The following is a 144179-nucleotide window of genomic DNA, read 5'->3' as shown; positions in this document are numbered from 1 at the left end:
CAAGGTTCACCATCACTGATCTAGACCAAAACCCTGAGCATGCCACCTGGGCTAAGATTTGGCTTGCCTCCTCCAAATGCTTCCAGAATATCTTCGCCCAAGAAAGCGCTTACAAAATTACTTTCTCTGTGGTATATGACCCCGGATTGCATGCCCAAGTTTTCCCATTGGTATCCCCCATGTGCTTTCGTGGCTGTAGTGATGCACTCTATTCCATGTATGGTGGTCCTTCCCCAAGGCAACTCAGTTTTGGACACAGGTCTACACCATGATCAGATCAGTCCTTATTATCTCTTTAACCTGCAACGCCTGGGAGGCCCTATTGCCAATCCCATCATTGACTAGGAATCAGAGAAAGTTTGTGTTCCTGGCCGCCCAGCAAACTTTGGCTAAAGCTTGGAAACAAACATTTCTCAATTTTAATGAAGTATGATATAGGCTTATGGGCACAACGGTACTTGAGAAGTTCACCTCCATTGTAGATGACACCTATGCCAAATTCCTTAAAGGGTTACTAAACCCAGGACCCTGCAATCACTATATCTGCTCTCCCACAGTACACAGAACATGGAAATGCAATTATTTCAGTAAATCTAAACCGCTAAATACCTTTTCTCATCAACAGTATATAGCAGTCTTTTGACTTCTATCAGTGTCTGGCCGAGCACTGGTTAAAGCTTTTAGGTGGAGTTTTTATTCTTCTGACTGTCCTATGAGGCTGCATGACCCCTGACTTTGTTTGGACAGTGCCAATTGGCCCTGCGCTGATCACACCCTCCAAAAATAAAAATTAAAAAAAATAAATAAATAAATGCTCTAGCACTATACACCAAACTGAGCATGTGCAGAGTGCCTCCCAGGGCTCTGTTCTATCAGTAGATGGATTGGAGACAGTAAAAGGAGAGGACCAGAAAAGACAGGATCAAACAGACATTTTACATAATGCTGAGGATTAACACCTTAGATTCCACAGTGAGTGTAACAAGCATGCTGTAGTGCATATACAGACTGATTTTACTGTTGTGGGTTAGTAACACTTCAGAGTATGGGATCCTTGGATCACTTATAAAATTCAGGTGAACATATACAGAACCTTGCATTCAGTGTTACCGAGTTCAGCATTTCACCGGCAATGTAACCTGGCTGGACCATGTGAAAGACTTCCCTCCCTCCTCTCCCCACGTTCTCTCTTGCTCCCAGGCAAGCTCCCCTTGCAGTTCTTCATACTCTTTATATCTTGTTCATCTAATGTATCCCACTTTTCTTTTCCACTTCTTTTTCCCTATTTTGAGGTATTCGCAAACGTTCATGGATCCCCCCCCCCCCCTTTTTATTTCTTTGCATATTAAGCCGATGGTTATCAATGACAAAGCGCAACCTTCATTGACTGGTGCACCACACTGTTCTTTTCAGCCATGATCTCCATGTGTGTTTGGTAGTAATTTAGAACAATCTTCGCTGGTATATACTACTGTAAAGTCTCTTATGAAGTGCGCCTTTCCTTGCTGTACTATTTGGGCTATTTCACTGTGCCTTTGCCCGCTGTTCACTCCTTTTTTATTGTTAAACTTGTAAAGCCAATAAAATTCTTTGTAAAAACAAAATAACAAATGCAAAACATTTAAAGGCTGGATGAAAGGGTCAGTGTACCAAGACACTTTTTTACTAGTTATTTTAATAGTGGTCTCTTCATCTCATGAAGTGAACTGAGCTGCATGACCCTCTCTGAGCTTTTCTTGGAGGTGCACATAATCTAATAACAGCCATTTTCACCTCATTTCCCAACATAAAAGAGCATTTCTCTGCCCAATCTCACCAGGATGAGGGAGTCAGCAGACCGGGAAAGGGCGATGGTCCTAAGCTGGCAGAACAATAATGGAAACATCCTAGAGCTATGATGGGTGGGACAAGCATTCCTGACTCATATACTTCAAGGATTAACCCCTGCATTGCTCAAGGACTGTTGGTGGGATGGAGGTCTGGGTTAAAAATACATGGCAACTCCAAAAATCCTTTTGGAATTACAAAAGGGCTCCAGAATGTTTCGTTTGGAATACCTCTTTACTTCAATTGGTGGGATTCTGATCATAGAACTCCTGCCCATCAGCAGGAGGTTGGGACTGAACAGTACCACAAGTATTGTGGAAGATCGGCGCTCTGCAGAATAATACGAGAACGGTCACATAATAATTCTAAGATCATACAAGTGTGCTTTCTGAAGGTAGTGAAGGCAATAGCTACTGTTTTAAGGGACCCTGTCATCTCATAAACCTTCTGTGCGATTTGGCTCTGTTGGAAGCAGCTATACCCCCTTATCTTACACATAATACCTTATCCTGGTCCCCGAGCTTCTGACACAGAACCTTGATTATTAAAGTTAAAGTTGAAGATTAATATGCATATATTTTGTGTTCCCCTTTTCATCCTTCATCAACATGTTAATGATATTTTTAAATAAAACGTTTATTATATATTCTTATTTCAGATGCAGCAACGTCATCAGTTGGTTTCTACGCTTTTCTATGCAATGCAGGCAGATCATGGTCGGTAGCAGGGGCCAGGAAGGAGCTGTACACAAGCAATGGGAGGAATTTATTTTAGGCAAATATAAAAATGCTTTGATGGGTGGAAATCAGCTTGAAGGAGTGGGCATTCCTAGGTAACGCTCACATGTGATACTGAACCTCAATAATTGAATGAGCTGAAATCCAACGAATGAAAGGGGCGGACCAGGGACAGCCAGGCTGGGGAAAATTAGCTAGATGATGCTGGATGTCCTCCAGCCAGGAAATCATGCAGGCTCTACTGCCTTGCTGCTGCTTCCAATGCAAATTGTGAGAAGTGTACAGTGTGTAGTGAAATCAGAGTAGGAAGTAGGGACAGGAAAGGTGTTATATCAGTCTGTTTTTTCTTGTGCTGGCCATGTCCCACAGGGGAGATTTTCATGACCACCTTGTCCTGGTAAAGCCAGAGGAAATTAGGGTACATCTCCACAAAGTGAGGGGGATTCCCATGTTGCACAGCGGTCATTGGATTGGGTGTTCCCATGGGACGATTATCACTTATCTCTTACATTTTGGATTTCCCATCACTTTTTATTTTGGTGAAAATATTTATTAGAACAAATAGAGAGTGAATCACCCCAGCAGAGACACAACAATTATAATTTAACTGAGGGTCTAAGGCCGGCCATACATGGAGAGAATTTCTTTCCTGCAACCACAGAAAAAAAAAAAAAAAAAAAAAAAACAAACACTCGATTCCCCCATCAACATAGACATTGTTGATGCGGGAATCCCTCCTGGCGGGCCACTGCCTTCTCCTTCTCCCAGTGGGAACCGCAGAGGAAGCGGTTCCCACTGGGAGAAGACCGTGATTATTGCTAGAGGCTATAGCAGCCGCTAGCAACAATCGCAGGTAAAACTCGGCATGCTGGTTGTACCCAAGTTGATTGGTTAATCAGCTTGGTACATTCAGCCTGCCCATACACTGTTCGAATGTCTGAGATTGGAGCAGTGTATGGCCTGCCTTATTCTTCCATAAGCTATAATAAAATAAATAAAACATAGCTTTTACATTCACTTTTAGCAATACAAACAAGGCAATAAAGATAATACAAATATATTTACTGAATGTTCTATATCCTCACATCTCAACTTCTTGAGTTTGTATTCTGCATTATATTACATAATGTACAAACGACATAACACACTGGCACTTTACAATTTACATAACAGCTGCTTCCACCAAGCGTCTAATCGCAGTATGACAACGTTCTAATAAATATGTCAGAGTTTAAACTCATCATCAGCAGAATATATAGGTTACTGTTGGTGACATTCCTCTCTCACCTGCTTTCCCATCCTGCAAGGCTTCCTCTGACCTTGGAGGGAGTCCTCTGTTCCCTCAAGGAAGAGGATTACATCACATAGGAGGGAGACAGGAACAGGGACAGGGGTCTGGGTTCACTTCCCCTAGGGCTCCCATTACAGGGCATTAAATAAAACAAATACCTGGGTTTCTTGGCTGGGGGGATTCCGTCCTCTAGCAGCGACAATCTCTCAGATTTCAAACCTGGCGCAGAAGCCATCTAATTGCGGGGCCTACAAAATAAAAAAATAAATAAATAGATTTAAAAAAAAAAAAAAAACACAGGAAACAACGTAAATAAAACTGAAAACTCGCAATCAACTCTGTCCAACATATTAAGCCTCTACAAAGGGGGTGGGAAAACTGTTTTACAGATGCTGAGGAACTAAAAGTGCCAGCAAGCCTTGTCAGCTGTAACAGTTAGACAGTCGCACAGTACCTGGGCTCTCATCCAATTTGCCCCATGGTGCCTTTGCCTGCTGGTGGGTCTTCCAGTATCTGTGCCCTTTCTTATGTGTCCCATAGTGCCTGCGCCCGCTCTGTTGGTTCTCCCAGTATCTATGCCCTTTCTAATGTATCACATAGTGCCTGTGCCTTCTTCTAAGTGTCCCACAGTGCCTGTGCCCCGTCTGCTGTGTCCCAGTGCTTGTGCCCTTCTCCATGATGTCCCAAAGAGCCTGTGGCTCCCTCGATGTGCCCTCTCTGAAAGGTCCCATGGGACCTGCGCCCTCTGGAGATCTCATAGTTCCTGCACCCTCTCTGAGGGATCTTATAGTGCCTGTGCCCTCTCTGATGTGCCAGTCACTCTACAGACCTCCTGCCAAACTGTAAGTCTGTCTGGTTCCCTCTAGTATCCAGGAGGGAAGATCTGATGCCGCTTGATAAGAACAGAACGGATGTCAGGAATCGCCGCTATCTTATTGCGTCAAATCCCAGCTCTCCGCAGAGTAATAAATCCCAAACAACCAAAAACCTCTCTCTGGGATTAAACCTGAACATTAATGAATCTGGGCTGGACGAGACTGCAATTTCAAGAGAGAGCGCAGGGAGACTGACCAGAATGGGCCAGACGTCGCCATGGCAGCACAGACGGGAGTCGGGGAGGCGACAACTCTGAGCTAGGAGGAAAAAGTGCACATAAGTGGCATTCTTGTGTCAGCAAGACAGCCAGTCGCTGCCAGTGTTTACCTTGCTGTGACCGGTGGCTTCCTCTTCCTCGCTGAGCGTCCTCACTGCATGTGGTCTCTGCTGGAATACAAAGCTGCACGATAAACTCTGCTTTATCTCCAGACTGCATATTTCTAGATTATGCTTTTACAGAGCGCTGCTAAAAAGGTCACAAAGTACAGACTCTATTTATTCAACCTAATTAACTAGCTGGCTAAGGTAGAGCCCTTCTCACTCGTCCCTGTCCCCATCACCATCTAAAGCTGGCCACAAACATTACAACCCAATTGTACAATCTCTATACAATCTTTTAGTTCCACCAGAAACAATGCATTGCAAAGACTTTCGATTCATGTCTAATCAAGCAGGCCCATGTAGCCATCAGCAGATTTAGGGCTTGTTTACACTAGTGTTATCTCTCTGAAGAGTGATATGTGGTCACTCTGAAGAGCGATCTGTAACAGCCGGCAAGAAGCAGTTATTCCACCTATTTACCTTCAAAAAGTCCACACCATCGTGCCACAACCACGTTGCACATGGCCGTGTCCCCATTAACTTCAATGGGTCATGTTCAGCGGGTGATACCAGGGACATGCGACGAGATCAGTGGCTGGTGAGGCATTGGCTAGTATCAGAGCCAAATACACACAAGTTACATACACTGTGATCCTTAGAGCGAGAGCAATAATTCTAGCACTAGACCTCCTCTAACTCTAAACATGTAACCTGTAAAGAATCTTAAAGCGTCGCCTATGGACATTTTTAAGTATCGAAGTTTGGTGCCATTCCACGAGTGTGCTCAATTTTAAAGCGTGACATGTTAGGTATCTATTTATTCGGTGCAACATCATCTTTCACATCATACCATACCTTCGCCGAGCTACGACCCTCGATTTCCAGTTAGGCATGGCCTTGCACTCCATAGTTGATGGCATTACTAAAGGAGATTTGTACAATCAGAACGTATAGTGCAGTGTTTCTCAACTCCAGTCCTCAAGGCGCCCCAACAGGTCATATTTTCAGGATTTCCCTCAGATGAAGTGGCTGTGGTAATTACAAAGGCAGTGAAACTGATCAAATCACCTGTGCAAAATAATGGTAAGCCTGAAAACATGACCTGTTGGGGCGCCCTTAGGACTGGAGATGAGAAAACACTGGTATAGTGTATGGTGAGCTCTACAGACTTTTCCAGTTTTCAATACTTCAACCTACATGTGAGTACAGGGGTTGGTGGGATCAATTTCATGGAGGAGGAGAACGGGTGCAGGGTGTGCGCGAATGAGGTGAGCTGGTGAGTTACTTCGTGCCGTTTCTAATAGGGGTCATGCCGTGACTGGCAGCTCCCACCAGCATGCGCAGGAGTGACGTCACGCGACTCCGGCCAGTCACAGAGCTGGAGTTCATGGCCCATGGAAGAGGGGTGAAGATGGACGCTCGCTACTAGTGGGAACAACGGAGACATTGCAGGCTTCAGTTTCAGGTAAGTGAGGCATAATGGGCTACTATGTGATGCATAGTAGCCCATTATGCTTTACCTTTGCATGGAAATAAAGAGGAAGTAAAACCCACCAGGAATAACTGGGCAAGTGATCTAATTTCATAGTAAACCAGAGCGTGCATCCGGTTTCATTCTGTAGCGTGGGTGTGCACTGGGCTTGTGGTGGCAGATAAGACTAAACTGTATTTAATACTGTAATTATGATTGCACTTCAAGCACCCTCTGTCACCGGCACACAGCAGGAGCTGGATTCTGAATAAACCTAACTAGCTACAAAACTGACATTCCATGTAAACCTGAATTGGATAACATTTAGTTTGCTCAGTGTAACCTAAACCATTGCTATTTTTTTTAATGAAATTATTTGGTCCTGCATCGCATCTCAGTTCTGCTGACCTCCTGTAGTCTCTTTGCAGCCACTTCCTGTCTACATGTACTCCAGCGATGGGCTCAGGGCAGATTTTCTGGGCCGTTCTTGTGCATTGAGATAGTCACTTGTCTCCATCAGAAGCCCATGTGACAATGCAGATGTGTAATTGGGAGACAGGGACAAAATGTTGTCACCCTATAACAGTAGGTGCCTGAAAAAGGAACGTCAAGCAGGATCACCAGGAGCTATTCTAATAAAGGACACAGATCCAAGATGATTGAAAATTATATTTGAACAAAAAAGGGAATAGGCTAAAGGAGAGGTACCTCATCCATTTAATACTACTAAAAAATAAATAAATAAAAAAAAGGAAATGCAGGTTTAGAACTTTATTGGCCCTTGGCCATTCCTTCTCTTGGTACCAGTAAAGTCCTAAACATGTAGTTCTTTTCTTTAGAAAATTATGTTTGACATGTTAACTCCTTCCTGCCCACCTCAGCATCCCTTTAAAATGTTTGGAACACCGGGGGAGAGGGATTGCAGAGCGGACACAGACCACAGAACTGACATCCGCTCGCTCAATGGGGATCAGTGGAGAGATCCCCTGCTGAGCAGGTGGATGTGCATTACAGAGTCTGTCCTGTGTGAAAGGGGCCTTAAAAAGGTAAGTAAACCCTGTGTGTTTGTCTGTGTCCTCAATCAGCTACTGCACCTGCAGTAATGAGGAAAATTGCATCCCTTTAGATGTTATTTCCTATTGGGAGTATCTCACCAAAATGATATTTTTGTTGCAGGGGATGCCTGAAATCTGACTTCTATCCAAGACAGCTTTCACACTGGGGCGGGGGGGGGCGTTAGTGGTAAAGTGCCGCTAACGCGCCCCTGGTAAATCTGTGCTTTTCGGGCGATAGCAGGGCGCTTTTAACCCCCGCTAGCAGCCGAATAAAGGGTTAAAAGCGCGTGCAAAGCGCCTCTGCCGAAGCGCTTTGGCAGCGGTGACCATTGATTTCATTATTGTATACACTGCCCCAAAGATGCTGCATGCAGGACTTTTTCCAACGTCTTGCAAGCACAGCACTCCAGTGTGAAAGGACTCGGACTCTCACACTGGGGATGCAGGGGAGGCGTTTTCAGGAGCTTTACAGGCGCCATTTTTAGCTCAAAAGCGCCTGAAAAACGCCCCAGTGTGAAAGGGGTCTTAGTGAAGACTTCTGGAGAAAATCTGTGAGCCAATCACACAAGCAGGAAATTATGTCTCTGGGGGGCATTCTGTGTATAGAACACCTCCAGGTAGTCATATTGCATTATACAGAAAATGACAGCACTGCAGATTGAAAAGGAAAGATAACCTTTTAACCTTTAGTTAAATAACATTCAATTACAATAGGACTTGTGCCGCAATTGTATACGCTTTATTATTATTTTTTTTATTTGCCTTTTTTTGACCCCCACGAAAGCGGAGTAACCCGTTAAGTTCACCTTAAAAGAAAAATAAATAAATAAAATTTCACATATATTTGCAGGTTAAAAAAAAAAAAAAAAGGGAAGCACGTTCAATTTATTTATTTATTACAAATCAGCAGATCGTGGGTGCAATGTCAGGCTCCTGCAGTGTCTTCCTCTAGCTTTTTGCCCATATCCCTGTACAGGCTTACTGTTACAAAGCTAGAGGAAGAATGAAGGACTATAAGCATGCTGGGCAGCGCGCTCGCAGGCCATTCAAAATATAAGTACGTCTGCCGAGGTGGAAGACGGTACTACTATTCGTTTTTCCATTCACAGGTCTCCATGACCGAGTAACGTGGCTGTGTGGGCGGAGCCCTACAAAGCTGCACTGCTTTCAAAAAGTGACAGTGAGGATGCCCACCTGCTGTCACAGAGAGGGGAGCTCTGGTGCATAGGAGCATGTTACACTCTAAATATGGGTGTAACATATGGCATGCTCTTAATCCCTCATTCACACCGAACATGCCTTTGAAATCATGCAAGTTCATCTGAACTCGCGCGATTTCAAAGCCGCATTTCAGTCAGACTTCAGGGGCGACTTGAATTACATCTGTGCGGGTTCATGCACAAATGTCTACCGAAAATCACCCTCGAAGTCCCCAAAAGTAGTGCAGGAACTACTTTTTGAAAATCAGCGCAGCACCGATTGGGAAGCTCCTATTGCTGACAATAAGCTCAGATCTGACCTGTCAAAGCACGCCAATGTGAATGGGGGCTAAAGGTGAACATATCCTTTAAGCAGCAGCTGTCACTTATCTAGCATAAACTATAGGAAAAAAGAAATCGGATTGGCTCTGAAGGCCAAAAAGACATTTTCTTACCACCAATTTGGCAAACAATGGATTGAAGTGTAAGTCCACTTAAAAGTGATATTTCAGCTACAGGTGGAATGTGATGGGCTCAGACAACAGATGGCCATTTAAATATTTTAGAGAAGCCAGATGAGGAGCTCCTGCCATTGTTCCACAAGAACTTGCAGGGTTTGTGGGGTTCCAATTTGATTCTCCACAATATAAAACACAATTTCCAAAGGGAGAGTGGGATGCCCCTCCTAATGGCAGACCCCCCTTTCCCTGTATGATCTCTGCTGTCTTTCTGATTACACTCACCCGATGTGTATAAACCCTTCCTAAGACATCAATGGATGTGCTGGGCTAGGAGTGACCCAGGTCAAGGATGGAGGGTCTTGTACCTGCTGGAGTGGTCATACTGGATACTGGCTGCAGCAGTTGGCAGGTCCAAGATCTCTATCCACAAATCAATAGTTGAGGGATAAAAGAAGATGTTAGGGGGCTTTAACCAAGGAAGGGCCAAAAAGAGTAGGCATATGAGGAGACCACCTTGGGTGCTTCAACAGGAATGGGGTGCAACCTTTGCTGTTAAAGTAGTTCATGTAAGGCTGGGGGTGATAACTTTGGTCTTTTCTCCTTGGACGCAAAAAGGTCCTTGCCCTGCCACGAAGTTTAATGCCCTGTACACACGGTCGGATTTTCCGACGGAAAAAGTGCGATCGGATTGTGTTGTCGGAAATTCCGATCGTGTGTGGGCTCCATCTGACTTTTTCCATCAGAATTTCCGACACACAAAGTTTGAGAGCAGGCTATAAAATTTTCCGACAACAAAATCCGTTTGCGTAAATTCCGACCGTGTGTGGCCAATTCCGACGCACAAAGTGCCACGCATGCTCAGAATAAATTAAGAGACGAAGGCTATTGGCTACTGCCCCGTTTATAGTCCTGACGTACGTATTTTACTCCACCGCGTTCAGAACGATCAGATTTTCTGACAAGTTTGAGCCAACAACCGTCGGAAAATAAATCCATGGATTTTGTTGTCGGAATGGCCGATCAATGTCCGATCGTGTGTACAGGGCATAACTCTCCATTATCAACCAAACACTGACATAATAGTTTTGGAATGACCCTTTAAAACCATAAAATGAAAATAAAAATGCAGCCAGAGGCTGTTCTTACCTGCAGTCCTCAAGTAGCCTAGCAGGTCAGGTTTTCTGCACAGGTAGTTTAATCAGCAACCTCACATCAGTAATTACCATGGCTGGGGGGAGGGGGAGAGCTCTCCAAAACAAACTGCCGATACTTGGATAAGGCCTCGTGCACACGGAGTGGTGAGCCCCTGTGCATGAGATTCCAATGTTTTTGTGCAAGCAAAAGGGACCGGACGCACCATCCAGCCCACCTGCCAACAGCGTGTAAGACTTCATGGGCTCATTTACACTTGTGTTGTTCTCTAAATCAGTGGTCATCAACTCCTGTCCTCAGGGCCCACTAACAGGCCAGGTTTTATGTATTACCTTGGGGAGATACAGACTAGAATACTGCAATCACTGAGCAGCAAATGATATCACCTGTGATGCATTTCAGTTATCTTGCAAACCTGGCCTGTTAGTGGGTCCTGAGGACAGAGTTGATGACCACTGCTCTAAATAGTAAACAATTTTTAGATTGTAAGCTCTAACGAGCAGGGCCCTCTGATTCCTCTTGTATCAAATTGTAATGTAACTGTAATGTCTGCCCTCATGTTGTAAAGCGCTGCGCAAACTGTTGGCACTATATAAAACCTGTATAATAATAATAATGGTCCATGTTGGATCACTCTTTAGAAGGCATTCAACAGGCGGTGAGGAGGAGTTATGTTGCCTCCACACCTCTTATTTAACCCTTAAAAAAACCCACACCACCACCATGACTTGTATTGAGGAACACTGTCTGACCTAGTGACTAACACATGAGATTTCTTGCTCCTTTGTACTACACTTATCTATACAAAGATCCCTGAGAAAACTAAAACCTGTCACAATAATGCATACCAAGGAGTAGTCTCAGACCAGCATACTGATAGTGATTGCAATGCCCGAGCAGTATAGGCTGCCAAGACATATGCCAGGTGACAGGGCACAATAGTGAGAAGATCTGCAATACATGCAGTATAATAAAGAAATTTGGGTTGATTTACTAAAAACGGGAGAGTGCAATATCTGGTGCAGCTCTGCACGGAAACCAATCAGCTTCCGCTAACACATTGAAGTTAGAAGCCAATTGGCTATCATGCACAGCTGCACCAGATTTTGCACTCTCCAGCTTTAGTAAATCAACCCCATTGTATGAGCGGAGGTAAAAGTTTAATAGCTAGGAGGATGCAAAGGTAGAATAAATAGGAGGGATTTAATTTAAAAAGTATAGGAGGGGGTAGAATACATAAAAGGTGGGTAAATGTGTTATGTATGTAGGAAAATAAAGGCATAACTCTGAAAAGCCCTCACACAACCAGTAGCCATGGCCCTTCTCACTTGTATGGGTCGCATTGAGCAGCAGTAATGCACACTGAACATGAGAGGGAAGATAGTTCTTGCCATGGCTGTAATGCAAAGCATACACTGCAACGTGTAGAGCCACATCAATCTGCTTTGTAACATTAATTGGGGGGGGGGCAGCAAAACTGAAGCTCAATTGCCTATTTTAACTGCCCCGACTGCAGGTGTAAACTAGGCCTAAAGGTAGAACATATAGGAGGAGGTACAGGTAAAACAACATATAAATGAGAGGGGTAAAAGTGCAATGTAGAAGTGGAAGTAAAGACGTGACACATACAAGGAGGTAAAGTTATTCTAACATAATAGTGAGTGAAGGAATAATACATAAGAGAAAGTAAAAAGCATTGTACATACAGAAGCAGAGAGAATGCTCAAGTAGCCGGTCTGGGTGTCTCGTGGTCTGTGTTCGCTCGGGTTATATGTACAGGGAGAAGGGCCGCCCCCTCCTGCTCAGGTCCATCCAGGAAAAGTGATGTCACTGCTGACTGTAGAATTCAGCTCCACGTGTTGTAGCAGCTGTGAGGAGTTCGGATAGGAATGCATTGTACAGCTCCAGGCAGAGTTGTCACTTGTGAGCCATCGACTAATGAAGAATTATTTTTTATGTCACAATAGGAGAAGCAGCCAAAGCATCTTCAATAGCGAACAATATGATGATCACAGTAATTACCACTTGACCTCCAGGAGGTTTTGCCCCATTTATGACCAGACCATTTTTTGCTATTCAGCACTGCGCTATTTTAACGGGTAATTACCCGGTCGTGCAACATGTGCGCACCCCGAACCCGGAAGACAGGCGACGACGTTTAGGTATGCTGTCTGTGGCCTGCAGTAAATCTACTGTGGGTGTCAAGTAGTAAAAATAAAAACATAATCATTAAAATTTCATATAACCAAATATTCAATAATTTTAAATCTGCAAATACCTGGTTGTTCCTGCCATGGAGGTCCGTATTTGGGATCCTCCCGCTATGTAGTTTCGCTCCTGTGCAGACTACAAATAGCAGTTTCAACACACATTGTGAAGATATGGTCTATTGTAGTCACCACCAGGAAACCCACCCTGAGAAATGCCAGATAGGAACTGTGGGATTACCTAAGTGGCTGCAAAGAGTCTGCAGGAGATCGACAGCACCGAGATACAAAACAAAGAAACAACAAAAAAAAAGTGATTTTAGAAATGTAAAAAGGTCATAAAGCCCAATTTCAGCCAAGAACTTTTTTGGGGTTTTTTAAAGCTTAGCCCACCTTTGTGACCACGTTTCATGTAAGACTTATATTTATCAACAATAACCACCAAACTCAACCTGTTTGTGTAAGTGAAAGGTTTTACTTGCACATTTCCCACTGACAGGTCTGACACCTTCACCATTTCTACAGTGACAGGCCCTGCCCCCATTTCCAATAATGATGGGCCCCGCCCCATTTCTGGAGTGACAGGCCCTGCCCCCATTTCCAATAGTGATGGGCCCCGCCCCATTTCTGGAGTGACAGGCTCCACCCCCATTTCCACACAGAGAGAGGGAGAGCAAGAGCACGTGCAATGACATTGCAAATAGTAAAATGCCCCGCCCACCCACATTTCCAATAGTGACAGGGCCCCAATACCAGTGACAATGGAAATGGGCCACGCCCACTCATAGTGACAGGCCTTGCCAACATTACCAATAGTGACAGGCCCCGCCCCATTTCCACAGTGACAGTTTTGGTTTTGCCCCCATTCCCAATAGTGGCAGGCCCCGCTCCCATCTCCAGTGTAAGGTTTGGTCCTGCCTCCATTTGCAGTGTGAGAGGCCCGCCCCCACACCCACATTTCCACTTTTTCATGTTCCTTGTGTGTAGTCAGCAATCAAACCTTGAAAATATGTAATGCATGGTAATAAGTATACATAATTAACCACTTGGCATCCGGGAGGTTTTACCCCCTTCATGACCAGGGAATTTCTTGCTATTCAGCACGGCAATACTTTAACTGGTAATTGCTCAGTCATGCAACTCTGCACCCAAAATTAAACGATCATTTTTTTCACACAAAGAGACTCTTTTGTGGTATTTGATCACCACTACATTTTTTAAAATTATATAAACTGATAAAAAAACATTTTGAAAAAACAAAAAAAAAACAAAAAAAATTCTACTTTGTTATAAAATATATCCAATAAAACAATCAAAAAAAAAAAAATCTAAATTTCTTCATAAATTTAGGCCAAAATGTATTCTGCTACATGACTTTGGGTGAAAAAAAAAAAATCCCAATAAGTGTATATTGATTGGCTTGTGCAAAAGTTATAGCTTCTACAAACTATGATATACAGTATATCATAAAAGGGAGTACACCCCTAATTTTTGTAAATATTTATCTTTTCATGTAACACCAAAGAAATTACACTTTGCTGCAATGTAAAGTAGTGAGTGTACAGCTTGTATAACAGTGTAAATTTGCTGTCCCCTCAATATAACTCAACACACAGCCAATAATCTCTAAACCGATAACAAAAGTGAGTGCACCCCCAAGTGAAAATATCCAAACTGGGCCCAAAGTGTCAATATTTTGTGTGGCCACCATTATTTTCCAGCACTGCCTTAACCCTCTTGAGCATGGAGTTCACCAGAGCATCACAGGTTGCCACTGGAGTCCTCTTCTACTCCTCCATGATGACATCACCGAGCTGGTGGATGTTAGAGACCTTGCACTTCTCCACATTCCGTTTGAGGATGCCTCACAGATGCTCAATAGGGTTTAGGTCTGGAGTCATGCTTGGCCAGTCCATCACCTTTACCCTCAGCTTCTTTAGCAAGGCAGTGGTCGACTTGGAGGTATGTTTGGGGTCATTATGTTGGAATACTGCCCTGTGGCCCAGTCTCTGAAGGGAGGGGATCATGCTCTGCTTTAGTATGTCACAGTACATGTTGGCATTCATGGTTCCCTCAATGAACTGTAGCTCCCCAGTGCCGCAGCACTCATGCAGCCCCAGACCATGACACTCCCACCACCATGCTTGACCGTAGGCAAGACACACTTGTCTTTGTACTCCTCACCTGGTTGCCGTCACACACGTTTGACACCATCTGAACCAAATACGTTTTTGTTGGTCTCATCAGATCACAGGGCATGGTTCCAGTAATCCATGTCCTTAGTCTGCTTGTCTTCAGCAAACTATTTACGGGCTTTCTTGTGCATCAGCTTTAGAAAAAGCTTCCTTCTGGGTCGCCAGCCATACAGACCAATTTGGTGCAGTGTACGGTTTGAGCACTGACAGCCTGACCACCCCACCCCCCCACCCCTTCAACCTCTGCAGAAATGCTGGCAGCACTCATACATCTATTTCCCAAAGACAACCTCTGTATATGACGCTGAGCACATGCACTCAACGACTTTGGTCAACCATGGCGAGGCCTGTTCTGAGTGGAACCTGTCCCATTTACATTTTTCTTTAACAAAAGCTTTAAAAATCTAGGGGAGAGAAAAAAAAAAAAAAAAAAAGGGGGGGGGGGGGGTTTACACCGTATGGTCTTGGCCACCATGCTGCAGCTCAGTTTCAGGGTCTTGGCAATCTTCCTACAGCCTAGGCCATCTTTATGTAGAGCAACAATTCTTTTTTTCAGATCCTCAGAGAGTTCTTTGCCATGAGGTGCCATGTTGAACTTCCAGTAACCAGTAAGAGAGTGAGAGCGATAACACCAAATTTAACACACCTGCTCCCCATTCACACCGGAGACCTTGTAACACTAACAAGTCACATGATACAGGGGAGAGAAAATGGCTAATTGGGCCCAATTTGGACATTTTCACTTTAGGGGTGTATTCACTTTTTTTTGCCAGCGGTTTAGACATTAATGGCTATATGTTGGGTTATTTTGAGGGGACAACAAATTTACAATGTTATACAAGTTGTACACTCGCTACATTACATTGTAGCAAAGTGTCATTTCTTCAGTGTTGTCACATGAAAAGATATAATAAAATATTTACAAAAATGTCAGCATCTATTGTGAGATACTGCCTATACTGGAATTCACGCAGCTAGACTCTATACTGTAATAGTGGTGATCCGCAACTTATAGTGACACTACTACATGCTGACACTGTACTAATGACACTGGCTGGGAAGAGGCAATAAAAGGGGTTAACTGTGTACAGGTGTAATGTGTGCCACTTTTACATTCTGATCTGGCTGTTTTTAACCATGCTTTTCAGGGAAAAGAAACAACCAGATCGCTGTTCCTATGTGCATAAAGTTCTGTCAGTTTTTAAACACAGCCGATTTCAGCCAAAATTATTGGGTGAAATCTGCTGCCAAACTTGTGCCATGTGCAATCACAGCCCGGGAGGCGAGCGGTGACGTAAAGGTACATTGTCTGGCCCTCCTGTGCCTCCTGTCCACAGTAAATCTACTGTGGGCAGGCAGCAAGTAGTGTCACTTTGCGAGTCCTTCCACAGTGCAGACAGGAGAATCGTTGGGCTGCACAAAGGGTGCAATAGGCATTTAAAAAGGAGTGTTTGGCTACAATCTATATTAATGACTCAGCTTGTACAAGCCCTGCATCTACTGACTTTGCTCTCCAACTACTCCTGTGCTTTATAGCCATGAATTTCTATCCTCCAGCAGAGGGGTTTTGCTGCCCCTGGGATATGACAAGACATGCAGAATCCTATGCACGGAGCGTGCTAGTCATGTCCCAGCACGGTGCTCCTTGGGAAATATTTTCAGTCAGTGAGGGTGGATAAAAGGTGCTAATAGACAGTGTATAACTATAGCAACTAGCCGCCACCATAGTCCACATCAACATCACCCCAGGGAATTAAATGGATAGATCGAGCAACAAAAACAACTTTTAATATAGGAGGCTCAGCAACATGAGGCAGAAGAAGCAGGGCCATCAGGGGCACGGTCCAGTGAGAATTTATATAGCGGCTTGTTATATCTTTATGAAGGAAATTTCCTTTAAAAAGGGTTAGTTCAGCTTTACAGAAAAAACTGAACTAAACACCATACAACACCCCCCCATCCCCAACACTTTAATTGCCTCCACGGAGGATGAGCGGTCAGTGCTGATGCTGCCACGATTGAGCACTTGTTTGCATCTAGATCCAACTGCAAGCAAGCTGTTGCTATGCATGCTCTGCCATCATCCATTTAATTAATGCCAGCAGTACCTGTTAAAACTCCAGAAAATGCACCCAGCCTCTACCATATTTCTCAGGAAATTAGATTAAGTAAGCCCTGCAGTTTATGTATTTTGATAGACCTTTTTAATATGATTTAATATGTTTGCAGAGTCTACAAATAATTCTATTATCTATTTGATATGCAGTGGTGTGACCTTGAGCCTATGGTTTGCAGCCTTTGGTAGACCCAGTGGCCTGTTGGTCTGGTCGGTTTGGTCCTGCCCACTCTGTTTTCTAGGTGATTTGTTTTTATACATGGGTATACAGTATATGAGACTTATTGTATTTTTTTATATCATAGAATACGTTTGTACCTGTACATGAGCATCCCTGAGGAACAACAAAAATCCCTAATCTTCTGTAGCGTGTTTGTTATGATGAAGGTTTCACTCTACCATCATCACTGTGTTGTTTACTTACAAATTCTACTAGCCGCATTCATTTTATATGTAGATCTAGTTTATTATTGCTTTATAATAAAGATATATTTTTTAAATAATCATGCCTTGCCTTCTGTACCAATAACGTAATATATATATAAATAAATAAAGGCACTCCCACTATATTCTACCATGGTTTTTAGATTGTGTGTTATATCATCCCAACCACGACACTACCTGCCTGGAGTTTGCATGCTCTCCCTGTGCCTGCGTGGGTTTCCTCCGGGTACTCCAGTTTCCTCCCACACTCCAAAGACATGCTGGTAGGTTACTTGGATCCTGTCCAAATTGTCCCTAGTATGTATGAATGTGAGTTAGGGACCTTAGATTGTAAGCTCCTTGAAGGTAGGGACCGATGTAATGTACAATGTATATGTAAAGCGCTGCGTAAATTGACAATTGACGGCACTATATAAGTACCTGAAATAAATAAATAAAATATCATCTTTTCTTGGTCTGATGACATTGTTCAATGGGAAGGGATATATGAAGATATACATAAACAATTTGTAGATGGGAGGACAAGCTTTTTGTGACCTTACTATTTATAAAGGTCATGATTTCTGGTGAATTATGCCCCATTCACACAGGGCGGATTCCACTGCGATCAGCAAGAGATCATCCCCTGCTGATCAGAGCAGAGCAGGCTCAGTATCTGCTCTGCTCAATGGGCAGCCAAGAACAAACTGCGCTGTCCACTTACACCCAGCTACCGCCACTCTTCGATTGTAAGCTCTTATGAACAGGGCCCTCCGATTCCTCCTGTATTGAATTGTATTGTAACTGTACTGTCTGCCCTCATGTTGTAAAGCTCAAACTGTTGGCGCTACAGTGGGGAAAATTATTATTTTATTCCCTGAAGATTTTGTAAGTTTGCCCACTTACAAAGAAATTAAGGGTCTATAATTTTTATCATAGGTGTAGTTTAAATGATAGACACAGAATATCAGCCAAAAATCAAGAAAACAAACAAAAAAAAAAAACACAATACAAATGCTATAAATTAAGTTGCAGTTCAGTGAGTAAAATAAGTATTTGATCCCCAAACGAAACATGACTTAGTACTTGGTGGAGAAATCCTTGTTGGCAAGCACAGGGGTAAGACGTTTCTTGTAGTTGGTGACCAGGTTTGCACACAACTTAGGAGGGATTTTGGTCCACTCTTCTTTACAGATCTTCTCTAAATTCTTAAGGTTTCTTGGTTGTCGCTTGGCAACTTGAAGTTTTAGCTTCCTCCATAAACGTTCTATAAGATTAAGGTCTGGAGACTGGCTAGGCCACTCCATGACCTTAATGTGCTTTTCTTGAGCCACTCCTTTGTTGCCTTGGCGGTATGTTTTGGGCAGGGCTGTCTTTAACACAGGGCAAAAGGGGCAGCTGCCCCGGGCCGTGTCATTGTTGTGGGGCTCAAAGCAGCTGCCCCTTGAGCCTGCAAATTGGGGTCCCATGAGAACACTACAGAGTGCACTGGGTACAATGGTGTATTCCCCAGCCAGCAGGGCAGGGGCAGGGCCACGAGCGCCACTGCCACTCTGACCCCACCCCATGTAGCCTGTATGCTCGGAGCAGAGATTGGAGTGGGTGCGCAGAGAGTCCTGCCCCCAGACGTTTGAGAGCCCCGCCTCTGGACCTCCAAGGGCAGGGGGAGAGTCTGGCTGGCTAGGTCCTTCTCCCCATGGACTGCTTGTGGACTGTTATCCTAACCCTGACTTGTTTACCAACAGTATTGCTGTACATTGCTGATAGGTAAAATTTTGAAATGGTTAATTCGTTGATTACCTCCTGCGCAAGAAACGCAGTCTCTGGTCATCTCCTGCACTAGAACCACAGTCTCAGGTCATCTCATTTAGCAAGTCTGCAGTCTCTGGCCATCTCCTGTAGTACGTCTATATCAGTGAGCAGTAATAATGTGCAATAACCTCTAGCAATAAATCAGCAAGCAAAAATGATGTGCTGTAACCTTTAGCAACCAGTCAGTGAGTGGTAATAATATGCTGTATCAAATATATGTCAAAGAAAAATTTCTAAAACATTAGCAGCGCTAGTGCAAAAATAGAAAATATTTAAAAATATCAATGCTATTGCTTAAGAGTCCACTTAAACAAAGTATCAAATGGTGATCCACTCAGTGAAAGTCCATTAAGAAAAGGCAGGTGAGTATAAACTAGACAATCGTGGAAGAAAATAGATAGATAAAATAGATTTAAAAAATTCCACATAGCGTAATCCAGTACAATAATTATTAATTTAAAATTATCCCACAAAAAAAATTCACGTTTGCATAATATAAGGGCATGTAACATCAATACTATGTCAGTCGTGCATTCCCCTCTAACCTCTCACCGCTCCCGCAATGTTCACGGGAAGGACAGACGAGGATAAGCCGACTCTGTGGATAGCTGCGTAGCAATTTTTTTATCTATTGCTTGCAATGAGCAAAATACAGATGAAGTGTCCAGGGAACAGCGATTATCCCTTTGATTGATCAGCGTGTTAACCAGCAGGATTTGGTAAGTGGATTACCTACAGGGCTGTGGCACAAGTGGTGTGGTGATGGAGACTTGGGATCGCTGCTAATATTTTCTTCCACGATCGTCTAGTTTATACTCACTTGCCTTTTCTTAATGGACTTTCACTGAGTGGATCACCATTTGATACTTTGGTTAAATTTCACTGATATTTTTAAATATTTGCTATTTTTGCACTAGCGCTGCTAATGTTTTAGAAATTTTTCTTTGACATATATTTGATGCATCTCATTTTAGTATAGCAGCTGCCGACTACTGTTTTATCAATATTTTCTCTGTGTGCGCTGAGGGAGGGATACTGAACATAGTTTTTTATCTCTCATTCTTTGATAATAATATGCTGTAACTGTAATTGCTGCAGTAAACGGATTTTGAGTCTTCCTGCTATTTGTTATAAGTCAAAGAGTCAAAGAGCGGTTGCCCCACCCCCCCCCCGAAAATAATTTGCCCAGGGTCCAATCAATATTAAAGACGGCCCTGGTTTTGGGTCATTGTCATGCTGGAGGACCCATCCACGACCCATCTTCAATGTTCTGGCTGAGGGAAAAAGGTTCACATCCAAGATTTTACAATACATGGCCCCATCCATTGGCCCCTCAATGTGGCAAAGCCGGCCTGTACTTTTAGCAGAGAAACAGCCCCAAAGCGTAATGTTTCCACCTCCGTGCTTGACTGTAGAGATGGTGTTCTTAGGGTCATAGTCAGCATTTTTCTTCCTCCAAAACACAGCGAGTCGAGTTAATGCCAAAGAGCTCAAATTTGGTCTCATCTGACCTCAGCACTTTCTCCAGATCCTTCTCGGAATCATGCAGATGTTCATTGGCAAACTTCAAAGGGGCCTGTACATGTAGGAGGGGAACTTGCCATGTTTGGAGGAAGAAAAATGCTGACTATGACCCTAAGAACACCATCCCTACAGTCAAGCACGGAGGTGGAAACATTATGCTTTGGGGCAGTTTCTTTGCTAAAGGTACAGGCCGACTTTGCCGCAATGAGGGACCAATAAACAAATCCCTCCTGATTTGTGTGCAAACCTGGTCACCAACTACAGGAAACATCTTACCTCTGTGCTTGCCAACAAGGGTTTATCCACCAAGTACTAAGTCATGTTTTGCTTGTGGATCAAATACTTATTTTACTCACTGAACTGCAACTCAATTCATAACATTTGTATCATGTGTTTTTTTCTGGATTTTTGGTGGATATGCTGTCTCCATCATTTAAAAATACACCTATGATAAAAGTTATAGCCCCTTTATTTCTTTGTAAGTGGGCAAATCTACAAAATCTGCAGAGGGTCAAATACATTTTCCCCACTGTATATAAATCCTGTATTATAATAACAAAATTAATAATAATAATAATAATAATTATCTGCTCTGCCTAAAAAGAGGTAGGCAGGTGTATATGGACAGGTCTGTCCAAAGGGATGAATGGACCTTCTGACGAGGTCTGTCTGAAATACCGACTGAAAGGGGCCTTATTCGGGCCTACACCTGGTGGAAGGTAAACATATCATGGTGGTGTTCTATTTATTTTTGGAAAATGAAGGATACATTGTATTTAACAAGTGGGGTATTCACAGTGGTGGATTGGAAAGAGGAAGAAAAGTTGCAACTGGATTTCCCTTTTTTTTGTACCCCCCTTTTTACAGGGGACTTTTTCTCTTAATTGTGAGACTTGTTTGTGGTTGGACTTTATTCACAGGAATTTTTGTTGTATTAATTGTATAGCACTATTTGCGTGTTATAGATCATCCTTAATACATAGGATTTACATGTACTTTAAACTAAAAGGCAATTTTTTTTTTTTTTTTTTTTTTTACAGAACCAGCACACTGAGCCTAGGTTCACACTGCAGCGATGCTGGAACCAGAGCGATTCCAGCACCGGTTCCCGCATCGCATCTCTCCCGCAGGCAGTTCATACTACCCTCTGAACCGCTGTGGGTGTAAGTACAATGTTAATGACACCCCCAGACCGGTTCACAGATCGCAGTGCGAACTGTGGATTCGGATTGCATGGGTGAAAATGCACCTTTTTTTGTGCGAATCCAATGCGAGTTTAGCCATACAACTGTACAGGCTGAACTTGCATTGCACAGACATTGCATGCAATCGGTACCGCAGTGCAGGTGCGAGTCACATGCGATGTCTGTGTTCGCTATAGTATAAACCCCCGGCCAAATCATTTACTCAGCGCTACACTTGTTGCCAGTAAACGGCAATAGAAATTGAACTCTGACAGTTCTGTGCAACTGCGGCTACCTGGCATCTTCCTGGCTCCCTGCATCTCCTCCCGAAGTGGATCCAGCTTCACAGAAGCCACCACTCGGACCAGAACCCCTCCAGTGGACTTATCTGAGAGATCACTTGCCTGTCATTTCAGAAGTCTTGCGAGTGCAATACTGATGTTTTTATGTTTATCACCTAATAAATTGTAGTTTTGGATAGAGTGGCGAGGGATTAGAACACTTTTCAGTTTTTACTGCTCTCTGTGCCCGTTAGGGAGATTTTCCCTCTCTATTTGTCCTGTTTACCGTTATCATTGAAAGTAAAAAGAAAATCCCAAATTTTGGGTTGTTCCCAGAAAAGTAAGAGGGAAAATCCTCCAATAGGGACACTAGTTCTGGTAACCTGGTGGTCCCCAAAATTTGCAGGGATTTCCTATCACTTGCATAGCCAAAGGGCTAAGGGACAGGAAGTGAAGGGAAATCTTATAACCTTCCCTTACACTATCAAAAAAAAAAAAAAAAAGTTTTGCCTATGGTTCTACTTTAAAGCAGAACCAAAAGCTTAGCTCCAGGTTCCAGCGGGGGGGTGACAGCACTCCCGCTCATGTGCAGAAATGCAGTCACCCTGGCACACAAGCAGTGTGCCAGAATGGAAACTGAGCTGCACATGCGCAGCTCAGTGTACATTCTTCAGGGCATTACGATCAGGCAGGTAAGCATTTTATTGCAGAAGGTGGTGATGGGGTGCAGTGAACCAAGACAATTAGTAGAATAGACAAAATACCAAAAGCCATCAACTGCTACATTTCAAATTGAAGAACGCTGTCAGCAGGCAACAAGCATGAAACTACCTGATGGTACAAGACCATATTAGAAGCTCAGGAGGAAGGTACAAAATAAAAAGTCAGTGTATATGGTAAACTTTGCAGGAGTTCCAAACCATTAAAAATCATCAATAAAAATATAACAAACTGGACGCAGGTAAAGACCAGTTGAGTCAAGTTGGTAAATTAACCCAGTCACCTCAAAGACTTGTTTACATATTGTTAATAAGCAGCAAATGAGCTTAAAAACAAGCCCTTGTGCTCTGTAGCTGCAGGCACATTGGAGCAATTCATGCTCACAGATCAAAGCAGAAGCACTGAAGTTATACAAGTCTCAGCTCTCCCTACTACACCCCTCTCGACAGTGAGAAGAGCTCAGCTTTGACTGCTACCTCCTCCCAGCAGTGTCTCAGTAGCTCAGTTCACCCTGGTCCCCCCTTCCAGTTGTGACTGCGCAGCTCGGCTCTGCCTCCTCCCCCTCCAAGCAGTGGCTCAGCAGCTCAACACCCCTCCCCTCCCAGAAGCTCAGCTGCCCTCCCAGAAGTGATTTTTTTTTTTAAATATTCTTTATTTTATTACATTATATGAATTACACAAAAATACAATAATATCCAATAAAAAAAATTTTAAAAAAAATTCTCTCCCCCACCACCACCTTTCCCCCCCTCTATACCTCCAGTAATACCATATACTTCTCCGTATTCATAAATTCAAGCCAGTTTCGCCATATCTTTTGATATTTCACCCATGTATCTTTTGTCAGATGTATTGTGATTATAGAAATAATTCCAAAAAGCAATTCTTCAGAGAGGAACAGGCAATTGCCAAAAAATAGAAAATTTTATTATGCAAAGTTCACTTAAACACTAATCAAAAAATGAATATATTTAGAAAATACCAACAATTCATTAAAATTAGACAACGTTGTCTGCATACTCAGATGGCCACCGCACACATCCATACACCTGCCCGTGAATGACTAATACGGTAATGGTCACTAATAATCCTGGGAAAAAGAAGGGGGAGCAATTTTCCTCCAGGGGACACAAACGTAGTAAAAAGTCAAATGGGATCAAAAGCAATCAGACTGGTATATATATCTCCACAGTGTTAGGTACCGACAGATGTTGAGGTATGTGGTAAGCAGATCAAGATTGCATGGACAGTTCGTAACATGACATTTAACTTAGAGCCGGGACAACTCACTGTAGATGACAGTGCAGCAGGAAGATGTGTAAGTGGAAAGTTCCTATATCTGCGCTGGAATTTGCACAGCAATCAGTACAAGCTCAAGAACACCAGTGCTGGCAGGTACGTGTGTCTGGGGTGCAGGCGGGTATGTGATATGTACAGACCCCCCCGGTTGGGAGGTATAAAACATAAGATCTCACCCCTTTCCGAGCACCGGTCACAACCTCTGCACAGGTGGACGAGCAGCTTCTGCGTTTTCTGTTTCCCTTCAGCTTCCGTCACTGCCCAGAGTTTCACTGATTCGTTCCGTGTAGTGCGGGATGGAACTATGAAGTCCGTCAGACTATAGCAAGACGAACTCGGCCATAATGGAGTTCCACGGTTTCCGTTAGCACTCGCACGTAACTATCTGAGGTGAATTTCCTTGGCGTGTGGGTGGAGCTGAGTATACGCTACTATGAGCGTGATGGCGTCATGCTGACGCGTTTCACCCGTCACTGGGATTTCTTCAGAGCATGCGCAGAGACCGATCTGAGATCTTTAAATAGCAAAGGCACCGTGCTACGTGATGGCGTTGGCGCCTGGCTACCCATTTATCAGCGCAACAAATAGACAGCTATACAACAGAATAATAACAACACTGGATCAGCAGGCCAGGCTGGGAGTGCAGGGGTCCCAGTCAACCCACAAAGACGAAAAAAGGAGGGGGGGGGGGGGGACAGGAAAATTAAATGTGAGAAATTAAGAAATTGGCCACTCATCCAAGGAATACCCGTTGGCCAATTTCTCAGAATAAAAAGGAACTGTTCTCAAGAACAAGACTTTGGGGTTGAGGCAAGGGATCTCTACGGCAGATTCAGGGAGAGGGGATACTCCCACCCCTGCATCAGGAAGGCCAAAAAGAGGGCCATGCAGATTGATAGAGGGGCCCTCCCTTCTAAGGATAAAGGTCCCCAACACCGAAATAAGCTGAAGGATCATTACCAAATTTGGTGCCCAGTGGGACCAAGTTAGGGACATTTTGAGCCGACACTGGCATATTCTTGCCGACTCACCCACTCTCGGTGAGATTGTGGGCGATCGTCCTTTACTCACAGCCTGTCGCTTACGGAATCTCAGGGAAAGTTTGATCCACTCTGAATATCAAATCTGCTACCCCCAATTAGCTGACCCAGCTACCACCCCTGAGGGGGATGTACAGATGTAGATATTCGGTCTGCAAATATGTGGATAGGACTGACGTGTTTGCCGACTCTGATGGGAAGAAAAAGTTTAAAATCAATAATTTTATTAATTGCAATACCACCAGGGTGGTCTATATGCTGACTTGCCCCTGTGACAAGAATTATGTCGGCAAGACCAAAAGACAACTTAAAATCAGAGTCGGTGAACACGTCCAAAGTAGCTTAAGTAGGGATGATGAACGTCCACTGACGTTGTACTTCATCAAATTCCATGATGGTGACTCCACTGGACTCCCTTTCAAGGGGATTTATAGGTTGAATTTACCACTGAGAAGGGGATACTGACAGGATCCTTTGGATATACAATCTCAACAGTATGCAACCCAGAGGGTTAAACAATGAATGTAACCTCTCTGCATTCCTCACACCATAGGCTATAGCTGCTAATTGACCTTTGACCCCTTCTGGTTCCCTAGCTTTATGTTTGATGTTCATTTTTCCTTTTTGGTTAATTTTCATTTTTTGGTTCTTTTTCTTATTTAATATTTTACCCCTCCTTTTTTTCCCCTTTTCTTTTTCTTTATCTTATTTTCATTTATTCTTTCATTCCTCATCATCCTCATTTAAGCATTTAAATTTTCCTGTCCCCCCCCCCCCTCCTTTTTTAGTCTTTGTGGGTTGACTGGGACCCCCGCACTCCCAGCCTGGCCCGCTGATCCAATGTTGTTATTATTCTGTTGTATGGCTGTCTATTTGTTGCGCTGATACCTGGGTAGCCAGGCGCCAATGCCATCACATAGCACGGCGCCTTTGCTATTTAAAGATCTCGGATCTGTCTCTGCGCATGCTCTGAAGAAACCCCAATGACGGGTGAAACGTGTCAGCATGACGCCATCACGCTCCTAGTAGCGTATACTTAGCTCCACTCACACGCCAAGGAAATTCACCTTGGATATTTTCGTGACTCCCGCGAGTGCTAACAGGAACCCTGGAACTCCATTATGGCCAAGTTCATCTTGCTATAGTCTGACGGACTTCATTGTTCCATGCCGCATTACACGGAACGAATCGGTGAAACTCTGGACAGTGACGGAAGCCATCTTTTTGAGCTGAAAAGAAACAGAAAAACGCAGAAGCTGCACATCCACCTGTGCAGAGGTTGTGACCGGTGCTCGGAAAGCGGTGAGATCTTATGTTTTGTACCTCCCGACCGGGAGGTCTGTACATATCACATACCCGCCTGCACCCCAGACACACGTACCTGCCAGCACGGGTGTTCTTGAGCTTGTACTGACTGTGCAAATTCCAGCTCAGATATAGGAACTTCCCACTTACACATCTTCCTGCTGCACTGTCATCTACAGTGAGTTGTTCCAGCTCCAAGTTAAATGTCATGTTACGAACTGTCTATGCAATCTTGATCTGCTTACTACATACCTCGACATCTGTCGATACCGAACACTGTGGAGATATATATATATATATATATATATATATATATACATACATACATACATACATACACACACCAGTCTGATTGCTTTTGATCCCATTTGACTTTTTATTACGTTTGTGTCCCCTGGAGGAAAATTGCTCCCCCTTCTTTTTCCCAGGATTATTAGTGACCATTACCTTATTAGTCATTCACGGGCGGGTGTATGGATGTGTGTGGTGGCAATCTGAGTATGCAGACAACGTTGTCTAATTTTAATGAATTGTTGGTGGTATTTTCTAAATATATTCATTTTTTGATTAGTGTTTAAGTGAACTTTGCATAATAAAATTTTCAATTTTTTGGCAATTGCCTGTTCCTCTCTGAAGAATTGCTTTTTGGAATTATTTCTATAATCACAATTTTGTTCTCATATGCTAACCAATTCAGAGGAACTCACCACAGTACCATATTTAAACTCATTTTCTGGGGTGTGAGCATTTAGCAGCTGCTGATGCATCCAGTTTTGAATTTAATTTGCTTTGGTAGAGTTTTTTAAGTTCATTTTATTTCTCAGTTTTCTATAGATGTATTGACTCTTCAATAGATTTCACCCATTCCACCCTTACTACCCACTCCTTAATCCTTGGGGCCTCCTGAGTTTTCCACAGGCATGAAATCAGGGCTTTAGCTGCATTCAAAAGATATGGAACGAAGGTATTTCTATACTGGGACACCGCCTTCCCCGTATCATTAAACAAACATACTCAAGGGTTTTTTTTAATTCGTTCACCTGTTATATAGAGGATTGCTCCTATAATTCCATCCCAATAGGATTGTATTTTAGTGCACTCCCACCAGAGATGAGCAAGTGTCCCCAGAGCGTCACAACCCCTCCAACAAGTTGGAGGGTTCTCTCCCCCATACCCATGCGCCCTCTGGGGGGGGGGGGGCACGTACCACCTTGCCAGCAATTTATAACACATTTCAAATGTCTGCATATCTCTTGACGAAAGGCAAGCTAATCTAAGTATCTTATTCCTATGTTCCTCTTCTCTAAGGGGGCCCTATTTCTCCTTCCCATTTTTCCAAATAGGATGGATATTCATGTTCTGCTTTCCTAATCAATATTTTAGATATTCTTCTAGTTAATACGCTAATATTAACATCCTAATATAACACTGTTATCTCCTAATGGTTAATCAGTGTATCATGTGCAAAATAACCAAATGGAGCCTATTATAAAACATAACATCCTTCACCATAACAAAATCCTATAACTAAATATCAATGTGATAATAAATTATTGAACACAATAAAAAAAAAAAAAAAAAAAAAAAAAAAAAAAAAGAGAGAAAGAAAGATGAGATATATTAATGTGATGAACCACAGTGCACAGATATCTGAAAAGGACAGCATATCGCTGTGAAGAAATATAACGTCTTTGGTGACTGATGAATATAGACAGGTTTCAATGAGTAATCCCTAGTGATAGATGGCTTGCTCATATATTCAGCTGCTCAATAGCATGGGCTGGCTTCTGGCTTTCAAAAGAACTTCCGCAGTATGAAACAAAAAAAAGAGAGACCATTGCGCAGGTAATGTGTATTCCCTATTCCCTATGTATCCCCCATGTATTCCCTATAAACTGAGGGTAAAACTTCACTCACACTTTTCAGCAGAATAAATCGCATATGGCAAGGTCAGTTGCATACAGCTAACAGCTGCGATTTTCTCACACGCCAACAGTGTACACACAGCTTTGCTGTTTCCCAGAGAGTTGCCTTAGATATTTCTGCCGTGTCATTAATCTCAAAAAAGACCTCCAGTTCCTGCTCTATCCTTTAATTGATTCCGGATCCTGGATAAGTGAGTCATTCAATTTCCAATTTTTCCCCGTCAAAGCATCCCCTAGTATTTCCAGTTGGATTTTCACTGGGGCATGGTCGGATAAAGTAATTGCTTTAATTTCTGCTTCCTTGAGGGATGGTGCGAATTGATGTTCTATTAAAACAATCAATCCTTGAGAAGGTCCGATGGACGGGAGAGTAAAAGGTATAATCTCATTTCCTTGGGTGGCTAATCCTCCATGCATCCAACAACTGAAAATCCAACAATACTTTTTTTAATGCCTTCTGCCTTTGAGCTGTGGATCTAAGAACACCACCTGAAGTATCTACTCTTGGGTCGATACTCCAGTTTAAGTCACCTGCAATAATTACTTTACCTTCCTTAAAAACTTCAATTTTTTTCAGTATTCTCTTTAAAAATTTATCAGGATCCTTATTCGGAGAGTAGATGTTCGCCATTGTACAAATCATATTGAACAGTTTCCCTTTTATAAAGAGGTACCTTCCCTCCAGACGCTCCTTATCCACAAACATCATCGTCCTATCAAATCTAATGGCAAAGCCCCTTGAGTGCGGTGATGTTGTGTCTCTATAGAACCACTTAGGGAACTGGTGTGACGACAATGCACCCCCCGAAGCATGCGTAATATATGTCTCCTGGAGACACACCACATTTGCACCCAGGAAATGCAGCTCATGGTTTACTTTATACCTTTTTTTGCAGTATTTAGTCTCCTTACATTATACGTGACCCAATTTACCACTAACATAGTTCACCACGTAAGGAGCGTCTGGTTGGGCGGAGGGGACACCTGAGGAGATAGGAGATGATAGGAGATGATAGGAGATGATAGGAGATGATAGGAGATGATAGGAGATGATAGGAGATGATAGGAGATGATAGGAGATGATAGGAGATGATGAAAATAATTTTGGATTTTTCTTCCACATAGTGAAACCTCACTATCATATCTCTCGGCCCTCTGTCCTTTGGGTGGAGTATCAAGTAATCCTATGGACTCTGTCTACTTTCAGGGCCTCTGTCACTTCTCTCTCTCCAATAGAGGGTAAATAACTGCTGCATTACTTTTATCAGTTCCTCGTTACTATATTTCTCTGGGAGACCTTTAATTCGCAGATTTTTGCGTTGGCTCAGATTCTCTTGGTCCTCCAATTTATAGGGGAGACTTCTATTTGCTCTTTGGAGGGAATTAATTTGTTTTGTTATGTCCTCAAGTCTTTTGTCGTGGTCATCCAATCTGCCCTCTATCTCTTCCACCCTTCCTAGGACTTGCCCGATATCTGCCCTTACTGCGGCGATGTCCAGTTTCAGTGACACTTCCATTTTTGTCAGCATCTCTGCTAACATCTCTTTAATTTGCGGGACTCCCTTCTGAGCTGGTGATTGCATGCATCCTTCCCTAGATGGTTCTTCCTCCCCCCCTCTTTTCCTCTGTGCCCCATCTTGAGCCTTAAAGCTTCCCTGGGGGTTGTTCCCATAGCTTCTCGGCCGCATAGTCTTTGCGTCGTTTACTTTCCCCGCTTTATTCTCCTCTTCCACCACCTTCTGTCTGTTTGACCCTGAGCGCATGGGACCCCCAAGCTGGGACTGCCATGCCCTTCTTCTGCTATGCTGGTGTCCGCAGACATACAACACTGAATACCTCCAGGGCTTGGAGCAGGTGGGGCACTTTTACGTGTTTTATTTGTTTTCCCCCTCATTTCCGTTAATTTATTCACTTGCTGAAAGTATTGTTTTTACACAACCCTAAATTAACATCCGGAATGCTCAGGTACTGGGGGTAAAGACATTCATAGATAAATCACAGTTCATATAATATAAAGTAAAACTCCCACTGAGTCACCGCACACCGTTCCGTATCTGTCCCCAAACCTCTGAGTCCCTTTGTTATACCACAGAGATGGAAAAGGCAGTTTCCTCTCCCATAGAATCAATTACTCTCACCTCCTCCACGGTTAGCAGCGAGATCCTGCAGCGGACTCCCCCTTTCAGCCACGATATCCACACCTCAAACCAGCCAGGTAAGGGAGCTCCACGAAGCATCTCCTCTGCTGCCTGAGTTGCCAGGCTTCACCCTCTAGGGCAGGGATCTGCAATTAGCGGACCTCCAGCTGTTGCAAAACTACAAGTCCCATCATGCTTCTGCCTCTGGGTGTCATGCTTGTGGCTGTCAGAGTCTTGCTATGCCTCATGGGATTTGTAGTTCTGCAACAGCTGGAGGTCCACTAATTGCATATCCCTGCTCTAGGGGGTCGGAGGGCATCCAGGGTCACAGAGCAGGGGAGGAGGCTCAAACAAGTCCCCCACATTCATCCAGTGCTGAGGTCTGTAGTCCACCAAGCGGAGCGGGTGCCATCATTTAGCGCCAGCAGCTTGGTGTCTCATCATGTCGGCCTCGGGCAGAGCGGGGCCAAGGCATCTGCAGCGTGCCGGCGCTCCACCCCCTACATGTCAGCCTCCCTGTTGCTTCCAGTTTTTCCACTCCCAGAAGTGATAAAGAAGCTCAGCTGCCCCTGCTCCTCCCTCCCAGCAGTGAATCAGCAGATCAGCTCTTTACCCACAGTAAATAAAAAGCTCAGCTCCCCCTCTCAGCAGTGGCTCAGCAGTTTGGCCTTTCCTGCTCCCCTCCCCAGCAGAGACCCAACAGCTAGGTTTATTCTTCTACCCCTTCCCAGCAGTGACTCCGTAGCTCAGCTCACCCCTCTCGGCACTGATTTTGTAGCTCAGCTTCTGCCCCTCTCTCCCAGCAGTGACTCAGCACTTTTTCTTTAGTAAAGCTTTGTTTTTGTTTTTTTTTTTATTCAGATATAAAACAGGTTATAGTTACCTGCTCTGCGCAATGGTTTTGCACAAAGCAACCCCGATCCTCTGCTTTTGGGGTCCCCCACCAGCGCTCCTGGCTCCACCCCCCACCAAATCACTTGTTATGGAGTCACTCGTGCATATGCGCTCCATTTCCAATTTGCCCTCAACCTGCATCCACACAGTAAACTATGCAGAACACATACATCAAAACGTGTGAATTGTATTGCAGTGTGTTGAGGGAGAAAATGGTTAAGGCAATTTACAGACCCACAAACAAATGGACACACGTACCATACTGCATGTGGGTGTATCAAGCAACGTGTGTCAGTAGGTGTTAATGGGCCTTTAGGGAGACGATAAAGGTTAACAATAGGTGATACGTAGAGGTGTGGAGGCACTGAAGGTCCACTTTTATCTTATGTTGCTTGTCAATTTAAAGTGATTGTAAAGATTTACTTTATTTATTAAAAAAAAATGGTCATACTTACCTGCTGTGTGCAATGGTTTTGTGAGGTTCCCTCACTGGCGGGCCTGGCTCCTCCTCCCAGCTGAGTGCACCCATAGGAAGCCGCTTCCCATGAGGGCACTCGTGGGCTTGATCCCGAGCTCAGCTGTTTGCGTCTATGCAGGCACACAGCCCGGCCTAGCTCCGCCCCCTGCTCAGGTTTGGACTAACAACAGAAGCCAATGGCTGCCGCTGCTCTCAGCCAAAACCACACTGCCCAACAAGGGGTCATAACAAATCAGGAATGTAGGGAATTTTACAGTTCTTAAAATGTTTTAGTTCACTTGCATTCTTTCAGATTTCTCATTGTTGGTAGTGACCTGTGACCGATTGGGTATGGCACTTTCTATTGGCAATGACAGAGCCTGCTGGAATGACAGAGAGAAAGCCAATATCTGGTGCACAGGTTGTATCACAGCACTGCTAGTTTTATATTACCTTCTCAGATTTATGATTGCCAATATTACTTCCGTGTTTTGCTCTCCTGGAATGTGATCATAAATCTATTGTGTACAGTTATGATTAGGATTGGAGTTGGTAGTTGAAGAAAGCATCGAATTGTGATTTTCGGTGTCGACTATAAATGATAAAAGAAAAAAAACAAACACAGAGGTTTATTAAAGCCTACCTCCACTCAAATGCAGCTTTTATATGATCTGGAGAGTGACAAATAGTTAGAACCTCCATCAGGTTCTTATTGCTGTGTTCCTATTGCATGGTAGCCAGCTTCTAACTTCAGCTTGTTCAATTAACTACTTAATGACCAGCTGCTGAAGTTGTACTGCGGCAGGTTGGCTCGCCTGCGCGAATTACCGTCATTGTACGTCGGGCACATACATGGTGATCTGTGGGTAACAGCGCATGCCCATTTGCTAGCGGGGAGCCAATCAGCCGATTGCTCCACATAGGCAGAACGGGGATCTTCCAGTGTAAACAAACAGATCCTCTTTCTGTCAGAGTAGAGTGAGATTGTCGGTTCCTAGTGATTAGGAAGAGCGATCTCTCTGTACTCCCAGTCAGTCCACTCCCCCACAGTTCGAAAGCACCTCCCAGGGAACATTTAACACTTTGATTGCCCCTGGTGTTAACTTCCCTGCCAGTGACATTTATACAGTAAATCAGTGCATTTTTATCAACAACAAGTGCACTTCCCAAGTGGCCAAAAGTATCAGCAAAGATGAATCTGACAAACACAAGTGGACAAAGGTGTCATATACCAAGAACTGTAAAATAATCTAAATGGGTTATGGTAATCACTTTACTCTGTTTAAATTTTTTTTTTAAGTCAGCCGGTGACATAATTCTCACCTAGGCAGGTATTTCCGAAGTGGTAGCAGGTACCGTTCACAATAAAAAGGTATCCACTCCCCCCAGAAAAAAAATTAATTGTTAGGAGGAGTGGTACTGTCATTTTTAGGTGAAGTTCTGCTTAAACGTGGTCACTTCCTACAAATGGGCAGTCTTTGGTCAGCCATGTTTATGCTGCAGAATTTGAACCTCTAAAATTACCGATGAAGTCCTTTAAAAATAAAATTCGGATGTATATTTTTGTACCCAGGATTTTGGTTTTTCCATTTTCTGCATACTGGCACGGTGCACCACATATTAAAACTGGGCTCACAACTGGGCGCAGTGCACGTTATTTTTTATTTTTTTAATAGGCTGCCTAATGCACCAAAATAGTTTAAAGCCTGAGGTTTTTAGGCTGGGCTTCTCCTCTGGGTCACAATTTGTTTTGCACTCCTGTGATCCGTTTTCAGCGGAGATCGGTCTGAAGTCTGCTTTCCGCTGACGTCACTGCCATCAGTCAAGGCATCGCGTCATCCCGACTTCCCAAGTCTAGATCCGCCAGCTGCCTTGATTGATGGCAGTCTCAGTGAACTGCTGAGACGGCCGCTCCCCACCCCATCGCTCCAATGAGCTTGGAGGATCAGAGCAGAAGCGATGCTGACTAATAGTCAGCATCGCTCTGCTCAGGGCAGAGGGAAAACAGAGCCATCGGCGGTGTTCCCGTGGCTCGGTTCTCAGTGCAGAGATGCCGGGGGACAGCTGCAGCATCGGTCTGATGTTCCATCCACCTAGGCAAGTATGATTAGCCAAAAAAAAAAACCAAAAAAAAAAAAAAAAAAAAACCTCCCTTATGGGGTCACAGACAGAAGTTTTTCACCTTTTGCCTCCTCTTTGCTAGAAAACGTGTTCTTGTTGCTGCTTTTTGTCTAAGTTGGCGAGATCCCCCCCCCCCCCCCACTTCCTGTTCTATTGCACGCACATCAAAAAGACAGGAAGTGAGTAGAGTGCTTCCAAATGGTACACACGCATCAAGGCAGACAGTTTTGGCTTTAGATATACCAGCATTAGATGCAGACAAAAGAGAGCTGCGGATGACAGAGGCACGTAAACTGACCAAGGTGTCAGGGCTCAGCAGCCGTGATAAATCGTGGTCAGTTTACATGGGGAGGGCAGAACCAGGCAGGATCAGCCAGGTATTTCATTTGAAACAGGGGGATAAATGACACAGCACAAGAACTGTACTGTTCATGCTTTAAAAGGAACAGGATATTTTTTTTATTTTTTTTTAGGGTTACAAACACTTTAAATATGTCAAGGAAAAAAGTCAATGCATTTGGGGGGTTGTGGGAGTCCCTCTTATTTGGGGCTGAAGAGGATCAGTTTGACTGCCAAACTGAAGCAGGACACAAAGCCAAAACACATTTGCATTTCCTTTCAAATTTAATATTACTCTGGACCCTTATACACGGAGTTCCATTTCTATTCTTATACTATAGCCCAGGGATATGCAATTAGCGGACCTCCAGCCGTTGCAAAACTACAAGTCCCATCATGTCTGTCTCTGGGTGTCATGCTTGTGGCTGTCAGAGTCTTGCTATGCCTCATGGGACTTGTAGTCCTGCAACAACTAGAGGTCTGCAAAATTGCACATCCCTGCTATATAGTCCCTTTTCTCTAAGAAACGCTCATTGAAGTCCTAGGACAAATAGGAGGAGTCAGCCGACTCCAATACACCTTTAAAAAACACACTGAAGCCCTTTTCACACTTATCTGAAACAGGAAGGTGTGCAATATATCATGTGTTTCTGCAGCCCATGACAACATGCCATGTTCTGGCAGGTGTGCTGAGGCACCATTCATTTTTAATGCACCCTAAACAAACCAGACAACGCATGTGCGTAAAAATCACACAACACGCCTTAACTGCCAGGCACTTAGCAGACTAAAAAAGAAGGTTCCTGCACATGCATTAGTAAGCCAATTGAAATGAATGGGATGCTTCAAATGCACCTAAATGCGCAAAAAACGTGTCGCACTTGCATATTTGTCATATTTGTTAACGGACACGGAGGAATCCAGCTAAAGAAATACATTTTTTTAACTACAGTCATTACAGCCTGGTGACGGCATTACTAGACTGTGTTAGAACACAGGTAACCTTCATATACAGGTGCGGCTTTCTGACCAAATTCCAGCATGGAATATATATTAGTTGTGTAAAAGGCACTCAGGCAGATAGTTACCTTTCCTTAAGCAGATTTCCACTTCTAGAGAGTCCGCTCCACTCCCTCGTCACACGATAGCCACAGAATTTAATTCTGTTTGAGCTGAGGATAATGAAGAGACCAGCGCTGAGGACAGAGGGGTTCTAGACCCCTGACTCTGAAATAAAATAAATAACTACATTAATCACTTTTTTTTTTATTCAAGCTGAACTCCAGGCAGGTAAAAAGACACAAAATTATTGCAGCTCTGTATTTGTTAAAAATAAATAAATAAATAAAATCATTAAAAGCCCATTCACACTAAGTTTTTTTTTTTTTTTAACAACAAACATCTCTATATGTTCCTGCTCTGTGCAATAGAACTGCACAGAGCGGCCCCGAACCTCCACTTCTGGGGTCACCCGCCAGTGCTGCTGGCTCCTCTTCTCTGTCCAGTGCCCCCACAGAAAACCACATCCCATCGGGGCACCTGGGCATGCTCAGTCCAGAGCCCTGCTACTGCGTGCACTGACACAGACAACGTGCCTTGGCCTTGCTCCCTCGACACTGGATTTGACAAACAGCACTGGCACATAGCCAGTGATACCCGTAAATGAGGGGAGAGAACAGCTGCAAATGTCAAAATGAATGCCTAAACATTTTTTTACCCTAATGGAAGGAATGTATTAAGGTAAAAAACGTTTAGGATTTAGAACCACTTTAAGTTATGTCACATGTTAAAGTGTGTTGTGTTAGTGCAGCCCATTCATTATGAAGGGGCTGGCAATGTGCCACATCTGATATACAGTATATTACAAAAAAAAGAGTACACCCCTCACATTTTTGTAAATATTTTATTATATCTTTTCATGTGACAACACTGAAGAAATGACACTTTGCTACAATGTAAAGTAGTGAGTGTACATCTTGTATAGCAGTGTATATTTGCTATCCCCTCAAAATAACTCACCACATTAATGTCTAAACCGCTGGCAACAAAAGTGAGTACACCCCTAAGTGAAAATGTCCAAACTGGGCCCAATTTTACATTCTCCCTCCCCGGTGTCATGTGACTCGTTAGTGTTACAAGATCCCAGGTGTGAATGGGGAGCTGGAATGTTAAAATTTGGTGTCATCACTCTCATATACTGGTCACTGGAACTCTACATAAAGATGGCCTAGGCTATAAAGAAGATCACAAAGACCCTGAAACTGAGCCGCAGCACGCTGGCCAAGACAGTGGTTTAACAGGACAGGTTCCACTCGGAACAGGCCTCACCATGGTCAACGAAAGAAGTTGAGTGCACATGCTCAGCATCATATCCAGAGGTTGTCTTTGGGAAATAGACGTCTGAGTGCTGCCAGCATTGCTGCAGAGGTTGAAGGGTGGGGGGTCAGCCTGTCAGTGCTCAGACCATACGCGGCGGCACAGTGCATCAAATTGGTCTGCATGGCTGTCGTCCCAGAAGGAAGACTCTTCTAAAGATGATGCACAAGAAAGCCCGCAAATGGTTTGCTGAAGACAAGCAGACTAAGGACATTGATTACTGGAACCATTTCCTGTGGTCTGACGAGACCAAGATAAACTTATTCGGTTCAGATGGTGTCAAGTGTGTGTGGAGGCAACCAGGTGAGGAGTACAAAGACAAGTGTGTCTTGCCTACAGTCAAGCATGGTGGTGGGATTGTCATGGTCTGGGGCTGCATGAGTGCTGCCGGCACTGGGGAGCTACAGTTGATTGAGGGAACCATGAATGCCAACATGTATTGTGACATACTGAAGCAGAGCATGAGCCCCTCCCTTCAGAGACTGGGTTGCAGGGCAGTATTCCAACATGATAACAACCCCAAACACACCTCCAAGACGACCACTGCCTTGCTAAAGAAGTAAAGGTGATGGACTGGCCAAGCATGTCTCCAGACCTAAACCCTATTGAGCATCTGGGGGGCATCCTCAAGCGGAAGGTGGAGGAGTGCAAGGTCTCTAACATCCACCAGCTTCCTGATTTTTTTTATTTTATTTTTTTTGCATATATTTCTCACACTTACATGATTCAGATCAAACAAATTTGAATATTACACAAAGATAACCCGAGTAAATCCAAGATGCAGTTTTTTAAATTATTATTTAATTTATTAAGGGAAAAAAAAAGCTATTCAAACCTGCCTGGCCCTATGTGAAAAAGTAATTGCCCCCTCCCATGCTGAATCATGAATGAACTGTGTTTAACCACAATTTTTTGGAAAGCCGAGTTAAATTTCACTTGCCACACCCAGGTCTGATTACTGCCAGACCTGTTGAATCAAGAAATCACATAAATAGAAGCTGTCTGACAAGTGAAGCACGCTAACAGATCCCAAAAAGCCACACATGTCACAATCTAAAAAAAATTCAAGAACAGATTAGAAACAAACATGTACCAGTCTAGGAAGGGTTTCAAAGCCATTTCTAAGGCATTGGAAGTCCAGTGAACCACTGGGAGAGCCAATATCCACAAATGGAGACAAACTTGGAACAGTGGTGAACCTTCCCAGGAGTGGCCGGCCTACTAAAATTACTCCAGGTGAATTGCCATGCACTGTGGTAATACGTGCTTTAGTGTATGTTGACACAAAAGTGACTGGGTCCCTAATGTATTTAATTAAATGCAAGCAATGCAAGTACCTGAATCTGGACATGGGATCAGCCTCTTGTAATCTCGGAACAGCAGAGCTCAGACTGGAGAGACTTCTTATCTTCACACTTAAGCTCTACCCCAGAGATGGGCTTTAAAACCTCTTCTGCTTTCTTGTACCATAAACCAGCCCATATGGTGCCCGCCAGCACCAAGCAGGGTTTTCAGACCATAAAATCTGGCAAAACATAGCAGGGAACCTGTACGCTAATTCCCCTCCTGCACACTCCTTGCAGATGGTAACCTCCTGCACACTTGTTTTTTTCTTTAAGATCAGTCACAATCAATGGATTCAAAATCATTAATTTGGGATATATAGCACTGTTTAATAACAGCACTCAAGATTATCCCCCCAGGGCAAGTAGTCTGAATTAAAAATTAGAATTAAAAGAAACCCCCTGCAAAAAATGTCAATTATCTGGCCGTTTCTGGTGTCAATGCTTTCACACACTGACCTGGAACAAGCAGGCATATTAGGAATGAGGTCAGAACTCAATCTGCATGTATGTTAAGGGTCAAACACTGAAGCCATGGGATTAGTATGACAGCCAGGAAACTAGAAGAGGTCAGCCAGAGAAATCAGTGAGAGTTGTGGGGGACCCAGGAGCTCTACATTCCCAGGTGCCTCTTTCCCAGTGTGTTTCGGGAGACCATTACTTTAGAAAGGAGCAGCATTCTTGAGCGCAGACAGCAGGAAAGGTAAAGGTTTACATGATCTTGCAGGGTTTTGTTTTGGGACTGTAAAAGGTTAGTTTACCTATTCAAAAATTGACAAAAAGGTGATCTACACACCCTGCCCGGCATAAGTCAATGCCTCCTCTGTAGTTCTGGCTCCTGTAACCCATAGTTAAGGCGTGTTTTTACTACCCCCACCCCAACTGCACCCCCTTTAGCTGCAGTGGCCAGGGGTGTACACATGTTGCAGACGCAGCAGGAGTTATATGCCCTGTCATGGTAGGTGGGTGTAGCACCTGCCAAGCATGACCCATTCATGCTTGGCAGGTGCTACACCCACTCTGCAAGTGCCCTGCAACCTTGTGCAGTACAGCAAACAAGGGGTTAAAGCAGGTGGCATTGTGTTGCTTTCTTACCACCTTCTTTAACCCCTTGGACCCTGCAGAAGCATGCAGTTGCAGAGTGGCTACATTTACTTGAATAGGTCGCGATTGGCAAGCGATAGCACCCAACCAAAAGCAATAGGGGGTTTAAATCATGCTGCAGCATGTGTACACCGTTGGCTGCTGCCTCAACAGCTAAAGGGGGTAGGGATTGGGGGGCGGTAAAACTGCAACTCAACTTCAGGTTTTTACCACCTCCCAACTTTATAGGTGAACGAGCCCTAAGGGTGCCCGATGCCGAATGCAACTAAGGGCTCATTCACAAGTGTAGCAGGCACTGCTGCTCCTCTGAAAAGCGATCTGAGTTTGACAGGTGGCGAGGAGGCGATATGTTGCTTCCTCACCATCTGATTTAAACCCATAATTGCTGTGCAATGCACGCGATTGAGAAACGGTAGTACAGCAATTCTACATTTAAAGATTGCCTACCCCTGGTCTAGACGGTTTAAAATCCAGTAATAATACACTGTCTCACCCTGCTCTGCACATGCTCAGATGCTCTTTATTTTTAGGCACTGTGACGAATTTGTAGAGGCCAATCTGCTGACAGCCTAAAGATTTACTGCTGTTCAGGGGCTCTGGTCTTCTATTTTAAGCAGTTTTATGATTTGATTTTAACTGTGCATCAATAAAGTTAGAATTTGTTATAAAAAATAAAAATTAAAAATAAAAAGATGTTGTTGTGGTGCCCATAAAATCCATGGTTAGCGGTCCAAGAAACTTTATACATTTCTGTAAAGGAGAACTAACACCTTAACATTCATGGCAGGGTTGCTTTAAAGGCGTTCCTGAATGTACAGGGACCTAAAACACAGATACCACTTAGCACAGAGTGCAGACCTGTGCAGCGGCAGCCTGCCATTGATGTTAACAGGCTGCAGGCAGCGAGGCCGGATGCTGCACCTGTCCCTCTGGGGCACACTGCACCAACCCAGCTCAGTGTACAAGGGGCCGAGCTGATCATGCTAATGTCACATGAGCTATAGATATAATTATTGAGACAGGGAAGTTATTTCAAGGGTTCATCCATGCTAAATACAGTGCTGTGAAAAAGTATTTGCCCCCTTTCTGATTTTGTTTATTTTTTGCATATTTGTCACACTTAGGCTTAATGTACACGGGACGTTTTTACAACCTCTCCTGAACGATTTAACTTGACAGATAAAAACCCACGTTTAAAACGTTTGTTTTTCCGCGTTTACATGCCACGGTTTGCGCTTAGAAGCGTTTGAAAAAAATTTTTTTCTCGAAATAGCCAAAAATGAAAAATGCCTGTAAAACGAAACACAGCTAAACGCCGGTAACGCGTTTAGCGGCTGAACTCATTTTTTTGCCTTCAAAGAAAAGCCTCTAAACGCAACTGCCTAAAAACGACAAAAAACTAACCTGTGTACATGTACACATAAGATAACATTGGATGAGTTCAGGGGCAGCTGAAAAAAGCAGCCAACTGCCTCTGAACGTCCGTTTACCAGCAGCAGTGTACATGAGGCCTTAAATGACTCAGATCATGAAACAAATATTATTACACAAAGATAACCCGAGTAAATACAAAATGCAGTTTTTAAATGATGGTTTCATTTAAGGCAAAAAAAGCTATCCAAACCTGCCTGGCCTTATGTGAAAAAGTAATTGCCCCCTAAACCTAATAACTGGTTGTGCCAACCTTGGCAGCAACAACTGCAATCAAGCGTTTGCAATAACTGGCAATGAGTATTGTTGTGGAGCAATTTTGGCCCACTGCAGAATTGTTTTCATTCAGCCACATTCGAGGGTTTTCCAGCATGAATGGCCTGTGTAAGGTCATGATACAGCATCTCAATTGGATTTAAGTCAGGGCTTTGACAAGGCCACTCTAAAACCTACATTTTGCTTTGTTTGAACCATTTGGAGGTGGACTTGCTGTTGTGTTTTGGATCATTGTCCTGCTGCATAACCCAAGTGCACTTGAGCTTGAGGTCACAAACTGATGGCCGGAAATTCTCCTTTAGAATTTTCTGGTAGAGCTCAGAATTCATTGTTCTATCAATTATGGTAAGTCGTCCAGGTCCTGAAGCTGCAAAGCAGCCCCAGACCATCACGCTACCACCACCATGTCTGACTGTTGGTATGATGTTCTTGGTTTGAAATGCTGTATTAGTTTTATGCCAGATGTAACGGGACGCACACCTTCCAAAAAGTAAAACTTTTGTCTCATCAGTCCACAGAATATTTGCCCAAGTCTTGGGGATAATCAAGATGTTTTTTGGTTAATGTGAGATGAGCCTTTGTGTTCTTTTTGGTCAGCAGTGACTTTGGCCTTAGAACTCTCCAATGGATGCCATTTTTGCCCAGTCTATTTCTTATTGTTGAATCATGAACACTGATCTTACCTGAGGCAAGTGAGGCCTGCAGTTCTTTAGATGTTGTTCTTGGTTCTTTTATGACCTCCTGGATGAGTCGTCCTCATGCTCTTGGAGTAATTTTTGTAGGCCGGCCACTCCTGGGAAGGTTTACCACTGTTCCAAGTTATCTCCATTTGTGGATAATGGCTCTCCTGTGGTTCACTGGAGTTCCAAAACCTTGGAAATGGCTTTGAAACCCATCCTAGACTGATACATGTTTGTTTCTAATCTGTTCTTGAATTTTTCTAGATTGTGGCATGATGTGTGGCTTTTTGGGATCTGTTAGCGTGCTTCACTTTGTCGGACAGCTTCTATTTATGTGATTTCTTGATTCAACAGGTCTGGCAGTAATCAGGCCTGGGTGTGGCAAGTGAAATTTAACTCAGCTTTCCAAAAATTTGTGGTTAATCAGTTTCATTCATGATTCAGCATGGGAAGGGGGCAATTACTTTTTCACATAGGGCCAGGCAGGTTTGAACAGATTTTTTCTCTTAATAAATTAAATAATTTAAAAACTGCATCTTGGATTTACTCGGGTTATCTTTGTGTAATATTCAAATTTGTTTGATGATCTGAATCATTTAAGTGTGAGAAATATACAAAAAAAAAAAAAATCAGGAAGGGGGCAAATACTTTTTCACAGGTTGAGAAAGACTTTAAGTGCTAGGGAAAAAAATAAAATATATAACAGTAGCCTCAGTGATAACCCCCCCCCCCCTATAAAAGAAACAATTTCCCATCTTTACAGCTCGCCGTTTTCCCAGCTGCTGTTTGGAAGACAAAGTGAATATTTGCATTGGAGTGTACAGCCCGATTCACATGAACAGATTAGACAATATGGTCTAGAATTAGAAGAATTCCTAGGTGGTGGAGGCCCACTAGAGACATGTTTGGTCCACGGATCGAGACGGATAAACATATGAAGGTCACAGTTAAGACACACAAAGAACACTCATCAGCCGGGGTCACGGGGCGGCCAACCTTATCTACATTGTGCAGAGACAACAACTGAGCAGGAGCCCATAAAATCTGAGATTTCCTTATTAGGAAACCATTGTGTGCTTCCAGCCAGTGCCAACTTCATCCCATGGGCGGAGGTCAGCTGACATCTGGCTAAATTACAAAGGTGACTCACAGACTAGGGTTAGACTACCCACAAATGACTTGTTAAATGCCTTCCAACAGTGAGATCTCTCTGCCATTAGCCCCGCTTCACACCGGTGCGACTTGTTATGTGATTTTACAGGTCCAAATCACATGACAAGTCACACCCTATTGTCGGCAATGGAACTGTTCAAATCGAAGCGTTCCCAACTTTGCAGTGCCACATCGATTTGAAAAAGTAATTCCTGCACTACTTTTGATGATTTTAGGTGTGGCTTGCATAGACATCTGTGCATGAAGTCACACAGATGTAAGCCAAGTCGCACTGACATGCGTCTTTGAAATCATGTGATTTTAAGTGAAGTCGCATAATGTCAAAGCTGTATTCAGCGTGAACAAGGGCTAATTCTCAACTCTCTTCCTCCACACACCTGGGAGTGTTCAGTGTTCCAGAACTTGTTACCTTTTCTATAATCTAAAATAATCATCCAGCAGGGATGATGGGAACCTCTCATGAGCACGGCAGGTGTACAGAGCTGGAGAACGCAGCAAAGGGATGGTGGTGACCCTTCAGAATGGTCAAAGCAGGTGTACAGACCAGGGAACCCCTAATAATGGGCACGGCACAGCAGGTGTACAGACCAGGGAACCCCTAATAATGGGCACGGCACAGCAGGTGTACAGACCAGGGAACCCCTTATAATGGGCACGGCACAGCAGGTGTACAGACCAGGGAACCCCTTATAATGGGCACGGCACAGCAGGTGTACAGACCAGGGAACCCCTTATAATGGGCACAGCACAGCAGGTGTACAGACCAGGGAACCCCTAATATGGGGCACAGCACAGCAGGTGTACAGACCAGGGAACCCCTAATAATGGGCACAGCACAGAAGGTGTACAGAAGAGGGAACCCCTTATAATGGGCACAGCAGGTGTACAGACCAGGGAACCCCTTATATGGGGCACAACACATAAGGTGTACAGACCAGGGAACCCCTAATAATGGGCACAGCACAGTAGGTGTGCAAGTCTTGGATGGTTGGAACTCCTCATAATAGGCACAGCATGGGTATAGACCCAGGAACTCAATGCAGGAATGGTTGAAACCCGACATAATGGGCACAGCAGGCAGGGATGGTGGGAGTCCTTCAAAGGGCCGCGGCAGGTGTGCAAAAATGGGAACACAACACAGGGATAGTAGGAACCTTTTGTAATGGGAACAGCAGGGGTATAGACATGAGAACTCAGTAGAGGGATGGTGGGGACTCTTCACAATGGGCAGGTGTGCATACCCGGGATCCAATCAACAGAATTGCCTAGAGATAAAAGAAACTGTCCGATGGGTTTACTTCCTCTTTATTTCCCTGCAAAAGGTAAAGCATAATGAGCTACTATGCATCGCATAGTAGCCCATTATGTGTCACTTACCTGAAACCGAAGCCCGCAATGTCACCGTTGTCCCCACTAGCGGGGAGCGTCCATCTTCTCCCCTCTTCCTTCCGGGGCCGCGAACTCTGGCTCGGTGACTGGCCGGAGTCGTGTGACGTCACTCCCTTGCATGCGCGCTGGAGCTGCCAGTCACAGCATGACCCCTATTAGAAACGGCACAATGTGCTCTTTCTAAAGTGATAGTCATCGGCGCTCGGGTCTTTCGTAAATATCTCCTAAACCCCTGCAGCTATCACATCGGGAGACGAGACCAGCGGGCAGTCAGCTGAGCACTGAACGGCGCTCTGAAGTAAGCTATTATACCGCATATTTTTAAAAATGACATCCACTGGGAAGCTTTGTGTTATATATAAGAGGGAAGTATAGAAGAACATTTTTTACCTTAAAGCGGAGTTCCACCCTAAAGTGGAACTTCCGCTCATCGCATTCCTCCCCCCCTCCGGTGCTTCAATTGGCACCTTTCAGGGGGGGAGGGGGTGCAGATACCTGTATAACACAAATGCCCCCCCCCCCCAGTGTGTTTTGGGAAACACACAGTTCTCACAACACAACTGGGACCAGTGTAGACGTGCAGCGCGACTCGCGCATGCGCAGTAGGGAACCGAGAAGTGAAGCCGCAACGCTTCACTTCCTGATTCCCTGACCAAGGATGGCGGTGGGGGCAGCCGAATGACGAGCGATCGATCGGCTTCCGACATCGCTGGACCCTGGGACAGGTAAGTGTCCATTTATTAAAAGACAGCAGCTGCATTATTTGTAGCTGCTGGCTTTTAATGTTTTTGTTTAAGGTGGAGCTCCGCTTTAATAAGCACTTTAAGATATTGTTCTGCAGGGGGGGCTGACTGTATGCATATCTTCTGGGATTGTCTTGGTATACAGGAGGTGACAATTATCTCCCAAGTCCTTCTATAAGGCACTGCCTGCTCAGACTGGTGGATGATTTGGCTCCCACCATAGCAACACAGGCCTTACTTACAAGGAAACGCATAGTATTGTCTTGGAAGAGTACTACTCCCCCCACCAGTAGAGTCCTGGAAGGCTTCAGTAAATAGGGCCCTACCCTTCTATAAAGCCACATATTTGAAAGGGGGGGGGGGCACTTCTCAAATTTGATAAGGTCTGGGCTGGTTGGATGGCCTCACCCCTCACTGTAACAGACTAGTTTTAACCTTTTATTAATGGTATCCTTTCTGGTCTATTAATAGAAAAGAGACACAATTCCAATAATGTATGGCTATTAGCCACAATAACAGTAAAACCTTCACCAATATTAAAAAATCATGACAACGTTGTCACAATAATGTGAAAAACATAGCAGCCCGGGCTCACTTGTGCACATACACATACACACACACACACACACACACACACACACAGCACACTTGCGGGGGAGGGGTGGGTATTAGACTCAGTGTTGAAAGTCTAAAATCAGCCTCCAGTGACAACAGGTATGGATATACCACAAAAGCAGGAATCTCCTGAGTAGAGGGGAAGTAGTGGTGTCACAGTAGGAAAAACGGAAATGTCAATCCTGAAAATCAGTGAGATAATAGTCAGCTGTGAAGAGGATAATCCAGCATATAGTTCAAAGTTACTGACATATGTATGAATGAGCTTCAAAATATGATAGGCATCTAGACTTGGCTAGAATGGAGCATATAATATAGATCTGTGGTCCCTGGTGCAGGAAGCCGCCACAGCCAGATGGCATGGGATTTAGCATATACAATGCATGGAGAAAAGTTTAAATGACGGGACTGCAGCTTCCCTGACACAATCTCACCCGCCGTGCTGTTTGCTTCTTTAGTCCGCTACCGATTGACTCCTTAGATGTCCAAAAAAAAGTCAGTCCCTGGGACGGTTCAGGTAGTGGAAGCAGTCATCCTTTGCCTGGCTGTAGATGTACACTGATTCTCAGTAGTGGCCCCCTTCTGAGGAAGCTCACACAGCTGAGCGAAATGCGGTGTTCAGCAGCCCGGTCTTGGAGCCAAACACATGTAGAGTATATTCGCTCCACTCATCACCGCACAAAGCGGGGCCACTACTGAAAATCATTGTACAGCTACAGCAAAGCAAAGGATGACCGCTTCCACTACCTGAACCGTATATAGCTGCTGTGACTTGAGGGCCAAGGAGTGTAAAGTCACATTAGTGTGAACAGAGCCTCAAGGATACTACAGCAGCTAGGAGTGTGGGTGTAAACCTGACAAGCAAACTCTACAGCCACCCAATGGTTTCTGCACACCTCCAGTACAATTCCTAAGCCCCCCGCATTGTTTCCCAGACTCCACCTGCAGATCCGGGATTGGCATGGCGAGGGTTGTTGGGTAGAGGGGAGGGAGACCAGGGAAAATCCACTTGCTGATCTCCCCAGTCTAGCACTAACCCTGAAGTGGTATGTATTACATCACTTCTGGGTATGGCTGGCACTTTCCTCTGGCAAGTGGCCAGGGAAGAAGCTAATGGAGCATTCATTTCAATGGAGAGCAAGTGAGATATCTGACCCCTGAGGTCTCATTAAAGCCATCACAACAAAATAGTATCATATAGAGGAACTTTTGGTCTAATACGTGATAAATAGAGTTGCACCGATACTAGTATCGGTGCCAATACTGAGCATTTGCACGAGTACCTGTGCTCATGCAAATGCTCCGATGCTTAATCAGATACCTCCCAGAAGTCAGTGTGAGAAGAGGAGACAGAGGGAGTCAGTGCGCCATCAACATTCAACAACATGCTGGCAGGTAAGCTGGCCGGGGCAGGGGCACAGCCGCTATGTTTTTCCAAGACAAATAGTTCCGTCAGAATCGGCGACCCATCAGATTCAGTAAAGGATGTGACATTCTGTCGGAACATCGCAACGCCCATCTCGGTACGCCCTGCATTCGGCAGCAGTAAGCCTGCAGTAAGAAGGCGGCAGTGGACATCTTGTTACACCCAGCCCATATAGTGAAATTATTTCACTATATGGGCTGGGTGTAACAAGATGTCCAGAACGATTTGTCTTGGGAAAAACATCATAAAAAAATATATTTATTATTATTTATTTTATAAGTTCCAGTGAGGCCAATCCAAGCCCATTAGTTCTGCCAATCAGTGCTGCCTTTCAGTGCCGCTCATCAGTGCCACTGCCACCTATCAGTGCCTAGCAGTCAGTGCCACCTATCAATGCCACCCCATCAGGGCTGCATATTAGTGCCTCCTCATCAGTGCCACCCCATCAGTGCCGCCTCATCAGTGCCGCATAAGAAGAGATCATTAGTCTGTATTGTGCTTTGAAAACTGTCACATGACATGAAAATAAAGTATTGATAATCGGTATCGGCAAGCACTTGCAAAAAAAGTCTCTGTACTTGTACTTGATCCTAAAAAAGTGGTATCGGGGCAACCCTAGTAATAAAAGATAAAGTTGTGAGAAAAAAAAAAAAAAAAAAAAAAAATTGTAAAAAAAATAAAATAAATAAACTTACACTCAAGCACTTAACCAACCCCCCCCCCCCCCCCCAGTTCATTCTGCCCTTCTATGACCGGTTTTCAGCTGACAGTGGGCTAAAGCCTGCTGTTGGCTGACGACACAGAGCCAGTCCAGGCTGGGTAAAGATCGTGACCATATGGTCCAGATCCTCCCAGGAGCCTGGACTGGCACCTGGCTCAGCCTCTCAGCGAGTCGCTGAGAGCCTGAGCGAGCCGCTCCCACCCCCTCCACAACTGGGGGCTGAGCAGAGAGCAGTGACCGACAGTCACCAGGTGCTCTGCTCACGGAGCCCTGGAACTGAGCGATCAGCGGGGTTTGATCGCTGAGTTCTCAGTCTTAGAGCATCGGTCTGATGCTGCATCCACCTAAGCAAGTATGATTTCTAGAACAAAAAAAAAAACAACAACAAACACTTCGATACTTATGTAAAATGTAGGGTACCAAAGTTTGTTGCCATTTTACAGGTGCACACAATTTTAAGATTTAACATGTTTGGTATCTATTTATTCAGCATAGCCTCATTTTTAGTTTTTTTTATTAGCAATAATTGGATAATATATTGCGTTTGTGTGCCCTAAATTGAACTTCAGTGTATTTTTTTACTGAAATTTTGCACTTGATAAACTGTTGTGCCAATATCTCGTGACATTAAAAAAAAAAAAAAATGGAACTACCACCACTTTATATTCACAACAGCATATATGGTTTTGCTCTACATTGGATGCACCCTGTAGCGATCCTGGCCATTGTGTAACACCCTGTGTAGTATTGTGGTGTTTGTACCATGTACGGCATTGTTTGGCATCCTAGAGGAGGACCCTAGCCAAGTGACAGGGTGAGCTTTTACCTGGTGGGTGTCACTGTCATTTTATAGACAGGATTGTGTCACTGACACTTCTTCCCGATTCCTGTCCACTGCCAGCACTTAAAAGGACTTATGTACAGCAAGACACAGCACTCCTGTCCTGATGTGTACACTGCCGTATCCTACAGCAAACTCACTTCTGTTAACTATAAAAGGTGAAGTCAGTACAATGAAAGGTGACTGCCAAATGTTTGGCGGGAGTCACCACTGACTCACCTACTAAAATTAATGAAAGACACAGCAGGGAATTATCACATCCTAATGGAAGTCACTTCTAGACGCCTGACTTAGTACTAAGGAGACAGCGGAGTCCCAGATCAGGGAAGTACCAGTGACTAGGGGAAAGGGGGGGGGGTCATGAGAACAGGGAGGCACCAATTAATGGGGAAAGAGGGCCCAGGAACTCTGTGGCACCAACCACTGGGGAGAGGAGGGGTTGGAATGGTTGGGAGTAGAAGGTCCCAGAACAATGGAACTGGTGAGAATCCAAACAAAGGTACTCCCAAAGCACAGCAGTGCTGACATTTGGGGTCCCAGAATACAAGGGCACCAACATCTGAGGCCCCAGAACACTGTGGCACTGACAGTAGTGGGTTCCAGAACACTGCAAAACTAACATTTGGGGTCACAGAGCACAGTGGTGTTAAAATTTGGGGTCTGAGAACACTGCAAAGCCAATGTTTGGGGTCCTAGAACACACTGGCATTGACATTTGAGATCCAATATCATTGCAGTGCAACATTTGGGTTCCCAGAACGGCGGCATCAACATTCCAGGTCCTAGTCCAGGAACATCAAACACCTGGGGGAGTCCCATAACAATACAAGTCTTATCTATGGCCCCTTTCACACTGGGGCAGTGGGTGCGTCGGCAGTTAAACGCCGCTATTTACCGCCAATTTCGCGGCACTATTCGGCCAGTAGTGGGGAGCTTTAACACCCCCGCTAGCAGCCGAGAAAGGGTTAAAACCACAGCAAAGCATAGCTGCAGCAGCGCTATGCCGGCAGTATAGCCGCACTGCCCCATTGATTTCAATGGGCAGGAGCGGTGTATACACCGCTCCAAAGATGCTGCTAGCAGGACTTTTTTTTAGCGTCCTGCCAGCTCACCGCTCCAGTGTGAAAGCCCTTGAGGCTTTCACATTGGAGTGTGAGGAGCGGCTCTTTCAGGGCGCTTTGCAGCCTCTATTATTAGCGCTGTAGCGCCTCAGTGTGAAAGGGGTCTTACTATTATGCTTTCTGCCCACAGATCTGATATCTCCAATAGAAGCTCTAGAATACAAGAATAGAAATGGCAGCAGTGTGTCAATGTATATAGTGCTGCAGCGTTTTACTGTGCAGCCTCCTCTCTGGTGTGCCAGTATATACAGTGCTGCAGATCATTGTGTAGTCTCCTCTCTGGTGTCACAATGATTGCACATTAGGATGTCAGCTGCGGGGTTGATTTATTAAAACTGGAGAGTGCAAATCTGGTGCAGCTCTGCATAGAAACCAATCAGCTTCCAGGTTTCATTGTCAAAGGCTAATTGAATAAGCTGAAGTTAGAAGCTGATTGGTTTCTATGCACAGCTGCACCAGATTTTGCACTCTAGCTTTAGTAAATCAACCCCATTGCCCTCTCTGGTGTCACACTTGCTGCACCATATGATTGTCTTTCAGTTCAATGGGAATTTCTATGACACAGTTTGCCTTTTCCCTGTGAGGCTGGCATGCATGTTACATTATGTTTTTTTAAACACAATCCCCACACCAATACAGAGACATGCTATGACTGCAGTTGGAAAACAACTGTACTGGAGATCTACTGGACTGAGAATGATGCCCATCAGTGAGAGTTCCACCCACCGCCACCAGCGATCACAGTGTGCTGTGAATAGGGCAGAATGATGGTGGCTGGCAGAACCCTCTCCTAACAGTCAGCGTGTGCTACATTGGCAGTGTTCTATGCACTGTGCGGGTGGGTGAGAAGTTACATAGTTACAAAGTAGGTGAGGTTGAAAAAAAAGACACAAGTCCATCAAGTCCAACCTATGTGTGTGATTATATGTCAGTATTACATTGTATATCCCTGTATGTTGCGGTTGTTCAGGTGCTTATCTAAGTTTTTTAAATTATCGAAGCTCCCCACTGAGACCACCGCCTGTGGAAGAGAATTCCACATCCTTGCCGCTCTTACAGTAAATAACCCTCTACATAGTTTAAGGTTAAACCTCTTTTCTTCTAATTTTAGTGAATGGCCACGTGTATTATTAAATTCCCTTACACATAAAAGATTTATCCCTATTGTGGGGTCACCAGTACGGCATTTGTACACTGAAATCATATCCCCTCTCAAGCGTCTCTTCTCCAGAGAGAATAAGTTCAGTGCTCGCAACCTTTCCTCATAACTAAGATCCTCCAGACCCTTTATTAGCTTTGTTGCCCTTCTTTGTACTCGCTCCATTTCCAGTACGTTCCTCCTGAGGACTGGTGCCCAGCACTGGACAGCATACTCCAGGTGCGGCCGGACCAGAGTCTTGTAGAGTGGGAGAATTATCGTTTTATCTCTGGAGTTGATCCCCTTTTTAATGCATGCCAATATTCTGTTTGCTTTGTTAGCAGCAGCTTGGCATTGCTGAGCCTATCATCTACTAGGACCCCCAGGTCCTTTTCCATCCTAGATTCCCCCAGAGGTTCTCCCCCCCAGTGTATAGATTGCATTCATATTTTTGCCACCCAAATGTATTATTTTACATTTTTCTACATTAAACCTCATTTGCCATGTAGTCGCCCACCCCATTAATTTGTTCAGGTCTTCTTGCAAGGTTTCCACATCCTGCGGAGAAGTTATTGCCCTGCTTAGCTTAGTATCATCCGCAAATACAGAGATTGAACTGTTTATCCCATCCTCCAGGTCGTTTATGAACAAATTAAATAGGATTGGTCCCAGCACAGAACCCTGGGGGACCCCACTACCCACCCCTGACCATTCTGAGTACTCCTCATTTATCACCACCCTCTGAACTCGCCCTTGTAACCAGTTTTCAATCCATGTACTCACCCTATGGTCTATGCCAACGGACCTTATCTTGTACAGTAAACGTTTATGGGGAACTGTGTCAAATGCTTTTGCAAAATCCAGATACACCACGTCTACGGGCCTTCCTTTATCTAGATGGCAACTCACCTCCTCATAGAAGGTTAATAGATTGGTTTGACAAGAACGATTCTTCATGAAACCATGCTGTATACTGCTAATGATACCGTTCTCATTACTAAAATCTTGTATATAGTCCCTCATCATCCCCTCCAAGAGCTTGCACTTAGAGCTGTGTTAGCATGTGTTATGCCCTGTACACACGGTCGGACATTCAGACGGATGTTGGCTCAAACTTGTCTTCCATACACACGGTCACACAAAGTTGTTGGAAAATCCGATCATTCTGAACGCGGTGACGTAAAACACGTACGTCAGCACTATAAACGGGGCAGTGGCCAATAGCTTTCATCTCTTAATTTATTCTGAGCATGCGTGGCACTTTGTCCGTCGGATTTGTGTACACACGATCAGAAATTCCGACAACGGATTTTGTTGTCGGAAAATTTTATATCCTGCTCTCAAACTTTGTGTGTCGGAAAATCCGATGGAAAATGTGTGATGGAGCCCACACACGGTCGGAATTTCCGACAACAAGGTCCTATCACATATTTTTCGTCGGAAAATACGACCGTGTGTACGGGGCATTACACTGTGCAGTGATGTGTGCTGTATAGCATTGTGTATATCATGTCTCAGTGTGTATTATGGTGGTTTCTGAGTATGACAGAAACTGGCAGGTCATCCAGTGATAACAGTCCAGCTGTGCGCAGAGTTGTGTTAGTAAACAAAGACATGTACAGAGTAGTGTACCATGCAGAATACAACATACATAGTGTATACAGTGTGCAGTATAGTGTATGTGGGGTGTATACAGATTACAGTGCACAGTGTGTATATTGAGGACTGCAGTGTGTCAGTGAGTGGTGATATATGACATGTAGTGTACAATACAATGTATAATGAATGACGTGTAGTGTAGTGTTGCTGCATATAGACAGTATATGGACTGCAAAGTGATGTACAGAATATATACTGTGTATAGGGTGGTGTGAGAGTCTGTGCAGTGCACAGCACAGTGTATATATTATTATACAGGATATAGCATATTATATGGTGTATACTGAGTGCCGTGTACAGCACAGGGGAGATAGATAGATATATATATAGATATATATATATATATATATATATATATCTATATATATATATATATATATATATATATATATGTATGATGTACAGCACAGGGTATATGTGATATACAGCACAGGAGATTATATATTGTACAGCACAAGGTATATATATGATGTACAGTGTATATGGAGAGGTCTGGCAGTGTGTATGTTGTGATGTATAGTACAGGATATATACAGTACACAATTATATATATATATATATGTATATGTATGATGTACAGTATACATTGTGTATGGAAGTTGTGCGGTATATATGATGTACACTATACTGTGTCTTATGGAGAATATTTCATGTGCAGTGTATATTGTGTGCTGTATAGGATGCTCAGTGCAGAGTGTATGTGGAGGGGGCACTGTGTGGTGTATACTCAGTAGTGGGTGTAGTGTCTGGAGGGTGCACTGTGTGGTGTATACTCAGTAGTGGGGACACCGGACACAATTACCTGCAGGGTGTCACACCGGCTCTCTCACTCTCCTCCGTACAGCCGCATCCTCTACGGAGAGCTGTACGGCTCACACTTCTTATACTGCGCAATCGCCGGCTGTGGAGCTCTACTGCCATCTAGTGTCACCTTACTGGTAATGCGGCGTGCCTATCCTACCCTGGAGGGGTCTCATGCACATAGACTTCTCTATGAAGGTCTGAGAATATACACTTCTCCCCACCCTACCAGGAAGGTAATGCTGGCTCAGATCGTTTATTCCACGCTGTCCTGGTCTTTCTTTGTATGTTTTTTTTTAACAAATCTGTCTCTTTATAAAAAAATGTTTTTAATATCAGTGCTTTATAGGGCCGGGTGTAATATTTTCTGGAATTTTCAAGCATGTCCTTTGACTACTAAAACTGCTGAGATCTGTTAAACTACACGTGTCAAACACTGGCTGTATCCGGACCTCCAGGCCATTTTATGTGGCCCTAGCACCTCTCCTGCAGCAGCGCCACCCCCCTCATGTCTGTACCCACCTTCTCTCAGCATTCGGCAGCAGAGAGGAGGACAGAACTCCTCCACCAGATCCTGTGCTTCTCCATGCAGCCGCATAGAGGCTAGTCTCTGACACCGCCCCCCATATTTTAGGAGTTGGAAGCTGAGAGGAGGACAGAACTCCTCCACCAGATCATGTGCTTCTCCATGCAGAAGCTAGTCTCTTTCATAGAGGCTAGTCTCTGATGCCCCACCCCACCCCCCCATCTCAGGAGTTGGCAGCAGAGAGGAGGATACAACTTCTCCACCAGATCCTGTCAGGGATGTGCGGTGAGGTCAGTGGCTGGTGAGGCACTGTTGTAAATGGCGTTCAAACCACACATGTGAGGTATTGCCGTGAACGTTAGACCGAGAGCAATAATTCTAGCACTAGACCTCCTCTGTAACTCTAAACATGTAACCTGTAAAAGAAATGAATTAATCGCCTATGGAGATTTTTAAGTACTGAAGTTTGGCACCATTCCACAAGTGTGCGCAATTTTAAAGTGTGACATGTTAGGTATCTATTTACTCGGCGTAACATCATCTTTCACATTGCACAAAAAAATCGGGCTAACTTTAGTGTTTGTTTTTTTTTTTCTTATTCATGAAGATTTTTTTTCCCAAAAAATTGCATTAGAAAAAATTGCTGCGCAAATACAGTGTGACATAAAAAGTTGCAACAACCACCATTTTATTCCCTAGGGTGCCTGCTAATATATATATATATATATATATATATATAAATATATATATATATATATATATATATATATATATATATATATATATATATATATATATATATATATATATAATGTTTGGGGGTTCTGAGTAATTTTCTAGCAAAAAGATGATGGTTTTTACATGTAGGAGAGAAGTGTCAGAATTGGCCTGGGTGGCAAGGGGTTAATTGCCATAAGTAATATACAAATAATTATTATATATTGTTTTTAAGGCAATTTACTATATTTTCAAAAAACTGTACTCAAGCAGGTGGCTTTACAGACAAATTACTGAAGTTTCAACTTCCAACCAGTAATTTCACAGTAAATAGATAAATAATAAATTATTATGTTATAACATACAGTATAGCATATAAATATATCATTTACAGTAGCTTGATTTAAAAAAGTACCCTTTCAGCAGCAGGGATTCTCCCTCTTAACTGTATGAGAAAAACATGGAATTATAGGTAAATCTTATACCCATAAACCCATTTTTTTTCCTTGTAGTTAAGAGGGCTGGGCTGGAAGGGATCATGTGACACATGCCCCCTTCTATGACACTGCAGTGAGAGGAGAGCCTCCACTGCAGCATTTTTATTGGACAGCTTGCTGAGCTTGGACCAATAGTGTTTTACCATTGGCCCAAGGCTCCAAGCTGTCCATTGAGCTCAGTGCCTCTGACAAGTCATCCTCTCAGTCTGTTGCAAACAGAGTGTGCCGGCTTGTATTTAAACTGGCCATGCTGTATGTAGCCTTTGACAGGCTGCGCAAGGAGCCCCTTATCTCCAGAACCATAGGTGCCAGGAGCCCCAAATTTTGACCAGTGGTAGGGTAGGACTTTGGCTACCTACCCCCTGTGACCCCAGGTCACCAAGCTACGACCCTTGAAGCTCAATCATTCATTTATTTTTTTTAAATGTCCATGCCTCCCCTGACTGCATGTCCCTGGAACCTGTGCTTCTCCACGATCCCGCATAGAGGCCAGTCTCTGATCCCTCCCTGTCTCAGGAATTGGCAGCAGAGAGGAGGACAGAACTCCTCCTACAGATCCTGAGCCTCTCTGTGCAGCTGCAACACCCCCTCATCTCTGCTTCCCCATGTCTCAGCAGACTCCGGCAGCTGATTCCAGCCCTCCTCGGGTCCTCCTCTAGACCCTGCATTTTCAACCCAGCTTCTTCCCAGCAGCAGCACAAGGTAAGGGGGGGAGGGATGCACAGTGTGTAGGGGAGGGTGGGGGACTCTTGACTTCCTATGGTGGGGGGGCTCTTGACATCTGATGGTGGGGGGGCTTGCTCTGGACATCTAGTGAGGGAAACCATAATGCTAATGTGGCCCACAATGAAATTTAGTGTGTCACCCCTGTGTTAAATGCTTTTTTATGAACAGGAAGATAAATAGCTCACTAGAGAGACACTCTGGACCTAAAATAACAAGAAAAGGTAGGAGGGGGAATAAGTTTGGGGAAGGGGGGATATGGGGGGGACCCTAACTTCAAACAATATTTAAATGGAACAAAGATATATAAATCTTTGAGTGTCCCCTGAAAATAAACAAGAGGGTAAACAAAAATAGTGATAGTAACAGTAGATAGAATATATTCAGAGAGAGTAAAAAAAATGTTTTTCTATTTTTGTTAATTTTGGGAGGACACCTGAAGCATCATTTTCAAAGAGAGAGTTGTTACCCAAGCCACGATTCATAGCCAATCAGCCAATCGGTGGAGGTTTATTGTGCACCATGGTACACCAGTTGTCGCCCATTCATGTTCCTTCCGGAGCACCAGCATTTAACCAATCCTTGCTGACTGCCAGTCAGAGAGTGAGAAAACCAGGAGGTAATGTTATGTATTATATGGATGATGCTGTGCGCATCATAAATTACATGTGGACTTTCCTACATTATTACGAGGGAAACGTTCTACATTTTTTCTTTTTAAAAAGGTGCCTTTTATCAAATCACCTCTAGTTGGAAATCTACAACAAATAATCCCCCCGAGAAAATTATTTTAAAAAATGGCTGGAGTGTCAGGCTAGTGTAGTCTGTCTCTAGCCTTAGGACAGTAGTATGGGGTATTCTGAGTTCCCTGTGTAATACAATCTTCTCATCTGTTGATCCTGCCAGTAGATCCATTAGCTTTCCACTTCCGGGAATAGGCAGGGTTTTCTTAATGCATGGGCACCCCTGGGCAATCAGATAGTGCCCATCTAATTTCTTGGCTGGAGGACATCCAGCATCATCTAGGCTAGGGCTTCCCTTCTCAGCCTGACTGTCCCTGGCCCACCCCTTTCATTCCCTGGATTTCAGTTCTTCCAATCATTGCGATTCAGCATAACATGTAGGCAATATCTAGAATGGTCTGCCTAGGAACTCACACCCCTCCAGACCAACATCCACTCATCAATGCATTTTGGTATTTGCATAATTTTTTAGAGCCAGCCTACTAATTTTATCAGAACTGAGGCTGGGTTCACACAGGGACGACTTGTCAGGCGACCTAGTCGCCTGACAAGTCGCATCCCGTTCTGTGCTATGGAACCGTTCTAAGGGGAGCGACGCAAGTCGCTCCGACTTCGAAAAAGGTTCCTGTACGACTTTGGGGGCGACTTGGGGCGACTTGCATAGACTTCTATACAGAAGTTGTTTTGCAAGTCGCCCGGGCAGTCGTGTGCAGGTCGCCTCGGTGAGACGACCTGCAAGTCATGCCGCCTCTGGTGTGAACCGAGGCTGAGGGCTCTTGAGAGGAGTACTGAAGCAGGGAGCTGTGATGTTTTTAGGAAGTTTATTAGGTAATTGCTACCCAATTAGGAAGTTATGTACAGCACCCTGCCAGCTGCTCCCACCAGCCATGATCTGCCTGCATTGCATAAAGAAGTACAGAGACCAATTGATGACATTAAAGGGTCTCAAATAAGATATACACTATATTGTCAAAAGTATTGGGACACCGGCCTTTACATACACGTGAACTTTAATGGCATCCCAGTCTTTGTCCGTAGGGTTTTTAAATTGAGTTGGCCCACCCTTTGCAGCTATAACAGCTTCAACTCTTCTGGGGAGGCTGTCCACAAGGTTTAGGAGTCTGTCTATGGGAATGTTTGACCATTCTTCCAGAAGCGCATTTGTGAGGTCAGGCGCTGATGGTGGACGAGAAGGCCTGGCTCTCAGTCTCTGCTCTAATTTATCCCAAAGGTGTCCTATCGGGTTGAGGTCAGGAATCTGTGCAGGTCAGTCAAGTTCCTCCACCCCTCTCTATGGACCTTGCTTTCTGCACTGGTCCAAATCATTTGGTGGATTGGGGATTATGTTGTGGGGTTGTTTTTCAAGGGTTGGGTTTGGCTTCTTAGTTCCAGTGAAGGGAACTCTTAAGGCATCATCATACCAAGACATTTTGGACAGTTTCATGCTCCCAACTTTGTGGGAACAGTCTGGGGATGGCCCCTTCCTGTTCCAACATGACTGCACACCAGTGCACAAAACAAGGTCCATAAAGACATGGATGAGCTTGGGGTGGAGGATCTTGACTGGCCTGCACAGAGTCCTGACCTCAACCCAAAAGAACACCTTTGGGATGAATTAGAGCGGACACCGCGAGCCAGGCCTTCTTGTCCAACATCAGTGTCTGACCTTACAAATTCGCTTCTGAGAAGAATGGTCAAACATTCCCACTCCTAAAACCCTGTGGATGGCCTTCCCAGATGAGTTCAAGCTCCTGGGGGATTCCTTCTTGAAACCTCGGTTTTGCCGCTTTGTAAGTATGGGGCTCCACCTGGGCCTCTATTTGCAAAAAGATGTTTTATGTGGTATGTACTTTCAATGCATATTTTGTTTTTCTAGAGATACTGCACCTAATGATCTACTCCTGAGGAAGCAAGCAGTGGCTTGCAAAACACATCGAGTTATAGATGCCAGTACAACTCATTGTATACAATTACATGTTTATATTTTTAAGCAATTTGTCATCATGCTAACAGCTTGGCTTTTATGTTTGTGCATATACTCAGGTTTTAATAAACCATGTTACTATGTTTTACTCTACCTTGTGGCCCCCATGCTTTCCTCATCTAAAGTTCCATGGGCTATTTTTCTTTTGTAGCTGCAAAGGGTGGGCCAACTCAATATTGAATTCTGTGGACTAAGACTGGGATGCCACTAAAGTTCATGTGCGTGTAAAGGCAGGTGTCCCAATACTTTTGACAATATATTGTATAATAAAAACAGAATGGGTTAGCATGTTGATGAGAGGGGTGTAGCACCTTCCTAGATAGGTGCTAGGTTAGGTAAATTTAGTTAATGGCTGTAATCAGTTGAGTTGCATGCGAATGTTGGACTGTTTTGTGTTTCACGCGCTGTAGGGTTGACTGCTTCCCATCTTTCTGTCAGGGTTCTGGAAGATAGTGGGCTGGGAGATTTAAATCATGTAGCTGAATATTCATGAAGCCCTGGCCAAGCCTTAGGAAGATGTGCCCAGATGGTGGCTGGGAAGGAGCATAAATATTCTGGGACCTGGAGCAGAGGGGTTCTTTTCCCAAAGGAGGGGATCCTGGCCTGGAGGGCTGCTGCCCTCCTGGGCAGGTATGCAACGTGTCTGCGTTTTATCCGGGGCCCACCTAGGCTAGCTGTAGCGATATTCTGCTGAAAGTTGCCGGAACTGACTGAGGGACTTTCGTCTGGGGATCTGGTCTGGTATCACTGGAAAAGGTGTCTGGAAGATATTGGAAGGAGGCATCCAACTATCCAAGGACATTAGTGAGTACAGACCGGAGAGAGATACTTGAGACTGTGTGCTGCTGCTATCCCTCGTAGTGCTAAAGTCAGCTTTGGTCAACAGGGGTCATTGTGCCTGGTGTCCTGGTATAGCTCAGTCTGCAAACTCCTTGTGCAAGGACTATGCTCAAAACAATAAAAAGAGCAAAATGAGTGTCCTCAAGTAGCTACTAGAGTTACTGGAGTATCCTACAGTTACCCTATTCCTATCCAAGTTCAAGCATGCATTAAAGCCTCAGAAAAGCATACCCCTAGACTGTTTATTGAGCCAAAGGAGTGACCGTATGCCTAGCTGCAGGTGCAACTACAGGAAAAGACCCTAGGGCAGTGGTTCTCAACTCTTGTCCTCAGGACCCACTAACAAGCCAGGTTTGCAAGATAACTGAAATACATCACAGGTGATATAATTTGCTGCTCAGTGAATGCAGTATTCTAGGCTACATCTCCCCAAGGTAATCCTTAAAATATGGCATGTTAGTGGGTCCTGAGGACAGGAGTTGAGAACCACTGCCCTAGGGACCTTAAACTGCGGGCTTCTATAGAAATTAGCACTACAAGGGGAAAGGAGGAATCAGGAAAGGCAGAATTTAGGTAGATTAAACGCCAGATTTAAGGGTTTATTTTTTATATATTTACATATGTAAACACATCACTTGCTGTTTGTAAAGTGCCTTCTGTCTTCTACTAGTTGACAAGTGAATGTAGTTCTGTCCTACTGACCAAAATTATCATACAAGTAAAAAAAAACACAAGACTCCTTTGTTATCGGGACTGAATGCCTTTTAATCAACAAATTTTTGCGTGAATTTCTGTATTTTATGAGCTGCTCAAAGGCAACACTGTAAAAATAATTTAGGATTCTGAAAGACGCTTTCAGGCCCTTTAATTTTTCCAGTTCAAAGAATCTTCCTCTGACATGGCTTTGTAGGAGATGACACAACACTTAAGCTATGACACATTGGCCAGGCGTCCTGTTTCCAGTAAGGAACTACTTATCTAATTCCAGCTAAGATGTGTTTGGGCCAGTATTTCCACCAAAGATAGTGAACCAAAGTTTGGCTGAGTTTGGTGAGACTTGTCAACACAACAACACAGGAATCTTTCCTGGAACTTGTAGTTCTTGAATGGATGGAATTACAGTTTTGCTTCCCCAAACTAAATGAACTGAGGTTTAAAATGTCACCCAAGCTGTGCTAGAAGCAGCATCTACTGGCTTCTGAAATGACCATTCCAAATCAGCCATTCTTACCTAGGGTTCTGTGGATCCCTAGTGTTCTTGCTGAGTCAACGGGTTGCTAGGAGTTCCTAGAGTTGTGACTTATTGACCTCCCATTTGATGGTGCCTGCATAGTTCTGGGCCTAATGCCCCTTGGATGAGCCAACACCATGACTTCAATGATCTTTTTAGCTGTCTGTACAGTAGGTAGGGGTGCCAATCTGACTACCATTGTACCAGCGGCATTCTTCACATTGGCCACCAATGTTAGGCGCATTGCTTCCACTGATCCCTAATGCATTTTTTTTTTTTTTTTTAAGTCTTTTTATTGATTTTCAAAGAGAAAAAACAAAGAGAGAACAAACACTCAAACATACATTGGTCTTATATGTAGGAGTCACGCTATCACCGCATCATACGTAAATATCTGGCATGCAATACATTAGCATGATAATGGTTATACCGGCACAGTTCACTGGATGATGCTATGCATATTTGTACATGATATGGTATCATATTATAGATTCATTGTGTACACCTGGCACCCGCTTGCGGGTTATTTCGTGATTGGGATCTACTGAGAGGTCTCCGAAGCAGTGGAGGGGATCTGCCAGCCATTTAGACCAGACTTTGCTGTATTTGTTGGGACAGCCTCTGTTGTCATATGTGTCTTTATACAGAGGTAAGCTATTGTTAATTAATTGTTTCCACAGAGAAAGAGGAGGGCGGGTTGATTTACGCCAACTAAGGGCGATGGCTTTACGGGCATAGAACAGGAGCAATCCCACCAGTGTGCATCCTGCCACCGTAGGAATTAGTTGTTCAGTCAGGCCTAGTATGCAGATTGACATTGATGGTTGTAGTGGCACAGAGGTGATTTGTGTGATAAAGTCTAATATCTCCCGCCAGTAGCTGACAATTGCCGGACAGGTCCAGAAGATGTGGGTGAAGTCCCCAGGAGTCCCACCACATCTCCAACATTCGAGAGGGGAGTCAGGGTTCATTTTGTGTAGTCTATGAGGAGTGAAATATGCCCGATGGACTATTTTGAATTGGATCAGGCGATCTCTCAGAGAGACCAGGGAGCTAAATGGGAAATCCCATACATCATCCCAGTCATCACTGTCAAAATCGGGGATGTCACGGGACCATTTAGATCTTAGCTTTTCCAGTGTCGGGAGGGAGGTGATAGTCAGGTGTGAATATAATTGAGAAGTGGGTTTTTTTGTACAATCCGACCTAAGAAGGTCTTCCAGTGAAGATTGGTTTAGTTGAGGAGGGGAGCTGGAGAATTGGCAGCCAAAGGCATGGGAGAGTTGAAGGAATCTGAAAAAATAGGACTGCGGTATATTACAATCGGAGTTCAGTTTGGAGAGCGGTACTAGGGATTGATTGGAAACAATCTGTGTCACCGTTTTTATGTTAAATTTGGTCCAGGCATGGTGCTCGGGCAGTTTAAAGATGTGCTTCAGGGTTGAATTTAGCCAAAGGGGAGCATTGGGCGAGATTGCCCCCCATGCACGCAGCGTGGTGCGCATGGAGGGTGTCAGTGGATAGGGGGCTCGAGGGCCTCGAAAGAGCAAAAATTTGAGCGCCTCTAGGGATCCCAACACTGCCGCCTCGATCTGGGTAGCTGGGTTGGAGATGTCCGGATTGAACCACCAAGCAGCTGTTACTAGCTGGGCGGCTAGATAGTACTTGTGTAGATCCGGACATGCCAAGCCACCCTGAGAGGTCGGGCGTATCAGTGTGGTCCAGCTGTATCTGGGGGATTGGGATCCCCATATGAAAGAGGCGAGGAGGCGATGTAGATGTATGAAAAAAGATTTAGGGATCCACTGTGGAGAGTGGCGAAATAAGTACGTGAATTTGGGGAGTATTTTCATTTTAAACAAATTTATGCGTCCCATTATTGAAAGAGGCAACGATTCCCATGACTTCAGCCGTTTCTGAGTCTCCTGAACTACTGGGGACAAATTTAGGGGTAAGTAGTCAGAAGCCCGCCTGGAGACCACCACCCCTAGATATTTAAAATTCTCGACCCATTGAAGAGGGATGTCAGTGGGAGCTGTGTCACGGGCCGCAGGGTCGATGGGGAACAGGAGAGATTTTGTCCAGTTGACTCTGAGGCCCGTGACAGAGGAAAAGGAGTTGAGGACCTGCAAGGCTCCCTCGAGTGATGAACCCGCGTCATTAAGGAAGAGTAGGAGGTCGTCTGCTTACAGGGCGACCCTCTCCTCCAGCCAGCCAACCCGCAGCCCCTTAACGTGAGGAGAGGTGCGAAGGGCCTCTGCAAGTGGCTCCATCACGATAGCAAATAAGGCTGGAGAGAGAGGGCAGCCCTGCCGTGTGCCCCTGGACAGATGGAAGGACCATGACAGGCCCCCTCCCAGCTTAATGGCCGAGGTGGGGTTACGGTAAAGGACCTTCATCCATTTAATGAAGAGCAGGGGGAACCCCATCCTGCGGAGGACCTCCCAGAGAAAAGGCCACTCGACCGTGTCGAAGGCCTTTTCAATGTCTAGGGAGGCCACCACCCTAGATCCCTCATTGAGATGTTGCGTGTGTATGTTGGTGAACAGGCGCCTCAAGTTTACGTCTGTCGCTCTATTGGCCATGAAACCAGTCTGGTCAGTCTCAATGATAGATGGTAGTAAGGGCTGTAGTCTTGTGGTTAGTAATTTGGTGAGGATCTTAAAGTCTGTGTTAAGTAGGGCGATTGGCCTGTAGGAGGCGCAGGACGTGGGGTCTTTAGACGCTTTATGGATAAGAATGACATGGGCATGACCCATGGAAGCCGGGAGGGCACCATCAGCCAAACATTGGGAATAAAGCTGTGCCAATTTGGGGGCCAGTAGGTCCCCATGAGTCTTGTAGAACTCGATGGGTAGTCCATCTGGGCCCAGAGACTTTCCCACAGGGAAGGACCTAATCGCCTTCAGTACCTCCTCTGGGGTAATTGGCCCCACCAGGGACTCTCTCTCCCCGTCAGACAGCCAGCCAAGAGCCAACGGGTCCAACCAGGGTGCAAGGTCCTGTGGCCGGAAGTCCGAGTGTAGCACTGAGGTATAGAGAGAACTGTAGTACTGGCGGAAGGCCTCTAGTAAGTCCGGCAGGGAGGAGGCCGATTCTCCCGAAGGGGACACCACACTAGGGATCACCGTCAGGGGTTTGTCATGTTGTGCCAGCATCGCTAGGAGGCGACCGTTGCGGTCTCCTTGTTCAAAGAACCGTTGTTTGTTTCGGTAAAGGTCAAGTCTAGTAACCTCGGTGAGGTGGAGGTGTAAGTCACGTTTCGCCGCATTGAGGGAGTCAAAGTGTGTGTCAGTAGGGTCAGCTCCATAGACGTCTGATTGAAGTTGTGCAGCTGTCTGTAGGGCAATAGTGATAGCTGCCTGCTCCCTCTGAATCCCAGCAATAGAAGAGATATATTGCCCTCTGGTAAAGGCCTTAAAGGCATCCCAGGTCACCGCTGTGGAGGAGGACCCCGTATTAAGATCCCAGTATTCCGCTAGGAGTGGTGGAATAGTATCTGCCAGGTCGACATGGGAGATCCAATGGGTTCCTAGGCGCCAAAGGGGCGAGGAACGGGAGGACGGGCGGCTAATGCATTTTTTTAACAGGGGTTCTCTTGACTACTAGAGATGTGGCAAAAAGATATATTTGAGAGGACTTAAAATGTCCAGGAGACCAGCTCCTGAGCTCAGGCTCTGGAATTACAGCCAATTTTAGCTGTATGTATGAGTGCCATTCTGACCACCATTGTGAGGGGGCATTTTTCTCTGTGACCACTAAAATAAGGTGTATTTTTCTTGTTGACCCCTAATGAATTTTTTAGCAGAGGTTCCTGTAGACCCGGAAATCATTTCAAGGGTTCGAGGGTGTAAAACATTTGAGAAAGGCTGATCTAAATCATATAATATTTTAATTTATTTTTTTTTCGTTCTGACACAGGTTGCTTGTTGCATACTGGAGATCTGTCACAGTGGTGCCATCACTCTTGTCTGTCTTGCCTGATTATTTACAATTTTGTAATTCAGTCCTGTAGGTTTTTATATAATCTTGAAGGCTGAGGCAGATATACTATCAGTTCAATTCTAGTGGGCCCTAAAGACGACAAAGGGAATATTTGGAAGGGCTTGGTAAACCCAGGAGACCAGCTCTTGAGCTCAGGCTCTGGAAATACAGCGAACGTCCAACGATATAATCCAGAAATGAGAGTGGAATGATCAAGACTCAAATGTAAAGGTCACATCAATGCCAAAGATGTTGAACTTGAGTGAGAACTTCCAGCGCAGGTGTGGGTTGTCATTCTAGAGATAAAAATATACAAATAAAATTCAAATAAAAAGCTCACGGGCAGAAGACAACACATCCAAAAAAAACATCCCACCCACAAGGATAATCATGTTGACACAACAGTAGACACTACGACTTCTGGGAAACTACACGTCTGGTCATGTTTGATGATTTATCAACCTCACATGGATTCAGGTGTGAGGAACACGTTTCATGAAAAGCAACAACAAATGACTCAATAATTTATAACTAAAAAAATACCTCTGCGTGCCTATTGAAAACCTAGGGGTGTGAGCACATGTAATCAGCTCGCATAGGGCCCCGAAGTCTGCAGCACACCATTACCCAGATAGCAATTTGTATCCTGAAGCTTCACATACAGACTGGAGCGGACATATTATTGACCTGCAGAATAACTCACCAGTGTGGCCCAGGAGATGGGGACGTCACTACACAGAATGTTGATGGGGACACCCAGCTTTGTCCTATCAGCCTCCTCACCTGGCACGAGGTCATATGATATATCACTGCTGCTTGTTGTGTTCTATTTGAGGAAGCAAGACCAAAGAAGGCTTGTGTTATAAAACTATGTTCTGGAAATGATTGCTTAGCAGATTAAAGGGTCACATTTCATAGGTGGTGCCACCTGCTGGCTACTTTTTTTATTTTTTAACAGGACCTGCTAGATACCTTTTCAGTCCAGAAGTTCTCTTAGGCTGGATTCACACCAATGCATTTTTAGTGGTTTTTGCATTTTGCAGATTTGCACTACAATCCATTTAACATGGTTTCCTATGGAACACATTCTGTAGTGCAAATCTGCAAAATGCAAAAAGCACTAAAAATGCATAGGTGTGAATCCAGCCTTTGGCTTCATGTACATGGGACATTTTTTTAACCTCTCCTGAACGATTTAACTTCCGTTGTGCTGCGTGTACATGATGCGTTTGCGTATAGAAGCGTTTTTTTACATTGAAAATAGTCAAAAATTGTTTTCCATTAAAAACCCTTATGCGAAACGTGACTAAACGCGAGTTAGCGCGTTTACACGCATTTACAAGCATTTGGCGTTTCAAATGCCTCTGAACATACGTCCTGAACGCATTTTTTTTTTTGCTTTCGAAAAAATGCTTTTAAACTCAACTGCCTAGAAACGACTATAAACGACCCTGTGTACATGTATTGATAAGATAACATTAATGAGAGGCCAGGGGCAGCAGAAAAAAACGCCCAACTGCTCCTAAACATCCATTTACCAGCAGGATTGTACATGAGGCCTTAGAGAGCTCTTACTACGAGAGTTCCTGGCTCTGTATCTTAGGGTGTTCCCCCTAACACATGAAGAACATTGTCAACAACTCCACTACCCTAACCTGGTGCATGAAGCATGAGACTATCACAGCTGCTGCACATAGTTACATAGTAAGTTACATAGTTAGTAAGGTTGAATAAAGACACCAGTCCATCCAGTTCAACCTGAGTGAGTGTGGGTGCGTGTCTACAATTATCCCTATTTATTTAAGGTACCCATATAGCGCTGTCAATTTTACGTAGCCCTCCACACATACATCGCACACTCACATCGGTCCCGACCCTTAAGGAGCACACAATTCAAGTTTCTCAACTCACATTCATATACTAGGGCCAATTTTGGACAGAAGCCAATTAACCTACCATGAAACATTCTGGTAAAATGCAGATTTATAATTGTGTCAGATCTGCTCAGTGGTGTCTATTCTCAGCAGGCAGCACCGGCACTCACACTGACTGTCTAATAAGAAACCTCAGCTTATGTGTACTTGCATAGATAATGGTCCCTACCGCATTCTGGAATTGTCTGATACTCTTCAGAATATCTGGCATTGTTGGCACATTGAGGTTTCCCATCTTTACAATGTAACAGCTCTTTCCACTGCTGCGCCTGAAGCCGATGAAACCCTGGGATGAGACAGAGGATCTTATTGGAAAATGTTGCAGATAAGTTAGAAAAAAGTTCTTCCATTCCTTCTATAATCTAGTAACGTTTTTGCTATTGTTGCATCTTGCATAGCCCTGATCTCAGTTGGTATTATCGGGGTGCTTCTAGGGAGGGGCATAAGCAGGATTAAGGCTGGACATAAAAGGATGATCCCCTACCTGATCTGTTAACAAAGTATGATTGGGGATGGTTGAAAGATTTTGCCAAATTTAAAGCGGTTGTAACCCTAAAAAAAGCTCCTCTTAAAGCATGAATAACAGCATAGTGCTGTTGCAGTGTAATTTGTCCCTCTCTATGCTGTAAAATACCCAGTTGATCCTACCTGTTCCTGTGTCCCCCCCAGTGGCCCATACACACGATCCAAAAATCAGACGAAAAATACTGCTTTTGACGCGATCATACCATAATCGGATCGTTAGTACAGAGCTTTCTGGAGCCGATCACGACAGTTCATCCGATATTAAAATTTTTAACAGATTGTACGATTTTCTTTTAATCAGTACAGTTGTCGTCTGAAAATACAATTCAAATACACTACAACACATGACATCACTTCCGATTTTTTATTCTGTCATACGAGAATTTTCGTAACTTTAGTAAACTCTTCAGGTTCGATATATGGCTAGCATGCAAAAAAAAAAAAAAACGGACGCTCTGTCTTCTGCTTTTCAGATCGTGTGTATGGGGCATAAGGCCCCATTCACACTAGCGCGTTTTTTGATGCATTTTGCATTTTGCAGAAATGCACGGGAATTTTTTAACATGGGTTCCTATGGAACATGTTCACATCAATGCTTTTTTGTATCTCTGCGTTTTTGGAAAGGGTCGGGGACTTTTTTTCATGCAAAAAGCAGCGTTTTGCATGTAATGGTTTTCAATGGACAAGCATCAAAAACGCAAGTGCACCGTTTTTGCAGCGTTTTTGATGCGTTTTTGGTGCGTTTTTGGTGCGTTTTTGCCGTTTTTTTTTTTTTTTTTGTAATTTTTTTTAAGACTGTAAAAAAAAATGAAAAAAAAAAAAAAAAACGCAAAACGCAAATCGCGGCAAAAACGCGGCAAAAACGCGGCAAAAACGCGGCTCAAAAACGTGGCAAGCATGAAAAAAAACCCTCCAAAAACGCTCAAAAGCAACATGCATAGGTGTGAATCGAGCCTTAAGGCGCGTACACATTATAAGAAAATCGGGCGAACATTTTCGTCCAAAGAATTTTCGTATAGTGTGTACACAACTTTCGACAGCCGTTTCCGAGGGTTCGTACAAAAATTCTCAAAGGGAACAACTCCAAAATTTTTCTCGTACAAGAAGAGAACAAACAATTTTCATTTAATGTGTACTGTTTTCGGACAATTTTTGTACAAGAAAAATCAGAAAAGAAAGACTGCGCATGAACAGAAACAATAAACAACAAAAGAAGTCTTCGTCGTACAAGAATTTTCCTACGAAATTTCTTTCTTCGGTTCCGATTTGCGGGAAACGTTGTTGATGTCCAATTGGATGGCCAATCGTAGACAGCGGGATTGTACTAATAAACATATTAGTCATATTGTATCATCAACATAAAATATAAGTTCTAAATGAAATTGTTTTAAAATAACATTTAATAAAATAATAAAAATAATTTGTATTGGATAATAATACTACCGAGGGGACCTCTAGTGGTCAAAAACTAAAAATTCACATAAATATTTTTATTATAATTTTATTAAATGTTGATTTAATACAATTTCATTTAGAACTTATACTTTATGTTGATGATACAATATGACTAATATGTTTATTAGTACAATCCCGCTGTGTACGATTGGCCATCCAATTGGACATCAACAACGTTTCCCGCAAATCGGAACCGATGACAGAAATTTCGTAGGAAAATTCTTGTAAGACAAAGGCTTTTTTTGTTGTTTATTGTTTCTGTTCATGCGCAGTCTTTCTTTTCTGATTTTTCAATTGGACATTGTTATCTCCAATTACATGTATGTAGTTGTTGACCATATGAATTGGAAGGAGACTTGTATCCATCATGGCCGCTGTGTCAAAACGAGGCTTGGTTACGATATTTAATGTGATGGCTCAGTGTGTCGCCCGTGCCCCAGGAAGACGTCACGTGTGACAAAACATGTCGGGCGGAGCTATGCGCTGACGCCATCGCGATCCATGTGACCCAAAAGTGCAGGTGTTCAGATCTAAAAATTTGAAGGCAAATCTGTTTTTTATATGTGAGATTGACGTTTTTAACCTTGTAAGTAGCTCTTTGACTTTGCAATTTTTCAATAAATTGTCTGAATGGTATCACACTATTGGACTTCCCTTCTCTCCTTATGATCTTTATTTGGCTGCATTGTTCCTGCATGGTCTGTGTGAGTTTGTTCACGGAGAGGGTCTAGTTCCATACCAGGGGTATCTCAGAGAAGTTCCCGTTCTCCCCCCTGCAGAGGGATATTCTGCCTGCCTGTTTGACCATCCTAGCAATAGGTGGTCCACTCCATCTGGTAAGCATCCCTGCTCACTGGGTGTGAAGCACAGTTTTGTTTGAAGTTCTGCACGATTACTTGGTGGTGGATTCTTTTAATGGAATTTTCTTATTCACATGGACTTAATATATGAATTTATCCATCATAAGGACTTTTTTGCACATGAATTGTTTTTAGTTTTTAATGTTATTTATTTATGCACTGCACTTTATTGTGTATTTTTAGCAGAATTATTTTTTTGTATACACTGTTTTCCTTGAATATGTCACTGGGAAATAATTGCTGCTGTTATATAGTTAAAAAAAATGTTTTCTTACTTTAAGCGCGGTATAACGCTACACTTTGGAACATATATGTTCCCCCTAAAAAATAGTAGTGTGGTCCCCATTCCTCATTACTCTGTGGCAAGGAATAAGTAGAACCATCCATTTGCCAAAAATTGGGAGACTTCAAATTTTGCCATTTTGGAGATAAGCATGGGTTATTGGGGAAGGCAAAATGAGGGTGCTTCTTCTTTTTTTTTTAATACCCTTTTCACTTTTTTGTATTATACTATTCTGTACGTTAGAAGATAGAAATCAATTCTCTGAGCTGTGGGAGGGAAAATGTATGAGTCAAACACGGAAACCTACAGTAGTTTTAAAATTTCTAGAAGTCAGGGTGGATTTTTGTTAAATATCATTGAGTTTATCCATTACCATTAATTTACATGTAGGGTTTGTCCTAGTTCTGTTACAGTCACTGATTGAGGCTGTATCTAGTGAGTCATCAACATTTTCACAGCTATTTTGGTGGTTGGTAAAGGGTTACAAAAGCTTCTTTCATCTATCCTGGACCTCCAAATAAGAAAAGCCCTCATTATTTATTAAAAGAAAATTTAAAAATTTAAAAGGCAGCAAATAAAAGTAAAATAAAAATAAAGTCGTAGTACATTAATAAAGATCAAATACACAAGAAAGGGAATAAAACCCACAGATATACTTTAAAAAAATAAATTAAAGAACCCAACCCCCCCTCCCAAAAAAAAATAAACATTCTGTAAATAAAAAAAGGAGATCAGTTTTTTTTTTTTTTTTTTATTGTTTCTTTTTTTTTTTGTTTAATAAAATGACTCATAGGTAGTTTCAGTGAGAAAAAAATATTTTATAAATAATTTTGAAAACAGTAATTTTTTCTGTCCCTGCAACACCTATACAAGAAATAGCATGCAGTAATCTGCACCAGAAGGCACAGAGAAAAATTAAATCATTGTCAGAAGTTCACGCTTCCGCACTTTACTAAACCTGTCTGGAAATAAAATAAGTGGAAATCTCTCTAATGGGGATCGTAAACAGAAATAAAAACCTGGCAGTAATTCTAACTCATCCCCACTTTAAAAATCCCCAAAACTAAAACAAAATGTTGGCTACAGATGGACATTAAGCCACTATCTAAGTGTAGAATTGCGAGTTCCATGCAGTCATAGACATGTATTACTCACACGATTGTAGTCATACAGGACGGTGGATGACACATTGTTGGTGCTCACATAAAACGCCGCCACCTTCTCTTTATTATTCAACATGACCGTCTGCTGGACATTCTCACCGGTCTTGTCCTTGAATGCCATTTCTACAACCTGCAAAACCACCACCAACATTGTGAGTGCTTCCATGATTTTGTCAGTCTGCTTCATTTACTTAGTGACAAATGCATTAAAGAACTGAGTTGCCATTCAGTGAAATGCATTGGATTTAATAGGGAAGGTGAATTTGAAATAGTTTTTTGTGGTTTTTTTATTGGTACAGTGGACTTTAAATGGCTCCTGAGGGTTTGTGTCGAAAGGCGCCTTATGACCTAAGAATATGATTTTAGATATTGAGAAACCCAACCGCTATCTCTAATGTTATCACTAATCCTAACTTACTCCTTAGGACTAACCATAACCCTAATGCTAACACTATTCCTAATGCTTACACTAACCCGAACTCTAATCCTAACACTAATGCCGCGTACACACGGTCGGACTTTTCGGCTACAAAAGTCCGACAGCCTGTCCGACAGACTTTCAACGGACTTTTGGCGGACTTTTGGCGGACTTGCGGCAGACTTTCTAACGAACGGACTTGCCTACATACGATCACACAAAAGTCCGACGGATTTGTACGTGATGACGTACACCGGACTAGAATAAGGAAGTTGATAGCCAGTAGCCAATAGCTGCCCTAGCGTGGGTTTTTGTCTGTCGGACTAGCACACAGACGAGCGGATTTCTGGGTCCGGCGTAGTTACGACGTAAAGACTTGAAGCATGTTTCAAATCTAAAGTCCGTCAGATTTGCGGCTGGAAAAGTCCGCTGAAAGTCCGGGGAAGCCCACACACTATCGGATTGTCAGCCGTATTTTGTCCGTCGGCATCCGTCGGACTTTTGTAGACGAAAAGTCCGACCGTGTGTACGCGGCATAACTCACTCTAATCCCAACACTTATGCCCTGCACACACAATAGTATTTTCCGACAACAAAACCGTGGATTTTTTTTCAACGGATGTTGGCTCAAACTTGTCTTGCATACACACGGCCACACAAATGTTGTCGGAAATTCTGAACGTCAAGAACATGGTGATGTACAACACCTACAACGAGCCAAGAAAAATGAAGTTCAATAGCCAGTGCAGCTCTTCTGCTTGATTCCGAGCATACATGGACTTTTGTGCGTCGGACTTATGTACACATGATCGGAATTTCAGACAACAAGTTTTGTTATTGGAAAATTTGAGAACCTGCTCTCAAATATTTGTTGGGGGAAATTCCAACAACAAATGTTCTATGAAGCATACACACGGTCGGACTTTCCGACAAAAAGCTCACATCCAACATTTGTTGTCGGAAAATCCTATTCTGTGTACAGGGCATTACACTAACCCTAACTATCCCTATTGCTAACACTAACCCTAACTCTAATCCCAATACTAACCCTAACTCTGATACCAACACTAACCCTAACTCTATCCCTAATGCTAACACTAACTCCAATACCAACACTAACACTAACCTTAACTATCCCTAATGCCAACACTAACCCTAACTCTAATCCGAACACTAACCCTAACTCCAATACCAACACTAACACTAACCCTAACTCTAATCCGAACACTAACCCTAACTCCAATACCAACACTAACACTAACCCTAACTCTATCCCTAATGCTAACACTAACCCTAACTCTAATCCGAACACTAACCCTAACTCTAATACCGACACTAACACTAACACTAACTCTATCCCTAATGCTAACACTAACTCTAACTTGAATGCTAACACTAAATGCTAACACTACTCCTTCCCTCTAACTTCCTAATGCTAAACTTTATCCCCAATACTGTTGCTAACCCTAACTCTATATCTGACTCTAACCCCAGCACTAACCCTACCACAACCCTAACAGAGGTGAGGGAGCGATACAGCCAATGGGACATAAATACAGGGAATATATTAAGGTAAAAAACATCCTACATTTAAACCCATTTTAGCTATAACTATAACCTTATCACTAACCCTAACTCCAACTCTAAGCCTCTTACTTTATCCCTAACACTGCCATTAACTCACCAAGGCATCACAAAATGGAATTGGTAATAAACGTTAAACAAAATAGGTTTTCGTGAGCTTTTCAGGCACTTTTTTTAAGCGTGAAAGAGCCTGAAAAGCGCCTCAGTGTGAAAGGGGTCTAATGAAGAAAAGCAGTGTGGCTTGGTCAATGATCCACACCCCTAGTGTGCTTTTTGGACAAGATGGACCCAGCAAGCCACTGATAAGATCATTTTGTCTTCTCCTCTCTTGTAAGTGTGTTCACAGAACTGTGCAAAAACAGAGCACTGATTGGTTCCTAGTGCTGCCCTCCCTCCTCCAGCCCGAGCACTGAGGTTTAGAGGATTATAGGTGTCTAATATAAAGCCAGTATTCAGGCATCTATAATACAATCTGTAATACATATTTTATAATGAGTACTTTTGTTTTTTAAATATCAGCTTTCAAGTTGAACTCCAGGTAGATATTTAAGACACAAATTATTGCAGCTCTGTAAACATTAATACATCTTTAAGGCTCGGTTACACCTAAACCGGCTGTGGTTTGCACAGGAACGCTGTCCGTCCCTGTTCTCCGTTTCAGGGATGAATCTTTGCCTGAATTCGGCCCTGAAACTGAGCCAAGACGCACAGCATTTCTGTGCAGAGCACTCCACAGCCGCCCCTGAGATATGTGAACTGGCTCCATAGAGAGCCAGTCACATTCTCCTGCTATGCAAATTGGATGCGGGGAAACCCACATCCAATTTCACATAGGTGTGAACCCAGCCTAAATGTATTTGTAAAAAATACAAGCCATGTAAGTAGCTGAATTTGACCTGGTATTAGCTGCTTTGTCTATTGTACAGCAAAATTCCAACTGGGATAAGGAAAGGCAGCAAAAGGAGCTTGCTGATAGGAGAGGAGATCAGAGTGACAAAGAGATGAGCTAAACACTGCTCTTCTTCTCCTTTCATTGTCCAATCACAGACTGGGGGGCAGGTCCATGACATCAAGCACTAAGAGAAAGAAGTGGGTTGGATGATGCTGATAAAATGTACATATAAGGGCACTCTGAGTGTCAAGTCCAGGCAGATAGTGTCTGTATTTGGACAAGGGGGTCCGATGATAAAATCTTCCACATTTAGGGCTGCACTCACAGAGAGGAGCAATCTGTAATAAAAAGACAAAATAAATGAAAAAAAGGCACTTCGAAGTGCAGAATTAAAAACATTTTAATATCCCCAAAAGGGTTAAAAACTGTGTTTTTGACCCTTTTGGGGATATTAAAAAGCTTTTAATTCTGCACTTAGAGGCGCCTTTTTTCTTTTATTTAGGTTGGATAATGCTGTCCGTCATTCAACAAGGAAGGATGAGGACATCTAGTGGCAGAAAAGAACTGCTGCATGAGACAGCTCCAGACTGAAGGTGAGTTATTAGCTAAAGCTGCATCATTATTATACCTAGTAAAGGGTTAATCATGTCTTTTTTTCTATTTATTTAGTTCTACTTTATTCCTGATATGGACACAATGAGACTGACGATAAATTTGTCAGCCGTTTGAATTCTTCGGTTCACTTCCAGGAAAGTCATTGGATCAACTTACTGCCTCTGTGTGCTTCTGCGTCATGTACACCCCGACTAATGTGGCTCCTACTACGATAATGGCCAGGAGGAAAAGCACAAGGATTCCCCACGCCCAGGGCTTCCGCTTCTCATTCATGGCGGTGGAAATGGCGGGCGACTGGAATAAGAAGGATAACAATGAATATCAGTGTGTGCCAAAGCCACTTCATTTCATTTCCATAAGTAACATTTTAATCATTATATATTTTACTCCGCTACACCTTTAACAATCGCCACATAACAGCATGCATGTAGACAAAACAATGTTATTTATTCACCAAGTTACAATGTATAGCTAACAGTTTATATGCTTCCTATTGACTTGTAGTGAATCTGTCGCTGGAGAGGAAATGGCGAGCTGACTACAGAACAATGCGGAAGAAAAGTAAAAATCAGTTTTACTTTTAATATTCAGGCTGCCATCGTGAGCAGTTAGCAGTGGAAAATCTTCAGTTTTTATATATTCTATATAAAAATTGCACTTCATAGCAATGAGCATTTTAGAGTCAGGAATCCCTGACGTAGCTTGAACACTGCAGATAATTATTCAGAATGGCATTTCGTTTTAAATGATAAAATTCATTTGTACAATCATAAGAAACTTTTTTTTTTAATTTGAAAAAGTTCCCAGTTGTTATGAGCAGGGAACTTGATGTTAAGATTAATGAACCCTCAAGCCTCATACACACAATCGGACTTTCCGACAACAAAACCGTGGAATTTTGTTCGAAGGGTGTTGGCTCAAACTTGTCTTGCCTACACACGGTCACACAAATGTTGGCCAACAATTACGAACGTAGTGACGTACTAGACGCACTATATGGTTTTTCAGCTCTTTAGCGCCACCCTTTGGGCTCCTTCTGCTAATTTTCGTGTTTCGTGTTCGCGCTTTTCTTTTCGCATTTTTCATTTCGTGCTTTTCATTTTGTTTTTGAACAGCCGTTCGTCAACCAGACATGTTGCGGAATCGGAGGAGATAACGTGTTATTTATTATTGGCCTTGGAGTTATTGCTTTGACATTATTTTTTTGGTTGAATAATGATTTGACGTGGTATATTTTCTATATTTTTGGATGCATAGAATGCACTTTTTGGTTAAGTTCTATTGGCAGATAGCATGTCTAATTTTTTTTTTTTTTTTAATGCACAAATAAAAAATAAAAAAAAACATAATAATATTATTCTTGATATCACTAGAAAAAAAAGCCTTTGAAAATTTGTTTGCAATAACTCCATCAGTATCACCAGCAAAACAGCTTCATTATTATCCCATTAAAGAAGAGGAGAATTGTGCGCTGTATTTGGATATTTCATAATTTGCCACGTCACGAATGTTAATTCTCCATTACAAACACTAGTTTACAAGACTGACCGCTTCTGCTTCCGAGCATGCGTGTTTGTACTTTGGACTTTTGTGCGACGGACTTGTGTACACACGTTCAGAAAGTCCGACAACACACATTTGTTGGCGGAAAATTTGAGAACATGCTAGCCAACATTTGTTGGCGGAAAGTCTGACAGCAAATGTTTGATGGAGCGTACACACAGTCGGACTTTCCGCCAACAAGCTCACATCCAAAATTTCCCCTCGGAAAACCCGATCATGTGTACGGGGCATAACACTTTCACTCTAAAGCGGTAACACACTGGATACACACTGGGGGTTATTTACTAAAGGCAACTCCACTTTGCTCTACAAGTGCAAACTACAAGTGCAAAGTGCACTTGAAATTGCACTGAAAGTGCATTTCTAAGTGCAGTCGCTTTAGATCCGATTCGGACAGTGCTATTGCCTGCAATAGCCGCCGATTTGGCATCAATGTGAACCTATGTCATCAATGTGAACCTAGGCTCAATTACATTTAAAATATAAAGTACTCGGTTGTTTTACTAAAACTGGAGAGTATAAAATCTGGTGCAGCTGTGTCTGGCAGCTTCTAACTTCAGCTTGTTCAGTTAAACTTTGACAAAAAAAAAAAAAAACTGGAAGCTGATTGGTTTCTATGCAGAGTGCACCAGGTTTTGCACTCTCCAGTTTTAGTAAATCAACTCCAAATTATATCTCTCTATACAGTATACATTCCTTAGTTCTGAATAGAGTGAGGATCAGAAACCATGTCAGTGTTTTTTTATGATCTGTGTGATTTTCCTTTATTTCACATCCCAATTTAATTTAATGATCCCATGTGACTTATCATTGGAGGTGTCAGCCACCCGCATGTGTTTCTGGGTGCGCCCGCCTAACACCCTTTTACCATCAATATCGTTTTTGCAATTTTTGTTGCTTAATAAACTGTTACAAATCAGGTGTTGTAATACAGTTTGTGTTATACAGGAATCATTTTAGGACCTTTATTATCTCCTAATGTTGTGTACAGGGACTTTTCTATGAAACAAATCCAGTTCCTTTTACGTGGGAGGTTGGGGCGAGGTGCTGTACAGATTATGATAATAACAGAGATTATGTAAATGAGAATAAACTTTGTAGAGCTGCCAATCCAATTATCTCACCCTCGTTGTCCTCTGTTGTCCCCGTGCTCATTTGCTTCTTAGATTTCTTTGAAAGGAAGCTCCACTGGTAGCATAGATTTCAGTTCTGAGTGGTCATTGGTAAATTGTGTGATGTCCTTTATTATTATGAAATCCCCCACTGCAATTTCCAGAATGCTTACTTTTGCTTACAGTAAGTGCCGGTTCACACTAGACGCGGCACGACTTGCAGGTTGCCTCACCGAGGCGACCTGCACGCGACTGCCGGGGCGACTTGCAAGACGACTTCTGTATAGAAGTCTATGCAAGTCGCCCCCAAAGTAGTACAGGAACCTTTCTTCTAAGTCGGAGCGACGCAAGTTAGAACTTAGAAATTAGAACGGTTCCATTGTACAGAACGGGAGGCGACTTGTCAGGCGGCTAGGTCGCCTGACAAGTCGCCCCGGTGTGAACCGGCCCTTAGTGATAGCATGAAAAGTTGCATTCTGCATCACTTAATTTTCAGAGATTTAGGAAAAGATTAAAGGAAACCGGCACTAATGGATGTAGACTGCTTTTGATGATCTCTTCTTCTGACTAAACTAGGCGCCTGCCGGTCATGCTGATCCAAGGACTTAAAGGGGTTGTAAACCTTCATGTTTTTTCACCTTAATGCATCCTATGCATTAAGGTGAAAAAACACCTGGCAGTGACTGGCCCCCCAGCCCCCCCGTTTTACTTACCCGAGCCCTGGAACTTGACCCGCCGGGGACGCGCTGCCTCTCTGCCCGGGGTCCCGGCTCTTGATTGGATAGATTGATAGCAGCGCAGCCATTGGCTTCTGCTGCTGTCAATCAAATCCAATGACGCGGGCACCGGGGGGTGGGGCCGAGTCATACATTCTGCGGCTATGGATGCCAAATGCTAGACTCGGGAGCACGCCCCCAAGCTAACCCCCTCGGGAGAGTGCTTCTCCTAGGGCAGGGGTCTCAAACTGGCAGCCCTCCAGCTGTTGCAAAACTACAAGTCCCATGAGGCATTGCAAGGCTCACAGTTACAAGCATGACTCCCATAGGAAGAGGAATGATGGGACTTGTAGTTTTGCAACAGCTGGAGGACCGCCAGTTTGAGACCCCTGTCCTAGGGGGTTATCTGATATGGGGAGGAGCCGCAAGAGCCGCCAGGGGATCCCAGAAGAGGATGTTCGGGGCCACTCTGTGCAAAACGAGCTGCACAGTGGCGGTAAGTATGATATGTTTGTTATTTTAAAAGAAAAAAAAAACAAACCCTTACAATCACTTTAAGTACTTTAGAAGTTACTGACTCAAAACAGGCATGCAGATTAGTAGATCTGACTTTGCTATGACTTTGTAATCTCTTTGTTCTGGCAAAGTGATTCAGAAAATGCCAGGCAACATACTGATAAGAGAAGCATGGGGATTTGTGAAAAAAAATGATACTCACCTAGGTGGATGCAGCATCGGTGCGATGCTGCAGCTGTCCCCCGCTGGCTCCAGACCGAGAACTGAGCAATCAAACAACGCTGATCTCTCAACTCTCATGCCCCGTACACACGGTCGGATTTTCCGATGGAAAATGTCCGATCGGAGCGTGTTGTCGGAAATTCCGACCGTGTGTAGGCTCCATCGGACATTTTCCATCGGATTTTCCGACACACAAAGTTGGAGAGCAGGAGATAAAATTTTCCGACAACAAAATCCGTTGTCGGAAATTCCGATCGTGTGTACACAAATCCGACGGACAAAGTGCCACGCATGCTCAGAATAAATAAAGAGATGAAAGCTATTGGCCACTGCCCCGTTTATAGTCCCGACGTACGTGTTTTACGTCACCGCGTATAGAACGATCGGATTTTCCGACAACTTGGTGTGACCGTGTGTATGCAAGACAAGTTTGAGCCAACATCCGTCGGAAAAAATCCTAGGATTTTGTTGTCGGAATGTCCGAACAAAGTCCGACCGTGTGTACGGGGCATTAGTCTTCAGGATGCAAAGAACTGGTGACTGTCAATCACCAACTGTCTGCTCTGCCCCTCCAGTGCTCACTGGAGTGCTGGGCTGTGGAGGGGGTGGGAGAATCTGGCCCAGGCTCTTGGCAGATCGCTGAGAGGCTGCACGAGCTGTCGGGCCATATGGTCGGGTGACGTCAGCCGACAGCAAGCTTTAGCTCACTGTCGGATGAAAACGGTTCACAGGAGTGCAAAACGAACTGTACTCCTGTGATCTATAAGAGAAGTACAGCCAAAAAAGCTTTAAAGCTCCTTAAAACAAATAGACTTAAAAAAAAAAATATCTCTCAGAAGGAAACTGCCAACTGTTACTTATATAGTTGGTAAAGTTGAATAAAGATATCAGTCCATCCAGTGGGTGTGGTGAGTGTGTATATATTTATCTCTACCATTTCCTATATCTCTGTATACTGCATTTACTAAGATGCCCATCTAAGAATTTTTTTTTTTTTAAATTGTCAACACTTCCCACTGACACCACTTATTGTGGACATCCTTATTGCTCAATAGTAAAGAACCTCCTACACAGTTTGCAATTAAACCTCTTCTCATCCAACTTCATTAAATGGCTATGTGTCTTCTTTATTAACCCGACACTGATTAGTTTTTTTTCCCCTATGCTAGGATTATATTTTTATCTCTTGAGTAGATCTCCTTTTGATGCATGCTAATAGTCTACTCGCTTTGTTTTCTGCAGGTTGGCATTGCGTGATATTGCTGAGCCTGTGCTTTACTAGATCATTTTCCACCCTGGATTCCACCAGGGGTTCTCCCCCTAGGGTGTAATTTGCATTCATATTTTTAGTCCCCAAGTGCATTACTTTACATTTATCAATATTAAAATTTATTTACCTTGCAGTTGCCCACCCTTCTATTTATTGAGGTTTTCCTGCAAGGTTATTGCCCTGCTTGGCTTTGTATCATCAGAAAATACTGACATTGAACTATTTATTCCAACCTCTATATCATGTATGTACAAGTTAAACAGAATTGGTCCCAGAACAGAGCCTTAGGGTACCCCACTTACCACTCCAGACCATTCAGAATATACGCTATTTATCACAACCCTCTAGACACATTCCTGTAACCAGTTTTCTATCCAGGTACATACACTATTGTTAATGCCAACAGACCTCAATTTGTAACTCAAGCATTTATGGGGGACTGTATCAAATGCTTTGGCAGAGACCAGATACAGCATGTCCAATGACATTCCTCTATCCAGATTACAGCTTACCTCCTCATAGAATGTTAAAAGGTTGGTCTGGCAAGAACGATCCTTCATAAATCCATACTGGTTACTACTAATGATACTATTTTCATCAGCAAATTATTGGATATAATCCCTTATCATCCCCTCCAATAGTTTACATACTATTTATGTTAGACTGACAGGTCTGTAGTTTCCAGATATATATCTGTGGGCCTTTCTTTTCTTTTTTTTATCAGAAGAGGGCCTTTTTTGAATATTGGTACCACATTAGCTTTTTTCCAGTCAGCTAGTACCATTTGGTCAGTAAGCTGTCCTTAATGATAGGAATAATGGTCTAGCAATAACCTTGCTATGTTTTTTGAGCACGCTCGGGTGTAAGCCATCTATCTGGTCCTGGTGATTTTTCACATTAAGTTTTTCCAGTCTTTATATATCTTCTGAGGGTTAGGCTGATCATACAATATACAATTTTCCTTCAGATTTACCACACATAATATGAGGTCAAACTTAAACACTTTTAATTTGTATGCAATCAGGCAGACCCTTGCACTACATAGTTGAAGGTATGTCTAAAGGAAATTGAATATGAAAATTGTATAATTTATGGCCAGCCTTGTGCCTAAAAGGCCCTCTAATTAGCTGGGAGCATAATGTTTGGGATGGGGTTGAGGAACAATAACGCTATTAGAAAACTCCACCTCTATCTCTAATGCTAACACTAGTTCAATTCCTAAAGCTACCTCTATTCCTATAGTTAACAAACACTAACTCTAACCCATAAATAACACTAATGCCCTGCACACACCGTCGGATTTTCCGACGGAAAAAGTATGATCGGATTGTGTTGTCGGAAATTCCGATCGTGTGTGGGCTCCATCGGACTTTTTCCGTCAGAATTTCCGACACACAAAGTTTGAGAGCAGGCTATAAAATTTTCCGACAACAAAATCCGATCGGTTAAATTCCGATCGTGTGTACACAAATCCGACGCACAAAGTGCCACGCATGTTCAGAATAAATTAAGAGACGAAAGCTATTGGCTAGTGCCCCGTTTATAGTCCTGACGTACGTGTTTTACGTCACCGCGTTCGGAACGATCGGATTTTCCGACAACTTTGTGCGACCGTGTGTATGCAAGACAAGTTTGAGCCAACATCCGTTGGAAAAAATCCATGGATTTTGTTGTCGAAATGTCCGATCAATGTCCGATCGTGTGTACAGGGCATGACCCTAACCCATAGCTGGACTTATCTTTTATTTACATCTGAAAGTTTTTTAATATATAGTGATCTGTGATTGGATAGGAGGGGGCACAGCAGCTACAAGCAACTCTGCAGCTTCAGCAGCTGAGACCAGAAGGTCCAGCATTGGAGCTCCAGTAGTATGCGATAGTTTAACTCCCTGGAGCTCCATAAAACTGCCAGTTGTAAATAAAAGGGATAAGTCTACAAGGTGACATGCACCTTGTCAGACTGAACTCAAAATAGGCCAGCATATATTACAAAGTGGCTGGTATCCTGGAATTTAGGTTTAACCCTAGTTCTAACACTAAGGCCCGGGTGCAGAACCTGCGCCCTCATGTGACCCTTTAGCACTTTTTGTGCTGCCCTCGGGGCCCCTGCAGACACCAATCTGTATTTCCTTATTGTTATAACGGTAATTTCTAACAGTTTTATGTAATATGTCTTCAGTCAATGACTGTCTCTTGAAGTATCTCCCCAGTCTCCAACAACTACCATAACATGTTCAGTCTCCCGCAATCTCCTGCAACCTGTACACAATCTCTGCCCATCTCATGTCTGCAGTGTCTGACCATCTCTTGTATCATGTCTGAAGTCTATGACCATCTCTTGTATCATGTCTACAGTCTCTGACCATCTCTTGTATCATGTCTGCAGTCTCTGACCATCTGTTGTATCATGTCTGCAGTCTCTGACCATCTCTTGTATCATGTCTGCAGTCTCTGACCACCTGTTGTATCATGTCTGCAGTCTCTGACCATCTGTTGCATCATGTCTGCAGACTCTGACCATCTCTTGTATCATGTCTGCAGCCTCTGACCATCTCTTGTATCATGACTGCAGACTATGACCATCTCTTGTATCATGTATGTAGTCTCTGACCATCTTTTGTATCATGTCTGCAGACTCTGACCATCTCTTGTATCATGTCTGCAATCTTTGACCATCTCTTGTATCATATCTACAGACTATGACCATCTCTTGTATCATGTCTGCAGTCTCTGACCATCTATTGTATCATGTCTGCAGATTCTGACCATCTCTTGTATCATGTCTGCAATCTCTGACCATCTTTTGTATCAAGTCTGCAGTCTCTGACCATCTCTTGTATCATGTCTGCAGACTCTGACCATCTCTTGTATCATGTCTGCAATCTCTGACCATCTTTTGTATCAAGTCTGCAGTCTCTGACCATCTCTTGTATCATGTTTGCAGACTCTGACCATCTCTTGTATTATGTCTACAGTCTCTGACCATCTCTTGTATCATGTCTACAGACTCTGACCATCTCTTGTATCATGTCTGCAGTCTATGACCAGCTCTTGTATCATGTCTGCAGTCTGTGACCATCTGTTCTATCATGTCTGCAGTCTCTGACCATCTATTGTATCATGTCTGCAGTCTCTGACCATCTATTGTATCATGTCTGCAGTCTCTGACCATCTCTTGTATCTAGTCTGCAGACTCTGACCACCACTAATTGCTTTCCAGGATGGGGGGGGGGGGGGGGGGGGGGCAGTAAACACGGTTGCTAATGTGAAAGGTACCTTACATACATTATCATTTTACATGTACATTGTAAAATATCCAATACAAGCCTCAAAAAAGGATGTTTTGAGATTTATCTTTAGCCGTTTAAGTATTCACCATTAGGGTAGATGTTGCCAATATATGGCTAAAGATAAATATCATAAAACGGTTTGCTAAGATAAATTGTATGACGTCTATATTGGGTGTTTTGTAAGATGATGATTCTCACCATTTGAACTGCATGCTTGAAAAAGTGAACATTGTTCCAAGAAATGCGTTGGATGAAAGTCTGCATATGCTAGATTATTATTATAGCTGCAATGGGTTTCTTCATAGTTTTAAGAAAGTGAAATTGTGACTGTCAAATAACCTTCTTTTATCTGGAATAATCAAAAATGTAAATGCTTACAGTAAATCTCTCCTCTCTTTTTTTCCTATTCACCCGACTTCTCAATATTTCTAGGGGGATATAGGTATGCAAAAATGAATGATCCCATCTGATCTGCCACTATTCTTTACTATTTTTTCCTAAATTTAATAATTCTTATTCTTATTATGTGCTATTTGGATTTGTTCTGTTTCCTGTTTTTAGACCCCCGTTTACACCTGAGTGATTTTAAGTACAAATCAAAGCATCACTAGAAGGGCTTCAACACTCAACACTAGAATTTCCATTCTATTCTATGGTGCTTGTTCACACCTGAGTGTAGGGTTGCTTGAAGCTTGTTGCTCATAAAAAGACATTAATATTAGGCCTGATTCACACCTATGCAGGTTGCAGTTTGCATATATCAGGTTCATTTTGCGCTTTTCAATACATGCTTGTCTTCTATTGAAGTCTATGGAGCCAAAAAAACTGAAAAAAGTGCCTGGCCTTTTCCATAAAATGCTCAGATGTGAACTACATCCAAAGGAAACCACGTTAAATGGACTGTAGTCTGTTTCTGCAAAACTGAAAACACACATAGGTGTGAACCAGACCTTAGGGCAGAGTTGTGTGTTTTGGCCCCAGTAGACTTTAATGGGGCACCTAAAAAAAAAATGCTTAAAAACTAGCACATCATGCATTTTTTGCACATTTTCTTGCCTAGTAACTAAATTTCCATTGACTAAAATAAGGTTGTGAACACACAATGCATGAGGACCTAAAGAGGACCTGTAAGTACAATAGACACCTGGCTACAGTGCTGAATGCTACCACTCCCTGCCCCCCCCCCAGAGTCCTATGCATGGTAGCATGCACTCCAGGCACTAGCACTGCTCACAGGAGTCAGATGGTGCTGCCCCCCCCAGGCCTGGAGAGGAGACTCAACTGTGACCTGTGAAAGGTTCTCTTTCTGACTGGTTCACACAGGTTGTCCTAATCACTGCATAGATTATCTCATCGCACTTCATACTGGGATGTCTCTCCGGGCATCAGAAAGTATGTGAGGTGTGCGAAGCACCTGTCAGCTTAATATGTGTTTATTATGATCTGTATATAGCGCAGCCTGTGGCGCCAATAAAATATTACATATGCGAGGGATGAGAAGCAGATAAGGCTTTTTAGGGTCAGCCTGGAAATTCTTCTTACAGGTAGACAACAAGTTGAATTCCAGATACATTTTTCACCTAGAACATCCTTCAATGTATTCCTTTTGGTTGTCCTACTATTTGTATCTATGTATGATGGTACCTGGTTTAGGCCCATCTGTAACAATATATCACAATCCCTGAGATAGTCCTACCCGTATCAATATTGCACCATCCCTGGCATAGCCCTGCTTGTAGCTATATATTGCAGTTTCTGGTATATTTCAATTTACATCTACACATAATAGTCCCTGGCACAGTCCTGTTGGTATACATATATGCAACAGTCCCTGTTATAGTTCTGCCTAAATATGTATAGAACAGTTACAGGTATAGTCCTGCCTGTAAACGAACAGAACAGTCCTTGTTATAGCCACATCTGAATTTGTATGGAAAAAGATCCTGATTATAGTCCAACCTTTGGGGTCCATGCACTCTACGAGCAGAAAAAAAAGCCAAAACCACTGGTAGAAAAAGCGGCAAAAAATGCTCATAGTGGTTTGTATTGCACAAGAGTTTAGGAGAATTTATAGGCATTTGCTTTTATAAGCGTTTTTTTCCATAAAATTCCCCTCTGCTCATTTTTCATTATCAATGTGCACTTGAAAATTCCGTGTTTATTAGCATTTTTTCCTGCCTGAAAACATCTCTCCTCATGAAATACGCCTCTAAACCCCCTAATGTGCATGGACACATAGGATAACATTGAGCAGTTTCTATGGGCAGCAGAAAAAAATGCAAAACTCCTGTAAAGGCAGCGTTTTTTAAGCCCAGTGTGCTTGGACCCTTATATGTACACAACAGTCCAGCCTCTCTGTGTATGAAAAAAATTATTGATGTATTTAGAACAGTCCCTGAATTAGTCCAGCCTATATATATATATATATATATATATATATATATATATATATATATATATGGCACAGTCCAGCATTTGGTGTCTTTTAGAACAGTGCCTGATATAGCTTACCTGTTCCTACAAAGAGCAGTTCCTAGCACAATCAGAGCTATATGCCTGTAAAGCAGTCACTGGCACAGTTCTGCAATCATTACCTAGCAAAGTCCTACCTTGATGTCCATGTGTCGGTCTGTTGTAGGTCTGTGTGGCTCTGTCTCTCTTGTATGGTTTTACGGGTTGGTGTGCTCCTGACACACTCTGGGTGGAGAAGTGCTACACCTATGTGATGGAAGCCATAAATATTATGCCAGGTGACATCGCCCACCTGAACAAGCCCAAACCTGCCAAAGATAATTATGGATGTTATTAGGGCTGTAATGACAAAGGTTCATCACATCAATGCAAGCAGGATTGCCACGTGTTCCTCATATCTGTCCATCAGTAAAGACCCAGTCAGGAGAATTTGAAGTCTGATCATTTATGATTCTCTTGCATGTCTGCATGTAGATCTGTAAGATCTGCAGAGAACCACACAATTCACAAAGCAAGCCAATCAGCATCCGTCTATCCATCTATACATTCATCCTTACGTCCATCCCTGCATACCTCCATATGTCCAACCTTCCATCCATCCATCAATCCATATGTCCATCCACACAAAATGATGAGGTTTTAGGCCAAAATATGTAGCTACCACTGGAACCAACGGTACTTCTGTCTGGTGAGTCCTACACTAACCCTTTCACAGAGGACAAAAAACTTGCGTTACCTGAGCTCAGGGCACACCAAAGCTGGTTAATCCATAAAATGCTTACCTGTAAATATGTACTAAAATTTCAAGGTATTAGATGAATTTTGACCAAATTGTGCAGGCAGCACAGTGGCTAAGTGCTTAGCACTTCCGCCTAGCAGCACTAGGGTTGTCAGTTCAAATTCCAACCACGATACTACCTACCTTGAGTTAGCATGTTCTCCCTGTATCCGTGTGGGTATACTCCGGTTTCCTCCCACACTTCAAAGATATGCTGGTAGGTTAATCGGCTTATGTCTAGATTGACCCTAGTATGTGTATTTATGAATTTGACTTAGATTGTAAGCTCCTTGAGGACAGGGACTGATGTGAATGTATAATATATATGTGTGCTGCACTGTATAAATTGACAGCGCTATATATACAGTAAGTACATGTAATAAATACATACCACCAACACCCATGGTCCTCATGTCTCCTGAGCCCTACAAATCCTTTTTTACCGCAAACACTGACACCATTTATGAAACATAGAAACACAGAAAGGTGATGGCAGAAAAAGACTGAGTAGTTCAAGATCAAGTCTGCTCATTTTATTTATTTATTTTTATTTATCTATTTTTTGTTTTTGTTTTTTCCGGGGGGGGGGGGGGTGTTTATATGTTTATCCCAAGCATGTTTTTTTGTTTAATATATTTTTATTGATGACAGGAAGACCAGTGCACAGAAATAGGTGTCCATCACATGCTTGGGCATAATAAACATACATAAAATGTTATACATTCCATCTTATACTGGGGTACAATGTAAGGGTATGCACGCAGGGCATGAGCACTCACAAAAGACCTAAACTATAACATTTGAAACAGAACCTGATCCTGACATATTTTTCACTTATATAAACATCTAGACATTACAAGTAAAAGAGGGAGATAGAGAAGAGAAGAAAAGAACAGGGATAGGGCAGGAGGGAATGGGGGGGTGAGAATGGGAGAGGGAGGGGGGGGGGGGGAGGGATGGGGGGGGTGCCCACCTCAGCCAGGGCATTGCATTTTAATATACAGGCACTTTACGTGTTCGAAGCCATAATTTCCGCGTACGCCGCGGAGTACTTGAAGGCGAACCACTGGGACCATATTTTCCTCCCTAAGTCTGATTTGTTTCTGAGGGAGAAGGTTAAGTCCTCCATATAGTATGTGTGGTCTACCTCACATAACCATTGGCGCAGGGAAGGTATTTTTGGAGTTTTCCAGAACCTAGGTATGAGGGTTTTGGCAGCGTTTAATAAATGTGGTGTGATGGATTTTTTATATGGTCCCATTGGCTCGTCTGTACAATGCAATAATACCTGCCAGGGGTCATTAGGAACCTCCGAGCCCTGGATTTCTTTTATCCAATGGAGGATGGTAAGCCAAAAGGGTCTAATAAGTGGGCAGGACCACCAGATATGAGCATGCGTTCCTCTCTCTCCACATCCCCTCCAACAGAGAGGTGAGACCTGAGGAAATAGCTTGTTGAGTACAGCAGGAGTGTAGTGCCACCTGGTCAAAAGTTTATAATTAACTTCGGCTGATTTCGAGGATATAGATGATGCGTGAGAGAGTTGAAGGATAGTAGACTTCTGGGTTTCCGTAAGGGTCTTAAGGAGATCCTTCTCCCAGTTGCGAAGGAAGCTAGGATATCCTGCGGTGCTCAATGATCTTAGTGATTTATAAAAATAGGATAGGGGTTTCTCCACTGGGTGGTCATCAACAAAGGCTGCTTCTATCACCGTTAGGTTAGATACATTGCGCAATGGCTTAGGAAGGGTTTTAATGAAATCAGATAATTGCAAATATCTCCATAGGTCCATAAGCGGTGGGTTAGGAACCGTTGTGAGCATGGACATAGGTAAAACGTCAGAGTCTTTGGTGACTTGATGTAGTAATACTGAGTCCCCAAGATTCCAGGAGTGTAATCTGGGATCAATGTTACCAGGGGGGAAATACATGTGACCAGTTATTGGCATGAGGGGGGAGTTGCATTGCCAAGCGTGCCTTTTACAAAGTAAGTCCCAGACCCGTAGTGTATAACACGTGAGAGGGGATGTTCCCCCAGCTAAGTGCCTGGTTTTCTTCGCAATCCAGATTAATGGGTAGAGGTCAGTGCCCCCCAATGCCACCTCCAGTGATACCCAGAGTTTTGAATCTTTATGATATTTCCAATCTGAGATTCTGGATAAAATGGTTGCCAAGAAATATTGTTTGATGTCCGGGAGGGCCAGACCTCCCTCCGCCTTTGATCTAGTAAGAAGCGATCTGGTCAACCTGGGACGACGTCTACCCCAGACATATCTGCAAATCATAGTTGTTATGCGTTTAAAGTACTCAGCTGGAATTTGAAACGGTATCATTTGGAACAGGAAGAGCAGCCTGGGCAGTACGTTCATTTTAACCACTCCTATCCTCCCCAGCCACGAATGTGCAAGTTGAGACCATTTTTGGAGATCAGATTTGATCGAGTTTAATAGAGGCATAAAATTGGTTTGGAATAAAGAGGACAGTGTGGGAGTAAGGAATATACCTAGATATTTCATGGCTTTTTTTTGCCAACTAAAAGGGAAAGATTCTTGTAGGTGAGTTGCGGTTTCTTTGGGGACTGAAATATTTAGGATTTCAGATTTTGTCATGTTAATTTTAAAGTTTGAGATTTGGTTAAAGGTCGAAAAGGCCTGCATTAAGTTGGGAAGGGTAATTCTAGGCTGTTGAATGTAAAACAAAATATCGTCCGCATATGCGGCATACTTATGTTCAAAAGAGCCCACAGTAATGCCGTGAATGTTTGGGTTGTGTCTTATAGTTGATAGAAAGGGTTCTAACGAGAGGGCGAATAAAATCGGTGAAAGGGGGCATCCCTGACGAGTACCGTTATGTAGAACGAAGGGGTCACTAAGAGTGCCGTTAATTCTGATTTGGGCTGTAGGATAATTATAGAGGGCTACTATTTGGTTCAGGAAAGAGGGGCTCAGCCCCAGGTGAGCCAGGGTTGCCATTAGGAACTCCCAGTCCACCCGGTCAAACGCCTTCTCGGCATCCGTTGACAGCAGCAGGGTGGACTGGGAGGACCCACGCACGTGCGCGATCAGGGAGAGGGTACGCAGAGAGTTATCGCGTGCCTCTCTACCGGGAATGAAGCCCGTTTGTTCATTCGAAACCCATTTTGGGACTAAGGGGAGAAGTCTATTAGCTATTAGTTTTGCGTATAATTTAGCGTCAATATTCAAAAGGGAGATGGGGCGATAACTACCCCAACAACTCGGGTCCTTTCCTGCTTTGGGGATAATTGTGATGTGTGCATGTAGGGTTTCTGGTCTAATGGGGTCTCCGGAGGGAATTGAGTTAGCATAGTTAGCAAGTCTTGGGAGCAGAATGTCCGCAAAAGAGCGATAATAGGAGACATCCCAAGCATGTTTGAAGCCATTTACTGTTGACTGTCTCACTACCTCTGTTGGTAGTTTATTCCAATCATCATCATCATCAACTACCCTTTCAGCAAAATAAGATTTGTTTTGATTTTATTCACCCCCTTGATGTATTTAAAGGTTTCAATCATGTCTCCCCTTTCCCTTCTTTCCTCCAGACTGTACGTATTAAAGTGGAGTTCCACCCACATTTTTCACTCCTCACCATGCAGCACTAATGTGCATCCTTAAAATGAATTGGCAACTTTTTTTTTTTTTTCTGTTCACATACCTGATTTAGGCCTATATCTCATTTCACTTCCTCCTCTGGGGCTGCAGCCACAGACGTCATTTCCGGTTTTGCATTGGCTCCTGGGAGATCTTGGTCAGCTTGGCATGGCACTGCTCCAGTAACATTTGACTTTGGCCTCTATGGAAATTATTGGTCAGCTTGGCATGACACGGCTCCAGTAACATTTAACATTGGCATCTATGGAAATTCTTAGTTATCTTGGGTCACAAAGTAAGAAAACATTGCTGTACAGATAGAAAACTGGGCATATTTTTCAGCATACCTTTGTTTCATTGCACGAGGCATGAGTATTCTAGGGGTATTTTTATCTTAAATGTCTTTTTTCAGCGGAAACTCCACTTTAAGTTCCTGAAGTCGCTCTCGATTTTATCCCCCACACTTTTCACCATTTTTGTTACCCGTCTCTATTTTATCAATATATTTCTTTAACCACTTCAATACCCGCGTATAGTCATATGACGTCCACAGATGGGATCTCCCATCCTGGGTGGACGTCATATGACGTCCTGGGATTCCCGGCCGTCTAGGGGGCACGCGCGCGCGCCGCGTTCCTCGGGACCCGGTGCGTGTGCCCGGCGGCCGCGATGTCCGCCGGGCACCCGCGATTGCCCGTTAACCGGGCCGGCATGTGGATCTGTGTGTGTAAACGCACAGATCCACAGCCTGTCAGCTCTGAGGAGAGCGATCTGTGTTCCCAGAACGGAGGAACACTGATCGGTCTCCTCCCCTAGTGCGTCCCCTCCCCCTTCAGTTAGAATCATTCCCTAGGAAACATACTTAACCCCTCTCCGCCCCCTAGTGGTTAACCCCTTCACTGCCTGTCACATTTACACAGTAATCAATGCAATTTTATAGCATTGATCGCTGTATAAATGTGAATGGTCCCAAAAATATGTCAAAAGTGTCCGATGTGTCTGCCATAATGTCGCAGTCACCAAAAAAAAATCACGATCGCCGCTAAAAAAATAAAAAAACATTTTTTTAAAAAAAATGTCATAAATCTATCCCGTATTTTGTAGACGCTATTTTGCGCAAACCAATCAATATACGCTTATTGCGATTTTTTTTACCAAAAATATGTAGAAGAATACGTATCGGCCAAAACTGAGGAAAAAATGTGTTTTTAAAAAAAAAAATTGGAATATTTATTATAGCAAAAAGTAAAAAATATTGTGTTTTTTTTCAAAATTGTCGCTCTTCTTTTGTTTATAGCGCAAAAAATAAAAACCGCAGAGGCGATCAAATACCACCAAAAAAAAGCTCTATTTGTGGTGAAAAAAGGACGTCAATTTTTTTTGGGTACAACGTCGCACGACCACGCAATTGACGTTTAAAGTGCGACAGCGCTGAAAACTAAAAATTGGCCTGGGAAGGAAGGGGGTGAAATTGCCCTGTATTGAACCGGTTAAGTGAGGTCTCCAGAACTGGACACAGTATTCCAAATAAGGTTTCACTAAAGATCTATATAAGGGAATCAGGACCTCCTTCCTCCTGCTGGTTGCTTTTCCCACTGCCTGGTCACACTGTTTGCTAATTTTGCAATCATCTAAAATAAGTATTCCCCAAATCTTTTTCTTCTGTAGTGCTGGCTAACACTGCACCCCCAATGTTATACTATCTCAGGGGATTATTTTTCCCTATGTGCCTTATTTTCCATTTAGAAATATTGAACTGCAGTCTCCACTGCTTTGACCAATCTTCCAGCAATGCCAAATCATGTTCCATGTTACAGACACCTCCCAGGATATCAACCCTATTACACACCTTTGTGTCATCAGCAAAAAAGACATACCTTGCCCAACAAACCTTTAGTTATATCACTTATATAAAGGTTAAATAGAACAGAACCCAGTACAGAGCCTTGTGGTACCCAACTAGTGACTGGTCTCTGTTCTGAGTGAACCCCATTTACAACCAAACTCTGGTATCTATCCTTTAGCCAACTGCATAGCCATTGAACCACTTAAGAGTTAAGTCCTAGCTTGTACAACTTTTCTATTAGATAATTATGTGGAACTGTATCAAATGCCTTGCTGAAATCAAGATATGCTATGTCCACAGCACCTGGTCCAAAACATTGGTATTATAGTAAAAAAAATTCAATCAGATTAGTTTGACATGATCTGCCCTTAGTGCCGGTTCACACTACCGCGACTTGGGATCCGACTTGTCAGACCTCAAGTCGCCCCAAGTCGCTTGACATCTGAAAGTCCATGTAAGTGAATGAGAGCCGTCTATATGTACGCTACTGAAGTCGCTCCGACTTCAGAAAAGGTCCCTGTACTACTTCAAGGCGACTTGTAGGCGACTTGTACCCATTGCTTTCAATGTAAGTCGCCTACAAGTCGGATCGTGATCTATACTGAAGCGACTTCACAGGAAGAGAAGATGTTTTTTTCAAGCAAACCCCTCCCTCCCCCAGAGCGGATTGTAGTTTGATTGGCCACTGGAAAGTCGCCTGTCCTGGAGGCGACTTGAAGTCGCCTTGTAAGTCGCCCCAAGTCGCCCCAAGTCGCGCTGTGGTGTCGCCCTCGGGTCGCGTCCAGGTCGCCTCGCAAAGTCGCGGCCAGAGTCGTGTTGCCCCTGTGTGAACCGGCGCTTAGTAAAGCCATGCTGTTTTGGGTCCAGCAAGCTGTGTATTATTAGGTGATTAATGATCCTTCTTTTCAAGAGTGATTCCAATAACTTAACTACAATTGATGTTAAACTCACTGGCCTGTATTTGCTAGCTGCTACATTGCTGCCCTTCTTGTGGCTAGGTACAATATTAGCTGTCCCCCAGTCATGGGGAACTTCTCCTGTTAGAAGAGATTGATTAAAAAGAGCAGTTAATGGTCCAACAACTATATTTTGAAGTTCTCTTAGAACTCTGGGATGAATACCATCAAGACTCATTGCTTTATTTAGCTTTAACCGAGGTAGTTCCTCTGCTAACTCTGTCTCCAGAAATCCTAGAAATTAACCGTCATTGCTAGAACTAATATGATTCCCCAACTTGTTATCGTTAGTTTAATTTATTTCTGAGAAGACTGACCAAAAGTAATTGTTTAAATGGTTTGCTACATCCAGGTCTCCCTCAACATGTGTTGTGCCCAGTTTTCATTTTAGTGATCCCATTGTATTTTTTCCTTCTATCACTAATGTACCTAAAAAAATGTTTATCTCCTTTCTTAATAGACTTAGCAATTTCTTCCTCTGTCTATGCTTTGGCAGCACTGATGATGTGTTTGGCCTCCTTTTGTCTATTTGTATACTCCTCTCTGTCAGCTACACCTCCTGTTTCCTTGAATCTCCTATATGCATTTTTTTTCCTTTACTATCCTACCTACCTCTTTAGTGAACCATATTGTTTTTTTTCCTTCTGTTTATTCTTGCTAACTTTCCTGGCATTTATTCTAGTTGCCTTCAGGATGGTAGACTTTAATAGCGCCCACTGATTACTTACTCCTGCCATTTTACTCCAACCTTTCAGTTCATTTTTTAGAAATTTCCCCATTTCAGCAAAATTTGTTCTTTTTAAAATCTAAAATTTTTATTTTTATATATGATTTTTCAGTTCTTGTTTTAATATCAAACCAAAGACATTGGTGATCACTAGAACCCAAATTCTCTCCCACCTCAACATCAGACAGTCGATCCCCATTTGTCAGTACTAGGTCTAGAAAATGGTCACCTCGGGTTGGGCTTTTTGCTAACTGTTTTAGAGAAACCCCATTCAGTGCTTCCATCACATCCCTGCTCTTGCTTGTAATAGCAGTTTGAGAATTCCAGTTAATGTTAGGCATGTTGAAGTCACCCATAATCAAAACCTCTCCCTTCATTGCCATTTGAATTATCTTGTCAAATCAACAAGTAATCATAATCTTCAGTCTGTCCTGGGGGTCTGTATACTACACCAATTCTAACGGAAGATCCCTCTCTGGTTGGAAGGCAGACCCAGAGGGTTTAGATGAATTTCATTTGTTTATTAATTCATGTTAATTTTATGCTATTTTTAACATATATGGCAACTTCACCTCCCCTCTTCCCTACTCTGTCTTTTCTGTATAGTGTATAACCTGGTATAGTTTTTTCCCAGTCATTTGAATCCTTGAACCACGTCCCTGCAATTGCAACAAACGCTACTATCAACTGCTTTATTTTTACCACTAGAAACTTCAACTGAAGTGACCACCCCATCAGCCCAGTCCTCACATTTGTTTCAACCTGCTGGGGACAGAAATGCTCCTCAACAATTAGATCTCTGCCCCATTTCTCAGTTTAAATGCATGTCCAAAAAATTCCTAAATTCCATACAAAGAAGCTCAGTACCCTTTTGTGAGGGATGCAGGCCATCTCTTGTAAAGCTCAATGTCAGACTACCGGATAGCATCATGACTAATATAACCAAAACCATCAGCTTTGCACCAATCCTTTAACCAAACATTAAACTCTGCTATACAAAGTACTTTCTCACGTTGTCCATTATGCACAGGTAAGACCTCTGAAAATTTACAGTAACAATGCACCCTAACTGTTGAAGATCCTAGTCCAAATTCTGAAAATCCTTCTGTACAGAACGCACATCATTCTGGGACAAATCATTTGTGCAAAGGTGCACAACAACATCAACATTGCACTATTCACTAGCTTTTTTGACAATTTTTAAAATGCGCCTTTTATCCCTTCTAACAGTAGCACCAGGTAAACACCTAACTTCCTTTGACACTTCCACATGATTTCCTAAACAAACACCTCTTATGCTGCGCACACACAGTCGGATTTTCCGACGGCAAATGTTCGATGTGAGCTTGTTGTCGGAAAGTCAGACCGTGTGTATGCTCCATCGAGCATTTGCTGTTGGAATTTCCACCCACAAATGTTTGAGAGCAGGTTCTCAAATTTTCAGCCAACTTCACTTTGTTGTCGGAAAGTCTGATCATGTGTACACAAGTCCTCACACCAAAGTTCATGCATGCTCGGAATTAAGTATGAGACGGAAGCGCTCGGTCTTGTATAACTAGTGTTCATAATTGAGATAGCACATTCGTCAGGCTGCAAATTTTTAAATCTTTCAATGCAGCGCATTCTCTTCTTCTTTAGAATGCTAGAATAGTGAATTTGCTTTGCTGTTGATATTCACACAGAGTTCTGACAAACTGATTTTTTATTATTTCTTGTGATCTCCTGAATAATCTTTGTTTTTGTTGTTTTTTTTCTCAAGATCTCCAGAATATATATATATATATATATATATATATATATATATATATATATATGTGCCCCAGGAAGACGCAAGGTATTGCGAAACATGTAGGGCAGTGCGTTGTGCTGATGCCATCATGCCACATGTGACCTCGGCACGCGGGTGTTTTGTTTTTATTTGTCTAGCCGGCTTTTTACTGTTTGTCCTGTACTGTTATTTGCGGGCATCCGCATGTTTTACCTAATAAACACGCTTTTCTACTACACGATTGGCGTCCCCCTCTCTCTTGCTTATCCACTCGGGGCTCGGAGCCCGAGTGGGTCTCTCTTCAGAGCCAGAGAAGTGGCATATCGGGTATTTTTTCCGCCCCCCCGTTTGACATCTCCTTCCATCTGAGGGAACCGGACGTTGGAGACATCGAATATCCATACATCCACAGCTCCCTACAGAGGGTAATCTGTCTGCCTACATGAACCTGCGCTGGAGGGGGTCCACCTTTTCCGGTAAGGGTCTACACACACATATTACCGCTCTGTCTTTGAGATTCATTCATCCACTATACAAGCCCCTGGGAGTTCCTTAATATTTATTGGATCACTTTTCACTTTGGAACTTATTACACATCAGGAGTGTATTTGCCCTGTTATGCTATACATTGTGGACATTATCATATGCTTCATTCACTGCACTTTGTTATTGTTTGTCACATCACACTTATTCAGTATATTTAATTATATATGTATTTGTACATGTCACCACCATTTTTCCAGCGCAACTTTATGTATTTGATTGAACTTCACTTTGTTGTCGGAAAGTCCGATCGTGTGTACACAAGTCCTCACACCAAAGTTCATGCAAGCTCGCAATTAAGTACGAGACGGAAGCGCTCGGTCTTGTATAACTAGTGTTCATAATAGAGATAGCACATTCGTCAGGCTGCAAATTTTTAAATCTTTCAATGCAGCGCATTCTCTTCTTCTATAGAATGCTAGAATAATGAAGTTGCTTTGCTGTTGATATTCACACAGAGTTCTGACAAACTGATTTTTTATTATTTCTTGTGATCTCCTGAATCTTTGTTTTTGTTGTTTTTTTTTTCTCAAGATCTCCAGAATATATATATATATATATATATATATATATATATATATATATATATTTATATATATATATATATATATATATATATATTTTATTTTTTTTCTAGTGATCTCCTTTTTTTTTTTTTTCTCGGGATCTCCAGAATATAATTTTTTTTTTTTCTCGTGATCTCCTTTTTTTTTCTTCTCTAGATCTCCAGAATATTTTTTTTTCTCTAGATCTCCAGAATAAGCTTTTTTTTTTTTTTTTATATAGTGATCTCCATAATATTTTTTGTGGTTTTGTATGTCAAGTTACCACAACGGCATTATTATCTTGTATTTTTAACCTCAAAGGGATACAACTATGTTGGTGTCCCTTGTTAATTTGACGTTGTATTTTTGAAATGTACCTGCCTACTCACAAATAAATTGCCCTTTTTGAAGTAAAACACATAGCCAAGTATTTGTCAAAACAAAAATTAGAACTTTAATAGGGGTTATAACAAAATAAAAAGGAAGGCAACGCTTGTGAAACAGTTGGAATTGGTGAAGCCTTTGTACCCCAGGACAGACATCAGTTATTTGGCTGTCAAAATTGGTAACCTGAGGAGTCCATTTAATAGGGAGCACAATCCTGTCCAGGACTCCAAGAGATCGGGAGCAGCAGCAGATGACATATATGTCCCCAGGCTGTGGTCTTAAAACAGCCTGTGTATTTTGCCAGACCACACCAAACCCAGGCATCACTCTCAACACTTCCTTCCATGCTTCCTTCCAGGCTGCTGTGGTGGGTTGGGTTTCTGTGGTGTTGCGGGATGTGGTGTTGTTGTTGCTGGAGGTAGTGGAGGAGGAGTATGGTCCAACTCACACGTGGCTTTTAGTTGTGAGTTGGCCCCTCGTCCCCTTGTTTAGGGCCTGAAGAATTATCTCCTCACAGATGAGGCTTTGGCCCACCAGGGGTCGCTGTTGGTACCTCAGTAGCCTGGCAAATTAAAGCAGTCGCTGACTCCTCCAGGTTCCTCACCTTCCTGGTCCTTTTGATTGGAAGGGGGAGGGGAGGAACCTGGGATTCAGTCAGGCTGCTTTCCACGGCCATCTCCTGGCTGAGACTTTCCTGTGTATGAAAATGGTACATAATAGCACACAATTTTGAGCTCATGACTGTTGCAAATTGAATGTTAACAAATAGAAAAGACTATCATTCTGACCCCAGCATTTTTCATTCTTGTCCCAATCATTTTTGGCTGCTATTGGCTATTGATATGTAAACCACTTTGTTAAATCAGAAATTAGTGATCAATAATAGCATCTAGTTAACATCATTACATTTTGGACAAAAAATATGTTGAACAATGCTATACCTGGCTCAATCTGGGCTCCTTCACATCTTCCTGGGTGTAAGGCCCAGGTTGAACTTCTGAAGCCTCATCTGATGTTAAAGGAAGTGTGGAAGGAAGTGTAGATAGTGATGGCCTGGGTTCCGCCTGGTCTGACAAAAAAACGCAGTCGGTCGTAGTACCAGAGCCTGGGGACATAAATATCATCTGCTGCTGCTCCTGATCTCATGGAGTCCTGGACCTTCTTGCGCTCCCTATTATATGTGCTCCTCAGGCCACCAATTTTGGCCTTCAAATAGGTGATATCTGCAGCGGGAGTCCCCGGCTTCACCAATTCCAACAGTTGCTCCAGCGCTGCCTTCCTCTTGAGCTTGTTGGAGTAGTCCCTGTTTTTGACTTGCTAAAGACATGGCAGCTCCCTGTACCTGTCTATGAAGTTTGGCAGGAAGTCTGGGTCTGTAAATTTATCCATTTTCTCTGCAAGACACAACACAAGACAAAGCCTAATGTCAGGCTAAACTCTCCTAATCTTGTCACAATATAGGCCTCAATCTATAAGCAGTATAGGCCACTAACCACTGATGCCCCAAGTTAAAATTGTACCTTCGTTTGCAAGATCGGCACTTACGCTACTCCGTCCTCCCCTCACAGATCGTACGTACGACGCACGTGTGTTATGCTTTATATAGACTGCGCATACGTGAAACTCCGCCCCTGTCCTTTCTAGTGTATTCCCCGCCCCTTATCTTTCGGCGCAGTAGGAGAGCATATGGCGGAGATACAGCAGGTGAGTGCAGAGAGCAGCAAAGAGGAAAGCCCGGAGCAAGGCAGTTCCCGATCCAGGAGGAGATATAAGGCCTCAAATATGTCCTTTGTAGAGATGGTGGAGATGGTGGACATCTTGAAGACGGCAGACTATGATGGAAAGTGTGACATCACCCCATCTGATGAAGGCAAAAACAACACAGTTTTTACATATTAATGTCTCATATTGCCTTCACTTTATCAAAGTTGAACTTTGTAAGTTCCCGAGTTGTGGATGTGTATGTTTTATGGTTTTAAACATGCCTATTTAGCCACAAAAAGGCTATATACATGGGGTCCCCGGGTTACAAACAAGATAGGGACTGTAGGTTTGTTCTTAAGTTGAATCTGTTTGTAAGTCGGAACAGGTACATTTTTTAAGTGTAGCTCCAGCCAAAAAAACTATTTTTAAGCTTTTTGGATAGCATAGGGAAGGATTAACACCCCTGTAACATTTGTTTTGCTGTCTGTACCCCTGTTCAGAAGATTTCACCTCACTTTCTGTCCCAATGACAATTGGATTTTGAAAATTTTGGGTTGATGTGGAAACAAGCCTTGGTGATAAAGCATCTGTGGAGGTACCTTTTCCCCATATTAGCTCTTACATGAGTGAATTTCCCTTCCTAGGGGTAGATTTCCTCTCACTTCCTGTTGTCTCCCTCAGTTTGTAAGTAGGAGTCGTTTGTAAGTCGGATGTTTGTAACTAGGGGACCCTCTGTACTGTCACACATACATGTTATACACCAAACCTTTTATAACGCACATTTGAATGTGCTTGGAGTAAAATTTTTTTTACTCAACAATGTGTGGCTTCTTCTTTCAATGCTCAATACCATTTTTTGGAGTAAGTTGGTGTAGTTACAGTGACAATGGGGGTTATTTACTAAAGGCAAATCCACTTTGCAATACAAGTGCACTTGCAGTGCAGTTTCAGTGCACTTTCAAGTGCACTTGTAGTGCAAAGTGGATTTGCCTTTAGTAAATAACCCTACAGTGCTCTACAATTTGCCCCAATCAGGCTATTTTAGGGACTCCAAGCAATTCATGGAGTTGAAAAGGATGATTATATTTAGCATTAATACAGGTCCATAAATATTGGGACATAAACACAATTCTAGTCTTTTTGGCTCTATACACCACCACAATGGATTTGAAATGAAACGAACAAGATGTGCTTTAACTGCAGACTTTCAGCTTTAATTTGAGGGTATTTACATCCAAATCAGGCGAACGTTGTAGGAATTACAACAGTTTGTATATGTGCCTCCCACTTTTTAAGGGACCAAAAGTAATGGGACAGATTAACAATCATCCATCAAACTTTCACTTTTTAATACTTGGTTGCAAATCTCTTGCTGTCAATTACAGCCTGAAGTCTGGAACGCATAGACATCACCAGATTCTGGGTTTCATCCCTGGGGATGCTCTGCCAGGCCTCTACTGCAAATGTTTTCAGTTCCTGCTTGTTCTTGGAGCATTTTCCCTTCAGTTTTGTCTTCAGCAAGTGAAATGCATGCTCAATCGGATTCAGGTCAGGTGATTGACTTGGCCATTGCATAACATTCCACTTCTTTCCCTTAAAAAACTCTCTGGTTGCTTTTGCAGTATGCTTCGGGTCATTGTCCATCTGCACTGTGAAGCACCGTCCAATGAGTTCTGAAGCATTTTGCTGAATATGAGCAGATAATATTGCCGGAAACACTCCAGAATTCATCCTGCTGCTTTTGTCAGCAGTCACATCATCAATGAATACAAGAGAACCAGTTCCATTGGCAGCCATACATGCCCACGCCATGACACTACAACCACCATGCTTCACTGATGAGGTGGTATGCTTTGGATCATCAGCAGTTCCTTTCCTTCTCCATACTCTTCTCTTCCCATCACTCTGGTACAAGTTGATCTTGGTCTCATCTGTCCATAGGATGTTGTCCCAGAACTGTGAAGGCTTTTTTAGATGTTGTTTGGCAAACTCTAACCTGGCCTTCCTGTTTTTGAGGCTCACCAATGGTTTACATCCTGTGGTGAACCCTCTGTATTCACTCGGGTGAAGTCTTCTCTTGATTGTTGACTTTGACACACATACACCTACCTCCTGGAGAGTGTTCTTGATCTGGCCAACTGTTGTAAAGGGTGTTTTCTTCACCAGGGAAAGAATTCTTCGGTCATCCACCACAGTTGTTTTTCGTGGTCTTCCGGGTCTTTTGGTGTTGCTGAGCTCACCGATGCGTTATTTCTTTTTAAAGATGTTCCAAACAGTTGATTTGGCCATAACTAATGTTTTTGCTATCTCTCTGATGGGTTTGTTTTGTTTTTTCAGCCCAATGATGTGCTTCATTGATAGTGACAGCTCTTTGGATCTCATATTGAGAGTTGACAGCAACAGATTCCAAATGTAAATACCACACTTGAAATTAACGCTGGACCTTTTATCTGCTCCTTGTAAATGGGATAATGAGGGAATAACACACACCTGGCCATGGAACAGCTGAGCAGCCAATTGTCCTATTACTTTTGGTCCCTTAAAAAGTGGGAGGCACATATACAAATTGTTGTAATTCCTACACCATTCACCTGATTTGGATGTAAATACCCTCAAATTAAAGCTGAAAGTCTGCAGTTAAAGCACATCTTGTTTGTTTAATTTCAAATCCATTGTGGTGGTGTATAGAGCCAAAAATATTAGAATTGGGTAGATGTCCCAATATTTATAGACCTGACTGTACATTAACAACAAAAACATTGTGTGTGTGTAGCAGACCCATAGCACAACATAATAGTTAGCTGAAGAAGAGATCGTCACCACATGTATCAAATAAGTTATGTTTGCACTATTGAAGAAAATGCCCCCCAAAAAAAAGGCCATTTGAGAACATAGGAGACAGATCAAAGAAACACAAGCAATAAATCAAATTAAATATGAGTTCAGTTTTTAACAACAAATTTATTTTCCATAGGTTTTAAACAGTATCTGGCATATAAATTGCCCCCCTACCTGCGAAGTACTCCAGATAGCTTTGCCGTACTTTGTGGGCGCTTTGGGGGGCAAGCCAGGATGACCAGGTTCAAGTGCCGTCATGTTTTGGTCCAGTGAGCTTGCCTCAGTCGCAACTGAGGCCAGATAGTTGGCTGCATTTTTTCTTAAAAAATTGTGCAAAATGCAGCAGCAAAGAATAATGTGGTTGAGTTTATATTCCGCCATATTTATTGCAGTAAGGAATAGGCGGAACCGGCTGGCCATTATGCCAAAGGCATTTTCAACCACTCTTCTGGCTGTGGCCAGCCGGTAATTAAAAACCCTCTGGTCCGGGGTGAGGGTCCTTATAGGGAATGGCCGCATAAGATGGTCCCCAGCGCAAATGCTTCATCTGCTACAAACATGAATGGGAGGCCCGCCACGTTGTCTTCTGGAGGTGGCAAGCCCAAGCTGCCATTCTGGAGCCGTCTGTAGAACTCCGTCTGGGCGATGACTCCACCATCCAACATCCGGCCATTCTTCCCCACGTCCACATAGAGGAATTCATAAGTCACCGACACCACCACCAACAACACAATACTACTATACCCCTTATAGTTATAATAGTACGACCTCGAGTTGGGGGGTGGGACGATGTGGACGTGTTTCCCATCTATTGTCCCAACACAGTTCGGAAAATCCCACTGCTGGGCAAATTGGGAGGCCACAGTCTGCCATTCCTGTGGGTTGGAAGGAAACTGTGGAGTCAAACAAAAAAAAATTGTACTTTTGCACATAACATTGCAAGCAGATTAGACACAAACATTCTTGGCCAACATAAGTATAACATTTATTGAAATGAGTATTTAAAGTCAAAAGTATAAGGTCCACTTATCAGATTCCTCACCCCCTCTGATGGCCCATTGGAAAAATGTTATGGTGGGGGGGATGTTTTGGACAGGTAACCCTCTCCACTTCAGTTAAAGCTGAATGCATAAATAATGTATATTACTTTGGCCAGCCTCTCCTTATTTACACTATTGACAGCCCACTGGACAGGTAAGAAGTTTCATAATCCAAAAATATGAATACACACTGTACAAATTGAAGCACAATTTTACATTCTGCAATTACCTATCAAGATAATAGGAGAACAAAACTTGAAACAGTACCATTTGAAAGTATTCAGGCAGGCCCTTGCACTACATGCTTTGGTGAATTCATCCATAAATATGAACGCAAAAGAGGTAGGTATAGTGTGTATGGGTTTGGCAAAGTCAGCAGACAGAGTATTGTTATCGGTTGACTTAGCAATTGGGGAGGGAGGGCTCAAAATGAGTTTTGGCCCCCCAAAAAAAGCCTCTTGCACTCTGCCTGAATTTAAGGACAAAAATAACATTTGGACACATTTTATGGGGTGTTAAGGGTAGCACTACAATGGAGCAGACAAAATACATTGTTAAGTGACTAGGCTAGGTGTTGAATGGGCCCAGGATAGCATGCTGGGGAGGTTAGTGAAGGCAAATATGCATGAAGGAGCATTAAAAGCTTACAGCATGAATGAGGACAAATAGGACATTCACAGCATATTACAATCATGGTAATTATGGAATGATGAAATAAATACAATACATTAGCAAACATTAAATACATAGAATGTGATGTTAAAGGATAAAACTTACCTTAATATAGTCCTTCTGCAGGACCTGAATTATGGCAGAACAGGTCTCTGGAATAACAATTCCCAGAGCCTGGGGGGAGATCCCAGTCGTGATCTTAATATGCTAGAGACTTCTCCCCATCGCCAAGCACCGCAAGGTGGCGACGAGCCTCTGCTCAGGAGAGATGGCTTGCCGCATGCAAGTGTCCTGCTTCATAATATAAGAGGTAAGCAAAGCCAACAGATGGTGAAAAACGGGGTCCGTCATCCGGAGATAATTCCTGAAATTATCAGGATTATTCTCCTGGATCTCCCGCAGCAAAGGCATGTGAGAGGATTGGTCATGCTGGAGCAACCAATTCTTGGTCCATGAACTCCTCCTGGCTTCGTTCATGGACTAGACTTAGGTCAAAGCAAGAACTCCAACACCAAGCCCAACAATGTCACAAGCTCTCCGATAAGAACGTAACTGCAACATGGCTAGAAAATGGTTGGCTGGTCAGAACGAACGAACAAAATGCACTGAAAATCAGAAAGGACCTGAGAAGAACAAGCTGAAAATCAGAAACGAGCGGACAAGAACACACTGAAAAACAGAAGCGAACTATAAATAGAACGTACTGAAGGACAGGAACGAACTGACAACACGCACTGAAGAACAGATACAAACCCACAAGCACAAACCGAAAAACAGAAATGAACTGAAAGGCACGAGGCTGAAAAGCGCGAATCGTCTCTCACCAAACTTCTAATACAAGATAAACACGAGATTAGCAGAAGGAGCCCAAAGGGTTGCGCACTGGCTATTGAACCTCCTTTTTATAGTCCCGTCGTACGTGTTATACGTTACCGCGTTCTCACGTTCGGAATTTTGGGCCAACATTTGTGTGACCATGTGTATGCAAGACAAGTTTGAGCCAACATCCTTTGGAAAAAAATCCATGGTTTTGTTGGCAGAAAGTCCGATCGTGTGTACGCGGCATTACCATTGGATCACCAACAAGAAGATGACATCTCCTTTTAGGAGCCTTATCCGCAAAACTTGCCTGGTTTTCAACCTCAGGTAAAACAGATAAAAAATCATGAGTTACCTGAGCTCAGATAAAATGCATCCAATCTGTAAAAATTAACTAAAATCACTGTGTGTGTTGTCTCTAATTTGTTTTGGATGATAAAATATCAAAGCATTAGACTGTATATTGGCCAAAATATATAAACCCAGAAACAAGGGCTTTATGCCTGACAAGTCCTGCGCTAACAGTACAGTAAAAAGCCCATACCAATTTCAGCAAATGCTGGAAACATTACTACACTATTTCCCCTCCAGCTCAGATGTTTTTCATTCTTCAAAAGTAGCATGAATCAGGAAAATACCACATTGTGGCCACTAGATGAAACTGATGATCATTGTAAAAAAGTATTTCTTTCCTATGATCATCATCTTCATCTAGTGGCCGTAGTAAGTGCACACTATGTATAGCCTAAGCTTGTCTGTTTAGTTACAGTATCTCACAAAAGTGAGTACACCCCTCACATTTTTGTAAATATTTTATTATACCTTTTCATGTGACAACACCGAAGAAATTACACTTTGCTACAATTTAAAGTAGTGAGTGTACAGCTTGTATAACAGTGTGAATTTTTCCGTCCCCTCAAAATAACTCAACACACAGCCATTAATGTCTAAACCGCTGGCAACAAAAGTGAGTACACCCCTAAGTGAAAATTTTCAAATTGGGCCCAATTAGCCCTTTTACCTCCCCGGTGTCATGTGACTCGTTAGTGTTGCAAGGTCTCAAGTGTGAATGGGGAGCAGGTGTGTTAAATTTGGTGTTATCGCTCTCACTCTCTCATACTGGTCACTGGAAGTTCAAAAAAAAAAAAAAATTGTTGTTCTACATAAAGATGGCCTATGCTATAAGAAGCTGCAGCATGGTGGCCAAGGCCATATAGCGGTTTAACAGGACAGGTTCCACCCAGAACAGGCCTCGCCATGGTCGACCAAAGAAGTTGAGGGCATGTGCTCAGCGTCATATCCAGAGGTTGTCTTTGGGAAATAGATGTATCAGTGCTGCCAGCATTGCTGCAGATGTTGAAGGGGTGGGGGGGGGGGGGCTCAGCCTGTCAGTGCTCAGACCATGTGCTGCACACTGCATCAAATTGGTGTGCATGGCTGTTGTCTCAGAAGGAAGCCTCTTTTAAAGATGATGCACAAGAAAGCCCGCAGTTTGCTGAAGAGAAGCAGACTAAGGACATGGATTACTGGAACCATGTCCTGTGGTCTGATGAGGCCAAGATAAACTTATTTGGTTCAGATGGTGTCAAGCGTGTGTGGCAGCAACCAGGTGAGGAGTACAAAGACAAGTGTGTCTTGCCTACAGTCAAGCATGGTGGTGGAAGTGTCATGGTCTGGGGCTGCATGAGTGCTGCCGGCACTGGGAGCTACAGTTCATTGAGGGGACCATGAATGCCAACGTGTACTGTGACATACTGAAGCAGAGCATGGTCCCCTCCCTTTGGAGACTAGGCCACAGGGCAATATTCCAACATGATAACGACCCCAAGCACACCTCCAAGACGACCATTGCCTTGCTAAAGAAGCTGAGGGTAAAGGTGAGGGACTGGCCAAGCATGTCTCCAGACCTAAACCCTATTGAGCATCTGTGGGATATCCTCAAACGAAAGGTGGAGCAGCGCAAGGTCTCTAACATTCACCAGCTCCGTGATGTCGTCATGGAGGAGTGAAAGAGGACTCCAGTGGCAACCAGTGAAGCTCTGGTGAACTCCATGCCCAACTGTTTTGCTTTCGTCTATCTAGCAAGGTTACTCTGTGGTATAAGCAAGGAAGCTAAGACTTCTGCAGTGTGTAAATGTGCTTTTACTATACAAAGATGCTGTACATACAAAACTATTACAATCTTAGGAATACAATACAAGACTGACAGATATCTATAACAAGCAAAATGCCTAGCAAATGAACAGCCTATGGTCTATATCAGTACAAATACACTTAAAGGTTACATATCTTCTCTTACTGTATGTTCGTGATCTCCATTGGCAACGATTCCTCTGGAAATCAGGCACTGTTCTTGTATCATGAGTGGCTTCTGATCTTCAAAGCATGATGATGTGTGTGTCCCAGTCTCTTCTCACCCCTTTTTATTTGTACAAGTTTGTTGACAAAAATTAATGGTTACAAACTTGTTTGCATAACAACCGACTAACAGTCATTCTTTCAGTTTGAGAGACCCTCTCTTACTTGTTTACTGTAGCTATAGAGACAATAGCCTATTCAAGCTGTCAATTGAATACAACAAAGGTATCTAACCCCATTGTATGAAACAGCATTTGTTTGAGAAATCTACTCAAGCCAAAAAACTGACAGTAATCTGACCAACTCACTATTGTAATATTGTTTCATGTATCTTATGTCTGATTAATATAAAGAAAATCATATTTTTAACAAATGCAACACAACAACAGGGTTAAGGCAGTGCTGGAAAATAATGGTGGCCACACAAAATATTGATACTGTGCCCAGTTCAGACATTTTCACTTAGGGGTGTACTCACTTTTGTTGCCAGCAGTTTAGACATTAATGACTGTGTGTGGAGTTATTTTGAGGGGACAGCAAATTTACACTGTTAGCCTCGGTTCACACTGAGGCAGCACGACTTACAGCGCAACCGCCTCAGGCGACCCAGAACACGACTCAGCGGCGACTTGCAAAACGACTTCTGTATAGAAGTCAATGCAAGTCGCCCCTAAAGTCGTACAGGAACCTTTTTCTAAATCGGAGCGACTTGCGTCGCTCCAATTAGAACGGTTCCATTGCAGAGAACGGGGCGCTACTTGTCAGGCGACTAGGTCGCCTGACAAGTCGTCCCAGTGTGAACCGAGGCTTATACAAGCTGTACACTCACTACTTTACATTGTACCAAAGTGTCATTTTTTCAGTGTTGTCACATGAAAAGATATAATAAAATATTTACAAAAATGTGAGGGGTGTACTCACTTTTGTGAGATACCGTATAAATAGATTAGGGAAGGGATAAACCCCTTGATAGTTTATATTATGCAGTCTGTGTCCTGTGTGGGAATTTCCCTTAACTTCCCATCTTAGAGATGCAACAAATGAGCAAATAGACCTAAAAAATGAAAAGATTTCCTCTTGCTACACACATAGTTGGACATTCATCAGTTCTGTCACATATCCAGGCAATGTTAAACAGGAGCGATGAGGCAATTCATGACAAACTTGCGACAGAATTATGATAATTAAGCAGTTTCATTTATAAACGTCTCCCTTAGCTACTCTCAAGTAGCACTGTGACTGAATAACACCTGACCCTGATCATTTCTTATATGCGCGTCTATGGGAAAATACCTATAAAACCTATACAAATCTGTTTTAAGTAGCTGTCCTGAAATAAAGGCATGAGGGTTGCAAATACTCACAAAAACTGTCTCATAGGATCTGCTAACTGACAGGCAGACTGATTTGCATCCACAGTTGACAACTTTCCCTCACAGTGCCTTCAGCGATACACACACTAATTAATTTTCCTGGAATTAAGCAAGGGAATTTCCCTTTGCTCCTAAACTCCCTGTGTTGTCTCACAGCCAGTAACAGCCGTGCTTCTGCCAAGTGACTGCAAACAACAATCTATAGAGGTTAATAAAACAGAGCAGTTATTCCCATGAAATTTCAGCAAAATGGGAAAAAGTTCTGCATTTTGGTGAAATCTAGTGAAATCAATGAAGAAGGATTAATGAAAATTTTTTTGGTGTTTAAGGTGTAATGCTATTTAAATACCTCCTTAGAGTTACTGGCGATGTTTTCACTATCCTGGGCTTGTTCTTGTGCCAAAAAGACCATCATCAGCCTCATTATTTTACCGTTATGCCCTGTACACACGGTCGGACATTGATCAGACATTCCGACAACAAAATCCATGGATTTTTTCAGACAGATGTTGGCTCAAACTTGTCTTGCATACACCCGGCACACAAAGTTGTTGGAAAATCTCTTAATTTATTCTGAGCATGCGTGGCACCTTGTGCGTCGGATTTGTGTACACACGATCGAAATTTCCAACAACAGATTTTGTTGTCGGAAAATTTTATAGAAAGCTCTCAAACTTTGTGTGTCGGAAATGCCGATGGAAAATGTGTGATGGAGCCCACACACAGTCGGAATTTCCGACAACAAGGTCCTATCACATATTTTCCATCGGAAAATCCGACCGTGTGTACAGGGCATTATTCTTAGAAAGTAATGATCAAACACACAAAAACCCACAAATGCAAAGACTAATAAATGAAATAAACTGAACTACCCTACCCACTTAACAACCGGCCCGTAGCCGAATGACGGCTGTAGGGCGGTTGCTTAACTCTGGGAGGGCGTACTATGACGTCCTCCCAGAATTCCCCTCTTGCGCGCCCCCTGGGGCGCGCACCCGAACACATCCGTGACCGTTGGGTCCGGAGGACCCGGCGCATCACGGATCCCGGTAAATGACGGTCAAATGACGGAGCGATCACATGTAAACAAACCGGCATCATCTAATGACGCCGGATCCTCTCCTCCCCTCCTGTGTACCGATCGGTACACTGTGAGCGGAGAGGGGGATGGATGGATGGCTGCAGCGCTGTGGGCTGTATGTGTAGTGCCCACAGCGCTGCTCAGTGACATCCAGCCATCCATCCATGCTCAGCCATCCCTAATGCCCTGCACTAATCTGCAATGCCCTGCAATACTCTGCAATACCCCCACAATACTCTGCAATGCCCCACAATACTCTGCAATACCCCCACAATACTCTGCAATACCCCCACAATGCTCTACAATACCCCCACAATGCTCTGCAATACCCCACAATACTCTGCAATACCCTGCAGTACTCTGCAATACCCCGAAATACTTTGCAATACCCCGCAGTACTCTGCAATACCCCGCAGTACACTGCAATACCCCGCAATACTCTGCAATACCCCGCAATACCCTGCAATACCCTGCAATACCCCGCAGTACTCTGCAAAACCCCGCAATACCCTGCAATACCCCGCAATACCCTGCAATACCCCGCAGTACTCTGAAATACCCCGCAGTACTCTGAAATACCCCGCAGTGCTCTGCAATACCCCGCAATACTCTGCCATACCCAGCCATACTCTGCAATACTCGGTGATACCCAGCCATACCCAGTCATACTCGGAGATACCCTGCAATACCCTGCCATACTCTGCAATACCCCCCATACTCTGCAATACCCCGCCATACCCTGCAATACTCAGCCATACCCAGCCATACCCTGCCATGCTGAGCCATACTCAGCCATACTCAGCCATGCTCAGCCATACTCGGCTGTACTCGGCCTCTATATGTGGCCAGGCTGTGGAAGTCTCACACATGTGGTATCGCCGTACTCAGGAGGAGTAGGAGATTCTTTTTTGGGGTGACATTTTTGGTATGTACATGCTATGTGTTAGAAATATTGTATAAATGGACAACTTTGTGTTAAAAAAAAAAAATGCGTTTTAACCACTTCCCGCCCGACGGCTGTCATACAACATCCTTGATTTTGTGCGGGGATATCTGAATGATGCCTGCAGCTACAGGCATCATTCAGATATCAGCTTTTTCAGCCGGCGATTCCCTACACCATAAGAATGATCATAGCAGCTGTTCCACTGCTTGATCCTTCTTACAGGAGGCGAGAGGGGACGCCCCCCCCCCTCGCCGCCCTCAGGTGCTTCTACCGACTCACCGCTACGATCGAAGCCAGGATCTTTTTTTTTTCTTTTTTTCAGGCTTCCCAGCCTAGAGGTGAGATGTGGGGTCTTATTGACCCCATATCTCACTGTAAAGAGGACCTGTCATGCCATATTCCTATTACAAGGGATGTTTACATTCCTTGTAATAGGAATAAAAGTGGTCAAAAAAAATGTTTTTTGGAAAAAAGCATCAAACTAAAATAAATAAAGTAAAATGAACAATAAAAAAATAAATAAATTTTAAAGCGCCCCTGTCCCTGTGTGCTCGCATGCAGAAGCGAACGCATACGTGAGTCCCGCCCACATATGAAAACTGTGTTCAAACCACACATGTGAGGTATCGCTGCGATCGGTAGAGTGAGAGCAATAATTTTGGCCCTGGACCTCCTCTGTAACTCAAAACATGTAACCAGTAAAAAATTTTAAAGCGTCGCCTATGGGGTTTTTGAGTAGCAAAGTTTGGCGCCATTCCACATGCGCGTGCAATTTTGAAAGGTGACATGTTGGGTATCTATTTACTCGGCGTAACTTCATCTTTCACATTATGCAAAAACATTGGGCTAACTTTACTGTTTTGTTTTTTTTTAAAGCACAAAACTGGGTTTTTTTTCCAAAAAAAAGCGTTAAAAAAATTGCTGCGCAAATACCGTGCGAGATAAAAAGTTGCAATGACCACCATTTTATTCCCTAGGGTCTTTGCTAAAAAAACATATATAATGTTTTGGGGTTCTATGTAATTTTCTAGCTAATAATTGATGATTTTTACATGTAGGAGAGAAATGTCAGAATTGGCCTGGGCACTCCAGAACGCCTGAAGGTGCTCCCTGAATGTTGGGCCTCTGTATGTGGCCATGCTGTATAAAAATCTCACACATGTGGTATCGCCATACTCGGGAGTAATAGCAGAATGTGTTTTGGGGTGTAATTTGTGGTATGCATATGCGGTGTGTGAGAAATAACCTGCTAATATGACAATTTTGTGAAAAAAAAAAAAAGTAAAAAAAAAAACTTGATTTTGCAAAGAATTGTGGGAAAAAAATGACAACTTCAAAAAACTCACCATGCATCTTTCTAAATACCTTGGAATGTCTTCTTTCCAAAAAAGGGCCATTTGGGGGGTATTTGTACTTTTCTGGCATATTAGGGTCTCAAGAAATTAGATAGGCCGTCAGTAATTCAGGTGTGATCAATTTTCAGAGATTGTCACCACAGCGTGTGGACTCTATAACTTTCACAAAGACCAAATAATATACACCAATTTGGTTTATTTTTACCAAAGATATGTGGCAGTATAAATTTTGGCCAAAATATATGAAGAAAAATTACTAATTTGCTAAATTTTATAACAGAAATGAAGAAAAATGCTTTTTTTTACAGATTTTTCGGTCTTTTTTCTTTTATAGCGCAAAAAATAAAGAACCCAGCGGTGATTAAATACCACCAAAAGAAAGCTCTATTTGTGTGAAAAAAAGACAAAAATTTCATATAGATACAGTGTTGTATGACTGAGTAATTGTCGTTCAAAATGTGAGAGCACCAAAAGCTGAAAATTGGTCTGGTTAGGAAGGGGGTTTAAGTGCCCAGTGGTCAAGTGGTTAAAGCAAACACACAAAAAATATATACAGTGGGGGAAATAATTATTTGCTTCCCTGCAGATTTTGTAAGTTTGACCACAAAGGGCGTTTATAATTTTTATCATGGTGTATTTTTATATGAAAGAGACAGAATATCAACAAAAAAATCCAGAAAAAAACACATCATACAAATGATATAAATTGAGTTGCAGTTCAGTCAGTAAAATAAGCATTTGATCCCCAAACAAAACCTGATGTAGTACTTGGTGGAGAAACCCTTGTTGGCAAGCACAGAGGTAAGATGTTTCTTGTAGTTGGTTACTATGTTTTCAACACATCTCAGGACTCGGATTTTGGTCCACTCTTCTTTACAGATCTTCTCTATAAATTTTCTATAGGATTAAGGTCTGGAGACTGGCTAGGACACTCCATGACCTTAACGACTTCACCCCCGGAAGATTTGGCTGCTCAATGACCAGGCCATTTTTTGTGATATGGCACTGTGTCCCTTTAACTGAAAATTGCGCGGACGTGCGAGGTTGTATCCAAACAAATTTGGCATCCTTTCTTTCCGCACAAATAGAGCTTTCTTTTGGTGGTATTTGATCATCTCTGCGGTTTTTGATTTTTTGCGCTATAACCAAAAAAAGAGCGACAATTTTGAAAAAAAAACACAATATTTTGTACTTTTTGCTATAATAAATATCTCCAATTTTTTCTTTTTAAAAAGCTAATTTTTTCCTCAGTTTAGGCCGATATGTATTCTTCTACATATTCTTGGTAATACAAATCGCAATAAGCGTATATTGATTGGTTTGCGCAAAAGTTATAGTGTCTACAAAATAGGAGATAGATTTATGGTCTTTTTATTATTTTTTTTTTACTAGTAATGGAGGCGATCTGCGATTTTTATCGGGACTGCAATATTGCGCCCGCCGTGCACTCACATCGGCTCTGGGCACATGCTGCGGGGGCTCGCCCCTAGTGGCCAAAAGGCGAAACGACGTAAGGTAATGTCATTTCGCCCAGCCGTGCCATTCTGCCACAGTAAAACCGCGGCGGCTGGTCGGCAAGCAGTTAATGTGCGTTTTCTTGAGCCACTCCTTTGTTGCCTTGGAAGAATGTTTTGGGTCATTGTGATGCTGGAAGACCCATTCACAACCCATCTTCAGTGTTCTGGCTGAGGTGGATAGAAGGTTCTCATCCAAGATTTTACAATACATGGCCCTGTCCATTGGCCCCTCAATGCAGCAAAGTTGGCCTGTACCTTTAGCAGGGAAACAGCCCAAAAGCATAATGTTTCCACCTCTGTGCTTGACTGTAGGGATGGTGTTCTTAGGGTCATAGTCAGCATTTTTCTTCCTCCAAAGAAGAAAAATGCAACTTGAGTTGATGCTTAAAGAGCTCAATTTTGGTGTCATCTGATCACAGCACTTTCTCCCAATCCTTCTCCGAATCATTTTGATGTTCATTTGCAAACTTCAGACGGGCCTGTACATGTGCCTTCTTGAGGAGGGGGACTTTGCAGCTGCTGCAGGATTTCAATCCATGGCAGCGTATTGTGTTACCAATGGTTTGTTTGGTGACTGTGGTCCCAACTGACTTGAGTTCATTCACAAGCTCCTCCCGTGTAGTTCTGGGCTGATCCCTCACTTTTCTTATGCTCATCCTTACCCCATGAGGCAAAATCTTGCAAAATCTTGCATGGAGCTCCAGATTGAGGGCGATTGATGCTTATTTTGTATTTCTTCCATTCCCGAATATTCGTACCAACAGTTGTCTCCTGTCACCAAGCTTCTTGATGATGGTCTTGTAGCCCATTTCAGCCTTGCACAGGTCTAGAATCTTGTCCCTGACATCCTTTGACAGCTTTTTGGTCTTTCCCATGACGGTGAGATTTGAATGGAAGAAATAGATTCTGTGGACAGTTGTCTTTAGGAGCATCTTAAACTGACAGGACTAATCTGTGTACTGCGTGAGCATATACTGTAGCCAGTCTGTGGGAGCCAGAATTATTGTTGGTTGGTAGGGAATCATATACTTATTTTACTCACTAAACTGCAACTTAATTTATAACATTTGTATCATGTGTTTTTTTTGGGATTTTTGGTTGATATTCTGGCTCTATCATTTAAAATAAACCTATGATAAAAAACTATAGACCCCTCATTTCTGGTGGGCAAACTTACACAATCTGCAGGGGATCAAATAATTATTTTCCCCACTGTATAACTCTTGCTTCAAAACATTTTCGCTGAAGCAGCTTAAAACGGAGTTCCACCCAAAAATGGAAGCTCCATTTATCTGCCTCCTCCCCCTCTCCGGTGCCACATTTGGCACCTTTTGGGGGGGAGGGGGGAGAGGGTCCTGTTTTTGACAGGTACCTGTCCCCACTTCTGAGAGATCTCAGAAGTTCGGCCCCCCTCCTCTTTCCCCCACCGCCGGGCCAGTCAGAAAGTACAGCACATGCACAGTAGGGAATCGTCTGTCAACCCACAAGGCTTCATTGCCGCTTACAGGCAATGATGGCTGCAGCACCCGAGAGCCGATGGAAACATCGGCTAGGGTGCCAAAATCACTGGCTTCCAGTACAGGTAAGCAGTGGCGGCTGGGGCGCAAGCAAACTGAAAAATTCTGGAAAAAAAAACATCATTGCAGCATCACTGTGCCCATCATACGCAGCCACTGTGCCATCAAACGCAGCCACTGTGCCCATCAAATGCAGCCACTGTGCTCATCAATTGCAGCCACTGTGCCTATCAATTGCAGCCACTGTGTCTATCAATTGCAGCCACTGTGCCATCAAACGCAGCCACTGTGCCCATCAAACGCAGCCACTGTGCTCATCAATTGCAGCCACTGTGCCTATCAATTGCAGCCACTGTGCCATCAAACGCAGCCGCTGTGCTATCAAACACAGCCACTGTGCCATCAAACGCTGCCACTGTGCCATCAAATGCAGCCACTGTGCCATCAAACGCAGCCACTGTGCCCATCAAATGCTGCCACTGTGCCCCAAACACTTCCACTGTGCCCAATCAGATGCTGCCACTGTGCCCAATAAAACCATGCCACTGTGCTCCATCAAATGCTGCCACTGTGCCCATCAAATAGTGCCACTGTGCCCCATCAAATGCTGCCACTGTGACCCATCAAATGCTGCCACTGTGCCCATCAAATAGTGCCACTGTGCCACATCAAATGCTGCCACTATGCCCATCAAATAGTGCCACTGTGCCCAGCAAAAGTTGCCACTGTGAACCCACTCGCTCGCTGTACTTACCGTCTTGGTGGTGGGTCAGGCCTGCGGGTGACGGCGGCAAGCAGTGGGACCTTGCAGACAGTGGCTACTGTGTCCTCCATGCTAATCGTAGCACCTGTCTATTCAGTCAATCAGGTGACGGGTAACAGACCCGCGCACCTGATTGGCTAAGAGGCGGTTCAGTGTTAGAGAAGCGAATATTCATTAGCTTTTCTAACACACCTGGGTGGACTGTGAGCGCAATGCTTTGCGCTGGCAGTTCACCTTTTTTGAAGCCTATTAGAGTCTATGGCTCTAATCAGCTGCTTCAAAAATACACCCCCGCCGCTGGCATTCAGGCACCCGGGGCCGGACGCCTGTATATGGGGTGGCAACGATGGCCATGAATAGATTCATGCAATGCATGTATTTACCCATTATGCACAGATGCGGGGTGGCTGGAGAGAGGGGGCGGTGCCCATGCGCCCTTAATGGACGCACCGCCACTGCAGGTAAGTGTCCTAATATTAAAAGTGAGCAGATACCGTGTGTAGCTGCTCACTTTTAATTTTTTGCTGGTGGGGCAGAACTCTGTTTTAGCCCGGGTTCACACTATACCGGGCTGTGGATCGCACAAGAGCGCTGTGCGTCCCTGTTCCCCGTTTCAGGGATGAATCAGGGCTGATTCTATGCCTGAATTCAGCCCTGAAACGGAGCCAAAGACGCACAGCGTTTTTGTGCAGTGCGCTCCGCAGCCGCCCCGGAGAAATGTGAACCGGCTCCATAGGAAGCCAGTCACATTCTCCTACTATGCGAATTAGATGTGGGGAAACGCACATCTAATTCGCATAGGTGTGAACCCGGGCTGAATGTGCAAAATTGAGGGGAATAAGTGTACTTCGCCAGTGATCACCAACTTAAGGGATAATTACCCCCAATGAATGGGGGCACTTACAATTAATCACCAATGTAAGGGGGCATTTACCACTGACTACTATTTAAAGCAGAACTAAAACCTCCTATCCTTTTCAGCCAAGGAAGCTGCCATCTTGGCCTCTGTTTAATCTGCAACTGCCATGATGCTGCACATGTGGTCAGTTATGACACCATACATTTGATGGTTTGACAGTTTGGTTCACAGCACAAGCAGACGTGACAGTTAGCATTCCTGGGATGCTGGGAATGTAACTGTTTTTTGATATTGTCAAATGAATGGGTTTAGTTTCGCTTTAACCACTTTCGGACTGCCAGCCATCGTTATACGTCGGTACTTTCAATAGGGATATCGTTGTTATGGCAGCAGCTAGCTACCATAACCCCGGTATCCTCTTCTGCAGCGGGTGGTCCGCTTTCAGATAAAAGTGGTCTCTGTGGCGGATTCGCTGCAAGATCACTTTTATCGGCGGCGGGAGAGGACCCCCCCTTACGCCACACGCTGATGCCCTCTGCCACTTACCAGAGCCGCCGGAGGCGATCGTGTCCGCTCCCGTGTGTGGTATGGAGCTGAGTGAGGGGAAGATGGCCCCCGCCCGTCTTTGCTCAGAGCATACACTTGACATACTGCTAAATGCTGCACTCTCTGAGCTGTACTATACATTACATAGTCCTGGCCGCTGCACTCTGTAGTCTGTACTATACATTTCATAGTCCTATGTGCTGCATTCTGTAGCTGTGCTATATATTACATAGTCCTTGCCATTACACTCTATTAGCTGTGCTAAATGTTAAATAATCCTGGTTACTCCAGTCTGTAAAGTGTGCCATATATTACATAGTCCTGGCCATTACACTCTGACTGTTAGCTGTACTAAATGTTACACAATCCTGGTCACTCCACCCTGTTAACTGTGCTATACATTACATAGTCCTGGCAACTGCATTCTGTACATACTACTGTGCATTATATACTGCTGGCCAATGTGTTTATTATCTCAACAGTTGCTGGTTGCTAAGCAGTCTGCAAAAATTTAATAAAATCTTAGCTAGGCTTAGAGGAAGTGCTAATTCTATGTCAACAGTCTGCAAAAAAAAGCATATGTAATGGCAGAGTTTAAATTTTCTAAAATGATCCTTCGTTCCAAAGTTTATATGCATCTGCGAGACTCTCACTTGTGGCCATAAATGTACTGTATATACTCGAGTATAAGTCGAATTTTTCAGCCCATTTTTTGGGCTGAAAAAAGCCACCTCGACTTATACTTGAGTCAGTGAATAAGAAATGCATGAAATGGAGGAGAAAAGGGGGTGGGACCGTGCCGCTGGGTGGCACTCGTGAATGGCCCGGCGCCCCTGCGAGGTTCCCCTCCCCTAATGCTGTGTCAGATGTCCCACCTTGTGTTACCCCTCCCTCCCATGCCGTTTTACATCGCCAGCCACATAGCGATGTCTCGCCTCCTCTTGTGACAGACAGCACAGTGTTCCAATGCTAGGAATCACTGTGCCGTATGTCATAGGAGGCGGGACATCGCTACCGCGGCGGCTGCATCTGACACAGCGCGATCTCACATGCAGTGAGTGAAATAACAGTACTCCACTCCAGTACCATATATAGTACCAGTACCATATGTTATGTTTAGTTATATATATATATATATATATATATATATATATATATACCAGATCTAGGACCAGATTATTGATAGTGTATTGGGAACAGGTTGTGTGTATTGGGACCAGATTATTGATGGTGTATTGGGACCAGGTTGTGTGTATTGGGACTATGTTGTGTGACATTTACAATGGCTACCGTATATATAATGGGTACTGGCAGGCTATATACCGGTATAATTGGCACTGGCAGGCTATATACCGGTATAATGGACACTGGCAGGCTGTATATAATGGACACTGGCAGGCTGTATATAATTGACACTGGCAGGCTGCATTTCATGGGCACTGGTAGAATGTATATTACATACAGATGATGAGGAGGAATCCAGTTTTGAAGGATTTTAACTCTTGTGTTTTAGCTTCGTTGCTGATTGAGCTAAGGTTTTTGTACTTTTAAAGTTATTGTTGATACCATATAGTTTTTATTGACCCTCTTTTCCACTTACAGAGCTAGTTTACTGTTTTTCTTTGAAATAAATATTCAAAAACATTATTGGTATCTATTTTTATTTTTTAAATTTACCGGTAGCTTCTGCATTTCCCACCCTAGTCTTATACTCGAGTCAATAAGTTTTTCCCATTTTTTTTGTGGTAAATTAGGGCCTCGACTTATACTTGGATCGACTTATACTCGAGTATATACGGTATATGTTTGAGGTACTGTGACATATGCGTGCAGTGTATGCAGTAAGTAACCTCTGAGTTTTAATTGACCAAGCCCTTGAAACTACTCCCACTGTCAAGGCAATGTGACCGCATCCACCATCCACCATGGTGCACCAAGTGGAGCTGTGGAGTCGGTAAAGGTTTTTTTTTTTTTTTTTAATGTGAGAATACAACTGACAGTGAGGATGGCCACAATATTTGGCCAGTAGAATGATACAAGAATAGCTGTATTTATTTATTTTTTTTAAATAAATGTTTATTGAGATGTTGGTGCAGAACATTAAAGAAAGTTACATATTCTTTGACATTACACATATCAATTGCATTATCGATTCGATATCGTCAGTTATGCTGAAAGCTCTTACAAGACATCTCAGAAATGTTAACTTTACTACAGTTGTAAAGTAGCAGGGGTAGAGAATATGAAGAGGTAGAAGAAAGAGAGGGAGAAATGAAATGAAGAAAGCTAGGGGAAGAAGAGCTTGTTTAGCTTTGTTGCCCTTCTTTGTACTCGCTCCATTTCCAGTACATCCTGAGGACTGGTGCTGAGAACTGGACAGCATACTCCAGGTGTGGCCTGACCAAAGTCTTGTAGAGTGGGAGAATTATCATTTTATCCCTGGATTAAATCCCTTTTTTAATGCATGGCAATTTTCTGTTTGCTTTGTTAGCAGCAGTTTGGCATTGCATGCCATTGCTGAGCCTATCATCTACTAGGACCCCCAGGTCCTTTTCCATCCTAGATTCCCCCAGAGGTTCACCCTCTAGTGTATAGATTGCATTCATATTTTTTCCACCCAAATGCATTATTTTACATTTTTCTACATTAAACCTCATTTGCCATGTAGTTGCTCACCCCATTAATTTGTTCAGATCTTCTTGCAAGGTTTCCACATCCTGCCGAGAAGTTATTGCCCTGCCTAGCTTAGTATCGTCCACAACTACAGAGATTGAACTGTTTACCCCATCCTCCAGGTTGTTTATGAACAAAATTAAATAGGATTGGTCCCAGCACAGAACCCTGTAGGACCCCAGTACCCACCCCTGACCATTCTGAGTATTCCCCATTTATCACCCCCCTAGAACTCGCCCTTCTAGCCAGTTTTCAATCCATGTACTCACCCTATGGTCCATGCCAACGGACCTTATTTTGTACAGTAAACATTAATGGGATACTGTGTCAAATGCTTTTGAAAAATCCAGATATACCACATCTACAGGCCTTCCTTTACCTAGATGGCAACTCACCTCCTCATAGAAGGTTAATAGATTGGTTTGGCAAGAACGATTCTTCATGAATCCATGCTAATTGCTGCTAATGATACAGTTTTCATTACTAAAATCTTGTATATAGTCCCTTATCATCCCCTCCAAGAGCTTGTATACTATTGATGTTAGGCTAACTGGTCTGTAATTCCCAGGGATGTATTTTGGGCCCTTTTTAAATATTGGTGCTACGTTGGCTTTTCTCCAATCTGCTGGTACCGTTCCAGTCAGTAGACTGTCAGTAAAAATTAAGAACAATGGTCTGGCAATTAGTTGACTGAGTTCCCTAAGTACCCTCGGGTGCAAGTCACCCGGTCCCGGTGATTTATTAATGTTAAGTTTCCCAAGTCTAATTCTAATTCTGCCCTCTGTTAACCATGAGGGTGCTTCCTGTCATGTGTCACGAAGATAAACACTACAGTTTTGGTTACTGAAGCCCGCAGATTCCCTTGTGAAGACTGAGGAGAAGGATACATTCAATACCTTAGCCATCTCCCCATCCTTTGTAACCATATGTCCTTCCTCATTCTTTATGGGGCCAGTATGGTCTGTCCTCCCTTTTTTTTTGTTTACATACTTAAAGAATTTCTTGGGGTTTTTTTTGCTCTCCATCGTAATGTGTCTTTTGTGTTCTATTTTAGCTGCCCTAATTACACCCTTACATGTCTTGTTGCATTCTTTATAAAGTCTGAATGCTGATGATGATCTCTCAACCTTGTTGTAACACTTTCGCTTTGAGTGCTTTCGTCATATACCACTTCCCCCCAGTCTGAATATAGATATCAGATATTCCAACCGCTCACAAGCACAAAACATGATAATACTTGTTTAGTTGCTGAACATGGACTCTTTTATTAGAACCAAAATATAAGTCTTATATACAGTAGAAGAGGCGGTCCCCCCTCCTGCTCATATTACTCTAACAATACACCTGTAACCAGAAACAGAATTAATATGAGCTAATTAACTAATCCCTTAAAGCAGCCGTGCCCTCCTGAGCATTGTTATGATAAACATCCTCATAATCAATCATTGTTATGATTAATCAGGATTTCATTACAGGTCAGGCTTGTTGTCACCGAGCTTCACACATTAGTATAAATACAGGACACCTTCTCACAATAGCAGGAGCTAATTACAATTAACAATACAAACAGTGATCTCCCCCCTCCTCAGCCTAGTAGGCAACAAACTATAGTAGGAGTAGACTGTCCAGCTCCTACCCAGTTCTGGAGGCCAGTGTGATCAGCTCTCTCAACTAACATGTTGAGTTCAGAATCAAACAAACCAAGAATAGTCTTTACATATATCCTGGGAGATATTGTGGATAAATATTACTGTCCAATTTTAAGTAATCCAAGATATATTTTCTCAGTCACCCTGTGCCAGGATGGCACAGGGTGACTTAGACATAAGAGGTGCATAGGGAGCTGAAACATGGGTTTCCCAAACTTTCCAAGGGATTCTTGGTTCCACAGGCCCTCCCGTCACACTTGTATTTTTTGAAGGCCTTCTCTGTTGCTTTTATATGCAGTTTTCCATTGGAATCCAGGACTTTTGTTTGCTCTTTTAAATGTATTACCCAGTGGGATGCACTGGCTAATGCCCTTATTTAATAGGCTCTTAAAGCGAACCCATCTCTCCGTGTTCTTTGTTCCTAAGATTTTATCCCAATTTATGCCTTCTAGCAAAGTTTGTAGTTTAAGGAAATTGGCTATTTTGAAATTCAGTGTCTTTGTATTTCCCTTATGTTTCCTATTTGTGTGATTTACACTGAAGCCAATTGACCTGTGATTGGTATTTCCTAAATTGCCCCGTATTACCACATCCGTGATCAGGTCTGTATTGTTGGTAATCATTAGATCTAGTAATGCTTTATTTCTAGCTGTTAATTTGGGAGCAAATTTCGATTTAGTTTTAGTCTTAGTCTTAGGACTAAAATAACATTTTAGTTTTAGTCCCATTTTAGTCTTCTGCAATTGTTTTAGTTTTAGTTGTCTTTAGTCGACTAAATCTCCAGTACATTTTAGTCGACTAAAATGTCCTACTCTTTAGTCGACTAAAATCTCCAGTACATTTTAGTCAACTAAAACTCATTTTAGTCATCTAAAATCTAATGGGTGTAATTAAATTGTAATGCATTAGTTAACATTTCTCTACAATTTCCAAACTCATTATATACTGCTGGAGTGAAAAATCTCATATATTACTTAAGGTATTGAGGTATGAACATGCACTACAGACCAGTGTTAATTTTGAAGTCAAATTTCAATTTAGGTTTAGTCCTAGTCTTTCGACTAAAATGCCATTTTAGTTTTAGTACCATTTTAGTCTTTTGACTAAAATGGCATTTTAGTTTTAGTCGTATTTTAGTCATCTCAATTGTTTTAGTTTTAGTCGTATTTTAGTCCACTAAAATAGTATTAATTTAGTCGACTAAAATGTTTTAGTCATTTTAGTCAACAAAATTAACACTGATTTCTAGTTGGTGTGTCTACCATCTGATGCATGAAATTGTCCTGCAAGACATTTAGGAGCTGGCGAGCCTTAGACGAACACGTGGTTCCCTCCGCCCAGTCTATGTCGGGATAATTAAAATACCCCATTATGATAACATCCTTGCTGCTAATCCAAATTGTGATAGGAGGTCTGTCTCTCCCTCCTCCCTCAGGTTAGGGGGCCAATAGCATACTCCCAGTATTATTTTCTCCTTAGCTTCATCTCTTTGGAGCTCTACCCATAAGGATTCCACCTCCTCCCTAGCTCCCTTAGTGATGTAATCTCTCACATTCACTTGTACATTATTCTTGATATATAGACATACCCCTCCCCCTTTTTTACCCTCTCTATCCCTGCAATAAAGCACATCCTTGAATGGTTGCCAGCCTATCATAAGAGCTGTTGAACCGGGTCTCTGAAATTCCCACGAAATCCAAATCTTCCTCATACAACAGTATCTCTAGTTCACCCATCTTGTCCGCCAGGCTCCTGGCATTGGTGAACATGCCGCGTAGTTTAGACCGGTCGCATACTATCCTCTTATTGGGAGTTCCGAGATGTTACTATACTTACCTTGGGTTTATGTGCTTTAGTCAACCTACCACTAATGCCCCCAATACTACCCTCTGGACTATGTTCCATGCTGACTATCTCTACCTCTGGACCCTACCCCCATCGCCTAGTTTAAAAAACCCTGTAGTTCCCATGAGATTTCTTTAGAATAGAGTCCCAGATGGCCAATGAAGAGTATGTGAGGGGGGATGGAGAGGCAGAGAGGTCTCAAGATTGCTTAGGGATCCAAGTTAGTAAGTGTAAAGAGGTTTGACTAAGTTCACATTCCAGATGAATCCACAGTTTGTTGTGGCGTTGGAAAAACCACTCTGCAATCCTAGTGAGAAGACCAACAACTTGAAAATAGCATTTTAGATCAGGTAAGGCAAGGCCTCCTCTATTTTTAGGTCTATAAAGAATTGACCTGGACACCCAAGGTTTAGTAGGTTTCCAAACATATTTACCCAAAATGGATTGAAGAAGCGAAAAATAACCTGGCGGGTCTCCAAAAGCTATCATTTGGAACAAAAACAGCAACCGAGGAAACACATTCATCTTAATAACAATAATTCTGTCCAACCAAGTGTATGCAAGCAAATTTCATTGGTTTAAGTCAAGTTTAATGGCATTAAGCAGGGGCATATAGTTAGCCTGAAATAGTCTAAACAGGGAGGGCATCAGCGAGATTCCAAGGTATTTTAGAGAAGAGCTCTGCCAAGTAAATGGGAATGCCTCTTTCTGGACTCAGGCTTCTGTCTGTAGGATATTGAGATTGAGGATCTCTGATTTAGTGAGGTTATTCTTGAAATTGGAGACCTTAACAAATACGGAAAATATTGACATCAAATAGGGCAGGGAAACCCAAGGCTGTTGTATATAGAAAAGAATGTCATCCACATAAAGCTTTATTCATTTTAATTGTATAGTTTAAGGTTGGATTAGAGGTACTAGGTTTAGGAATGAACATTAAGCAGTACTTGTTGGGTGAATACTATCTAGTAATTGGAGGAAGGGAGGAAGGCTTTGGCTAATAGAATATAAAGTATAATTCAGGAGGGAGGTAGAGGATTGATTGGAGAATCAATAGTTAATAGTCAGGTTTAATACCACTGATGAGTGTGTTGGAAACATACTATGGATTGTTGGGTATCAGTAGGCAAGGTTTGAATGAAGGATTCCCAGACATGAAAAATGTCGTGGACCCCACATAACGTACTGGCGATCGAGAACTCATACAATGTAGTGTCCTGGTGGTATTACACCCCAGCAAGGAATGCTAGGTGTCTCCCTACATACCCATCCACCTGCTTTAGGGGGTAGTCGTACCTAGGAGATATGAAGCATATATGGTGGACTTGCCCAAAAATCAAGAAGCTGTGGATTCGGGTGTATGTGATGGTCGATACAGTTCATGTTAATCATGTTAATTTGCAGAAAAACACAAGGGATGCCCTCCTGCACAAACCAATACCAAATATCTCGCCCCAGGAGCATACATTAATTACACATAATTTCACAGCTACAAAAGAAACCATAGCGAAATTGTGGAAAAGGTTGATGCTTAGTTTTAAGAATAGGATACACGGTGCGCTTATGAATGAAAAACTGAAGACGTTTCTCAACAAAACACATGACCGATTTTTGCGTACCTGGCAGCCCTGATTGGACCATTTTGCGCCTTCCCCACTTATGTCCAATTTTTGGGATACATGACAGGTAGAGTTGATCCCAATGCGTGTCTCATGGGCCTCTGACAGGGGGAGCATGATGGGGGGGGAGTTCATCCTCTTCCTCCTGATCTTGTTCCCCTCCTTCCTTTTTACTTCCCCTACTCTCTGTTTCCTCTCTCTCCCTTACTTTCCTTTTTTCTCTTCTTCTTACTCCAGTTTTTTTTTTTTTTGCTTTGTATTTTTTTATTCTGCTCTCAAGTAGCGAAGCCTGCATATTCTTATTTTTAGTGGGGGGGACGAAGCCGGGATAAGCCGCAAATGTCTATATCTTTAAGGACCCCATTTTAGATTCCAAATGAGCATGAGCTTTATTGGGGTTTTTTCCCAGGTCTTCCCATAACACCGCCCTATCATTTAACATTCGGGTAACTCCTTTTCTAATGGACAATGTTTTCATCATTCCTCCTAATTTTTGCATACCATTGGCTAGTCTTTATTTTCCCTACATAAGCTTATGTGATTGTTTTTTAGAGCTATTGGTTTTGCGAGAGAGAGCCCTGTATTGGGTGTTGTTTCTTTATCTTGTTCCTTGGACACCTAAATATCTTTGACCCTAATGCAAGGAATGCATTAAGGTAAAAAATATTTAGGCTTTATAACCACTTTAAGAGGAGTCTGCTGCAGATAGCACATGTTTCTTGTTTACACAAGTGTTTGACCTTTTCATTTATGAGCTCTGTGTTCCCAAACACTAGAGACAATGATGAAGTGTATGAAATAAGGAAACTCTGAAATCAGTGAGGAGGAAAGAGGCCCTGCATGTGAATTTTACTTTTCTTCCTTTAACTCCTTGATTACAATTAATTCAAGTGCAATCCATTTATTTCAACTACTGCAAAACTGTCAACATGCAAGTTCAACGTATTACTGTAGCCTTGGGCCAGTGCACAGTACAACGCATGCCTTTCTGTGCGGTCCTGCGCATTATGGTTTTGATAGACCATGCATTTCAACAGTGGCGGCCCGTCCATTAGGGGCACAAGGGCGTGGGCCCCTCATTGCTATCCATGTGTCCGGCCCCTTAATCTACATGCAGAGCGCCGGACGCATGGATTGCAATGGGGGGGTTTGAAGCATGTCATTAGAGCCAGAGGCTCTAATAGGCTTCAAAAAAGTGTGGGTTTGGGGCACAGAGCACTGCGCTCCGAGCCCACCCAGTTGTGTGACAATAGCGAATTATTATTCACTATTGTCACACTGATCCTCCTTCCGGCCAGTCAGGAAGTGGGTCCTGAGACCCATCACCCGATTGGCTGAAAGGACAGGCGATCCTATTGGACGCCTAGGAGGAGGAGGGAGGAGACGCACGTCAAAAGCCGCCATGATGCAGAGGAGGAGGAGATGCGATAAAAGCCGCCGCCCGTCGGAGCGCTGCCCGCCCGCAACCTAGATGGGGCAAGTGCAGGGCTGGATGACCGACCAACCAACAGTTGGGGTGCCGCCAGCCAACCGGGGGCTGTGTGTGTTTTCCGCCCCCACAAAAAAAAAAAAATACAGCAGCCGCCACTGCATTTCAAAGTCAGGACATGGGAAAAGTAGTGCAAACATTACTTTTATAGATTGCGCCACGTCAAACTGCAGTTGATGAGTTTGGGGTGCCATTAACAATTAACAATTAAAGGCAACCAGGGCCAATACAAGGGGGGGTGGAAGGGCCAGATGCCCTGGGCGGGACCATTTACTGGAGGAAGGGGGCGCAATAGAAGTGCCTGTGAACCGGCAGCGCTAAATAGATAATTCACAACATGTGCTGAGTGCGCTCCTGCACCCGGTGTCTTGCCGAGAAAGTTCCCCAAGCGGATAAGGACCCCCCTGTACTGCGCTTGCGCAGTACGAACGACTACGGAGCCGCCATAAGTCTCCTAAGTTGAACAGCTGATCGTCAACTCTACAGGTTCAAGCCCCACCATGCAAGTGGACATAGAGTTAGAACAAAACTATGCCGAGTGAAGCAAGGCCGTGCCCGAAGTGTGGCGAGGGGCCTTGTTACAGGCGCCGTGTACAGCTGACTCACAGGTGTTCAGCTTTGGCTATTTTCGGCGGCTCGCACTGCTCAAGCGCTGCGCCTGCGCAGTACAGGGGAGTCCCTATCCGCCGGGGGGGAACTTTCTCGGCAGAACACCGTCACAAGCCTGAGACCAGCCCCGCCCTGCCTCTCACTTCCCTATCAAGCAGAGTTTCTGTCCTGCATTGGAGGTCCGCAGCAATCTACCCATCAATCGCTGACAGCTGGTGCCTGACGGGTAGATCGAGATGCATTCAGAGAAACGCAGGAAGCGTCTGTGATAGGTTCGCTCTCATGTCATGCTGCTCCCCGGCGGCCCCTCCTCTTTTCTCGTCCATCCCTATTTGCTTGTGACATCATCTGGGATGGACGAGAAGAGAGGAGGGGCCGCCAGGGAGCAGCGTGACATGAGAGCGAACTTATCACAGACGCTTCCTGCGCTTCTCTGCATGCAGGCTAGTAAACAATGTGCCCCATAATGTGCTATGTGCCCTATGATGTGCCCTTATGTGCGCCATGATGTGTACCATAATGTGCTATGTGCCCTATGATGTGCCCTTATGTGCGCCATGATGTTTACCATAATGTGCCCCATGATGTGTCCCATGATGTGCCCTGATGTGTCCCATAATGTGGCCTGATGTGCCCCATAATGTGCCCCATGATGTGCCCTGATGTGCCCCATGATGTGCCCTGATGTGCCCCATAATGTGCCATGTGCCCCATCATGTGCCCCATGTCCCATTATGTGCCCTGATGTGCCCCGTGCCCTGATGTTCCCCAATGTGCTATGTGCCCTGATGTGCTATGTGCCCTGATGTGCCCTAATGTGCCATATGCCCCCGTGCCCTGATATGCTCCGTGCCCTGATGTGCTATGTGCCCTGATGTGCTCCATGCCCTGATGTGCCATGTGCCCTGATGTGCCCAGTGCCCTGATGTGCCATGTGCCCTGATGTGCCCAGTGCCCTGATGTGCTATGTGCCCTGATGTGCCCCGTGCCCTGATGTGCCATGTGCCCTGATGTGCTCCGTGCCCTGATGTGCCCCATGCCCTGATGTGCCCCGTGCCCTGATGTGCCCCGTGCCCTGATGTGCTATGTGCCCTGATGTACCCCATGCCCTGATGTGCTATGTGCCCTGATGTGCCCTGATGTGCTGTGCCCTGTACCCTGATGTATTGTGCCCTGTACCCTGATGTGCTGGGCTCTGTACCCTGATGTGCTGTGCCCTGATGTACTCCGTGCCCTGATGTGCTATGTACCCTAATGTGCCATGTGCCCTGATGTGCCCCGTGCCCTGATGTGCTATGTGCCCTGATGTGCCCCGTGCCCTGATGTGTCCCGTGCCCTGATGTGCTATGTGCCCTGATGTGCCCCATGCCCTAATGTGCTATGTGCCCCGATGTCCTATGTACCCGTGCCCTGATGTGCCTTATGGCCCAATGTCCTGTGCCCTGATGTGCTGTGCCATGATATGCCCCATGCCCTGATGTGCTGTGCCCCAATGTCCTGTGCCCTGATGTGCTGTGCCCTGGTGTGCTGTGCCTTAATGTCGTGTGCCCCGATGTACTGTGACCTGTGCCCTGATGTGCTGTGTCCTGATGTGCTGTGCCCTGTACCCTGATGTGCTGTGCCCTGCACCCTGATGTGTTGTGCCCTGATGTGCCCTGTACCCTGATGTGCTGGGCTCTGTACCCTGATGTGCTGTACCCTCTGATTAGAACGGTTTCATTGCACCGAATGGGGCGTGACAAGCTTCCCCAGTGTGAACCGCGCCTAAGTCACTGATCGCTGGCCAATACTAGTATATAACAAATTCCCAGTATAGATCCCATCGTCTGTAGGCGTTGTAGCTTTCACAGCGGGGGGGGCGGGGGGCGCAGTTTTCCATCTTTGCCCTGGGCTCCGGATGACCTTGTCCCGGCACTGAAGGCAACCACACTTGTCTTGCAAGAGCAGTGCATTCACATGTGTTATTGGAAATGTGCATGGAACACGCCTTTACTGCACCATGTTCCAGCGTGAACTGGCCCTTGAAGGGGGACTCTAGGCAAAACAAACATTGCTTTAATACAAGAGGTACGTGTTTTGTTAGTGTTGGTGTTCTTTGTGTAGTTCCTCTAACTACCGCGTTTCCCCGAAAATAAGACCGGGTCTTATATTAATTTTGGCTACAAAAAATACACTAGGGCTTATTTTCAGGGGTTTTTTTTCTTATTTATTTACGGTTTGTACAATAATCTAAATTTATTCAAATACAGTCATGTCATCTTCTGCTGGAACATCGTCATAACTCTTCAAACCCCGAATTTCAGCCTGAATTTCTTGCATCTCCATTTCCATTTGAACCATTGGGCCTAATCTCTCATTTACAGCAATATACAGTGCAGACGGAAAGTATTCAGACACCCTTAAATTTTTCACTCTTTGTTATATTGCAGCCATTTGCTGAAATCATTTAAGGTCATTTTTTTCCTCATTAATGTACACACAGCACCCAATATTGACAGAAAAACACAGAATTGTTGACATTTTTGCAGATTTATTAAAAAAGAAAAACTGAAATATCACATGGTCCTAAGTATTCAGACCCTTTGCTCAGTATTGAGTAGAAGCACCCTTTAGATCTAATACAGCCATGAGTTTTTTTGGGAAAGATACAACAAGTTTTTCACACCTGGATTTGGGGATCCTCTGCCATTCCTCCTTGCAGATCTTCTTCAGTTCTGTCAGGTTGGGTGGTAAACGTTGGTGGACAGCCTATGAGGTCGGCAGCAGCGCATATACTGAATATCTCCTAAACTGTGCAAGTTTAGTAGATATTCAAGGTACTTACAGGTAAGCCTTGCTATAGGCTTACCTGTAGGTAAAAGTGGTAAAGCAGGGTTTACAACAATTTTAAATGAATACTTCTTGTCCATGTAGCCTGCTCATAGCGCTTTGGCAACACAGCTGTCAGTGATTTTATCCCATGAATTCTTTACCCATGTCCCAACCTTTTGCAGTCTAAGCTTCATAAAGTTTCCACTCTGATTTCTCTCCAAACTATTTTCAGTGTATTCATTGATTTCCTTGTGAAAATGGTCCTTGACTGGCTTGTTTATTGCAATATCAAGAGTCTGGCTATAAGCAGTCATTCCTGCGGGAATCATTACTTGATCTAGTCTTCTCTCTACAAGAAAGTTCTTCATGTCTTTTGCATGGTGGGTGCCGACTGAATCCCAGACTAGCAGACATTTTTTGCCATCTCTCAAAATAAGTGGCAGCATTAAATCGACCCACTTCCTTATAACTGCTTGTGTGCACCAGGCTTTTTCGGTTTCAAGAACGTAAATACCTACATAGATTTGCGTACACCGGGGCCCATGGCCGCGCCCTGCACCTAGAGGTAGTGGGAGCCATTGAATGTGAACCAGTTGTGCGTAAGAATAAAAAATAGTAGTTTCAACAAAAATTCCCTAAAGGGCCATAAATGATGGTCCTGTTCTCTGAGGAATGTGCGAACCAACACCCCGCTCATGAGGGGTGCTGGAGTACAAAGACTCCACATCCAAAGTCACGAGCAGGGCGCCGGGAGGGACCGCCATGCCCTCAATGTGCTTAAGGAGATCAAGGGTATCCCGAACAAATGATGGTAACCGTATCACATGTGGAGTAAGGAAAAAGTCAATAAGCCTACTGGCATTCTGTCAATGATCCTATATCGGATACTATAGGGCTACCTGGAGGGATATGTGCATCCTTGTGTATCTTAGGAAGTGAATAAAATGTAGCTGTCCGGGGGAATTTAGTATTGGGATAGGCATAAGTATCCTGATCAATAAGTCCTGTAAAAAAGGCATGTCCTATAAAGGACTTATATTCATTAATAAAGTGTTTAGTGGAAATGGGCGCAATCCTGAAAATCTAAGATTACAGCTTCTATTGATTTATACAACTTCTATATTATACCAAGGTAGGCCTTGATGGGATTATTGTGCTTTTCAATTGCATAATACTATGTTGTTATGGTGCTGGTTGCCTTACACCTGTGTTTAGCTTTTGTTTTTTGGCCCTTCTTATGTTTACACATTTGGGCACTGTATTCTCTTGTTGCGATATATATAGACACATTTGTATGGTTTCTATCTGGCACGTCCCCACATTTTGCCTGCTGCGCACATTGCATGCCTTGCCTTTAGCCACCCGTGGGTGCGACCCTGTGGTTCTACGCACTTTTTGAGACTTTCTATTCTATGCTACATACATATTGTTATAATCGCTACAACTATTGATTGCCTCTTTCTCTCCTTAGAATGTTTATCAAGCTCCTGAAGAAGCGATTTTCGCGAAACATGTAGAGCTTATGAGCTTATTTGAATGGTATTACTTACGATAGTCAAACTTGTCTCATATGGCATGGTTTTGACATTCATGATCCGTATTGGAGAGGTTTAGTTGCTATTGCAATTAGTCTGCAGCTTCTGTCCACCTCCTGTAGTATGTCCGCAGCCTCTATCCACCTCCTGTAGTATGTCCACACCTTCTGTCCACCTCCTGTAGTATATCCGCACCCTCTGTCCACCTCCTGTACTATGTCCACAGCTTCTGTCCACCTCCTGTATTATGTCCGCAGCCTCTGTCCACCTCCTGTAGTATTGTCCACAGCCTCTGTCCACCTCCTGCATTATGTCCGCAGCCTCTGTCCACCTCATGTAGTATGTTCACAGCCTCTGTCCACCTCCTGTAGTATGTCTGCAGCCTCTGTCCACCTCCTGTAGTATGTCCGCAGCCTCTGTCCACCTTCTGTATTATGTCTACAGCCTCTGTCCACCTCCTGTAGTATGTCTGCAGCCTCTGACAACCTCCTGTAGTATGTCCGCAGTCTCTGTCCACCTCCTGTAGTATGTCCGCAGCCTCTGTCCACCTCCTGTACTATGTCCGCGGCCTCGGTCCACCTCTTTTAATGCTTGCAGCCTCTGTCCACCTCCTGTAGTATGTCCGCAGCCTCTGTCCACCTCCTGTAGTATGTCCGCAGCCTCTGTCCACCTCCTGTAGTATGTCCACAGTCTCTGTCCACCTCCTGTATCATGTCTGCAGCCTCTGACCATCTCTTGCCTTTTATCATGTCTGCAGTCTCTGAGGGGGATCCTAGAAAGGAGTCAAGAGTGGGAGCGCCACTGGGATGGGGGTTACGGGAAGAGACAGACATGTGTGAAATGTGGAGAGGAGACTATAGTATAAAACCAGAGCCGCCAAGATGGAGCCATCTGACTGAGCCCTGCACGGTGCACCTGAGAGGAGGTCAGTGACAGCATAGCCAGGCCAGTCTGAGAGAGGTCACTGATGTAAGGAGGGGAGTAAATACAATAATGTAAGGGGGCACTAATATAAAGGTTCCCCCCTATATTAGTAACGCCCCCTTAACTTAGTGGATTTACTCTGCAGAAGGTGGTCTCTATTCACCAGAGCCCCCCACATCAGAGTACCCCCTTACATCATGATCTGAAGCGTTCCCCTTTACATAAGAGTTCCCTTGCACTGTAAGGGGGAATCCTGCAGACTCTGATGTAAGGGGGAACTCTGTGCTGGTCGGGTTATAGTGACCTGACCTTCATGTCAATGGAGAAATGTTTTTTGACTTTTGTTCAACTTAAACACATTGCTAATAGCACTAGCTATGTGTTTCTAGTTCAAATATTTATATTTGCACTGTTTAGCATTAAAAACAGTAATTGTAGGTACTTTTTTGCAGCGCCAGTAAAGAATGTGGATCTGTCAGTAAATGTCATGTTTTTCGCCAGTAAAAAAAAAAAAATTGGTGCCGTTTGTAAATTTTGGCATTCTGCCAGTAAACTTCACTTTGGGGGGTTGGCAACACTGGGGCCTGTTAACTTCAGATGATGCCTTCTGCAATGAGAATCGGGAATGCGGTCTGGCTGGTCCACACCCAAACGGGAGGTTTCCTAAAGCAGAGGATAAGCGTGGTCCCTACTCCCCTGGAACCTTACCCAAACTCTATACATTCTCCCTGTCAGACTGGGAACCTGCCCCCCACTAACTACTTATGAAATGCATTCCAACCCAGGGAACCAGTGTCCTAAATAAGCACTGCCCTTACTGAAGTTGGCCGTGGGGATCAATCAGGGCACAATATTCAGACAGCTTTTGCCCTGGTGATAGCAGGAAGTCGTAAAGGAACTAAGTTCCTCACAACATCCTTCCCCTTCTGCATTGCTGCAAAGCCTAGCAGCACCTACAGTAGGGAGTAAAGACTGCACCTGCCTACACCTTTATCATAAAAAAGACAACAAAGGCATCTTTAGAAATGTCTACTAATGGCAATCTACAAAAAGATCATTACTGAAAATTGCAGGCTTTTTATTCTCTGCATACCTTATTTTTTACTTCCTCCCTATTCTTCTCCCCATGGCCATTTTCACTCACTCGGGGAAGATGAATCCATTTCTCAATACTTCCTGGATCTCTGGGTCTGTCTCCAGGTATTTTGTTTTAAATTGAGTTGATTGAAGATAAACCAAAAATGAGCATACATTCACTAAAGCGTCACATTAAAGTGGTTGTAACCCTAAACAAAAAAAAAAATGCTCGTGTCCCTTAACCACTTCCCTACCCGTGTATGTACATATGACGTCCACAGATGGGATCTCCCATCCTGGGTGGACGTCATATGACGGCCTCGGGTTCCCGGCCGTCTAGGGGGCGCGCGCGCCGCGTTGCTCGGGTCCCGGTGCGTGTGCCCGGCGGCCGCGATGTAAACACACAGATCCACGTCCTGTCAGGTGAGAGGAGAGCGATCTGTGTTCCCAGTACAGCGGAACACTGATCGGTCTCCTCCCCTTGTACGTCCCCGCCCCCTACAGTTAGAAGCATTCCCTAGGAAACACATTTAACCCCTTGTGTCCCCCTAGTGGTTAACCCCTTCACTGCCTGTCACATTTACACAGTAATCAATGCAATTTTATAGCATTGATCGCTGTATAAATGTGAATGGTCCCAAAAATGTATCAAAAGTGTCCAATGTGTCCGCCATAATGTCGCAGTCGCGAAAAAAAATTGCGATCGCCGCTATTACTAGTAAAAAAAATAAATAAATAATTTTTTTTTAAAAAATGCCATAAATCTATCCCGTATTTTGTAGACGCTATAACTTTTGCGCAAACCAATCAATATACGCTTATTGCGATTTTTTTTGCCAAAAATAAGTAGAAGAATACGTATTGGCCGAAAACTGAGGAAAAAATTTGTTTTTTTTTAAAAAAAAATTGGGATAATTATTATAGCAAAAAGTTAAAAATATTGTGTTTTTTTCAAAATTGACGCTCTTCTTTTGTTTATAGCGCAAAAAATAAAAACCGCAGAGGTGATCAAATACCACCAAAAGAAAGCTCTATTTGTGGGAAAAAAAAGGACATCAATTTTGTTTGGGTACAACGTCGCACGTCCACGCAATTGTCGTTTAAAGTGCGACAGCGCTGAAAACTAAAAATTGGTCTGGGAAGGAAAGGGGTGAAAATGCCCTGTATTGAACCGGTTAAAGACAAGAGATATAGCCCAGTTCTTTTACCATGTGTTAGAATATTCATTATTAACAGATATTAACAAATGAATGAATGGATTAGATCTTACAGAATGATTGAGTTAAATGAATATATATATTTATATCTCTTCTATGTATGGAAAAAGTGAAATGATATATATATAGACTTTTATATTTGTGAAAATATACATTGTTATAAAGCTCATAAGCATTTCTTGGGAGAGCTCACATATGGCAATAATTAAGAGTGAATTGAGATCTCACCTCCCCCCATCACAGATGAGAAGGGAGGTTTTACATTATTTAAGATGTAAAGGTTCATGTTTTAGTTAAGATCATAATTTCTTTATATTACAATATTTCCTGATTAGGATATTAATAAGAACATTGCGTTTTAAATTAATATACCAGTAATATACCTACTGATATATGTAGTATTTGATTTAGAAGTTAAAGGAAACTTATATTGTATATGTTTAAAACTTTACACATAGCAGTCTTGCCCATCCCCATGGAATGACTTGCATAGAGATGGTGTTGTATTTCAACATCTGGCATTAGACTGAAAGTTAGAAAACCATTTGCCACCAAGTCTGTGGAACTTTAAGACAACCTAACCTTTTTAGGAAAGAGGGGTCAGATTTTAGGAGAAGGTGGGGCTGATTTTAGGAGTAAAAAGCTAGTAACAGAGGATAAAAAAAAGCAGACTCACACCCACAGACACACAGCACGAGGATAGCTACATCTACACACAGACACACATCTGATTCAATCTTCATCTTAAGAATATTATACAGTATTAATTAAATTCTATATTTTGACATTGTTCTTGTAATATTTTGCTATTTTTATTATTTAATACATTTTTGAGTTTTTACACGAGAACTGAACGAACTTTCTTGGAACTTTCCTCTTCAATATAAATTATTGAAATATTGTTATTATTACCGTAAAAACAAGATTCTTACACCATGCCAATTGTCCCTTTCTATGTTGTACAATGCCTGGTTGATCCTACCTGTTCCTGTGTTCCCCTATGTGTACTGACTATGCTTATCACAGCTTATGTGACTCCATCATCCTGCTCTCTCCTCAGCGTCTCTGTATCTCCCCCTCTCCCCCTCCCTCTCTCAATATCCCTTCCATAGTCTGTGTATGAACTGTAAAGCCAATCTCCTCCTCGCCCCCTTTCTTGCCTTGATTTAGTATTCTGCTGAAGCTAATCCTCCCCTCTGGTAAAGTAACATCTATTACATTCTTTTATCTTCTTTGTTTATTGAACTTATTAAATATAGTGTGTGTGTGCTTTTTTTTAAATCAAATCAAATTTTATTGCATAGAAACATATAAATACATAGATAGATACAGGATTATTGCAGCATTATATACAGATACAATATTTGTCATAGGTGTTATCATTGACATACATCTGTAGGTCTATGCAATTGCACGAAGTTGACTCATTATATAAAAGTTAATGGTGCTGCAAAATTTGAGCATAACAGTTAACAATGTCCTTGTACTGTATCTTTTTTTTTTTAACATAAGAGCTATTGTAAGCAATAAACCTATAACCGATAATAGCAGAAGAGAGTGACCTAGAAATTATCTGGTATAAGGCACAAAAGGGGAGAGTGGAGCATTACTCTCTAAACTTTCTACTGTTGTTATTTTAACGTTTTAACATTCACCATGGTTCCTATATGAATAATCAATGTAAAGATTAAGCGTTCAGCTGTAAATTCATCCTCTGACCTATCATATTACATTTGTAACAGTCTGTCTTTTACCAACTGGGTTGGGCCTAGTCCTGGTGTATCCAGCCAGGGTTGCCACATTGAATTAAATTTTTTAAGGACATTTCTATGCTGGTAGGTAATTTTTTCTCGTATCAGCATATTATTTACCAGTTCGACCCATCTCCCAGCCGTTGGTAAAAGTCAAATATATATATAAAATATATAAAAGTCGCAGAACCGCTGTGTGGCTGTTCAGTGAGAGTGAGGGTATCTCCAAGGCCCAGAGCAAACAACTGGGTCATGTATAACCGGGATTTGAAATACCTGAGAAATAGTAGTAAGAACATAGTGCCAATATCGAAAGAGTTTTGGGCATTTCCACATCATGTGTAACAAATCACCTTTGTCTTTACAACATTTTGGGCATATTGGTGAATTTCTGAATCCTCATTTGTATAGTATGGTTGGTGTTCTGTATACCCTATGGAGCAAGAACAATTGTGATAGCCTATGTGACGCTGAAACCGACACCAATGGGGCTGACCTTAGACCTTAGACATAGCTCCCATTTCTCTCCGTCAATGGGACCAAGGTCTTTTTCCCACCCCCTTCTACATGGAAGTTTAGAAGCATTGTGTGTAGAATGGAGCAACCTAGAGTATATTCTCAAGATCATACCCTTCCTCTCCCCCGCCATCAGCACATCCGACTTTAGAGGGTGCGCCACTGTCGCAAGAGAGGACACCCTACCTTCACTTTGAATAGCATGCCTGAGTTGCAGGTACTTAAAAAACTGTGTTTTAGGTATCATAAATTCATCTTGTATGTCTGAAAAGGATTTAAACACATTACCATTGAACATCTGAGAAATATATTGTATACCATTTGCTTCGCAGGAGCAAAACTCCTTAAGCTTAAGAAGTTCTTTATAGTATTTGTTCCTCCATATAGGTGTGAACTCACAGGAACCTTTCATTTTCAGGATAGCTCTAGTATATTTCCACAAAATATTTAGTAAACTTATTGTGGGGTGTGTTTGTGTAATGTGTGTAAGACCTGCCTCCAAGTGGGATATTGCTGACAGCAATGATCCATCAGGGATCAATAGGGATCTGATGGGGTCATTGATATTGAGGTCCCCCCAATTACCTAGGTGTTGGAGCTGGGATGCTACGAAGTAGAATCTGGCATGTGGTACGGCCAGACCCCCTTGTTCTTTAGTTAGCTGTAGAGTTCATAGGCTAATCCGCGGTGATTTATTACCCCATATTAGGTCTCTGAACTGGGCATCTATTTGAGCAAACCATTTGTGTGGTATCCAAATAGGGGCATTATGAAATATATACAGAAGTTGTGGTGCCCACACCATTTTAATCAAATTTGCCCTGCCTGTAACTGAGAGAGGAAGCCTCGTCCATGCAGAGCATTTCAACCGAAATTTAGTAAGTAGCTGTATCAAGTTTAGTGGGAGAACCTCTGGGAGAATCTAGGATGGAAAAGGACCTGGGGGTCCTAGTAGATGATAGGCTCAGCAATGGCATGCAATGCCAAGCTGCTGCTGCCAAGCTGCTGCTAACAAAGCAAACAGAATATTGGCATGCATTAAAAAGGGGATCAACTCCAGAGATAAAACGATAATTCTCCCACTCTACAAGACTCTGGTCCAGCCGCACCTGGAGTATGCTGTCCACTTCTGGGCACCAGTCCTCAGGAAGGATGTACTGGAAATGGAGCGAGTACAAAGAAGGGCAACAAAGCTAATAAAGGGTCTGGAGGATCTTAGTTATGAGGAAAGGTTGCGAGCACTGAACTTATTCTCTCTGGAGAAGAGACGCTTGAGAGGGGATTTCTACAATAGAAATAAAACTTTTTCGCAGAAGAGAGTTTAACAAGACTCACGGCCACTCATTTAAATTAGAAGAAAAGAGGTTTAACCTTAAACTACGCAGAGGGTTCTTTACTGTAAGAGCGGCAAGGATGTGGAATTCCCTTCCACAGGCGGTGGTCTCACGGGGAGCATTGATAGCTTCAAGAAACTATTAGATAAACATCTGAATGACCGCAACATACAGGGATATATAATGTAATACTGACACATAATCACACACATAGGTTGGACTTGATGGACTTGTGTCTTTTTTCAACCTCACCTACTATGTAAGTGTGATATATTGATTTGGATCAGGGGTTATTTGTATGCCTAGATAACGGAATTGATTAACCATAATGACATCTCTCGCACAATCAGGGAGAGGTCGTGGTAGAGGGTCCAGAGGCATAAGTACTGATTTGTTCCAGTTAATACTAAACCCCGACAGCGCACCAAATTCAGCAGTCAAACGCATCACATTCTTCAGGAATTGTTGGTATCACCTAGATAAATCAATGTATAGTGAGATGACATCATGATTAATACCTCTTCGGAAGCCGATTATGTCTTGTGACGCTCTGACATGTATGGCTAGGGGGTTCAAGAGCTAGGGCAAACAGCAGGGGTGAGAGAGGACATCCCTGCCATGTGCCCCTGAAGAGTTTGAAAGATTCTGAGATATCACCATTAATATGCATTCTTGCCAATGGATTATTGTATAACAGTTGATCCCATTTCAGGAAAGAGGGGCCCACCCCAAATTTTTTCAGTGTTTCCCAAAGATAAGGCCATTCTACGCTATCGAACTCTTTGGCCGAGTCCAAAGAGAAGATGGCCCTATTACCCGTATTATCAGTGGGTAATTGTAGATTAAGAAATAGTCTGCGTAAATTTTGAGATGTAGATCTGGTTGGTATAAAGCCTGACTAATCTCTGTGTATCCCAGTTTGAATGCCTTTAGCTAATCTGTTAGCCAAAAGTCTGGCCAGTAGTTTAATATCAAATGTTAGTAATGAAATAGGTCTATAAGCGTCTGTAGATAGTGCGTCCTTACCGGGTTTCAAATGTACTATAATAAGTGCCTCACTCATAGAGGGGGGGAGCCTTCCAGTTTCAAATGCGTAATTATAAACTTGCAGAAGTATTGAGATTAGTTGTGCAGCGTAACGTTTAAAAACTTCTGCTGGTAAGCCATCTGCACCTGGTGCTTTTCCATTTTGAGCACGAGCTAACGCCTCTAGAAGTTCCTCCTCTGTCAGTGGGGAATTCAACTGTTCTGCATCTGTTGTGGATATGCATGGTATAGGGTATTTATCCAAAAAGGGTGCAAATGTCTTCATGTGATGGGTGAATTTTAAATGTGTAGACGTCTTGAAAGAAGTCTTTAAAGGTATCCATAATAGCTTGTGTGGAATAACAGAGTGTGCCCTGTGCATTCGCCACAACCACAACATGGGAGGGCGCTTGCTGTGATTTAGCTAATAGGCTAACATATGACCCGTGTTTTCCCCCTCTTCGAAATGTTTCTGTTGTAAGAAAAATCTCTTGTTTTCTGCTAACTGAAGGGCTAGCTGTTTGAGCATGGACTGGGGTGCCAACCATGTTCTTTTCGTGTTATCAGTAGGGTCTGCTACGTAGAGAGCTTCCGATCTCTGTGCATCTGCCAGTACTTGATTTTCCCATTTTTTTGTGTTAGTTTTAATATGTGATATTTCTCTAATAAATTGCCCACGTAGAAAGGCTTTGGCCGCCTCTCATACAGTATCTATACCTGTGGTTCCCATATATTAAGAGAGTTAGGGCCGCTGGGAGTGGGTCAGGTTCTGGCAAAAGTGTTAGCCAAAAGGGTTTGAGCTTCCAAAGACTATTCCCTCTGATCGCCCCACTCGCAAATCAATTGAAAGTGGGGAATGATCTGAGATTTGCCTAGCGTGGTATTGTGACGAGTCTATCATAGGCAATATATTTTCCTTACCTAAACCCAGGTCAATCCGTGAGAGGCCTCCTGTCAAGGCTGAATGGCATGAGTATATTTTGGCTACAGGGTTATACATCCTCCATACGTCTGTTAAGCCCATCTCCAAGAGAAGACGGGCAAACAGTGTGGGCCCAGTCCTTCTCTGTGATCCATCTCCTACCCTTCCACTTAACTTATCCTTCCCATAATCAATGTAATTATTGAAGTCCCCCATGGCTAGTATCGGTATGCCTGGGTATCGGGATAATAAAGTTAGCTGAAATTGTGAGGAGACTGGCGGAAAACAGAGAAGGAATGTACAACCCTGCTAATTCACATTTAGTACCATACAGAGAACAGAAAAGGAATACATAATGACTATCCGGGTCAGTTTTAACTTCCAGAAGAGAGAATTGCACACCCCCCTTAATCAAGAGGCTCACTCCCCTCGAGTACACTGAGTATGTAGAGTGATATTGGTGACAAAACTGTCTTTGTGCAAATTGTGGTGTGGATGTCGAGGGGAGATGAGTTTCCTGCAAGCATATCAAATCAGCATTTAACCGCTTGATCGTGCGCAGCACGGCCAATCGCTTAACCGGATTATTTAATCCCCGGACATTCCAGGACATTATTCTAGTTAGCTTAGACATTTAGTCAGTTTAACAATAGAAACAGACTCAGAACTGACATGTATTATATGAGCATACAGCAATACCTTGTGCCAACTGGCACAGACAGAATGTGGCCTTGTGAAAAAATATTTTGCAGCAAGCTGGATCAATATGTATATAAGTAACAAAGCCATAGGTATGGTGTTGGTCTGGAAAGTTGAAACCATCACTGTTAAGAAAAACAATGGAGAAACCATGGTGAAAAATTTAGAAAAAAAAAGTAAAAGTATAACGGTGTAAGCCAACAGGGCTTTACTGGTTTGCCATAGTAAAGTTGTGGGTCTGTACCAGACCATCCTGGGGGGCAACAGTGGAAGCGCACTTCAGTGTCTTACAACTTCTCAGCAGCAAAAACAAAAGCCGTGAACTCAAACTTAGTTGAGAGAACTGACAGCTATTTCCGCCTTAGCAAGCTGTTTGTGAGGAAGGAAGGGGCAAACCTGCCCATCTCTTTGGTAAATAATGTGTCATGGTGGTGCTGGACGCCTGTTGCGTGCTTCACGAATTGATTGTTCTTCTCGGTCCAACCATTGTGCAGCTGCTGAAGGTGAGTCAAAGAATTGCACCGAGCCCAATACTTCAATTCTCAGGCGGGCTGGGTATAGCATAGCATATTTAAGATCTCTGAGGCGACATTTGACATCATTAAACTTTGCCTGTTGCTTTTGCAAATCAGCTGAAAAATCCGGGAAGAGAGAAATTCTGGAGTTATCAATCTTCAGAGTATCTGGTTTTATTCTGGCATTGTGTAGAATCGCATCCCTATCTTTATAATTGAGGAGTTTAAACAGGAAGAGACGTGGAGGTGCTCCTGGCTGTGGGGGCCTGGCTGGAACTCTGTGTGCACGCTCCACGGTGAACATGTGGGAGAATGCTTCTCTGCCAATAGCCTTGGTCAGCCAGTTTTGAATAAACTCTATAGGATTTTTCCCTTCCATTCTTTCAGGCAGTCCTATGGCTCTTACATTATTTCTCCTCATCCTGTTCTCTAGGTCTTCTAAACGGGATGTATGTTGTGATAGCAAATGATTATTGTATGTTAGATCCCTCTGCATGGGCGCCATGTCGTCCTCCATGAAGCTCACCCTCCCTTCCAGGGCTGAAGTTCTTTTCCTGAGTTTCTGAGTGTCTTGGCGTATTAAGGTAGGAAGCAGGGGCATCTTGTGGTGTACTCACTGCGTCCCATGTGAATCCAGCGCTGTTAGTGTCCTCCAGCAGCACTGTGTCATCTGCCTCTGGTACACCTCCGGATGAGTCCTCCGGCGTACTGGAAGATGTCACCGGATCCATAAACAGTGGCATGGAGAACAACTTTTCTGCCACCTCTCTGTGTATCGCCTTTTCAGAGTGCTGTGCCTGGGCCCCATTTTGGCCCATGAGGTCCGCAGACTTGGAATGATTTTGTCTCTTTGCGGCTCCAGTAACAAAATGACAGGTTGTGCAGGTACAGGGGACCTTCGGACGCCAGGTAAGTTGTTTGAGAAGCGGGGGATATCTGTTCCTCAGGATGATTGCTCGGATATTCGGCGGAGCAAGCTGAAAGAGCGTCCGGCTACATCAGCTGCCTGGCGTGTGTGCTTTTTAAATTATAATGCTAAATACCTTCTTTGCCCAGCTCTGCTGTGTGGTCACATGTCCTCCCTCTGCTAGCTTCCATACCCCATTAGGGAATCTCAACCCCTCACACGTAGTCCTAGATTGAGAAGGAGAGCAGAGGGACATGTGACCACACAGGAGAGCTGGGCAAAGAAGGTATTTAGCAATTTTATTTAAAAAAAAAAACACACACACACAATGTATTTAAGGATAAAAAGAATATAATAGATATGACTTTTGAACCACTTTAAGCGTAAATGTAGACAAATGGTATTCTACACAAAATCAACATCCGCAATGTGATCTCTAGAAATAATCAATCAGCAGTTTGGTAGATCCGAACAGAACATGATCAACACATAAAGGCCTAGACTTCATGATCTCAGTTTTACCAGTATACACCATCGGAGCAGTAGAAACAAACTGTGGTTGCAGTTGCCTGAACAACATAATGGCAAAGGACAAAGCAATATGTGATGATACCAATAACACAGATGTGATATAAAGGGATAACAAAACACAGAATATTAGCAAACTGGATCAGAGATCACTAATAGCACAGAATCACTGGTATTCCGGGTTTTAGCCAAAGGCCCCGGTCCCCAAATCTTATAGAGCTTCCTCAGGCATCCCCTGGCCTCATACGTGAGCCTATAACGTTTGATTGATCATTTTTTTCCATAAACAAAGGTTTACACTGAATCTCACGTGAGGCTTGCTGCTATACACCTATATGTGTTTCCACATATACGCAACTGTAAACATTAATATAGTGAAGCACTACCCCTCTAGTAATAAGTGCAAACAGTGCTGAACATAAAAACTCCAAGTACAAATTTGCTTTACAATAGTGGTGGTACCCCTTATTCCAAACAATAATCATATAACTGTTATGTAAAGACTAACATGGTGAAAAAACATACAAAAATAAAGATAAATGAATGAAAATGAGTGAATGACACACACACTGAATATGAAGAGAGGAAACATGCAAGAAGTGCAGCAGGGCCGCCCCCTTGGACTTTTAAGGCAGAATTAGGAGTAGTAGAGTAAGTAAAAGGCAGCAGAGTGCCACTTTTATTGAGTACACAATATGTACTAAATTTTATAAACATGAACAGTGACATTAAAATATACAAGGTATACCAATGAACCAGTTAATACATAGATATATAAATCAAACCCAAATCTAATAATCCAGGCAATGCCAAGCTGAGGTCAGTACGTGAAGATTTGTAGCATACATCCCGACATGTTTCGGAAATTTATTGGTATATATTTTTCCTTTATCAGGGGAGGTTTACATTTGGGTGACTTTATCTTTATCTGCAATATAGATACCATTACATAGCAATTATACTGTAGTGCATAAAAGGCAAGTAGTTTTACATGGTGAACTAAATGTTTTTTTAGGCTTAAAGGTTCTTACATACAGGGTTCATTGAAGGACATAGGGAAATGGCAAAAACAATTGTGAAAATTCCACATTGGCTGAGAGAGACTGCACAGACAGCATGGGTGGACAGGCATGAAAATCCGGGGCCGGCCACTGATTCACATCCACAGTAGACACTCTGATGGCTACACCAAAAGAGAGATAATACTGTCTAAAGGACCATAAAAGCGAAAAGAATCAATCAGGGTTTTAAGATTAGTACGCAGAAAAATCCAGTGTGCATGTGGCAACCAGCCGTGTGTGAGCGCTATTATATAGGGAATCACCTGATGAGGGAGACAATCCTCACAGGGGGTGGTGCTGGTTGTCCGGTGTCATTTGCTGTATGAGAAACAGCTGAGGCCAGAATCAGAGTGTCTCCCTGACGCAGAGGCGCGCGACGTAGCCCCGCCTCTCGGGGCGTGATGACATCACGTGCCGGCACGTCACCGGCGAAAAGGAAGTCTCCATTCGTGTTATAAGCACAGCGGGGACAGATAGGAGCTGCTCCCCGCGTATATGGCCTGTATGGAGACAGGAATATCCCTGTCATCCACCAGCCATGCGCAGGTGAAGCCTACCCGCCGGGTGGTGTGAAAAAAAAAGGCAGCCCAGAGAGCACACCATGCGCCATCCAGTGCATCGAACGAAAAATGACAGCCAACGTGTTTACAATGCAAAAAACATCATAATCGCAAAGAACAAACCAAAAACCAAAGAAAATAAATTAATGAATGAAAATGATGAAAATAAGGATAAGATTGGAAAAGGAGGGATAAAAGGACATGGCGTTTGAATTATCAAATGGACACAATTAGCAAAAATTAATCATCTATATTGTATACATGCAATTATGAGGACAATAATGCGATCACAGGATTGTATTGTGAAGGATACATCACAGTATAAGGAAACCATGGTGTCACTAATCATAGTGTCCCTATAGTATCAGAAGGAGCATTTATATAGCTGATGGGTCTATGAAGCCATAATATAAATGATATAGCATGGAGCAGGAAAGTTGAGATGTAATTAAAGCCGGGACGTTGAAGAGGGAGCTATAAGTTTAATTCACAGCCCCCTGAGACAAAGCCCGGAAGGAAAGATTTAAAGTTGAATGCCCCATTTAGCCAAGGTGGTGAGGTGGCCTGTAAATTAAATATCCATCTCAACTCACATTGGAGAAGACGCTTATTAAAGTCGCCACCTCTGGAATTAAAATGTATATGGTCAAGTGCCAGGAAATATACCTTAGGGATAGATTCTGGGTGAACTAATGCCATATGGCGGCCAATGGGGACATCGGGGTCTCGTTTGCATATGGTGGATAGATGTTGGTATATTCGTTTTCCAAAATTCATCTATGGTCTTCCCGACATAGTAGCACCCACATTTACAAGTGAGTAGGTACACTATGCCAGGAGTCCTGCAATTTACATAATGTTTCGGATGAAAATTGCATCCATTGGGTAGGTCAATGTGTTTACGCCTGTCCATGTATTGGCAGTAGCCACATCCACCACATGCAAAGGTTCCAAAGGTTTTACGTATGTCACCCTTGATTGATTTGTGTTCGCTAGCTACCAGTTTATCACCCACAGAGGGGGCC

The 144179-nt window shown here is 43.2% G+C and overlaps 2 protein-coding genes across 12 annotated transcripts in view; both read right to left on the bottom strand.

The window, feature by feature from the left end:
• FAM118B (family with sequence similarity 118 member B) overlaps positions 1-53312 on the bottom strand; it is an 82818-nt gene extending 29506 nt beyond the window's left edge. For 3 of the 9 annotated variants that reach the window (XM_073603253.1, XM_073603261.1, XM_073603260.1), the window contains exons 1-4: positions 53209-53312; positions 35459-35597; positions 5059-5118; positions 4014-4103 (exon numbers count right to left, since the gene is read on the bottom strand). In XM_073603253.1, the coding sequence (XP_073459354.1) occupies positions 4014-4090 (77 nt within the window). In that variant the 5' untranslated portion in view covers positions 4091-4103; positions 5059-5118; positions 35459-35597; positions 53209-53312. Of the gene's footprint in view, positions 1-4013; positions 4104-4684; positions 4900-5058; positions 5119-12096; positions 12279-32363; positions 32447-35458; positions 35598-53208 lie in introns of those variants that run through there. The other 6 variants (XM_073603254.1, XM_073603258.1, XM_073603255.1 and 3 more) reach the window with 6 other exon arrangements.
• An 11031-nt stretch (positions 53313-64343) lies between these two features.
• On the bottom strand, positions 64344-107394 carry LOC141111188 (surfactant protein C-like). Of its 3 annotated transcripts, XM_073603249.1 has the most exons (8): positions 107295-107394; positions 89792-89929; positions 85480-85588; positions 74338-74475; positions 70665-70802; positions 66556-66672; positions 65156-65278; positions 64344-64748 (listed from the first exon to the last, which is right to left on the bottom strand). In XM_073603249.1, exons 3-8 carry the CDS (start codon positions 85489-85491, stop codon positions 64665-64667), a joined length of 612 nt encoding a protein of 203 aa, XP_073459350.1. In that variant the 5' UTR covers positions 85492-85588; positions 89792-89929; positions 107295-107394; the 3' UTR covers positions 64344-64664. The 3 variants fall into 3 exon arrangements, with proteins under 3 accessions (XP_073459350.1, XP_073459351.1, XP_073459352.1); XM_073603250.1 differs by lacking the exon at positions 107295-107394 and having other exon boundaries at positions 89792-89962; XM_073603251.1 differs by lacking the exons at positions 89792-89929; positions 107295-107394 and having other exon boundaries at positions 85465-85599.
• Between the last annotated feature and the right edge of the window lie 36785 nt (positions 107395-144179).

Source organism: Aquarana catesbeiana, linkage group LG10 (genome assembly GCF_042186555.1).
Source record: "Aquarana catesbeiana isolate 2022-GZ linkage group LG10, ASM4218655v1, whole genome shotgun sequence".
Lineage (NCBI taxonomy): Eukaryota > Metazoa > Chordata > Amphibia > Anura > Ranidae > Aquarana > Aquarana catesbeiana.
Note: the sequence above shows the minus strand (reverse complement) of the source record. Positions and strands in the feature narration are given on the sequence as shown.

Excerpts from the sequence above, each read along its gene's own strand:
- LOC141111188 (XM_073603249.1), bottom strand. Across the intron at positions 70,803-74,337 it reads CGCAGAAGCACACAGAGGCA|GTTGTAGAAATGGCATTCAA; the intron begins GTAAGTTGATCC and ends GTGGTTTTGCAG. Across the intron at positions 66,673-70,664 it reads TCCTGTATGACTACAATCGT|GGTTTCATCGGCTTCAGGCG; the intron begins GTGAGTAATACA and ends GTCTCATCCCAG.